Source organism: Acanthaster planci, linkage group LG16 (genome assembly GCF_054643075.1).
Source record: "Acanthaster planci isolate LZ-2023a linkage group LG16, COTS_SCS, whole genome shotgun sequence".
Lineage (NCBI taxonomy): Eukaryota > Metazoa > Echinodermata > Asteroidea > Valvatida > Acanthasteridae > Acanthaster > Acanthaster planci.
The window spans coordinates 4,117,305-4,230,136 of record NC_141792.1 but is presented as its reverse complement, the minus strand read 5'-3'; the positions used below and the strand labels follow the sequence as shown (position 1 = coordinate 4,230,136).

The window sequence follows — 112,832 nt, the reverse complement described above, 5'->3', positions numbered from 1 at the left end:
TTTGAATGAATAATGGGGTGCCGTGTCTCAAGCTGGAACATCTGGTTTGTTTTTCTACCACTCAGTACCACCAAGAATGGTCCTAAATATGCAGACGAACAGCCATCTAATGTCAAGGCATTAGTCAAAGCCATCAAAGAGGTTTGGGAAAAGGAAATCTCTGTGGACTACACGTACTGGTAGTCTTTCATCGCCAGCATGCCATGTCGTATTCAAGAAGTCATCAGAAATGGAAGAGGGCATACTGAATATTAGACTCTTAATATTTCAAATCATGGACATTTTGTCAAATAGCTGCTGAACCAAGATACTAAGGTTATACATTGAATTCAAACACGATTGCCATGATTAACTGCTTTAAGATTGGTTTTTCTTCAGGTTAATGGATTTTGGATGGGTGGTCCTAATCTTTTGAAAATGACTGCACTATAAACAAGTAGGTAAGATCAACAAACCTCCAAAAGTCTCTCGACTCATACAAAAGTTAACAAGAAGGAAAATGGATTGATCATATCAAGAGACCCAAACTAGGGGCATCTTCAAGTTGGCTAGCCACCTAGCAACACATTTCATGTTTTTAGGTAACGTTGATGCATGTCATAGGGAGGGGGTAAACACTCATTAGGAGCAAGCAGACAAAATACCCATGGTAAGGTGATCATTTGTGAGAATTTGGCATTCTCTGGCAAATTGGTACCATACTTAGCATCCCCCCTCTCCCCCTTTTTCGTTTTTTCTTCCTTTCCCCTGTTTTTATTTTCAAATTTAAGGGTAAGCCCCCACCTTGGTTCCCCAATGCCCATAACGTTACCCCATGATTTAATCACTGTGGATTTTTTGCACATTGATATTTTGGATAATGAAGGGTGGCAGTTTGACTAGGGCTGGTATAATGACAACGCTCAGGTCTTTCAGAGATGTTACAAACAATAATGTGAGGCAATATCTAAGAAAACTTTGTGGTATAAGGCCAATCAGAATGGTACTGGTACGCAATGGTGTCTGGCTGAACAAAGAAAAGGTTATGCCTCAAGCGAGCTGAGTGGGGGGTCATTGAGGCAGGTTGCATGGGCATGAACTTCCTTTCTCTTTCAGTTTGCCTGTTTCAAATGTCTGCAAAAGTTGTGGTCTCAGCTCAGAATGCTTGTTTCACCATATGACCAATAGCTATGCTGTTGAATGAACTACATGAATTACACTCAATGTCTATTGCTCAGTCAGCTGTCTGCTTTCTGCATGGGTGCTTGAGAAGATGAAATGTCAGATGAGAGAGCACACAGGCTTTTTCAATTAGCACGTACAGCGGTGGATACGTGACAAAAATGTACATTAAAAAACCCACAAAATTGCTCACAGATGCTTATTTTCACGAAAAAATGTTTTAGATGTGGATACATTGCAAACTCATCATGGCAGTCATTGTCAATGGAGAAACCTCATAACGCCCACCACATTACCATTCACTTAACTACAGTATGGAACATCTAATGGACATTTAATAGGAGGGATACAGCACTGCCTGTTTCTGACTCAAGCTACATTTCTATTGTCTCTGACATCAAGATAAGGTGATCATAATCAGCTAAAGATGACAGAGAATTCTGTTGTGTGTCTCCGCAATTATGACCCGGTGTCTGATTTGGCACTGAACATGACCTGTGTTCATCCATCCAGGACAACAGCATCTCCAGGAGTATCAGAGGACATGATATCGGCAATAAGGAAGGGATTATAAGGCTTTAGCATAAATGGCCCTTCCTTCTAAATGTTAGTATCCATCAGTTAACATTACATGCTAGTCATCAATGGAAATTAAAAGAGAAAATGCTTAAATTAAAAGTCTGGAAGTAATTCTGTGTCGATGAAATAAAAAATGTACCTGTATAAGATAAGACTAAAGTGAGAGATGTAATAAACAGAAGTAGGAAATAAGATATCTACATCAGGAGATTGCAGAGTGAAAGGAGACAAAGGAAGAATTTAAACCTAAGCATCATGTAGGTTAACCCTCAATCAAGCAAACTGTTCAACGGCTCAACTTCAAACTAATAGGTTTAATCCCCTTGTTCTTTTTCAGCTTCATTTCCTGAAGTAAAAGGAGGTTATGTGAAAATAAATTCAAATAGATACTGGAAAAAGTGATACAAGTTGAGATAATGAAAACAAACCCCAATGCAGAAAGTACTGCACAGAAGACGGTGGGAAGTCAAAAACGTGTATAGATTTTTTCTCCTAACCATCGACCAAATTATTCGTTTGATATGATAGATAGGACATTTTAACAGAATAACAAAACCCCAAATTAGGATGCAATAATAGTCAAACTTAATCTCCTGAAAAAGAAATCTAAATGCCGAAAATCTATTAAGAAAAAAGCAATTTGACAATTCCTTTAAACTGGCCACTTGGAAATAAATTTGCAAGGTATTTTCAGAAATATGGATGAGGAAACCTATATGTGTTTGTTTTATTTATCCAGGGTATGCCCAAACAGTTTTTAATAAAACTGGTTTCCGTTAGGTCCCTGCAGCCACTCATAAAAATGATGCATATAAAATATGCTGACCTTTAGAGTAAAAGGATCGGATGCTGACGTCACACATCTTTACACATCACACACCAACAGTTTCTTTTAGACTGCAATAAGCTTCATCCCTCAACTAAACAGCAGTAATTCAAGTTAACAGGTGCATGATGAGCAGCAGTTGATAAGGATTTGCTCGAAGGTGATGAACTTGAATAAAAATTGACCAAATGACGATAAATCAATTGACCACTGAATTACCAGTAAATTGATAATGATGGACAGGTTGGTTGTCGGGTTGGTAATGGCTGGTCTACCCATTAACTGATTGACGCAAACTGAAAGGGCTAATTTTTTTCCTACTTCCACAATGATGGTTCACTTCAAAATTCTGTATTTATGGAAGCTCATTCTCATCTTTATGAATAGACTCATTCCTTCATTGAATTTTGAAAATCGTTTAATTTGGATTGAAGTTTGTACCAAAACTTTTTAAACAATTTTGTATCCACACTTCAAGATCATTTAAAGGAAATTGATAATTATAAGATAAGATTAAGGGAATAAAACATGAACACCCCCATCCAATTGTTCAATTGACGCACACGTGGCGAGCCGTGTGAACACAGACTCTTGACCAATCAGAATCAATCAACATGTCTTGTATCCAGACTTACATGTACACAGCGGGTATTATCACTACTCAGCAGGCGTTCGCACGTTGTTGAATAGGGAGACTGTCTCAGGTATCATAATAGCCACTTCGATTTGATAATGTCCACTGTATAAAAATGTGCTGGTACGTGGATACAAAACAGATTAATTAATATATTCCTATTAGCCAACAGTCTGGGTGCACGCGACACATGGTACTCACGGGGTGCTTTCGAGCGAGCTATTTATGTTCACCCGAGTATACTCCTGAGCGCTCAGACGGCTGGAGTACGACCCGCGGGTCATTGATAGTATACTCTCACTAGAGGGGAGTATACTCCTGTACCCAAGTGTAATGCACACTCATCCTTCTCTTGCTACTAGGAGTAACTGCGCGAACGCACCCACCACGATCGACCACATCTCAGGTAAGTGGTGGTGCCGAGCACAGCTTTCCAAAAATCCATTCCACAGATAAATAAACATTCCCTTCATGTATCATCGTTCTTTTTTTTTAAAAATTATACGGCAATTACATCTAGTTAATAGTTCACCTTGTAAGTGCAGTCAGGGCATGATGCACTGACTACAAAGTGCCCCAAGAAACAGTTACACAAGAAGTTCGTGAAAGTTTTAGTGTCGTTACCTGAATATTTGATGTGGGCAACTCGTAACAAAACAAACTGTGGTTCCATAGCTCTTCGTACAATTATATAGCAAACTTGTCTCGTTTATCTTGTCAAGTGGCTTGTTTGGACAATAACTATAGGCAACATTACTTCAAAACTTTGTTAGAGGGTAACTATGGAGCTCTGGAAGTGCCATCCGACTTGTTGAAATCCTAACATACATTTCTCGGGATGACGACACAATAAAGGCAAGACATCCTGAGATAATTTATCAAGGGGTGACAACATCCTAAAAGTTGGATAATGACATCCTCAGATAATTTATCATAGGATGATGACATTCTCAAAATTGGATGACGACATCCTGAGATAATCATTAGTTCAGGATGTCCTCATCCAGAGACATCCACCAAGTGTGATGTCTGCTTCATTACTTGTAACAGGTGGTGAGACATCACGACGTGTTATCTTTCTAATTAAAATCATGTATGGCAACAGGAGAACAGTGCTTTGAAAAACACTACCATCTCAGGCCACCTGTTTCATGGTGGTTTGTCAAGGCACCCATTGACAAATAATGTCATCATATCACTTTTATGATGTCGTCATCCTATTATAATTTAACTCAGGATGTCGTCATCCAACTTTTAGAATATCGTCATTCTGTGATGATTAATCTCGGGATGTCTCATCGAACTTTTAGAATATCGCCGTTCCATGATGATTTATCTTTGGTTGTTGTCATCCCAGAAGTAATTTTCTCAGGGTGTCGACATCTTACCTCTGAAATGTCGTCATCTCAAGAAATAGTATGTCAGCTACAGAGCTCTGGAAGTGCCATCCGACTTGTTGAGATCCTGACATATATTTCTGGGGTAAGGATATAATAAAGACAAGATTTCGAAATCCTGAGACAATTTATTGCAGGATGACGACATCCTAAAAGTTGGATGACAACATCCTAAGAGTTGGATGACGACATCCTCTGACAATGGCATTAATCATTAGCTCAGGATGTCGTCATCTAGAGACATCCACGTACTACGAAGCTCTGGAAGTGCCATCCGACATGTTGAGATCCTGACTTGGTTTTTTTGTCTGGATGACGACAGTAAATGGTGATAGTGGTTTTACACTTCCACTAGCTTTTCTCTGCTCTGCTGATGAGGGTGCACTTCAGGTCAGGGTGGATTAAAATGAAACAGATAATTGTTTAGCTTGCCCCAATTAAAGGGCATTGAGAGTCAAATTTCTTTTTGGAGGAGGGATGAAATTTTTTGGAAGGGGGAATCTGAGGGTCATTTTAATGTAACCCCTTAGGCCTGTCTTCGGATGAGACTAAAATGTGGGGCTTTTATGTGTTTGGGTAAGGAAGAAGTACCGTCCAATATGCCCCATTTGGGATAATAATGTGGCCCCTATTGCTCCCCAAGATCCACCAGTGGCATGATATGCGCTGGTCTAGTTTGTTTTCCAGTACATGTGTGGCGTTGTATTCCCAACCAGTCAGCTTAAGGTCTCACCAGTCTGGGTGACGTATATCAAACTCTGGGGAAAGTCACCTGACTTAAATCTAAACTATCTGTATTGTCTCTTGAGCTATTGGCCCAGGGGTTTGGGGTCGTTTGGGCAGAAATATACATGTTTCATTTGGTACAGGAAGGAGTTAGGTAATATTGATATCGATGTAACTTCGTCGGTTTCTTCATCGCACTTTTTCCATTGTTCTTGTTTCATCGCTCTTTCTTGATTGATCAAAAGAGATCGATCGATCGATGTGACTGAAAGAAAGATTGGTCGATATGGAAGAACGATCCATCAATGCAGGGGAACGTTTTTGCCTCCATAACCACCAACTGGTAACTGATTTGGTGTGTGACCCGGTCTACTGGCACAACAATGAGCATAATTATGCGGAAGTTAAGGAAAAATATCAGCAAGATCAAATAATCTGATTAAATATACTTTTTTAGCTGATATAATCACTATATTGTCAATTTGAATTTAAGATTTACAAAAGACTAATAACACAAAAGACAACTACAATCAGCAACACGTATCCGCACTCTACAACCCTCACGCCTTACTCGGGTGACTTCACCCAAGATATCGGCAAATTGCTAGTGCTAATCTGACAACCAAAATAACGGGTAATAACTCGGGGCGTCTGCCCACACTTTGGCTGTCCAGTCTTTCACCACCTTCCTAGACGGTGACCTTCGGACAGACCTCGACAACTCCGCCCACAACTCTACCCACACACTACTGGGTGCAGACCACTAATTCAACTGAGAATTTTTTACCAGCTCATTAGTATTAAAAGTGCCCCCACAGTATCTTTTGAAAAAGGAGATTGTTTGGCCCCAAAATGGTGAGATTGTGTAAATCGTTGCCAGGATCAACTCTCTGGGTCTTTGAGCTTTCATATGAGAGCAGAAGGGCTAAAAACTACGGTTGAAAAATGGTCCTAAGTGCCAGAGAAAGTTGAGGGTTGCCACTTGAAAAATGGCTGCAATCAGACTTCGGAAAAATCAGCTTTTGGGGGTTATAATAGTTTTGTGGGAATAATTAAAAATGTAATTGGTTAACCCACAAAAAATTTAAAAGAAATTGAAAGATAAGTGACCAGACAAGAATTTCATTTGTGTTTCAGAAATCTCAGGGATGTTAGCGTGCATGCTATTGGGCCCTGAACGGTGCTGATTTTACTACACTGTTTTCAATGGGGCTTGAATTAGTGGGAGTAAGAACAGTACGCTTGACCAATAAAGTCAACTACATGTACTGTACATACGGCGGCTACGTTACGGTTACTTACATGTAATTAAGTAAATAACTGCTTAGGTTGCGGAGCCAGTGTCTGATTTCCTTGCCGACTTAATTGTGGCGGTAGCGCACACACGATGAGCGGACACAATTGATGGGGAACACGGCAAAAGCTGTGAAATCGCCATGGGGCGGCTAGGGTCACCATTCGAGCATGCAAAATAATTGGGGGGATAGATTCACCTAGGTGGGTAAAAATATACAGATTTATCTGTCCTTTCCGGGTAATTTGCCTCCCCTCGTTTGCCACACAAAAGTTATTTTCGGGTTACATTTATGAATTCAGTCTACACAAAACTGATTTTTTTAGCCCTTCATCAAGTTGTTAAAGGTACATGTATGAGACTTAAGGTCAACCGAGCTATGTTTCTGCAAGAAATCGGATGAGGGAGCAATCCTTATTTTTCAGACTTCTCGCACGCGTAGTAATTCTCAGTCTCACGGAGCGGTGTAGCACTGACTTGTAGAGGAAGGAAAATCTCTACACTGGCATCATGCCATCTCACCGCGCCGCAGCTCACGAACAGTGTCGAAAGTAGTTCCGGTTAATAGCGCCACGTATGCTGGAAGCCACAGCCACTAGCCCCCACCAAGCCCAGTAAATTCACACAATTACAACTTGTGCACGCACGACCCGGTCGCCATGGCTATCGTGCTCAGGATAGCCGCTTCCTCATCCAATCGCCGTGTTTTCCGTAAAGAGCATTCCAGAAAAAGCACGGTTTCTGTCTTATGGCGTACTATTTACGACACACATTTCCCTCTCTCACTGGCCTCCTTCCAGGCGACGCAACTACACCACGCGACGGCACGACGGCTCCCTTGCGTGGTGCCGTCACCGTCGCCTTCTTGCCATTACTTTTGTACACACACGTCGCATCGTGCCGTCACCCGCCGCACCGTGCTGTCTAAGGTCCCTTCCTTTTTGCATTTTTTTTCTGCCTAAACGTTCCCCCTTCCGTCGCCCGTCGAGTCGTACCGTCGTGCCTCGCGCCGTATCTCGTGTCATGCGTCGCGTCGTGTATTACGTCTCCTCAAGCACGACACGACACGCGACGAGTCGTGTGCTGTCGCCCTTTGCTTCATGGTGTTTATAGAGGGCACCTTTACTGTTTTTTCCCTTTTTCTTCTCAGAAATGTTTAATGTTTAATGTAAATCTTTAGTCAAGTTGGGAACTCAGTTGTTTTTATTTGATTTATAACTGCTGTGATGAAAGTGGCACAAACTTAATTAGTTTGGCTCGCAGTCAAAGTTCCGCTCAATTTGTGCTCACAGAAAAGATTCTCACGCTTGTCAGTTTTTAATAAATTTATTCAGTATATGAATGAATTTCAGTACAGTGTTTCCTGTAAGTCTTTAAAATTAAGGCTTTTTTCATTTAATTGGTGAAGTTTTTCAGTGTTGACTCATTGACACCAGACGGAAAAACACGTGGACAGTTTGGACATTATAATGTAAAACCTTTTGTGGGTCTTGGTGGAACTTAGATGTTTACACACTCAACAAATCACGATTGAACCGACCCAAAGTGACAACATTGCCTGAGCAAGACCGTAGCTAGACAAGAGGTGTGAAAAATGAAGAAAAAAATCAAAACAATTAAACAGAAAAAAAACAGGTTAATTATCACCAGTTTCGAGTGGGTTGTTTAATAAGAAAATGGTTTGTTAATTACAGAAATGATATTCTTGCATTAGAAATTCTTTCTCCATAATCAATTTTGACTAGATGCGTACCATACAGCATCACATTACCCTCCTGAAACGCAGCGCACCTCCATTGTATGGCCGCACATTTTGTACACACACAATGGGCGATGACCTATTCAGTCTTATAACGGAGATCAATGGTTGCACTACGCCAAATACGCGTGCGCCCATAGAAAACATTGGAAAATAAGACCGAAATAGCGCCACGTTTTTTCACTGGAAATTCAAGACAATGGCCAGAAGATGGTTTCAATTTTGACAAATTTTGAAAATGACGAATAGTCTAGGATGATATCACTCACTACGAGTGACCCCAAATCCTTTTTTCATACCCAACAGTCATATAAACTCTTGCATCTAATGTCTGTTTAATCAAAATGACTTTCGTTTTTTGAAACGTTTTATTGCGTTTTAGTAAAACTGGCCGAAAACTGAACGCATATTGTTTCCAAGTTTTGGATCACGCATTACTAGTGAATGCCCGCAATATACTTTGAGAACTGACGTTGCAGAAATATATGTGACGTAATGGGTTCGTCAGCTGTGCGGCACGAAGTAGTATTGTTGATGGCTTGCGTTGTGCAGTTGAAAAAGTTGAGTCGAAATTTACACAGGATCCATTTTTTTAAAATTCATTTGAATTCTTATCTATGAACCAAGTTTTCTAAATTGAAGAATTTTTCATTAGAAAAGAAGCTTTTTGGAATGGTTCTGGCTGAAAATAGATTTGCCGCTCGAGTGGTTACTTTCCGGAAACAGATCCAGAACGAGAAAAAGAGTCACCACTTTCGTCGATCCCGTACGTCCGAATTAAAAGTTTAAAATTTGAAACAGATTTGGTGGTAACCGTGGTATCGCTATCGCACAAGGTGGATGGTGACCACATTTCACTGGAATTCGAGGATGTTTGTAGAGCTGCAATCTGACTGAATAATTTTGCTATCTTGAACTGGGAAAACGACTGTATTATGTGAAGAGATCTCACTGGTTGAGTTGTCTCTCTGTCAAAGTTGAGTTGTCCTCACGGACGACTTGGCAAACGGTCGAGTTGGCTCAACGGTCGAGTTGTCCGAAGTCGAGTTTGCAAGCGGCCTTCATAATCCAGAGCAATAAACACAGACGTAACGGAAGATCCCGACTTGAGTCAAGTCTAAGCTAAGGGAACCACGCAGCTATTATGCTAATGCTGCTCATGCAGATGCCAGCAGACTGGTCTGGCGCATTTTCTGCGCCTGTACATAAACGAGAATGATGTCATCTTTTAACTGAAACCTCAACTTGTATACAAACCATCCGTTACACGTGTAATATATAGACCAGAGTCGTCGGCCTTGAGAGCAGTGGCATATCGGGGGGGGGGGGGGGTGGATGAGTAGGAAAGTTAGTTATTTATTAAATAATGATACCAAATCCCTTAGGAAACAAGATTAGCAAATAAAAGCAAGGATGTCGGGACCGTGAGCTTTTGATTTTTTTTTCTCCACATAACGAGCCCGAACTTAAGGCGCATTCACTTTTGGATTTGCCCCCACCCCACACACACACACACCAATACGCTGCTGCTTGAGAGGGTAGGGGGCGATTGTCCCCCCCCCCCTTGGAAAAATGGAAAATGAAAAAGGGGGACGAAGAAGGGATCAATAAGTGGTTTTCAGTTTATGTAGATGTCATATGGTGTCATTCTCTACTCAGCCACCCTGGATTCGTTCAAATCAAATCACTCCCGTGGAAAATGATGGCTCTTAATTAATTTACAAAGCCAGTCTGAGTTTTGTGGAAAAGATCGGCTTTGCAGGTTCAATTATATTTTGACGTGTGCGCTATGTGCATCATGGAGGTATGAGGAAGCTAAAGCAGTCTGCAGTGTAGGAGAACTAGTATGTCGGTGAATTTGTTCAAGAGGACTCGGTCAGCCCGGGGCGCGGCGCGGCGCGGATAACCGTCCAACCATTGAGGAAGGAATAGTTCCTGCATGATCCAACTAAACCGTCGTATACGTACGGCCATGCGTAGGCCAACATTGGTCTGGTGCCAATATTGTACATGTATACCCAGCACGATATGTGGCAAAGGGGGACCTCCAAAGTGGTGTACAATCTATATACCAGTGCATCCACTGGAAATCTGACAGGAATTCCAAAGATTCCGTCAACACCGTAATTATCTAATCCCTCGGTCTCTGACGCATATTTATACACATTTTAATTGTCCAAAATACATTATCAAATTTTCAAATTTATTTACTTATACATAATTCACACCTGTGTAGAACCAGGTAATGTTTTACGTACGATGAAACTGCGCTAAATAAGGAAATTCCATGAACGGCACATTGCAATTGGGTTTTTCCACTCTTCAAAAAATAGACACGGCCGGGGAATCCCCTTTCGGGAATTACCCACGAACTGGCGACAGTCGACATTGGTGGATTACAGTAGGGCCTACCATTGTTTAGTCTTGCTATCCGAAGCCATTTCCACACTACTGGGTCGAACCTTCGTGCCCCGAGCTGGAAATTTGATTAGAGACACGTTAGCTTTGATCTTAAGCCTTAAGGATCAGAAAAATCGTAGGAGTTTCGATCGTTGTGGGTGAAACCCTTAGATCGAAGCGGAAGCCATGTTCATAGGTGCAAGGGTTGTACGAGGGCCGGACTGGAAATGGGGTGATCAGGACGGGGGATCTGGCTGCGTTGGCACGGTAGTCCCGGCACAAGCCAAGAACAGTAGTAAGTATGAGATTACTTGTATTCATATTGTCATAACATTTGGGGCAAAAAGGTTTTGAATAAACGTCACATCAGCTGGGCAGCTATATTTTGAAATGAATGAGATAAAGAGCTCTGAAAGTTCTCATGGTTAATCTTTAAATATTGTTTATTTGGCTTATGCGTAGTCAGGGCCGGCCTCATTGATTGTACTGTGACTTTGAACAATGAAAAGTTGACCAATCCTCATAAACATTTAGGCATGATTCAAGCAGACAGCCAATCTTTTCAGGGATGATGAGAAGCAAATTGGTAAATGTACTAGAAGAAGAACAATGAAGTGAAAGAATTCCGTGTAGTACAGTAAGACACCGCTTATTTTCCCTGTAGTAACATTAACATCTGAAAGCAATAAAATGTTCAAAAGAAAATTTATTTAGCAGTGAAGATATTACTTGCTTTAAAGGTATTCACCTAGAAAACTGTAGAAAATTTTCCATACATTCTGATGCATTTAGGGTTTGTGCACAGGTGGATGTCAAGCTGGCATCAATATGGACTTCTTCCTAAATGAACAAACATGTATTTGCAGGCAAGCTTTTTACTGAGTCTGTTTCTTGTCTAAATAGGACCAAGGCTCATCTCTAAAGGGTTGAATTTTTAAATTAATAACAAAACAAGGTGCAAAACATGAAAATGTTGGGGGACCCCTAAATTGATAATATCAATAAATAAAGTATTCTTATTATTGGTGCTCTTGAACTCTCTGCTGGAATGCACAACTTTTCAAGTAAAAGTTAATACTTCACTTAAGAAGCTGAAGGTTTACTGACTATCTGATTGCCGTGTTTTCAGCCTCAGGAGTTTGGGTACGATGGGACTCGGGCAGTGCAGCTAACTATCGCGCTGGGGGAGCCAGCGGCAAGTATGATCTGCGGATTTATGACAATGCCCAGTTAGGTATGCCAAGCTTCTGTTTTATCTTTAATTGACTCCCTACATTTCCTAGCCCTAAAGCTGGTAGTCTTGGGCCAAAACAGCAGAACTCGATAGCGGACTCAATCGAGCATATGCTGCGTGCACCGATTTCTATTGCGCCCTCTTGTGACTTCATTTCACCAATTGATGGCTCGTCCTACCGTCTTTGGAATCCCTTACAACCGAGGTGTGGCCTTTGTGTGTAAAATAGTAGTTTAATATGAATATTCACAATTGACCCTACGGTGCAAAATAGAATATAAAATAGACCGTGAGAGCATTGAAGCAGTTTTGCATCAATAGCGTCAGCTTGTAATTTCTTTAGTTTGGTTGTAGGAAGTCTTTTACAGCTGGGCTTACTTCCGATTGCACCTTGTTCCAATGCATCTACCGCGGCCATTATCAATGGTGACAGTACTGGTACTTTAGTAGTACCTTTAGCATCGCGTAATAGTGCTTGCACATGTACATTATATCGTGTGATAGGTCATGTGATGCAGGCAATGGATCCATATTCATCACATACTGATTCAACTGGAATTTCCCGGGCTTTCCCGGAAATCTGGAGGAAAAGTAACGAGATTCCCAAGACAGTAGAACAAGCTATCGATTGGTGAAATGAAGTCACGAGAGGGTGCAATAGAAATCGGCATACGCTGCATATGCTCGATCGAGTCCTCTATTGAGTTTTGCCATCTTGGCCCAAGACTGTAAAGCTGGTGGATATATTTAAATTACCACTAGGTTAAGTTCAACCACTCCATTTTAATCTTTGCTGAAGACTTTTGTGTTTTGATTTACCTTATCCAAAACTCAGTGATGAATGGACCATTTGCAGTACTAGTGGCACTTACCTTTCATGAGTCACAAAGAGTTTAGGTGAACAAAATCCACATATTTTGGTCTTATTTTAAAATGTTTGTCTGCACATATTTGTCATTATTATTTCAATATTTGGAAAGGACTGTCAAATATAGTAGGATTATGTTAAAAGGTGAAAACAAGGCTTATACTTGTACTTAAGGGAACCGGGCCTACATACAATAATCAAATCTTGAACCCGTGTGTAGATAAGCCTTTTGTGTTTAGGATGCGATGTGCTTTGTTTCTGAATCATCACTATACAGTAAATATAACAGGCTATGCACTGGTGCAACAGCACAAATCTAGTAGCTGATAGAGATGTTCTTGGGATGTACTGTGCAACTGGTACCATACGTTTAACAGTAAATTTGTGTACAAATATTTCCAGCGAGCCAATAACTGTAGTGTAGCTGGAAGAAAAACGTTGTGCCATGTTATTAGGGCCTGTTTTATTTCACTTTGTTATGATTGAACAAGTCATAAAAAGCCCAGTGTGCAGTACATTGTGTATAAAAGCTGTTCGAGTGCAAAGTACCCACCTCTTGAAGTCCCAACTTTAATTGTATTTCACAGAACATAATCTGGGCACCTGTTTCTGAATAACACATTGAGCTCAAACCTGATTGACTTGGTGTGGGCAAGCTGACACTATGGGTCTGCTGTTGATCATTGCAAATTTCATTGATTAAATTTGATTTCAAGGGATAACTTACAAAGAAATGATAGCGTATTCTCCCATTTCACTAAGATTTCGTTTTGAGAATAAAAGTTTTTTAAAAAAATTGAAAATGCACTTGCACAACTGTTTGGATTTAAGGGAAGCTCAGCTTTAGTATTTTAATTTTTGAGAAACTGTCAGCTTAGTTTTGAATTATGGAATTTGACAGGAAAAGTGACATTTGGACAAACGTTTTGAAAGGATTAAACTTTTTGTAGTTTCACACAATACTTTTTGCAGTTTTGGGTTTTGATTGGGAAGTCCAGATATATTTTTCTTTTCAGTGGGGAGCCCGGGAAAGCCCCTTTTTTGTCCACTTCGGCCACTGTAGAAGCAAGCATTGCGTGTACGGTATATTTGTTTAAATCTTAAAGAGAAATGATTGAGAGGAGTTGAATGCTCAGGGTCTAAATTTTGTATTTGATTATGCCACTCAGTGGGGATATTGTCTGCACTTCTCAATAGGAGTGAAGCATCCAAATATCATTTGTGATGGCTGTCATGAGAACGGTGTTGTGGGAATCCGCTGGAAATGTCTGGAGTGTCATGACTTTGACTTGTGTCATGGCTGTTACAATGAGGACAAGCATGACTTGGGACATCGCTTCACAAGGATTGAATCCAACTCAGTTCCAGGGTAAGTATTTTGTTGAAGTGCATGGGGTACAATGTCTGTCAGGTTGAAAAGCCTTTTCCCCAAATTGGTAAATAATCTTGATCATGTATCTTTGACAATGCAATTAAGTTTTGTGTGTACCAGACTGTTTGGGACATGGTTGTACTTTGGATCACATACAAGCGTAGTTTGTGCCAACCTATACAATTTCACTGCATGTATTAACAGTAGGTACTGACAGTGCTAATTAACAGTAAACTTAAGTGTTTGTTACACACATTTACTGTGCATTGTGCAGTGCAAAGTAATGTTTTACAGTGTAAACTTTGACCTAAATTTGCGTGTCAATAGGAATATGGGTATTTGTACGGTTTGTCAAATAATTAAGAAATTAAGCATTTGACGTTATTTTGACAAATATTTGTGCTTTGTGGATGTATGTTTGCATTAAATGCCATCCATTGCCTGAAAAGAAGTTACTCATCATTCATTATGATTTTGTCTGGATCCCAAGTGCTTCATGAATGACAACCTCAAATGATGTCTTCACTGACAAAGTACATGTACTTACCCATGCCATGAATTTTCATTTACCAGAAAGTTCAGCTACCTGGACTTCAGTTAAGGTGATATCAGGTTTCAGGTGACACTGGGGAATTTTGTTTATCTGTTCAGTGCAAGATCAGGGCAGTGAACAATTACTATCGCTTGACTGAACATTGAGTGGGATACAATTTTTTCAACAAACATGGACTTTCCGACTTTCATAAAGTTAACTACTAAATGTTGAATTAAATTAGTTGAAGTTACAAAACCACATTCATTCATTTATTCTGACCGCATTTAAAAATACAGAAATTTGTCTTCCGTCCAGCGGGCAAATTTTTTGAACAGTCAAAAAATAGGGAGATGACTTACAAAGCTGGACATAATGGAGAGTTTGCAAACTTAACATTAATAATTTTCCATAGCACAGAAATCATGTTCCTTTTTAACTGGAACAAAATTCTGCCCAGTTCCAAATATTAACCCTCGAAAAACATACATTGATGCCGCCATGTTGCATGTAAGTGGACGTATGTTTCCAGCATTCAAGCAGCCTACCCACAATCAACAAATTTTAAAAATTTAATTAAAAGTCAAATTAACTGCTGCGAGAAATGCAAAAATAACTTGGTTCTCTAGAATGCAAGAATGAGGGCATCTTGGAATGGCTTTTGCCACTGCTCCATGACTGCAAAGTGCTTTCTTCCAGGGGCCATCAGAAATGTCCTCTGAAACTTTTATTGATTGGTCTATGTAGGAAGGTATCTGATGGAGATCAGTGATCATCATTGCAATATGGCTTCCTTAGATGAGGCTTCTAATGCTTGACACTTTGCTGGGACAAAACAGTAAGATGTATCAAAGGAAAATATTACAGATAACAATAAAGAAAGTTTTTACCCCTTGTTTTTCATTTCAGGATTGAAGTTCCTTGTCGATTTGGTGCCATAAAATGTCGCTCTTTGGGCATTTTCCCAGGTGCCCGAGTGGTGCGAGGGCCAGATTGGGAATGGTCAGATCAGGATGGTATGAGAAAAGTGATTGAAAGTCAGAAATATTCCATTAATATTAACCAGACCATCAAATACACAAAACTTCTTTGCAAGATTTTGGGATGGCTATTTGCACATATCTGGCTGGCTATTTACAAATTATTGACATCTTTTTTTTCACAATTTACTTGTGACAATTTTGACAGGCGGGGATGGTATAGTGGGTACCGTGTCCAAAGTCAGTGGTGGACAGGGAACACACCGTTCTTGGGTTACAGTTCAGTGGCCCAACCTCACCACCAATCAATACCGGCGGGGTCACCAGGGGAAGCAGGACTTACGGTACACAGACAAGGATACCACAGGAGAGTTCTACATTCATCACCTCCCAAGGCTTGGTAAGAAAATCAGGGGGTCCATCCGTCTTGAATGAATGAGAACACCAGATCAATATCAGAAGAAATAAAAACTACACTTTCATAAAAATCCTACCAACAATTTTTCCTCTTCCTATTTATTCCATATTAAGAGTCATTTCATGTCAATACTTAACATATGTGTCAAACAACTAAATTTGAAAGTACACTGTAGGATGTAAGTTAAACAAGATTGACCTTTTCAAAATATTATATAGCCTGTTGCCATGGAAATGGCTCATTTTGTGGTTTTGGCATTTAAAGCCAATTTGAGGCTCTGAAAAACTGGTTTTTAGCTTTCATTTAAAAGGTCACCAAACCAAAATGTAAACTTTTTTCACAAAGCTACATGTGACGCTTTAAGGTATTATCCTTGAGAAAAAAATCTCTTTAAGTTTCACCCTTATGGTATTTTATAGCCTGTACTGAAATACATGTATATTTTGAGAACGTTCAAACTTCACATTTTTACACTAGTTTTGCCCCTGGAAATGTCAATTTGCCAGGGGTCTCCGAATATTTTCCTTTTAGTTGTGGTTAGGGCCAACATTTATCTTTTTCATACATAATGAAAAAAATCATATAACTTTTCATATATAGTGAGAAAAATTAATTGGCAACTGTATCCTATTGTGCATTTAAAGGTTTTCTCAGTTTGGATCAATTATACACAAAGCAAGGTATGCTTTTCCTAAAATGCAAAAAACACAAAACAAGCTGTTTCCATGGTAACAATCTATGCATGGATTTGAAAAGCTTACATGTGTATTTTGTTTACTTGCACCCCAAATCAGTTCATCCTATAGAGTAATTGCCAATCAGAATGAGCTAGAAGCCATTACTTGGGTGGCACAATGCTCTCCGACAGGTAGTACAGGATGTCGTTATTTGCTAAAAACAGACGTGGATCAAGCTTAACAACGTGTGTGAGTGCGGTGCCACCACAGTTATGGTGTCTAATTGGATTAGTCCATAAATTGTAGTTTTTCTTGGCCAATTCCAGCAAAATTTAATTCAATTTAACATTTAAATTCATTTCAAAAAGAATGATCCTTCACACAACAGTATTCGAAAATCAGAAGCAGGCATTTGATTTGGTTATTGAGTATTCTTTCACGAAATATGTTCATTCAAATTTCCAAAGTCATTTTGTCGGTTCGCATCAAAGGACTTAAAAAGAGGTTAATCAGGTCTTTGTTTTGTGAATATGCAATCTCGTTTCACTTGTGGGAATTCAAGTTTATATCAGTGATAAGCGCGCTTTGTGGATCCTATATAAAACCTGATATTAAAAAAAAGGTTAACATTGGATCTTGAGACTTTTGTTTTACAAAAATTGTGTTGGCTTTGGTTCTTACTGAAGAGTGAGCATCTTAGGTTAGGAAAAGCTGATTAACGCTATCCAGAGTAATGCAGAGAAATAGGCATAGATTCAAACAAGAAATGACGGCCCACAAAGAAATCATTCACAATCATTAAAATGATTGTGGAACTTGAATGTCACGCAGAGTGACTTACAGTGAAAGACATATAGCATTAACTTCTCTAATACTCATAAACTGAATGCTGATTTAACAAAAAAGAGAATTATGTGCATATATAAGTTCCTATATGCATCAATGAGTTTTAATTGACTGCACCTGTTGCACTGAAATGAAGTAGAATGATGGAAATGAAACTGAACGGTAAAGCTAAAAAATTGTGGGTACGAAAACAGATTTGAATGTCAGGATAGGGAAAAAGAAATCTCAACACAAACCAAATTGTAGCATGTGAATGTGAATGCATGCTTGTTGATGAAAATGAGTGGATTTTTGCTAAAATCAGCCTGGAAACCATTTTGAAAAAATAAATTTTTGGCCCTGGATATGTTTGACAAGCATTTATGTGAAATGACTCTAAACTCACAGTTTTGTATCCTAAAGTTAGTCAACCAGTGTATGTTGTCAGGCCTTAAATAATGCCATGGGATAAGAATTTACCCAAGGGTATTACCTGTCATTGGAGTGCACATTCAAAGAACTGAGTCTATTTTTGTTTTTTGTGCCAAAACAGATGCAGCCAGGGTTCGCCCCTACTTGGACTGTGGTGATAAGGTCCGCTTGCTGGACATGGACCCGGGCAAGCTGAAGGAATTTCAGCTTGAGAGGTGTGGCTGGAATGAAGAAATCAAAGACGTAAGTTCAAAATGAAGCGGAATTGTGAGACTCCAAAAACGGATACAGCCAGACTTGTGCAACAGTGAAATTCATGTGTAAGCCAACACGAGAGACTGACTCTCTGAAACAGTACACTGTGTGCCAGTCTTTTTGGAGTTACAGTCACCTCTTCAAAGATGTTGCTTTATGAGGCAACATGTTTTAGATTTACAGAGAACATGTACATGTAACTAAGAATTTAATCAGCTCTGTGACTTGGCAACTGTATTTGTCTGTAAATATCGTAGGGTTGGACTGGACAAAATATGTCTTCTCACCACATAACACATCAGGTTTATGTCTTCAGTTCTTACTTTTCTTTGCATTTTTGTGCATTCAATAAATTAAGCACCTTTTGCCATGTTTGCCTTTTCTTAGTCATGTGTCCAACTTCATATGGGATGTACTATAGTCACACAGTTTGCTCATGCTGTTCTGTGGAATAGTCTAACCTTATTAATTAGAGCACTGTTAATACAGCATTTTGCTTACATGTATAACAAAGAAATTTTTAGGTCCCAATCATTTGTTCTTCATGGTTTCCATTTCTGATTTTCCAATTGTTATGCTGTTAAATCTGCATAGTCCAAAGGACTTCTTATTGTTTGCTATTTGGACCACATGCTCCAAAAAGTAAACTGTATGTTTTTCTTAATTAATTGAACAATGATCATTATCTGCATTTCAACTGGCACTAAAATGGAGGATTCTGAAACTTATTCAGTGACAGTGTGCTTAACTCAAAGGGGAAACCTGTAGGTGTACACCCTGCACTCTTCACTGATCATTTGTATTTTGGTGAAAGTTTAGTAATGCATTCTCAGTAATTGCCCAAAACTTATGAAGACTTTTGTGAAATTCAAAGGGTTTCCAATTGTTTCCACCTCAGTACCTTGGAAAAGTTGGAGAAGTCATTATGGTTGATAGGGATGGAGATGTGAAGATCAACTTTGGAGGATCATCCTACTTTATTAATCCATTGTGCCTCTCCATGGAGAAGAAAAAAGAGGTTGAGACTACAACAAGGAATCCACGTAGCACTGATGGTAATTGATGGATACTCTCAAAACTGTGGGTGCCTAACCCATCAAACAAACTGTTGTTGTCACCAACACAGTATCCGATGGCTTCAAAGTTATAATATCACAATATTCTTGAATGTGTTGTCTTGATACCAGATCAACCTATCAAAAATAGACCCTTATGGCAAAGCCAGAGCGTGCAGCTGATGAAGTCTTAATTACAAGATGCTGCTGGTCCTATTTCTTTGCTAAAGAAGGCATGACGGTTTTAGCCATTAATACCTACCGAATGTCACATTCTAGCTTTTCCCAAAGGTCAGCTTCATCAAAAAGGTTCAGTCTCAGGCTTCTCTTTCAACTGCATGAATGCACTCTTTAGTTCAGTAAAGTTCCACGCTTTTCACCAGACCCATCCAACTGACTACAGTTTATACATCAAACTCCAGGGGAACCTTCAGTTTGCCGAACAGTTAAGTGTTTGAAATGACTCAGGAGCCTGAGATGTTTCCTGAGTAGACCATGGAAAAATTATCTTTATGTTTCTGTCATTAATTTGAGTTTTTGATGGTGATCGAGGAATCTCTCATTGTGCTCTGCTAAAGATCTGGGTGATTTGCTCGCTGCTCTTGTCCTGAAGTCTGAGCTGGAGAAACTTGGGGACCTTTTAGGAGGATCTGATGCATCAAGCGGAGCTGCTCTCTTTCAGGCAGCAGCTACCGGCAACACCAACAAAGTGCGGGAGATCATCAAGAATCACCCAGATGCAGTGAGCATGCTTTTAGAAACTGTAACTCCCCCTCTCCCCCACAAAAAATGTTCACCATCCACTGTTGTAGGTCCTGTATGTGCCTTGGTAAAATGCATGGACCAATGTCACAGCACTGCTTAGTTAGCACCAAAGTTGTTCTTACCAGCAGCAAAAAACCCTAGTGCTTGACCACTGTTTCATGGGGGCATTGTTCTAATAAGTTGCTCATGCATGGAGATCTGTATTGTTTTGTCACTGCTTTAAGCAACTTGTTCTCTGGGTAGAGCATGTTTGTTTTGGCTGAACTTGTTGCCTTACATTCTCCATGCATGAAAGATTTGGTTGCTCTGTAAGCACAAAATTGACTGTGAATCAAATGCTTTGAAATCATGTCCAGGGTCTAGTAAATCATGGCTCTATTTAACTGTGAGCAGTAATGTCATGATTATTATGGCAGGATAATTTGCTATCCTTAACTATTACATGACATTGTTCTGCTAAAACAGTGACATGCATATTATCCATTGTTACATCACCGAGATAAGCAAATTTTTCCTCCGAGGTGAGCATGCCTTTTGCTGTGCTTACTGCCCACAGTCTCCATGAAATACGTAGAGCCTCTGGCATAACACTGTGTGCTTATAAATGGTGCCGTGAAGTTGGGCCCAGGTCTCATGCTAGACTGATGAAAGACCTTATAATCATATCATAGAGTGAGAATGGAAAGGCAATTTTTACAAAGATGTTGGTATTATAGTCGCTATCCTGAAAATAAATGTGATGTATTTTCAGCATAAATCATGTCTGTCATTGTCTGTAGACAATTATCAGAGATCCATGGTCACTTTGACAAAAGTGCCTTGTGAAGACTACGGGCATGTTCATTAAATTAATTTCTAAATGTTAATATACAAATATTATGTAAGGTTTATTTTACATATATTGTTTATAATATAATGTTTTCCTTTCTCAATCTGGAATAAAACACAATTGTCACATTCTAAATGGGAGTCTTACAAATATGTCTTATTGTTTGATGAAATATTTAATTTGCGTTTGGATATTATATGGAAGCATCAACATTCTTCATCTGTTCAAAAATGGACCTGTATTTCTATTTATCATTAGATGTCTACCATTTTGTGTGAAAAGCTGCATTGAGGCAGCTTTCATTTATGTACATATTTGGTCTGTTCCAAATCCACATCCACATTTCACTCCTGTACAATTGTAATGAGCCTTCTCTAATAATGCAGGAAGGACACTGAAAATGCAGACATGGAAATCGGATTTCACAGTGTTTATTCTGTGTAGCACTTGCATTACTTTTGTTCAAACATACAGTTAAGTAATAAATAAGCAAATTGGCGATATTCTCTTATTGCTGTTGTTTTCATTTTTCAGGTGAAATTTCAGAATGATGAGAAACAGACAGCACTCCAGGCAGCTGCTCATCGTGGTCACATGGATGTAGTTTCTACTTTGGTTGGAGCTAAAGCACCACTTGAACTTGAGGATGAAGATGGAGATACAGCACTTGCTTATGCAATACTTGGGTGTGCAACCAGTTTTTTTCAGCTCTGTGTTATCAAAGATGCACTGATTATATCACATTTTATGGAATCATTCCGAAAGTCTTTCAAAATTATAGCTTAGTAAAGTTAAGAGTTCAATTAACCCTAATAGCAAATGGTTTTACAGGCAGTGCTCAACTGTGTATTTTACTGAGTTTCCTGGAGCAACTATAAACATGCATATCGGAAATATTCCATATTAAAAGCAGGTTACCCATTCCATGTATTTCTTCTTGTAGCTGGTTGTCAGCCCAATGTACTCAGCACCTGTAGAAATCAGGTCCAGCTGGTCAGCGGTGATTATGTCTTCATTTCATAGGATATGGTAATTTTTTAATAAGTAAATCGCTATTTTCCATACAGCAACAAGCCAGACATTGTCAAACGTCTATTGCTTGCTGGGAGCAGCGTGAACGCAGCCAACAACAAGGGTTTGACTCCACTCCACCTGGCTGCTGCCAAAGGTCACCAGACATGCGTGGAAGTGTTGCTTAAACACATGCCAAGCAGATGTGATGTCAACTGCAAAGTGAGTCAAAGTAATAACTGTTAAGCAGCTCAATGAAAGTGGGCCCTGTAGATCAATCATGCAAAACTTGTGCTAAACTTACCATGACCAAGCACATAAATTAATACATTCAGTGGTAAAGAAAATTTTTCCATTCCCCAACAGCTATACAGTTTGTTTATAGTCACACATTTTGTCATTTCTGTGTGTCTAATAAATACAAATTTTTACTGTTGTTTGCAGGATAAAGAAGGAAATGTGCCACTCTACTTGGCCATGCTGTCAAAGAACAAGCATATTGTCAAGTTGCTTGTTGAGCACCAACGTATAGATCTGAGACTGACCAACAAGAATGGCTTCAACAGTCTTCATAATGCAGTTATGACCACAAATTTGTAGTAAGTCTGTTTTCCATAACCTTTCAATTCGTCAGGCGTACCACGATCTGATCTCAATTTTTGGTCAAAATGGGTTTTTATCAAATTTTGAAAATATCCATCAACAGAATCATTTTGAGAAAATTTGGAAGAAAATAATTAGCTAAATATACTAAATCTGCTAATGAGTGCAATGGCGCATTGCAAAAAAATGAATAACTTATTTCACCAAATGACGTATCAATTCCTTGGAGTAAATTTCTACACTTAAGAAACTACAAGAAAGGCTATATCTACCTGTAGGGTCCTGTGCGGGCCCTGATCTCACGCAAGGTCTGTGAGGTGTTTGTTCATCCGTGAAGAAGGGAATTGAACTAATGGATATTCACGTTTTAATAAGGTTTTAAACGATCTTTCTGGTTGGAGCAAAAAGTTCAAGCTAAAATGGACGGGCGTTAATATTGGCCAATCAGCTTGATTTTAACATCATATTCAGACAAACTTGTGCTCTTTATCTTAGAGCTCAAATGAAACAAATAGGTAGAAGGCTTCTGAAGTTACGAATTTGCGATGAGCCAAGGTGTGACAGAAATCGGCCTGAAAATCGTTTGCGCCGCTGTAAGAATGCAGATACAGACTATTTCTATTTGAAACTTGACAGGGTTTTAAGTCATTCAAAAATGATACTTTTATACTATTAGAAAAAGGAATACTGAACATTCAATTTGCCGAAAGAACAAAATTGAAAACACTGAGTGTTCCAAAGTTATGCTCTCACAAAGGAAAAAAAGTGCTGTTTTGGGAGGCCTTTTTATGGATCTCTGCTTCCCAGCGGATGCTTGTCGCTAAGGTTGCGCTAAGAAATTCATATTACACTGCGATAGGTCGCTTCGTGAAAAAAATAATTTTGCGTGTCTTGGTTTCACGAAGTGTCACAACTGCGTGTGTCCCTCCCACTCTGTACAATTTGTATGGAATGGCGCACCACAAAGTGACATTATGAGAAGTTGACCTCATCTATTACAAGGTCATGTCTAGTATGTTGACTCAACTGGAAAATGCTCATGTAAAACAATGGAGTGAAAACATTCAGCTTTAAGTCAGGTAATCAAACTGCGTTCGTGGTTTGCGTACGTACGATGCACATTATACACTGCCATTGACCATGAGATGAGCACGTAGCTGGGCATTCTATGGCATCATTCTGTGAGTATTTCAACCAATTTAGCGAAGCAAACGGCAAGGTTTTTCTAAACTGTATTTATGTAATGTACTTTTAACACAAGAATAATAATCTAGCTTAGAGTATGAGTAAATCTCATACTCTAAGGTCTCAGGCCTAATCTGCACACAGGGTAGGGCCTAGGCCTAGTAGTACTTGTAGGCCAGGGCTAGCAATGATGCCAAGTTTTTTGCGGGTGTAGCACAATATAATTAATTTCAAATCAATGGTATCCTTCATTTCACATTAGAGCAACTGTCCTGCTGAGTTCATATGTAGTCCCAAAGCATCGGTTACTGTCCTTTTTGAGAATTAAATTACCCGATTCCCCAAATATTGCCAGTCCATTTAAGATCAGTCATGTAGCTTAGCTTTTTATTGTCAAATGTGGCCAGCAGGAAACAGTCATTGACATACAGTGACATGATGTATGTTAAGCGGGGCTGAATAAAAATAGAGTCTTACTTAATCCTACATACATGTCGGTGCAAACATTTCATTGTCGTTGCAATTATGGATGATTCTAGGGCTCTAACATTGCACAGTTATGACCTAATAAATTAAAAGAGGCCATAACAGGGTCCTAGTATAAAGTATAAGCCAAGATAGTTTTGTTGCTCTTACAACTGGCCAAAACAATGGTATCATATTCATAATGACCAGTGAGTTACGGGTATGTGATTTTTGTGTCTTGTACTACCTAAGATGATTATCAGTTACCATTGACAATGAGTATTGTCCATATCAGTGACAAAATTTTAGTTTGGTTTATTACATTGAACGTACCGGTAGTAGAAGGTATTTAGTCATTAATGATACTTGCTGATGAGATTTTTGTTTCTGTTTCGTTCTTACAGATCATGGATGTGCTTGTGCAGTGGTGGTAGCAAAAATGTTGTCAGTTCAACTGATCTGAAATACAGACCTCCACTTCACGTTAATCAGACTGTGAAGATGAAATAGAGGAAGGTGGTAGAGTGTAAAAGTTAATGACTTTGAAGAGACAACAGGTAACATTGCTTATGGGGGGGGAATTGTATAGTTGCAAAGCATTTTCATGCAGTGGGGGAAGGGTGCATCAGTTTACACTTTTGTGAAGAGGATATGTTGGAAAACTGAGCTTCTTGATTTGCCAGTTTATTAGTTGAAATGCTAGTCCAATAAATAAAACAATTTTTTTGAGCTGCCAAGTTCATTAAAAAAGCTTCTTCCATGCCTTTTTAAGAGAACAGTAAAGACAAAGTCAGCAACACTAGTACTGGAGATCAACGAAGCAGCGATGACAGAGATCAAGGGGAAGAAGAGGGCGACAGCTGTGATGATGAACCTCTAAGTAGACTGGTCTCAGGCGAAAAAAGTAAGTGATTCTTTCAAAACAATAATTTTTGATTTCTAAACTTTTCATGTAAATTCCATTACTCTCATTGAAATTGAAATCTAATCACAAGCATTCTTAAACTAAACTTCTCTTTTTCCATTTTGTTCCACCCACATATTTGACTTTAGTTTTAACTGGTATTCCCCTGTTTCCACCAGTTGGAACCTCATCTATATCATCCATTGGTCTGAGTAATCGAGCTGTTACACCAGTGGTTGAGCCAAGTAGTAGTACTAGTTGTCCTATGGTATCACTATACAACACTTCCAATATTCCAGTAGTTGACCTGTTTCCTGGATTTACGCCGTCAGCCTACACTCCCTTAAGTACCATAACTTGACAATCATGCTTTAAACTCCCATTTGGAATTAAGCTAAATCGGTGTCTATTTTTGCTGTCCCTTTCATATACATCATGTGATTTTTTCAATTTAAAATCTGTTCCTTAATCCTTGAGTCATTCATTAAATCCAAGTTTCAGGTCTACAAATGGACTTCAAATCAATCTAAATAACATTTCAACATCAAATTATGAGTATCAAGTGCTATGGGAACACCAAAAACGCCACAAGTTCTTACCCTAGTTTATAGATTTACCTGTTTGAGATTTAGAGGTGTTTTTACCACTTTTGTTTATTCGTAACTGAGTTAGTGTTGATTGAAAGTCTGTGAATTTATATTCTTGCAGCCTCAACAACAGCATTCATAAGATCAAAGGTTCCGTCAGATGCCATTGGGCCAGCTCAACAAGGAGAAAGGGCTTAAACCTGCTCCAATTTTAACTGCCATGAAGAGATATTTGCTGCATGCGCGAGTTGCTCATGTCTCTTGTGTTTTGAGCATTTTGTAAGTTCATCCTCCTATGATACACACTATGAATATTTCTTTCTTTATTCTGGCTCTAGCAAGGAATTGAACATACAGTACGCTGAAAAACAGGCACAACCTGAGGCAAATGTGTTTTCTGATGACGTCCACGGTGAAATGAATACACCTGTGGATTTTTCTGATGGTGTACGAAATGACCCACAAACCTCGCCAGGATTTGGTTGTCAGGTCCCAGAAAGTTTTGAAGTAGAGGGGGGGTTCCAAAAATTGAGTAAGGTTGAGTGTGAATTGAGTGAGGCAACCGAAACTGCACATAGTCAGGCAAAAAATAACTATACTATACAGAGAAAACACACAGGTTTAAGGAAGGAAGAAAGACAAAACACAGGTCAAGGTGTAATTCATTGTTCTGCAACGTCGGAAAACTTGAGTGCAATAAATTTTCTGAAGAAGACCGTCAATCCATTGGGGGTGCTTTTTTTCTAGCAGTAATTTACAAGCACAGAGACAATGAATAGCACGCCATATTGAAACAACATCCCCAAAAAGTAGTACATGCAAGAAGAGGGTCTCACATTTTTACCTCCCTAAAGGTAAAGATAACTCACTTTGCCGTGTTTGCAAGATCATGTTTCTCAGTGCAGTTGGAATTTCAGACCGTCCAGTTAGAACTGTTGTAAGTAAACTTGGTCCATGTAACATTCTCACAGCCGAGAGAAGAGGAGGAAACAGTCAAAAGGCAAAGATCAACTTCTCAAAAAGGAAGTTGAACATCACATTAACAAATTTCCAAAAACGGAGTGTCATTATTGCCGCCAAGACACAACATTTCAGTATCTGTCAAGCGACTTGAACATAAACAACATGTATGATCTGTGCCTGGCCGAGAACCCTAAGCAAAAGCTCTGAGTTTCAATGCTAAAACACTGCATGGCATGAAGCTTACATTTCATAAAACCAAAAAAGATCCATGTGGGATATGTGAAACCTACCACAAGGGTAATCATACTGTAAAAGGTAAGCTCCATAAAGAATACATCAGGCACACTCAAGAAAAAACTGCTGTGAGAGAAATAAAGAGTCAGAAAAAAAGAACAGGCTCTCTTGGATCCACGAAAGTTTCAAGCATCTGTTTACGATCTGCAACAAGTGATCTACCTTCCTAGGTCTGCAAGAGGATCACTGTTTTACAAACGGAGGCTTGCCTGCTAAAATTTCACAGTTTATGAATTGGACAGTAGATCAGGATTTTGCTTCCTTCATCATGAAGGAATAGCAAAACGTGGTGCGAATGAAATGGCATCTAATTTGTACAAATACCTCTCGACACTTGACAGTAAAGGAACAGAAGAAGTTGCCCTTTTCAGCGACGGGTGTATAGGACAGAATGAAAATTTCATCTTGTCAGCAATGCTTCTGTACATGTACTTGGTGCAGAATTGCTCGTCACTGATCAAAATAACACTGTACTATTTGGAGACCAATCATAGTCAAAGTGAGGGAGATTCAATCCATAGCACTGTCGAGCGAACCCTGAAGGGGGCTGCAGACCTGTTCCTTCCCTGTCAGCTTGCAACATTGATTCAACGTGCTAGAAAGACCCCTGACAAATATCACGTCACAGAAGTGCAAACGCAGGACATTCGAGATTGGAAGGCACTCAGTCAAACCATGCATATTTTGTAGTGGGCAAGAATGTAGATTGGACAAAAGTGATGCAGGTTGAAGTGAGGAAAAATCTACCTCAAAAGATCATGGTCAAATTTTCCCACTTGGAGGACAAGTTCGACACAGTTAATTTGGAAGAGAAAAATAGGCACACACTTCCAAAACACTTGCAATACCCACCCAGGCTGTGCCAAAGGAAGCTCGCCAAAAATACCTGAGGCAAAATACAGTGACCTGATGAGTCTTTGTGAGTGCTCAACACCGGTAATTTTCCATTCAGGTCATATTGCCTTCCACCGACACCTCCCACATTAAACCATAGCGTGTTTCCTGCAACCAAATTCTGCCAACAGATCTCTGTTAAGTGGAAATGCGGTAGTCTCGCTTGTATTAAATATCAGATATTGCTGTAGTTGCATTAATTAAAAGTTAATGTGTAGACCGCTGTTCATGAAGCTGTGTATATCTTTGATTTTTGAACTTTTATTTTCAAGATTCAGTTCAAGAATCACAGGGTCGATGGTTGAATGTCTTCAAATAAAGTCATTATATACTGGAAGTTCTTTGGAATTTCAAAACTCACTTATTAGTGCTGTTTTAAATCAGTGATGAAGGGTTTACGATGACTAGTGGTGCAAGTATTTTGTCACTTGAGTTTAGATCAATACTTCACATAACTCAAAGATGTAACTTACATAGGCCGAAATTACATAACTTACATTTAACGTATCAAATTTTCAACGCTAATTTCGAGATGTTGAATGTTATTGATTTATTATTAATGATGCTTCAATAAATATTGTGACAAAACCGGCGAGCAGATTAAAGGTTTCATTTTTATGAATTCAAATAAATCTAACGTCTTTGCGTAAACGAACATAAACATTATGTTCCCAATTTAATTGTAAACTGCATGAACTATATTTTCATAAAATTTACTCAGGGAAATACATTGAACGAATTGAAATCATACACACATTTAGGTCATCTTACGAGATAATTGTTTTATTAACAAATCAAAGATTCTGTTTTTGTATTGCCAAATGAAGATTTAAATGAATAGAAAACAATTTTTAGGGGCCCAGGTGAAATGTTGTTATGAATTTGTGCATTTGACCACTGTTATATGAAAAATGTTGAATTTTTACATTATAATAGTTTGTATTGAAAATGAACTTGGAAAATTTTTCAGGCGGGTGTTGATGATTGAAGGCGATGAACTTGATTGCATTTTTAATGATAATTCTTGTTTTTGCTTAAATACAAATTTTCCTGGAAATGAACGAAATTTTGTGATTTAACGTTTTTGTTCGTTTTGTTTTGTCGGTCTATCATGAGACAATCATCAAATATTGTCATTGAAATTTGGCTTAGCACCAAAGTAGCCGAAAACAATGTTATTTTAAAGTTATTTCATTTCTTCGATTACCCTTTCCAGTACTTCCCCCATATTAGGACCCAAATCAGTGCTAAGCATCGCTGTATCACTGATGAATCTACTGATCTTAGAAAAGGAAACATTTAGTTTCAGCAGGTTGCAAGTTCCTGCCCGACACATGCTAAAAAGATCTATGTGCGCATGCGCAATGGACATAGGCCACTCTTACTGGGAGACAAACACAGATTTTTCTTTTCACGAAGTGACCTATCTGCATAGGTCACTGTTTTTGCAGACAAAGTATGGGCAGAAAATTTCCACTGAGTGACATGTGGTTTTGGCACTTATTTTTACCCAAGTATTGGTTATTTTCCGTCTTGGAAAGAATTGAATATCACAATTGAATTCTCCATCTGTATTATGTATAAACTCTGAGTCAGTAAAAAAAAGTGGAGGAGAAATGAAGCATGCAAAACAGGCAAAACTTCAAATGCGTTTATCTCGGAACGTCAAAATCTGAGATAGGTTAGATCGTGGTACGACCGACGAATTGAAGCGGAGGGTATAAAATTCTCATTTTTATGCTAAAAGATTTTTCTAGTTCTCCATGACTATTTAAGGTTCTTTTAAATAGGCATGAAGGGCAGAAATCAAGACCATGCCAGACCAATAGTGCAGAATCAAAGCCCATGTTGAAAGGGTGACATATCAGATAAACTTCGGAAACTAAATGATACTAATAAAACAAAAAGAGTTGCCCTTGGGCATCCTACTGATCACCTCACCTCGATCTTGTAACTTGGTACTGATGCTTCATGTGCCTCATTCAGAAGACCAGTAGCCAATTCGTAAGTGTGACGTCACTTCAGTTTAAACCATGCCCACTGCACGTGTACTGCACATAGTGTTGCATGCATTGATCGCCTTTTGCACTAACCATGGAACTGGAAGTTAACGCACAACTTCAGCAATCATCCTGTGGGGGCCTGTAAATTGTGGCACATCTGCCTTTGTGACGAAGTCACTTATGAACCGCATTAGGAATTAGCTTTAATATGACAACTACATTTCATTGCTCCAGTGCTGTGGAGGCTATTCTGAGAGCCTCACCAAACATGGTCAACATTCCAAAAGATGACGGCTTCACGGCACTACACCTTGCTGCCCTCAACGGCCTTCCAGATATCATTTTGACCCTCATTAAACAGGTAATTCACAGAAAACAAAAACCTGGTCATGATGACAAGATTCATTGATGTCTATAATGACAGGAATTTGTCTTGTTGGTAAGGCTGACAAGATGGCATGTGTGGCAGAGCCAGAAATGTTTATGTTATTAAGTACATGTTTTTACATAGAAGTAGTTCCCCTTTAAAGATGTTTAACTTTAGTTTAGAGTTCTTGATTTTTTTTCTAGTAGTGTGCCCCCCTGTTTATTTGTTTAAGCCCCAGCTTCCCCCATTTAGAGTTACCACATGGTCTGGTCACACTCAGTGTAGCAGATCAGCAGAGACCAGTCACCTTCACATGTACCTATGTATTGTTCTTTCTAACTGGAGTGTGGTTTTTCTGCTTTAGCCCTATTCTGCTGGAAGTCAGTGGTTGAAGTCTGAGTGTAAACTCATAAGGTCCATTTTACGCACTGTGTTGGGTTTGGGTTTAGGTTTTGAGTCTTAAAGTTTTAGTCTTTGGGTGTTTTTTTAGTCCTTGAGTCCGATTAGTTTTTTTTTGTATTTTTCCTGTACTTTTTCATTAATAAATTATTTTTTGAGCCTTTTCTTTGAAGTCAACTATTGGTGTCTGAGTCCTTATTAATTCAGTTTCCTGCGACTTTTCCTTCAAAGATCCTTGGTTTAGTTAGAGTTTTGTTATTTGCGAATTCCCTAAGGTGTGCCATTTTTCCCTGTTACACATGCATCTATCTTAGTTTAAGGACTTATCTTGTCAAGATGACAGGTGGAATGCTGAAGTTTAGATAACTTGAATGATGACAAGTTTTCGTTGTCTGTGCAGTCTGTTCTAATAGACATTCATGTCATTGCCTGCCTTCAATATTTTTTAAACTGAAGCGAGGGTTAGAAATTTGATGATTTAAACTTTTTTCAAGGTTCTTGAAACTACCCCTCAAACAGACTTATTCAATAGGCCAAGCTTTCATTGCAAACATTGGCCATTAACTGGCCACTCTTAGTACACTGCATATGCTAGCTATGCTCGTCATACTTGTGAGAATGAATGTCAGGTTTAAATCATATCATTGAGTGATTGAGTGATTGTGTTCAGAATACTATAGGGCAGGGATCAGTGGATTGGTCTACTCTGATACGTTCTTCAGGTCTAAAAGTCATCCTTGGCTTTTTCAAACACTTTTTAAGAAATGGTTGTTTCTAAAATGTCATTTTTTAAGATTAATTTTGACAAATCAAAATTAATTTTGTTATAAAAAAAAAAATATGGTGTATGGTGTATAGTAATCTCTAGGATGGGAACACGTAATATGTGTAAAGGATTAAATTTCATACGTCTAAACAACATACTGGAAGTACACTCATTTGAAGCTCATTTCATTCACCAAGGGCAACTGCAACAAGGAATTGAAGAATATTAATGGGCAGACGGCATTGCATCTGGCCATAGATAAGACACACAACAAGTGCATCGAGGCTCTCGTTAATAATGATGCCAACGTGAATGCCCAGGACAAAGATGGTGACACCAGTCTTCATCTGATCATGATGAAAGCCTCCATGAAAGACGTCATGCAGTGTACACCAATGGGAAAGGTAAGCCAGTGGGTTATTTAAGAGGAATACCTTGGGATGTTTGATGGCAGTAGGAGGTCACTTCTTCTCTGGATTGAAGCAGTTGTGCACATGCATATAATTCGCTGGCCCTAGGGTCTAGTACACCTGTAAAGGAATTATAGATGAAGTTGGTCACACTGGACAAAAGATAACCTGGTGGAATGACCAAGAGGAAAATGAAGTAACAGATTACATAATGATGGACATAAAAATCAAAATAAGGGTGCTGATGCAGCAAATCGGGATGATAACATTGTATTTTCTGTGGGTACACAAAACTCTGACTTTGTGCCCGGGGATAACATAGAAGATCGATAAAAAACAGAAGCCCAAGTTTGCTTTGAATTAATGTTGAAATGCTAGCAGACCACAACTGGTTGAGTTTCTAAGAAATTTAAATATAATTTAAATTTAAGATATAAATTTAAGATATAAATGCAATGTCAAGTTTTACTTGAAAGCTGCATAGTCGACTACTAAATCTATGTATTAGTTGATCTGAACGTAAATGTTGGCTTTGCGATGTCACACACACTGCCCCAATTGCATTTTGATGTTTGGCCGTAGTCTAACACTCATGCAACATTTGTGACTATTTTAGTTGTTGGACCTGGTTCAGCAAATGGGCCGTGAAGGCAGTTCCTCTGACGAAAGATCCAACCTGGTTGCCATAGCAGTCTACCTAGTTAAAAATGGCGCTGACATCAACATCAGGAATAAAAAAGGGAGTACTGTGCTTGATGTCACCCTTAATCCTGGGGTTGAGAAGCTACTTAAGGATATTTACCAACTGAAAAGGTGAGGCTGTTTTCACACTTCATTTCTTGTAAGCTAGTTTTCCTTTATATTTGCCCCTTGAGCTGGATAGATCATTGGCATCTCTGAGATACCCCTTGCACAAGATACAGATGGTATCATGCATCATGGAGCATGTTTAAGTGAGAACCACTTGTTGACTTGTGCATGGAGCCCGACTCATGCAATTAATTAATGCATGCAATTAAAACACTGGCAGATTGCAAAAGCAATGCGGCAACACAGCTGGAATATGAACACATCTGATTTGTTGATATCAAAAAGGTATACTGCTGTCACTTGAAATTGAATTGAACTCAAAATGTCACACTGTAGCAGTTCTGAAGCTCAGTTTAAATTAAGTCACCAAATGTATGATACTACGATTTGTATAGAAGGAAGTATATGGCTATGGATATTAAAACCTTAGCCAATGTGTCATTTTTCACATTATTTGAAGCCATTACAGTAGTGCAACCCGTCTGTATAGGTAAAACCACGCCCCTTTCCCCCCTGTTTTCTGGCCTCTCGACCAATTGTGGAATTTCTATTTTATTTACAGAAGCATTGACATTTTGCATCCTCCACAATTCATGACATAAAAACACCGATTGTACGTTGTTAGTAACCATAGGGTACAGTGTCAAAGTTTTTGACTTGGACCCGTTTACTGTAAACCACCTGATAAAATTTCTTCTCTTCTTTTGTTTCGATGTTCATCGTTTTCTTATTTCTTGATATCTTATACGGGTCAACGACTTGTACTTTAGACGGACCGATAATGTGGACCATTTGAAACATTCTGTCGAAGTTCACGATTGACTGGTTACGATAATTCAGCGTTATACCGCGGACTTTACAGAATGTTGTGTTTCCGCTTTTATCCTGCTTAGCCAATTTATAAGCGTAGTTTTTCGGACCGCCCGACACGAATGACGAAATATGGTTGTCAGAATCAATTTCGTTTGTGAGCTCACCCAAATAATCCCCAATGTCAGGTTCCCACTCTCCCTCTCTGCTGACGTATATCACACTATCGGTGTCATAGTACAATACCCTACGATCAAGGGATTCTACGAGTTCGTAAAGTTTGAGTCTAGCCTGTGCTGTTGTGTAGGCCGCGATGACCACGTTGGTACGGCCAGAGGGCTCGACGAGGTCTTCGGTATTCTGCCACTGGACTTCAACCATCTCCTCCGACACAAAGTGTGCGCTGTTCACCTCAACATCGTCTCTCGTCATCATCTCAAAATATTCCGAAGGATCAGTAATGTGTGTTGTTTTTGCCATGTTTGGGCGTTGACCAAATTTTCCCCAAAAACTATGCAACATGAGTTTAGCCAGTGCCCTGAGGCCGGGGTTTTTCTGAATGTTATTCCAATCTAGCTGGATGCCTTCTCTGTCAAAGTAGCTCTTGATGTACTTGTGCTTTAGTTCATCAGTTTGACACCATGCTGGCCAGTCGCTCGCTTCTTGCTTCATCTTTAAAAATGCATTGACGTACGAAGCGAATGTAGCAGGGGCAGATTTAACTTAGTTTATTTCCTTGGTACTAAATGCAAATGTCCACGCACACATAGGAGTAGCACCCCCTAGTTTACCCATCCTAAGTTGCATTGTGCCCCTCATAATTGTTTACTTGATGACTCATGCAACTGGACAGGCACTGTGGGCATGCTTTGTTATTCGCTAATTCGAAACTCAACCTCGAATAAATAATTTTCTATCGCGCCACCTCGCCTACTCTGCCCCCCCCCCAACCTGTAAGAGAAAGAACATGTGGTATGCAACAACTTGGGTAACATCGTTCTTCGGCGACGAGCTACGGGCGGACAGTTATCGATGACGTACGGCACATACCTGTCGCTGATGAAACCGACTGACCAAGCGTTACCTTGCACCTCGTTAGACCGAAAGGTTGGTAGATCTGGAGGAGTACGTGAATAGCAACAAGGACAATGGTTATATAGGGAACCATGCGGAAAAGTCAATCGACCACGTGGTGGCGTATCGTCACCCTAAACGCTAGGAATAGAATTATCAGGGGAAATGTAGAATGTGCGGGCATGGGAATGGCACGACAAAACTCGAACTAGTGAGATGATCACTGTCCTGCCTCGTCTCGCCGGGCTTTTTTTTTTTTTTTTTTATTATTTTTTTTTTTTTTAACGTCCGGCGTAGCTGTGCTGAAAACGATCAATGGCGACCACACCCTCTCCGTGTGCTTTCTACCTCGGCACTCTTACGTAATATGCTAATATCACGCGGGCTTTATTGCTTACGATAGAAAATGGTAATTATTCGCTAATTCGAAACTCAACCTCGAATAAATAATTTTCTATCGCGCCACCTCGCCTACTCTGCCCCCCCCCCAACCTGTAAGAGAAAGAACATGTGGTATGCAACAACTTGGGTAACATCGTTCTTCGGCGACGAGCTACGGGCGAACAGCTCCAGCTACAGGTCTGCCTTATCAAGTGACAAAGAACGGGGAAGTCATTCACAAACTTCGACTCCAACAAGTTTCCTGCCAATTAAATTCTTTAATTATTCACAGAGAACTATCAAATAAAGTGTTGTTGTACACACGGTAGCAATGTTCTCAGGGTCTTCATGTTTTCAAGAGACTAACGGCCACGTTGACCAATCGGAATCCGTAAGAATAGGCCTACAATGGAAATACTTATAAACCGAGATTAAGTGAAACAGTAAGTCGATCCTTCAGGGACTCTTTTACATAGCCATCCTTAGACTGGTCGGTCTTCCACCGACCGTGCTTCTTGAACAGCCTGTCGGGGACTCCCATAGAAGCGGCTGCCGTGGCTCCTCCTGAGCGTAAACTATGAAGACCGAACCTTGCCGGGTCTTCGCCGACTTCTTGCAACGCATCTCGAAACATCTCTCTACATCTAGTATAAGAAATATGACCACTTCGCAATTTGTAAGTCTGGGTAGATCTGGAAAACACAACAGGTCGAAAAAGGAAATTGCTCCGAAAATTCATGGATCTTGGCTAACTCGATGTACTTCAACAACATCGAAACCGGACATGTAACTGTCCCAGTCTTCGCAATGTAAACCCAGGAACCATCTTTATACTGATCAGTCTTGCTCTTAAGAATAAATATTCGGACAAAGGAAGAGTGGATATCCAAGTCGCATTCCCTGATATTAGAGACTTCGTCGTTCCTAAGAAAACCGGCGAAAGAAATTAAACACATGGTACAGAGGCGACCATGCATTAGATTATCTGATGATCCGAACTTGACAACAATTTTGTTCAACGTGTCCACTGTGACGGGCTCCTTCCTGGATGCGGGCTTGGCCGTGATACGCTTAAAACCTTCCAAACTTAACTTAAGGAATTTAGAGTCGCAGGGATTCCTTGTTACTTTGGGGTTACAATCATGATACCACTTAATGCTGTAAAATATTCCTTGTATTCTAGAAAACGGTACATTACGTTTAAATAAGTCGACAAAAAAACCTTGCGATATCTTCTGCGTTAGCTGGAAGAGCCTTAATGCCGTGTGCGTCACACCAAGACTGCCAATCATGGAAACAGCTTTTGTACTTTTGTGTCGTGCTGACTGCTCTTGAGGCCGTTAACACATCCTGTAACACCTTCGCATGGTCGTCACCTCTGAAAGAAAAGAGGAGTCGCAAGAAAACGTACACTGAATAAACCGAAGGTTTTTATTCAGGAAATGAACCCCGCCAAGCGGCTATCATGGATTCTGATGTATTGGGTGCACTATGGGGTCAACCGACCCAACGAGAGCCACCAAGCGGATTTATTACTCTCGTAAGCCAAGCGGCAAAATACACACCAAGTGGTACGACCGAGCGACCAGTGGCGAGCGATTCGTTCAACCTTGCAACCTAAGACAAAGCACTGGACTAACCATTCTGGAGGTGCCGAAGACAGAGTTGGCATTTTTCCCCTGTACGAAAATGTTGGTTGGATCGCTAAATCTAATGCTCTCAATAATCAGGCCATGAAAAGGGCTGTCGCTCGAAGATATGTATGGCCAAAACACGGCTGAAGGCCATGCAGGGACTACCAAGGTAGCTTTGGCTTTGCATACTTTTAGGTGTTGAAGGGCCTTGCAAACTAAATCTATAGGCGGCACAAGCCAGTTATTGTCTTTGCTCCAGTCTGTGGTGAAAGCGTCAACATGACTAGCATTCGGACTCCAGTGCTTGGAATTAAAGTTTGACAGTTTGGCATTGTACTCATTTGCGAATCTGTCTACAGTATGCGGGCCCCACATTCTGTCTATAAAACTGAAAAACACTTGCGACACGCCCCAATCGTCGAGGTCAACCTGTCGACTGAGATAATCTGCGTCGGTATTATCCCGACGAGGGATCCACTCGACTTTCAAGTCTATGTTGTTGAGTCTACAGGAATAGAACATATCTATACTCAGCTCTTGTAGCTCGGGTACCATGCTCCCTTTGTGCACTATGGCCACCACTCCTGTATTGTCCGTACGCAAATGCACGGCTGTGCCCCTTAAAGCTGGAGCAAACGCTCGTATAGCAAGGGATGCTCCTTTTAGCTCACGCCATGTGGAACTTTTACCTCTCTCTGCAACTGACCAGTTTTGTTGGAATTCCATCTTCTGGGAATCCATAGTCCACGCGCCACAGCCTGACTGGCTTGCATCTGTATAGACCAAAACCTGGGGGAGAGAATATTCAGACAATACACGCTTGTTAAGTATCGGCAACTCGGATTTCCAAAAAAATAACTCTTCAATCGCTTTACTGCCTGGAGGGAGAGAGAATTCATAATCCCAGTGTTTCCTATTAACTATCTCCATGTGTAAATACCGTGACTTGAGCTGTGATATGTTCCCAATTACACAAGAAAAAGACATAATCTTCCCTGCCACAGACGCTAATTTTCTGGCAGTCACATGTGGGAGGCCGTCAATTGCCGCTTGAAGCGAAGCCAAAGTGTCCTTTACTCTTTTGTCTGTGGCTTGGATGGAACCATCTTGAGCGTTCCAGATCAACCCCAACCAGGTCAGTTTCTGCGTAGGGGACCATATAGATTTTTCCCTGTTGGGGACGAGCCCCGCAGAAATCAAGTCAGCCTTCACCATGGCGGAAGCAGTGGCGCAATCAGCAAGCGTAGCCGCTCTCCCCCATCCATCATCCAGATAAACCACTACATACATACCTTTGCGTCTCCAGTGTGCCAGCAAGGGTCGAATTACTTTAGTAAAAATGTAGGGAGCAGTAGTTAAACCAAAAGGCAAAACGTTGAAGGCAAAGTATCTAGTGGTTCCGTGCAGGTCCCACTCGAAACCAAGGTACTGTACATGCTCGCTAAATATTTCAATATGGTGATAGCCAGATTTTAAATCAAACGAAAACAAAAAATCTCCCATTCTAAAATAACCCAATGCTTCGTTCCAGTCTTCAAACTTGACCTTGTCTTTCCAGACAAATTGGTTCACGTATCGCAGATCTAAAATCAACCTTTTCTTGCCGGAACTTTGTACCGAAACGGTTAAGGGGTTCACGACCTGTGGCGGGGAATTGTACTCCGAAATAAGGTTCTTCATCAGAAGTTCCTCTATGGCCTCCAATACAAACTCAGAATGACTGATTGCAGAACGATTGTTCTTAAAATACTTTGTAGGGGGTGTGTCTATGAAAGGAATCTTGTACCCCGTACGGATTACGTCCAGCACCTCTGGATAAGCGTCAATTTCCTCCCAAAAAGTAATACGCGAGTGCATACGTCCTCTTAACTCTGGTTCCGCAACACCCTGTTCGTAATCATAATAGTTGTCTAAATAGAACTCATCGTACCGAGGATCCGTCCTCCGCTCCAAGTACCCTGTGTCTTCTGCTGTCGTTGGTCTATCGGGGACTGACGTCTTTGGTGCCACTGGATTGGATGCCAGCGCAGTCTTTCCTCCAATGGCCCGTTTTTCCGCATCTGAAGCAGATGTCGGAGGATCTTACTGCTGACACAAAGCCGGCGCCGTATGGGGGACGAGTCGTCGATCTATACTGGCCACTATAGTTGCGAAAAAGACTATCTGGATTAGCCGGTGATGCTGAAGCCAGGCGCTTTTTCTCTTGGGCCGACTTCGGGTTAGATGAGGCCCTGGCTCTCTTGCGTTTGGCCAAGGCCCGAGATTGAGCCGAGCGGATTCGCTTTTCATCTTCTGAGTCATCTGCCAACTCATCACTGACGTATTCGTCGACGGCAGCCCAACCTGGAGAACGAAACCGCAATTGAACATCAATGACCAGAAATGATAAACTGATTACTAAAATGGCGCGAACAGGACCCTGAATGGAAAGTGCGGAAATCGCCCCTGTTTGGCCTACTCTGGCCGAAACAATCAGCAGTGTTAAGACCGTCCGCAAAAAAAAAAAAAAAAATAGAAGGGACATGTATTTTGGCGTGTTCCGCCTCTCTCTGCGTACTGCTCATGAATGTGTAGAACTGAAAATTATGTAAATGTGTGCATGTTAGGGCAAAGCTGAACATGACAAACATACCAACGGACAGACGAAAGGCCAACCCACCTGCCTCTGACTTGTCTGCAAGACGGATGAGTTTGTTCCTCTTACGCAATTCTGCAACCGCGTCTGTAAGGGATTCCTGAGCGGCAGCTGAGGAATTCTCCTGAAACAATTTTTTAGCGGCTTCGATGCTTTGAGCTATTTTCTCGTTAAACTCGAATTGCGTACGGTTACCTTTGAAACGAAATTGTAACTCACTCGCTCGTTTCAGGGACTGAACTTGCTGCAGCGCCTTTTCGCTTTCGAGCTTACGTTCGGCTATAACCTTGTCGAAGTGCGACTGGAAAGAACCGAGGGCCTCAGATACTCCTGCTTTCACTATAGCTGAGACGTCCCTGGCGGTCAAGGACAGGGGCTGTTGAGGACCTTGGGCACATTGTACATCAGTATCGGAAATCTGTGCGTCGCTGGCCTCAGACATCGTGCAGGACACGGAGAAACAGAGAAAAGCACGTCCGGCGTAGCTGTGCTGAAAACGATCAATGGCGACCACACCCTCTCCGTGTGCTTTCTACCTCGGCACTCTTACGTAATATGCTAATATCACGCGGGCTTTATTGCTTACGATAGAAAATGGTAAAGCCCAAGTCTCAGTAAGCAGGTTGGCAGTCGGTGAAGTAACACACCTGTTAAATACCAGTCAAGTTCTGCCCTGAAAGCTTAGACCTGCGGTGGACTTGGTGAGTTTACTTTTATTTCTGTATTAATCTGTATTGTTAAAGAGAAAGACTTAAGTATTTTGTGTCAGCTGACTGCTTTTGATGATAGATGTCACTTTCATTATTTGAGATATTGTTTCATCTTTACTCACATTATTGGCCAAGTGTTCTTTTGTAAGATTTGAACCAAATTCTAGCCAGATGACTGTAACATTTACAAGGTGTTTTGATCATTGCTGAAAACCTTTGGGTTACTCGGATATTTTTTGTTATTGTTGCTTATAATTAGCCTGTTTAAATATGAACATAGTGTTTGTATTCACACAAGTGCATTTTTTTTGGAAGTTCTTCACTAGGAAGATTGACGATGGAGTCTATGTAGTTCTTTTTTTAGTAGCAAATAGTTAGTATCTGCAATTCTTGTTCTCTGCTTTTGGATTTGATTCTTAAGTCCGTGCTTATGAAGCTTTTAAGTTAAAGTTGGTTATGAGGATGAGAATTGCTATGTATATTCACTCCATACCATGATTGAAAGTGAAGCAGAATAAATTGAGTTGAAGTGTAATTCTGCTGACTTACATGTAGTTGGTACATATGACGAAACACAGATAGATTTGTTTTACTTTTCTTCATTATGTAGTCTTGAACTCAAGTGCATATATTCTATTATCAATTTTTTTGTGCTTTTACCTGTGTGTGGTAGGTACATGTATTTTGTAACCATGTGGCCAGTACATGCATCCTGTGCAAGTCAGTTTTCTTTGTTCATGAACTCCCATATGCTTGTGCACATGTTTCAGCAGGAGGCTTAGGTAATTGCAGGGATTAAGGATTAGTGTGGCCTGCCTTCTTGGAAGTGGCTGGACCTTTTGTTTATTACCTCATTGATATTCACGAGTTTGGGCAGGTCTCAGCCTTACTGCACATGTTTGTTACTGAAGCTAAAAAAGTTTGTGATGTAGATTGAGCAACTGTGGATGTGTAGAGTAGTACTTTGTGCATTGGCTAATTTCTTTGTCTTCAACGTGTATTTATATGGTTTTTATTACTTTTCCTTTGACTTACAGGTAGTTGATGCTTGAGTTGGATTGATCTGTAACTTTTCTTAAGTGCTGTGTTGGTTTTGTCGGTTTTGTTGGTTTTGTAGGTTGTTGGTTTTTTTCTTTTAGTTTGGGTTGGTCTTGTTTTAGATTGGTTAAGCCTTACCTTGATTCTGTTGCAGATTTGCTTTGGGCTAGGATTGGTCTAATTTCTAAATTTAATTTTGGTCTTGGTCATATTTCCCCCTACATTTTAGGTTTGGTTTCAACAATTCTCTGATTTTCGACTTAGTCCTGTTTTTTTTAGTTCTCTAGTTGCATTCCTTTTTGGGGGGATATTTTTTAGAAGAAATAAAAGATTTTGTTATTGGAATTAAGTTTCAGCTCCCGTATCCCTATTCTTTTAGACTTCTTGCGACTCCTCCCTTTTGATCCTGTTGAAAGTTTTTTTTTTGCGAGTTCCCCAAGTGTTTTATTTTCTTCAAGTCTCTTCTTTATTTTTTTTTATTCTCGTCTGAAGTGTGCCATTTTTCCCCGTTACACGAACAGCCCTCCTTCTTTTGTGTCCGGGTCGTACGTAGAAATTTCGTCAAAGTGCCAGACCTCGTAGATCTTCAAAATCCTGTAGCCTTTGTCCAATGCTTTTTGTAGCTCCGTAGTCACCCACGTACCTGTGAGAGCGCGCTCTTCGTCAGTGTGGAGACAAGGTAACTGCTGCAATGATTCGCTGCATGCGGCACATAACGGAAACATCAGGCGTCCACAGGTCTTGTATGGGATGACCGGATGGTGCAACCCTCTGGGAGGAAGCACTTTACACTTAACCAGACCCTCGTACTCCCTAATATCACGGAAGTTTTCGGTGATAATGGTGGAATGACCAATGGGATATTTACCGTATTTGTTGATGTTGGGGTAGAGACTGGTAAAATCCACGTATTTGATTTTCTCCCCCGGCTCTGCTTCGTAAAAGAGTCTGGTTGCGTTAGTGCGTCCTCCACAGAAGGCATCGCGTGGGATAAGAGGAGTAGCAATTTCCAAGGCCGAGATAAAATCCCTCATAGTCGTATTTGACGTAAGTTCGGCATCGAAGTCATACTCCCACTGCTCGATATACCGGTAGCCTTGATCAACGATAAACTTGCGTCTCTCTAGCGTCTTCTGATGAAGTTCCTCCATCGTAAGGCCGTTGAAAGGATGTTTGGTTTCGCGAGCCAAGCACGTATGCCTATGATGGAGGCAGCCGTTAAACTCCAGGACCGTCTTTACGCCATCATCGATGTAGAAGCCGTCAACTCTGTATTTTCCAACATGCACCTCTCCATTATTACCCGCATGCTGAATGTTATGACCGGTTTGTAGGCTGTCCATTTCAGCCACTGAAGGGCCTTGACTGACTGACGGTCATTTGAGCGGTACCCTGAAGGGTGGATGATGCCAATGGTATCTGGGTTCAAGTACTTGGTGCGGTACACGAGGTTGCAGGCTGACGCAATGGTATTACACTGTTGGAAGGGGTTGATACCGGGAGAGGTCCCATCCGCTGTCATTTTCATGAATAGTGCCCTGAAGCGTAGACAGCAACGTCGGAGAATTTCGACATCGGACTGACAGTATTTTAAGATTTCCCTCTTGAAATCAAAGGAGTCTCTCTGATGATCGCTATACCAAGATACGAATTTCGCTCTGTCGGCAGGTTTCATAGCGTCGGGATTATTGTATCGCACGTCAGGAAGGTGGGACAGAACTTTTTCTTGATTGGCTCTTGTGTTGAAGAAGTGTGGAAAGTAGCCTTTTGCCAATTCTTTCAGGCCAAACGCTCCTGGTAGCTTGGAAAGTGCCATGGGGAGGAAATTAAGGGAGTCTATAAACTTCATATCGTTGACTTGCACCTTGATGCTCATGACCTTCGCACCATTCAGAATAATCTCGGGTAGAACCACATTATCGTACAAGTATCGAAGAATGAAGAAAGAATCATAGCCTTTGAAGTTGTGACATAGGACTACGGCTCCAGCATTTTCCTCCCCGAACAGCCATTCACAGAATTGCTTTTGAGTGTCTGGTCCCTGAAACACGCGCTCTCGGTTCCCGCAGCGTTGACAAGTAGTGTCTTCTTTGTCTAAGCAGTCACCGCATACCTTGTGAGCGATGCATAATTGGGTTCATGGATCCCCGTTTCCTGCATGCACTCAAAGTCAAAGAAGATGTAAGATGTTGCTTCTTTGTTCCTTTCGTCTTCTCCCTTTTTGTTGCCCACCTCTTTGGTTGTGTCTGTACTGCTTTCCACGACAGGCTGCATGTAACAGAGATGATCTTGTGGAACGTACTCTCTGCATATGGTGCAGTATTTTTCACCACACACGTGCTCTTTGGCCTTGTGATGCGACCGGCTGATGAACTGACTGCAATCTTTGCACCTGTAGTGCGTCTTGCAAACGGAAGTGCCTCGACTGTTTCTCTTCAAATGATTCTGAAAACAGGTTGAACTTTTGAAATGGCGATTGCAATCGCAACAGTAGATCCACTCCTCCTCCATGCAGTTGGCTTGAAAACATAGCTTGCAAGAGTTTTGGCAGCGATGATCTTCGGGGTGATCGAACCCCTTCAGGCACGTGACACAAAAATAGCTTCGGTTTACAAAGGCTGGCATTTTTGTAATGACGTCATAGTGCCCGTCGTGAAAATACAGGCATATCTGTTTGCCTGCTGGTGGACCTTTGAAGATGACAGAGTTCGCATGTTCTTTAGAAGCTAATAAAATCTGATATCCGGGAAGAACGCGTTGAAATTGTTTTATTTCCTCCATACCACACTTTGAAAAAGGAATCCCAGCAAGTTTGTGAAGGCCCTCGGCCAGATTCAGTTGAATTGTACATCCTTTGCGGATGGCCTCCCAGCATTCATGCCCCTCAATTTTAGCCTTTGCTGTGACTATTGCTCTAGCACAGCACAGTTCATCCTTGTTGTTTATTTGTATTATGCATTTTTTCTCTTTGAGGAAGCGTTCGAAATTGACGTAACGTTTCTTGTTAATTTTTCCCCCAAGTGGCATGGCCACATGGGTTATGTTGATATGAAGACTGCTATCCAAGGAATATTGTTCATTACTTTGCACCACCTGCTCAATTCGAGGCATAAATCGTTCTGCCGTCAACTGATCCTTGGTGATGAACGGTAACTGGATTGGGTAGTCGAGCTCGGGACACGTGACCACCATGCGCACGAGATCCTTAGAGCCTGCACCAGTCATCAACGTGTCAAACAGGCTATCCAAAACTCGATGGAGAGTCTGCAACACGGCTGTTGGGTCAGGGATATCCAGGTTGTCTTCAAACGTGACGGTGTAGTCTAACCCCTTCGTGCTAAACTTTTTCATCTCTACCTCTTTCACCTTGGACACACGGTATAGATCGGTGATGTCTGCGATGTTGTTGGCATCGGTAATTTTCTGTCGTTTGGCTGCGAATGGTTGGTCGTCTGCCGTCGCTCCAAAGCCGATTTGCTCTTCACCATGATGACTCCTCAAATGTCGAAAGTAGTTGTCACGGCGAGCGAATACTTTGCCGCACGAGTTACACTGATGTTGGCTAGCATCGTTGTGACGGGCTGCGTGACGGCTGTAATTGTCCCGTCTGGTGAACGTCTTATCGCATACCTTGCAAGTAAACATCTGTGAAGTAACGAGAAACGTTGAGGGTTAAGGTATGAATAATAATATACCCCAAAAGACAGACTAAAACTTGCTAATGTCCCAAATCATTATGCAAAACATCCTAAATATGCACGGATGTCTAGAGAATAAGTAAGGAAACCACATGTAGACTGATGTCTAACAGCGACATATGAATTAATATTTCTAGCGCATAGTGTGTTGGTCTCCCGTTATGATGCATATTATGATTAACACAAAATATATACAGTAGGTGGTTGCATCAGTCTCAGTTCTGATGTAAAGGATACCTTTTCCACTCGAGGACTTTTTTACGACTACCACGCTCTGTTGGTCGCGACTTTTTTCTGCTTCTCTTCCACAATTTTCTTGCTTTAAGGTCTGATCTGTAAATGGAAAGAACAAAGACTGATTGATTACACAGTGTACATGTATTTGCCGTTTTACAAAACAGGAGAGGAAACGTCATGTGTAATACTCGTACACTTGAGCGGGAGCTGTTCTGATACAAACTGTTGCTGTGGCTAAAATTTTAGAACATTTATAATTCTATTGCGGACGTCGTACTTGCATAGTTAAACATTCTGTTACTTAAATACATGTGATTGGCTCAGAAAATCCATTCTGTAATGTGACGGGCTGAGAACTATGATCTCGTGAAGGAGGCATGGCGTCATGTTGAACGGATTGTTCCACACGAGAAACGTGTCTGGACACGTCACACAACACAGCTTCATTCCGATTGGGAGCGAGCTATGATTACGTCATGTTTGCATATTAAAATCCACCCGGGAAACCTGTCTGGACACGTTTATTCCCATTTCAATAAATACGCCTATTATAGACTCAATATCTACCTCTGCATTAGTAATATTTTACTTTAATTAAAACCCTGCGTGGAGGGAGTGGCCTCTTTTGGAGAGGCCACTGGAGCTAATTAAGGTGTAAAATGTAAAAGAATTTCGTCCAAATGCATCAACTATTTATCGTATCCTACCCCTGTTTATGCTGAAAAACCTGATTTAGTCATTTTAAAGCCAGGGCCTCCCCTAGCCAGAAAAAAAATAATAAAAAATAGCCAGCCTCCAGCCAACTCCCATAAGACCGTGTGTTAAGTGGCCCCTTGTGTACGATCTAATGGATTATTTACAAACGGTGCCTGGGCAGTGGAATATTCGTATCAGTGACAGCTGTCTGGAACTCTGTCTGGAGGCCTCCTAAAGTGTTATTTTGGTTGGTTGGGGGGGTGTTTTGGTGGTGGTGTGGCTTGGCTGGCGCGTGGCAAGCCCCCCCCCCCAAATCGGGATAGCCTGGGGAAAAGGGCGCACACGGTACTGTGATGTACTTTTGGTGGTTTTTTAGAGCCGTAGAGGCTAGGGGACAACCACTGAAGCATTTATATACCTTTAGCACGGACTCAGGACTCTGCAACCCTGAGAAATGATACGGTTTCATCTGACAAGTCTGCTCCCGCAACCACGCAAAAAAATCATACCGCGTCCCCGGGGGGTTGTATTTCAATGATTCATGTAAAATGAAATAAAACCCATCAACAAATAAAGTGAATTGTATATGCACAGAAAATATACAGTCATAAAATGTGATAAATTGCAAACTAAAAGACACAAAATTGCATTAATGAGGAAAATATGAACGTGTTAACACGAATCACATAATTTATGTATTCATTTATTCCATTTCTTTACCCAGGGTATGCTCAAACAAACTGGTTTCCATTGGGGCCCTGCGATGATTAATAAAAAAGTTAAAAGCTCACGATGAAAAAGTAAAATTGACAAATACGACAAACATTAATGTTTAAAAATACAGACCATTAAAATATCATACACATGTGAACTTTTAAATAATCAACGCATTAATTAAACAATGATCACGGGATGGGGGAAACCCCGCAAATAAAAAAAATGGGGAAAAAATGAACACGATCCGGCACCAATGAACATTGGCAACCAAGTTAACAGCTCCATAGATCAGCATTTTGGACGACACAGCACTGGGCATAGCTTTCCGTAGTTCTGATTTGAATTCCTTAAGGACTCTATACTTCTGAGTTGCTCTAGCAAATTGTTCCATATTTTTGTAAAACTTTGATCGTACCATTCATTTTTGGCTAAAGGGACTTTAAGTGTCTTGTTAACTGAGTATCTTGTTTCACGAATCTATGTGAATGGCATAAACCGATTTGTCATATACATAGGAGCCAGTTTGTTTAGACATTTAAAACAAGCAGGTATACTCGATTGGCATACTGTTCAATTTCTGTTTAAATTTATTTATGTATCATTTTCTACTTCTTCTGAAACTTTGAATGATTTAATATCATTCTTATTATTTGTATTCTTCTTTTAGACAGTCATTCCTAGTTTTTTCCGTCGCACTTGTATGAATATAATTCATCTCTTTGGTTAGAATTTTGATGTGGCTTCTATACAAAGGCACAGGGCACAGGTGTATCCTGTTACGCAGCGGCCAGCAGATACCTAAGCCGTGCTCATCTCCTAATCACAAGCCGTTGATGTTAATGACGAACCTTTCTCTGTTCTTTTTAAAATAGCCGTCTAATTACGAACGCGAAGAAGTTACGTTCATGTTTTATCGAACAACATGGTAATAGACCTTCAGCTTGTCGAATTTATTGCAAAACGTCAAGTTAGCGTAACGAACAGCCCGACTTTCAAACCTTACTTGTACTTCATTCCCGCTTCGTGTCGTACTCATTATACAACAGATGTAAAGCCTAAAGGAAAACTGTTTCATGCCTGTATGTACAAGCGTATAGTTAAATGTTTGGAAGGGAGGCCTTCTTGCGAAATAAAGTTTATAGCTTTTATAAATCAACTGCGTTAACATTAATTCCCTTTGATCGGATTGACGTACCCCCGTCAACACAGAGAGACTTTTATTGCGCCATGTTTGTAGTCTCAAACGTTGATCGGCAACGTAATAAAATGTATACAGTAAAAACCGTCTAATGTCCATTGACCCCTTTAGGAATTCTGATGAGTTCCCAGGGTAGTTTTTGTCACACCACGTCGATTCAAACAACCTAGCGATTGGTTTTAAATATGTCGAAGATTTGTCCGTTGCTTACAGTTTTGGAAAAAATCCGTCAAAGTTTTTACTTACTTATATAACGGCACAATTAACGTAATATTTTACCTGTTATTAAGTATCTGCATTTCTGCTTCAATAAAAATTACCTTGAGTCAATCACAGACTGAGGAGTAATAATTGATATATGCAGTGAAACCTCTAAAGTCAATTCTCAAGGGAACAGGTTTAAAATTTTGGTTAAGGAGAGCTTTGAGTTCAGCATTGTTGTATCATAGAATAGCGACTCTAATATGACTTAAAAGAGAAGATCTGAATTATCCGAGTGTACATTTAGACTTACAAGCCGACCTATAACATGAGCAAAAGTGACCAAAATGCTTACCTAGTAAACTCGGATCCAGTCCATGTCAAGATTCTCGTTACTCCTCCAATACACCCAACTTCACGACAATCGTTGCCGATGCTTACCAAACGAAGTGTAGTGTACAAATGCGCGCCGACAACGCCGGTTGTGTATAGTGTTTGAAAACATTGTGGAACTGAGCGAGAGGACAAGACAGGACATGTCCGGTAGTTGTTTACTCATTGTTTTCCCAATGATTCATCGCTGTTACGTAACAGGATCTCCCCGTTTGGATACAAAAGCTATTGTGTCCAACATGGGCAGCACGACTGCAAATGGCGTATAATCCGTTCCGCTTTATTCCTACGTTATTATTAACTTCAATCTTGAATTTACATACAGTAAATTTATTTTTGCCCTGCATGTAATTGTATTCTTATTGTATCTGTTATAGTACTTTTTCTACTTTGGATGATATACGACCAACATCCCGTAAGGCCTTTTGTACGGTATCAAATCGTAGTAGACCTACAACAAAAAGCTACACACACTTCTATAAAAAATGTTTGTGTGAATTACACTGCATATACGTAACACGTGTATGTACAATACGTATATAAAATGGTGACTCAGGCCATGTCCGAAACCTAAAATTGCGGCAAACACTCGAACATGTCGCAACACGTTATCGCACATGGCGATCATATCCGAGTCCGGCCGCTTCATTCATTAAACCGGGTTCGGGTTAAACCATTCTTCACGGCGGTAAAATAGTCATCACGAACACAATAAGAATCAACGTACTTAATCGATCCTTCACATGTGTAGTAGCAGGTGCTTATCCAAGGTACAGTGTAATAATAGTTAAGTATACACTCCTATTATAATTTATACTATATTCCTTATGTTGTATAAAAATCCTTCCAACATATAAACACCCCTACTGTAAATGGTACGGACCACCTCCTCATTTTATGCAAATGAGGTGTTACGTGGGCAAAATCCAGTCTTCTGATTGGTCGAGAGGCCAGAAAACGGGGAAAAGGGACGTGGTTTTACCTATACAGACGGGTTGCACTACTCATTACAACATTTCATTGCTCCATGGAAAGCTAGCACTTCTCACAGCACTGATTTATGTTTTTTTGTTCCAGGGTTGAACGGGCAACGGCATCCAAAAATGACAACTGTAAAGTCAGCTAGATGCATTTGGTGACGATAGAATGATGACGTAATGTCAACTGAGAATACACATTGCAAATATTGCCAGATTCTAACATTACATGATGTTGACATTAACACGCATCAACAATTGATGAAAATCCTGTTTAATGAATCTAATAACCAATACAAGACACAATATCAGTGTGTGGATTGAAAACAAACCTTACTTTTTATAACTCAAATCCTAACCTTATGGGTCAAATGCATTTTAAGGCAGTGCAATTTTGATAAAAATTGAGGCAGTAGCATGTTCCCCCACTCAGCAGCATTGTTGTTTTTTAATCTACAATCTTTGTCTTAAAATATGGTTTAACTTCAGTACACTAATTTTTTTTGTAAGCTTTTCAAAAACTCTTACTTACAAACAACCATCCAAAAAGCTACATTACATCGTGAGTCCTCGTGTTTTTTAGAGAAAAAGAACTTGTGATACAAACCCAGTCCCTTCACAAAGTTGATCAAGTAAGGTGTACACTTCCCATATCCATTTATAGAAATGGCGTTTGGAAAGCATGAGTCTTTTCAGTTAAAAGATGGATAGAAAATATGTCATGTTTTGTATTTTTACCTGTATTGTATACTCAGAAGTTCAGATGTTTGAACGCAGGATGCTAGGCATTGCTACAATTGGCGCTCGATCTGCAATTTGATGTATTTTCCCTTAATCACAGAAAACCAATCCATGTTATTCTGTAAATTAATCTTTGCTTTCAAATCTATTCTCTGACTTTACAGAAAGTCTTCTGTTTAGAATTTGGTCTGCTTAAAATTATGGTCCTTATTATTCTATACGCGTCTTTAATGTAGTTGTGTAAATAGTTCGGGTCTTTGGAATTCTGTGAACAACAAGTATGTACCATTTAATAGTAAAGTGCAAATAACATCACAACTTTTGTTGAAATATCAGCTAAAAACAAGTTAGATATAAAGCCAAGTCAAGTTTGGGTTAAGGGCTGATCCGGGGGGCCAACAGGGCCATGCCCCAGAAAAAAATCCTTTTTTGTCTGTGAAGTTTTTGTCTGTGTTTCATCTCTTCTTCAAAAAGCCTGGAAATGTAACTTCACCCTCCAGAAAGGCCATAAAAAGTTACATGGAAAAAGTACATGCTTTATGGCGCCCAAAACTAGTTTGCACCTCCCCTCCTCCCCAAAAATGGTTATGGATTTCTCCCCTGTTATTGAATGAATTTTGCTACCGACAAAGATCCGGCACTTAGTAATAAATAGCTCATGGACAAACCGTTTCGGTTTTTGCTTGGGGCTACGAACAAATTTCATGAGAGCACTTTTACTGAGTTAGATCTTAGAAAATATAAATAGGCTTACTTATTTTCAAGATGTATTTTTACGTTGGGGAGATGTTAATTTATGTAACGGGTTTTGCCCTTACCCAACGTATATATTAATAAACACTGTATGCTCAGTGCTTGTCCGAGAGCTTGTGGTTCGAGTCCCACCCGAGTAAGCTTGTGACTTTTTCGCAAGCTCTCGGACAAGTACTGAACATACAGTGTTTATTAATATATACGTTGGGTAAGGGCAAAATCCGTTATATAAAGGCTTACTTATGATAAACCGTGTAGAATGTAAGTCCAAGTCATGGATTTGCGTAAATCAATGGAACAGAAGATGTTGCACAATGTAAGGGAAAAAATTGAAGATAGACTACGTCTCGTTTTTCCTTCTCCCATTTCTTCTTCTTTCTATTCGCTTTCCTTTTCATTTGTTGGTTTTGCTTGCAGACAGCAACAAAACAGCCCCGAAGCTCGATATCGCTGGTGCTGATTTCAGTGTGATCGGCGCAAGCGTTCTCATTCCTTGAATGGTATCGGGCCCCTCATTGTGGCTTAAAACGATTACAAGAATACAGCGAAAAGCTCCCTATTGTCACTACAAAACAATTCCCCTATAGTTTAGTTTAAGGCATTTTAGTGCTTGCCAAATCTGCACTTACACTGCCGCGAACAATTCCGTTTGTTATAATGAATGGCCATGCATGTGAAAACACAGCAGCCTCACGCGTAAACGAATAGCGGGCAGATCGTTCGAGTAATTAGCCATGACAAAACTGCGTGTTCACGATTATAATCATATTTCGCGGCAACGCCATGGTCAGTTTCGGCGAAACCAACTGACAAAATATGGCTGTCTATATATGACAAGAAAAAACTACTGATCATCGTCTAAGAGCACATTTCTTTACTCCAAATCATGATCACTTTTGTGGTGATAGGGTTTAATACCTCTAATATGACCTCATCAGGTGGAGTTGTTTGAATGCATGCAGTGATATGCCTTGAAGGGAAATTAGTCTGAAGCACCTGGCGATACAGAAGTTGTTTAAACAAAGCGGCGTAGGTCCAATTACTTACATTGATCGAACACGCTAAACTCGCACTTCTTAATTAACAATTTAAACGCATATTAATACGACAATAGAACGTAGCAAGCTAGCACAGGTACTGTACATTCCATAGTACGTGTCGGCATACGTACAGAATCTTTCATTTGTACACTGTACAGGTACTTTAGAGATGCACAGTCTGTACAAAGTCTGAAAGGGTAGCTACAATGGAATTGTACCTTTAATATACCTTCAAAATGCACATAACTATGTGTCTTAGTTAACCTCATTTTCAATGTGTGTTGCCGAAGGTATTTTACTGCCGTTTTGGATTTATGCTAATTTATTTCCATATTCATGAGCAAACTGTGATGTCATCCCCGAAAGAAAGCCTCGATGTCTCATTGGTTTGTTCTCCTTTGGTGTTTCATTGTTCTATAAATACATTCCAATAAGTAAGCAATTAATCAACCCTTTCTAAGAAAGGATTTCAGTGAGTACATTCTGGGTTCACTATTTTAACAGAAAAACCAATGCCCTGGACTATGTCTTCCGTGGATGACATCACAACAGCGCCTTCACGCACGGATGATGTTAATTATAAATATATTTCTAAATGCATTGCTCAACACAGCTAACCAAATAAAGGTGAAAATGGTTTCCACACATTGAAGGAGATTGTACAGTTGCAGAAACATTATGTCTTAGAAAAAAATCATTGCAGCTACACTTCTAAAGAATCTCAATTTTTAGAAAATTGCCAAAGAGGCCACTGTAGATCTCATCAATAATTTTCTATCATTATATTAATTCTGCAGTACTGCAAATTATAGTCTTAAGTTATTTTTACCTAACAGTTGTGTTGAAAGAAAGATGAGTGAAATACTGACAGAATTTGTTACCAATTTCGACAGCACCACGATTTCACAGGGTAGACGTATTGTGAATGCTTGGAAAAACAACATGTGCCTTGAAATTTGGATGGTCTGTTAATGAACCAAAGTTTGAAATCAAAAGTATTTGTGAAACTTACGTTTGAATAATGTAAAGCTTGCATGACTACTGAGTTTTAAACTTTTGGTGTATATGGGTATATTGCGCATGTCATTTGCCACAAAAAAGAAATTAAATTCACTGCTTCTAATCGTTGTGCTACTTTTATCCTGTTTGTAAGCCCACCCTCCAAAAAGCCAAGCATTTTTGCATGATAACAGGCTCAGCAAAATAACTTTTTTAAGGACTTGGCTGCCCCATGCTGAAGTAGGTAATTTTTTTAAAGTCGGGACGGTCGTATCACGGCTGGGTCTATAGTGTATCTATCTCTGCGTGTAAAGCGAAGACCTTGACCAAGCTCTAGAAAACACTAGACTGATCCCCGTCCTGTACGTAGTCTCCAGAAGTCTAACAGACGTCCTCCAAACGAAGGGACCGGTAGCGGGTCATGAAACCGATAGATCCTACCGGTTTTATGTAAACGATGAAACGATACCTGCTCAATGCATAAATCAAGCAGGACGTCATAGCATATTTTGCTTTTTCGTCTTAGTTACCGAAAATAGCTTCACCATAAATTGGTCATTTATCTAAAATTCAACATTTTAACCATTGATTTGAAATAAATTGCCGTAAACTGACTTATCAATGATAACAATCAAAAACTAAATTACTACACTGTGATCGACAGAGACTTAGCAAGGATGGTACTTGTGTTTTATTTGCGCTCCCACTGAAACGTAATTCATGTTAAAGCATTGCTATTGCCGGACAGAATGTTAAATATTCAGCATCCGAATTGACAGAGATAACTGCAGCTAGGTACCAGTCCCTATTATGATGGGGACGAGGACCAGTCCATACACAGAGAATAGATTTGGGTGTTCGCTGGGAAGGGGCCGTTCTAACATAATTTGGTCCAAGGGGTCAGCTGGTCGTATTACTGCCTGGTTGAATTGCCTGGGCAGGGAATACTCTGAACACACTGCCAATACCATGATTAGGGACCCTCAGGAAAAACATTTCTCAGCCTCACCATACATTGTCTTCACGTAAAATGACACACTAAACTGGTAATACGAAAATCAAACAATGTGATTTCGGAAGTGTTTCTTGACAAAGTTAAAAAAAAATAATAGGACATTTTAACTCAATAATTATTTTGGAAATTGGGCAGGAGAAGATTGCTCACTGACTCACTGTTGCCAGGTTTAGGATCACAGACCTTCGTCACCATGACCTCTTTTTGGCAAATTTTCCCGGACACAAAAATTAGAGTTTGTTTCGCAAATCCCAAAGGAATTCAGGTCGGAAGGTTTGATGTCATCCTACAGTTCGCCCTCTATTGTCTGGTATGTACGTTTAACGTATCACGTGATGTCATTAAAATTCGTCGACTCAGTGAAGCGCTACAGGGGTGCAAATAGGCCCCTTTTCTTATTTTTGAGTTTCAAATTTTTGTTGTTGTTGTTTCCTTTGTCAATTGAGTTTATGAATAAAAGTCGGTGGTGGATCCATTTTTAGTTTTTGTTCCTCATTTTTCCTTTCAGAAGATTAGATGGATTACTTGGATTGACATTGCGTTGCTCATCTTCATGAATAAAAGCAAAGGCGTGGTGGGATATGCGCCGGCCTGATCACCGCAAAAACTGGGTGTGGGAGGGGATGTGTATGGGGGTGGGGTTGTTCACTAATGGGGGGTGGTTACAGGGCGTGCAAATAAACAAATGACATGGCAGTAAATGATGGAGCAGCATTAGGTGTACCAGCCCCAGGAAGGTAAGGCTGTTTCTCTTCTCTTAAAAATTGTTCATCATTATGATTACAGATTTATGTTTGGAGGGGGATTTAGAAACAAGATGGATGTGGATTGTTAATATGGAATCATAGGATGTACAGAAGTATGGTGCACCAGTTAAAGCGGTCCCTTTTGATTATTTTAAGATATCTTCATTTATTTACAGATATCTCTAATTATTTCAAGATATCTTGAAAATATCTCGATACCTAAAGCCTTTGATTGAGGCTTTTGAGGTGTCTTTTCATTGATTTCAAGATATCTTGAACTGATTTCAAAGATATCTCCAAAAAGTTTTAAGACATCTCTAAGTTTATTTTAAGATATCTTGAAATGCATTAAGATATTTTCAAATCGATTTTCAAAATATTTTTGAAATCGTTTTCAAGATATTTTTAAATCCATTTGAAGATATCTCTGAATCAATTGGAGATATTTCCAAATGATAAACCAGTAGCTCATGACCGAAACGAAGTGCTCCCGAGGTCATTCGGGAATAACAAATACGAGTGCTCAAGATTTGCCCAATAAGAGCTGTCGTGCTTCAGGGCTCATCCTGCTTTGTTCCCGAATGACCTGGCACAGCGCTGAACGGGCTCTTTTGGAGATATCTTGAAAGCAATTTAGAGATATCTCGAAATTGATTTGAGATATGTGTGATTCGATCTGAAGATATCTTGAAATCCTTTTGTTAGATATCTTAAAAATCAATTCCAAGATATCAAGAAATGAATTTGAGATATCTTCAAATGGATTTCAAGATACCCCAAAAACGATTTACCGATATCTTAATATCCATTTCGAGCTGTCTTGAAATAATAAAAACAGACCGCTTTAACTCGGATAAATGTCACTTATGCGCGGCATAAAAAGGTACCACCTTAATTGAATAAATGTCACTTATGCTGGCCATACAGACCACAAGAGGATATGGATTTATATTTAGTGTTGGGCTAGTGCAGACTGTCAAAACAGACAATAAGCAAAGGGCACGTTTAGAAACTTCACTTGTAATTTATTATATACAAGAAGATTAAATATTGACAGGCCGACGAAGCTAATGCTATAAAAGGTAAAAATAACATTCTTTATTAAAATTCATTTCCCCGTTACTGATGTTTAAAGAAATATATTCAAATGAACTAGACATGACCTCTGGAAGATTTGAAGTTTGAAGCTGTTTAAATTGCTTTAAAATTCAAAGAATGTGTGACACGAGGACTCGCATTTTCAATAAATATATCCTGTGAGCACGTCTTGGCCACCGTTGATTTAAAAAAGCGCCATCTGCGTAGATTTAGGCACACAATTTTTACACACATGCACCTGTGGTCGAACTCGCCAAAAGCTGCGTACTCTTGGGTATTGTGATGAGTTGTAGAAATAAAATCACCTCTGAAAACTTTCAACTGCACTCTAGTTTTCTGTAAATCTTGTTTTAAAGCCTTATTAGGTGCGCAGAAATAGGAGGATCGAGGATACAGAAATGGTGTGTATGCACTTAGAGTTCCGCGCCGAAATTTGTATTTTTACATCATTGATTTAATTAAGCAGTTTTGTCAAGCCGCGGGCCGGTTGTATAGTAATGCACATGCGCCGGCCTTATTTGCATATTTTACGCGATAGGTCCATTGCTGGCATTGTTGTTGATCAAACAATACTCCCCTTTGACAGGTGGGCGTGCATTTACCTAAAAATAGCATGCGTATCTATGCAGCGGATGGATATATGTCTGTGCCAGCATAAATCGTCGTAATATACATCTATCTTGTGTTTCAAGTTCCGTTTGAGTTGTAAGCGATTTCAGGAAAATTTATGGTTTGACTCAAGGTATAGTTTGCTGTGGGAAGGGAAGGTAAGCAAAATGGGGGGTGACCATGACCCAAATTGCAACAGCGGTCCTGAACTAGTTTTCCATAACCGTCATGATGAACTAGATAGGCGTATTCACGGTCTTAGTCAATTGTTCATGCCTCGTCGTTATGCTATAAAGCAAAGTATTTTACATGCCTAACTTTAATTGGTTACTTGGAAAGTTCACCCATATAGGCCCATTCCCAAATAAACCACTAAATACTACTATCCCCTTTTACAGTGGGTAAACCAACCCTGCTTTGGTACGCACCTTCTTGAGCTTATCGACGGAGTCTAGGAAAAGCAGAGAAAATTTGATTTCATACACTCGTACTTTAACATGCTGTGCACGCAAAGGCCTATTCGGGAATTCCCACTTTGGCAGTGACCTTATCAATATGAAATAGCAATACCCGGAATGTTGTGGCAAAGTCCATTCTTGTCATAATAATGTTCCGTGGACGCTAACGTTGTGGTTCCGTGGTGCAATTTGTCGCTAGCAGTCGGGCATTCGTAAACGTACAAAGTCCTATTCAAATGAAATACGACGCTCGTGACAAGAGAGCTGTGTGAAACTGTAAAGCGCAACAACTTACAAACATGTGGAGAACGGCAGCAAGATCACTACTCTTGCTCACCCAGTAAAAAAAAAATTGTAACAGACTTGGCAGCGGGAACAAGTAGACGCTCCAGAAATCAGATATTCATTCGCCGTAGTGCAGCACCAACATTTGCTTCCTCGGAAAAGGGGAGTAGAATTGGCAAAAAAGAACCACGAACTGTAAGCTGCACGGATCAAGATATTATAGGTAGTTGTTACCTCGGTTCTGTTATTAAAAGCGATGTTCATTGGTGCAAGGGTTGTACGAGGGCCGGACTGGGAATGGGGCAACCAGGACGGCGGATCTGGCTGCGTGGGTACGGTGATTCCAGCACAATTTGGCAGTACTGCCAGTAAGTATGACAGCCTTTATTAAATTTTCTTTTGAATTCACAGGGAATCATTGTACTAAAGCAGAATTAAAGTGAATATGGACATTTCCAATGATGTAAGTACTAGTAGGAAACTGACAGTTCTGGACCACACCCCCTTTTCCACCGTTTTCACCAAAAACCCCTGGGTAGTACAACGACTCAAAAAATCGGGGGAATCCCCTAAAAATCTCAACTTCCAAAATCCCTTGGATACCTACCCGACCCAAAATAAGCCCCCCAAAACACCGGGTAAAATATACACCTTCTGAGCAAAAATCCCCTCTTTCACCCACCACTCGCGCCGGGGATTCCCACTCACCTTTTGACCCCGGCGCATTTTTCCTGTAAACAACTCGTGACGTGCGCCGACCTGCACAAACAATTATTCTCAAACAAAAACGGGACTTTCCGTCGTCTCTCGTTCCTTAAATAAATGGACTATTAATAAAATGACTGACGCGGAACTTTGTCACTTGCTGAATCTAAAGGAAGTACACATAGCGGGATCTAAACCAAAAACCAAAAGTCCCATTTGTAATCACCAAATACTTGAAATGGACGAAAAATACGCCTGTAAACATTGCGGTCTAATTATCGGTTGGGTTTCCTCGTACACCCCTGTAGACATGGGAGATCGTTACTTTAATCATCACGTTTGGAGAAAACCGCCACCACCAAAATCGAGAAAAACGTTGCAGAAGTATAATCTGTCTTTTAAAAACGGCGAAGAGGGTGAAATAGAATACAAGTTAAACCGAGTTCTAAACGGTAAGATCTCTCGAGTAAAACCGTTGAAGGCTTTAATCGCGGTATGTTATCAAGACGTCACTGGGGAAACCGAATCTAAAGTGAAAGACCTTTTTCAAGTCTCGGATAAGCACTGGAAAAACGCTCTCGAAAAGTTGTTAAAAGCGGGTGTATAATAAAATGGAGACTCACACGTTTTACTTAACCGAGAGCGAGCAGACGCTTAGATTGAAAAACGAGATCAACAACACCAAAGGCGACAAAGTCGTCCGAGTAAAGAATATTCAGTTTGAAGCCGGATATTTTAACGTAACAAACGCGACTGAAATTGAGTGGGATACAAACTTGGACGGTAGGCCCGCGGGGTACTCGGCGAACAACCGCCTGGAATACCCTCAGTGGAAAGAACGGACGTATCTCCCGATTCAGAATTAGTACAAACAGCTAAATACCGATAGATCCAAGCGAATAAAAGAGGCAATTTAGCGGAAGAAATCGGAATCGTTGCTGAAGAAATTGAGCAGCTAAACCAAGAAATCGCAACTTTAGAAGATCAGTTAAACCAGAGACAACCGTCAGAAACGCGAGCTCTTTTAGCTTATGATCTCAACGATAAAAAAGTCAAATCAGCTTCACTGCTCGAGGGACAAAGACGAGCTTTGGATGAAATTTACGAAGGGAATCCCCCGACTCGACCGACAACCAACTCCCCCAGGAGACCCAGAAGAGAATTAACTAAAAGACTTTATTTGACGGGGCTAACTGAACCTATATACGACAAACTTCATTCTCGAAGCTCATCTGAACAATTACCCGAGGGTCAAAGAGGAAGCATCGTGGTATCCCCCGGTTATTACGGCATGGACTGGTTTCACTTTTTGTTAAACTCGAATCCAGACGTTTCTTTTAAGGTTCACTCGGAATCTAAAAGGGTGACTTTGGCCATTACGGATCCAAATCTCAAGTTGCGACTAAATAAAGAAGTGTCTAAGCTATTGAACTTACCCAAAATAAAACTTTTACCCAATGTCATTTATGAAGGCAAGTACGATTTAAACCCCTTGAAACTGGCGTTTATTCATTGCGAACAATTAAATACATTTGACAACTTTTATAACGGGCAGTCTTTAGACTTGCTAGACGTGATAGCTACCGAGCCTAGCACCTCAACACCCGCGACGTGTAAAACGCCTAAAAAGTTAATACACAGAAACATCAGTGAATTGACTTTTTCTGTTAAAAACGACATAGGTGAGCTCTTGAATAATTTTGGCAAAACTTTAATCGAGTTAGACATTTTTTAAAACGCGTATAAAATAAAATGGAGACTCACACTTTTTACTTGACCGAAAACACGCAGACCTTTAAATTGAAACACGAGATCGATAATACAAAAGGTGCCAAGGTAATTCGGGTGAAGAATATACAGTTTGAGGCTGAGTATTTTAACGTAACAAAATCTGCCGAGATCGAGTGGGATACGCGCTTAGACGCTGGGGCTGGTAGTTATAGCCCTACAATTGCACGAAGTCGAGAAAGAACCATTAGATTACTTTTAGACGCAGATGAAGACGGCCATTTTGACTCGACGCTTAGAGCGGAAAATGGAAGAATTAGCAGTATGTACACCATTATGAGGAGATACAGAGAAGAAATTAGGAGAGGAGGAAACTATTATTTCGACCGATTTAATCGCAAAAAATTGGCCGAATGGGAGCAAATAATACAAGCTGGACGTGAAATTAGAAGAATTGTTGCCCCTTTGTTGAGAAATAACATTATGCCACCGTTCCCCGAGCCAAATCCTCCCTTTCTAGAACTTCCTGAACCCATTCCACCACCACCCTAACCGACTCCCCCAGAAGCGACTCCCCTAGACCCGACCCCCCCAGACCCGACTCCCCTAGACCCCCCTCCCCTAGAACCTCCTCCCCCAGAACCTACTTCACCCGACCCTACTCCCCCAGAACCTACTTCACCCGAACCTACTCCCCCAGAACCTACTTCACCCGAACCTACTCCCCCAGAACCTACTTCACCCGAACCTACTCCCCCAGAACCTACTTCACCCGAACCTACTCCCCCAGAACCTACTTCACCCGAACCTACTCCCCCAGAACCTACTTCACCCGAACCTACTCCCCCAGAACCTACTTCACCCGAACGGGACCAAAACCAATTACTAAAAGGCGTTACAAAAATACTTCGTCTCACGGGATATAGGCAATCCATTCTTGATCGGCTTAGCGGTCAAGATTCTCGAGCAATATCCGAGGGTAAAAAAGGAACCATTGAAATACCACCCGGGTTTTATAATGTGGATTGGTTTGACTTTTTGTTTAATGCCATTCCGGGTGTGAGTTTTAAAGTTCACGAAAAGTCAAAGAGGGTCACTTTGGCCATTACGGATCCAAATCTCAAATTGCAGCTGAATAAGCAACTGGCTAATTTATTAGATCTGCTAAAGGTTAATCTTTTACCCAACGTTATTTACGAAGGCAAGTGCGATTTAAATTCCTTGAAACTCGCGTTTATTCATTGCGAACAATTAAATACCGGTATTAACTTTTATAACTAAAAAATCTTCGGACATGTTGAGCCTTTTAGATGCCGATCATATAGCGGTTAATCGACAGGAACATAGACGAGTTGACCTTTTCTTTAAAAAACAAGCGAGGAGAGTTAGTAGACAACAAAGGCGATGGAATTTTAATCGAGTTAGACATTTTTTAAACCGCGTATATAATAAAAGATGACGACCAACATTTACCCGGATTTGGCCTTAAACTCGGCTGAACAAGCAGAAACAAAGGTTTACAGACTCAGAAAGATCGAAGAAATTAAATCTCAAATTCAAAGAGAACGCGACGCGAGGGAAGCTAGCTACAAAAAGATCAAACGGATCCTAACTGCACTCGGATACGTGGAGTACGGCGTGGAAGCCCTGGGCGCGACCTCGGCAGCCGTCGGGATTCCCGCTATTTTAGGCGTCGTTATCGGACCCGTCGGACTCGTGATGGAAGGCATCGCTATCGGTGCGTTCGGTGCTTACACGATTCTAAAGTACGCCTCTCGTAGACTCAACCACAAAACTAAAAAGCACGACAAAATTCGAATTTTGGCGGATGCTAAATTAAATACAATCGAGGAATATGTATCTCACGCGATTGAAGACGGTGATATATCCCAGGAAGAATTTGTACTTATTTTATCCGAGCTGAAAAAGGTTAACGAAATGAAAGAAAAAATTAGGTCCAACACGAGCACTAAATTGGAAGAAACTAAAGAAACAAGCAAAGAAGAATTTGAACGCCGAGTCAATGAAAGAGCAGAAGAGTTGGCAGCGGTTTTAAAAAAAGAAATCTTAGAAACGCAAAAAGGTCTTATGAAAAAACTTGGCGAATAAGTTTTACAAAGTCGGTTAAATATCAATATCTCCCACCTCCTTACCGAGAAGCGAGCGTTTCCCCGACGGCACCTCCTTTAAAAATCTAAATAATAAATGGGAGCCAACTTTAGTAGCCTAACAATTTTAGTCAACGAAGAAAATTCTTTTACAGCCGAGTTTCCAAATTTAACGCACGCCTATAAATTACCGAAAGTAACCCAAAAAACCAAAAATCAATTTAATTTCGCGGTCTATTGCGCGACGACTGCCTGAGGAGTGGGTTTTGATCTGCTGTCCGACCCCAATCCTTACGTGTCGGCTTTGTTTAAGTTTCACGTATATTACACCGTACGAAAAATATTTCACGACTGCGTGATGCCCATTCCGAGCGACGACATATTTGACCCGTTACACAATAATTACGATCATCGGAAGTTTATAGACACGTGCCTTTTATACGGAGTAGACCAAAACAAGTCATTTAAACAATCGCGTGATAAATTATCAAATGGACTTGGCACCGCTTATTATTACGAAAATGGTTACGTACCTGTTCCGGGTAAAAACTACGATGCGCACGATTTACAGGTGACCTACGGCAAATACGCGGGATCTACTACATGGGTTTCGGCTGGGCTAAGCCGCCCAAAGGTTCCGGTCACGCGAGTACGTACACGGTCACCTGGATTTCACAGTCGAACGCGGTCACTTTGGCCTGGTGGGACTTTGTTCCTAAACAGAGTAAACTTACACCCGTGGGAATCACCAAGGTAAACGAATCACTTCGAGCTTACGTCTACGCGTTATTAGGATCCCAGGCACAGACCAAGATGAGCGTTTTGGCCACCGGCACCGGCTTAGACGCACAACGGCAATTTATTACGACCGTGGAGTCTTTAATTAATTCGGATCCCGATCTCGAACAGTCGATCGACCGATTTCAAGATTCGCTGCAATACGCAAAAACGCCTTTAAATTTCGTAGTCGCCCCGGGTTTGTATCTGGTACCCTCGGATATGGACCTACGCATCGGTACGTTTGAGGGTTACAATAATAATTTACAAATCGCGACTGAAGACATGACGACTGGTTACGTACCAAGTTTAAATTTGGAGCATGTTCCAAAGCAACCAGAACCAGTTTTAAAGCAACCAAAACCAATTCCAAAGCAACCAGAACGAACGCCAAAGCCTTTAGATATACACAACGAAGAAAAACTGTCTTTAACCGTCGGAGCCATTGCCGTTGGTGTCCTCGGTTTTACGTTGTTTAAAGTTTTGACTTGAACAGTTTGATTAAGGCGTTAAAAAACCTCACCCCAAATTTGAGGTGAGGTTTAAATTTTTTTTCCTTAATTTACATCCTTTGCAAGTACGTCAAAATCAAAACACCCACGGCAACAAACAAGGTCCATACGTGCTCCGCTATCCTCCGACCGCTTTACTCGCCACGTTAAAAATCCAACTCAAAACGCTACCGATGATCCCGGGCAAAGCGCCTAAAGCTTTTAACCCGAGTTTCTTCAACACGTTTACCAGGTTCCACAGTTGCCGTTTGATCCAATCGGTAACGCCAGGTTTTGGTGTTGGTTTAGGAGTTGGTGCCGGTTCGGGTTCTTGTGCAGGACTTGGCTCGCCAACAGCTCTGACGCTGGCCACGATACTACTAACGATGGTGCTCACGGCCAATCCAAAAGCCGTTAAAATGCTGACGATCGTCACACCTTGCTCTCGAAAAAGCGTTCTAATTCTCTCGCGTAACGTCAGATCCGAATCCATTACAGCAGTGTTTCTGTTTATAATTTCCAATCTCCCGGCTCTCTCGATTTGTAGGTCGTTTAATTGCCCCCGGAGTTCTGCCCTTTCGGCATCCGTCGCCGCTTCTTCTAATTCGTTTTTGACCTGTTGGATTTTATCGTCTAACTCGTCTAATTTACCTTGATTTAAAATTAATTCACCTTTGACGGTTTGTAGCGATTTGTCTAATGCGGCTAATTCGCGGTAATTCAATCCTTCTGTTTGAACGTCTACGTCACGTGTGAGCTCTTCTAGGATGTCGCTGACTTGGTCGGCTTTTTCGGGGAGCTCTTCCATTTCGATTTGTTCCGGTTGAATCGTTTTTAACTTTGATTCGACTTGTCGCAGTGTTCTTCCGTAATTTTCAAATCCTAATTCATACCTGATAAATCGTTGAGCCGAGGCATTTTTACCAAGACCATTATAGCTGGCAGCTTTGGCATTTTTTTGCTATCGTGTCAAGGCCAACAACTCTGTCTGGATTTCTCTTGTCGGTTAACAATACGTCGCCATATCCGTTTTGGGCTTTGTAAAATAACCCTTGGCCTTTGCAAAAATCAAAATTTTCATAGTGAATTACCGACGGCACGTCTCTTCTATTGACGAGTTTAAAATATCTGTAAAAATCGTCCACGGTCGGATTGGTTATGAACATCGATTTTGCTTGTTCTAAAGGATCACCCTCGGGTAATTTTCTGTGCGTTGGCGTCAATTTTGGATCGATCACCATCGTACCCACTTTTGTCTCGGTTAATGAAGTCGAGATGTCATCGTCATCCCACGTGAGCTCTTCTTGTTCATCTTCTTGTTCTTCTTCTTCTGGGACTTCGTTTAAGTTTAGATCGTCTAGTTCAAATCCTCCTTCAGCCATTTCACTTTAAAATAAAACGATTTAAAAAAGTCGACGTAAAGGTCGACTTAAGCGGTCGGCAGGCTCGCGGGCAATATGCCTTGTGACACCAACCAACCCTGGGTAAACAGGGCACCGCTTGATATCGCGGTCAATTTCAACGCGTCTTCGGCGGATAATTTATTTAGATCTGGCGGTTTAATTTTAAAAAGCCTACTCGACAGCATGGCATATCCGATAGAAAAATTCCCGAGACGACGGCACCGTGGTAAACCGTATTTGCGATTCCGTTTACGTCGATTGATTTAGCGTTACTCATCTTGTTAATATAAGGAGTTTTAAATTAAGTTTATTCCATGTCCAGGATTTCGGGACGGTCGCTTCGCTCGGTCGGCTTTTGAACGGTCGGTTCGACTCTTTTAACCGTCGACTTTTTTTTCCAAATTAAATACACCGCGAGCGCAGCAATCGCCAATCCACCCAGGATTAAATTTTTGTTCTCTAGTGCCGTTTGGTAAATTTTATTTTCTGATATCGGTGTTTCGTTCGCTTCGCCTAATTTCATCTTGGCGAGCTGTTGTTTCATCTTCTTGTTAAGCTCGGCTAATTTTTTACCTTGTTCTACTCGCCTTGGAGTTTTGAGTTTAGTTACCGTCTGAATTTGGTTGTTCGCTGGTGTTGGGTTCGCTTCGTTGTTGCTCGTTTCCGTTGACATCTTCTTTTATAATAAGAGAACTTTTGTTGAATTCTAGATGTTTTGTTGTAATCAACGCTGCTGTAAGTGGGGACAGGTAAACCCCGTATTTATAACAGATCTCTGTGAGTAGGTGCCCCATCATTTGACTGATAATTGGGTCGTCGTTTAAGTCTTTAGTTAGCGCTTCTTCTGATTTTAAGTTGACGTTGAATCCCAGGAGATCGATCGGAGTAGCTATTCCTTAAAATCGCGTGACCGAGGGTTTTTTACGATCTCTTTGCCAAATTTAACTTCGTACAAATTGAAAAGCTTTTCTTGGACTTTGGGTGATAAAGTTTCAATTTCTTTGACCGAGTATTCCTTGCCGAGATATTTTTTAGATTCGCCAGATGCAACGATTGAACGCAGGCGATCTTTTACGTTTGAGGTTGATTCTGTTTTTGATTCGCTTTTTGAATCGACCAGTATTGATTTGATGTCGTCCATTTTATAATATACGTTTTAAATTTGTTGACCGTTTGCTTAAAGCACAGATATTCGTAGGTGTAGTAGATCAGGTTAGCTGCTATAACTAACTGGGCAACTAGCTGAACGTATTCTAGCAGAGTTATCATTTGTTATAACTAAAATAAAAAAAGTTATAACCAGGCTGATGCAGCCCAGTTATAAGAAAGTTCTAACTAAGTTTTAACAAAAACCAATTAACTTTCAACAAAGAGGTTTTAACTTTTTTAACACACTCGAAACTCTATTTTGCCAATTACACATCCAACAACATAGCACAACGTTTCCCTTGACGTATCAGATGTTACCGTCCAATCGGCTCAAAACACAAAACCCGGGGTGATCTTTGCTCAAAAATTGGAGCTTGGTACCGCAGTAAAAACACTTTTCGTTTTCTTGAATCAGGTCGCGGCAAAAGTTTTGATCAATAAATCGTTTTTTGTCAAAGCGACCACAATTTATATCTTCCGACAAACAATCAATTGTACAAAAGTCTAACCACTTTTGAACCGAGCCAAACGACTTGTTGCAAGATATGCAATGACACTGTCCTTTTTCCTTTTTACAAATTCGCAATGCCAAACACGTGGCATTAAGAAATTCAGACGCCATTGCTTCCCTTAGTAATACATTCATCACAAGTCGCGTTTATTTTACCCGTTTTTTGGGTCTTAAAATGTTCTAGGTCAAAAGGTGTCTGCACTTGGCGCAATTTTTGGGGTTTTTTTTGGTTGGTTCAATCTTTTGTTCGCTGCGCTCATTTTCCATTTTCTTTTCAACGGTGGTGTCTGTATTTTTTCTCATTTTTTCTCAATAATAGAGCAAGATGATTTTTTTTTACCCCACAAGGTAATTCACCGGCGGTTCTGTGTTTAAAACGAGTTTTGTAAATCGAACGTCGCGAAGGTACCTTTTGATCTCTTCTCGTTTATCATCTGGCACCACGTCGATTTCGTCGAGACACTGACCAAAACTATTTCGATCTTTACAATGAAAAATAGCGGTCCAAGCGATGTTTTCGCGGAAATCTTTTAAAACCGAGTTGTACTTTTGGGTAAGTAGCCAACAGCTGTGGAGGTAATGTCGACCGCTAAAAGCCATCTTGCTCAAAGCGTAAGTGCTATTATTTTTAGACTTCTTTCGATATTTAATAAACTGATCGGCAGCACAATCATCGACGATAAACAAAGTGTAAACCCTGTCAAACGCTTCGTTTAGTTCTAGTCTCTCTCGATCTAGGTCACAGGTAAACGTTTTCGTCGGTGTATATCCACAACCGTTCTAAATACGTTTTGTTTTTAAATAAAGTCGGACAGATGATGACGATGGCTTCAAACGCAAATTTATATTCATTTTCTAAAAGATTTAAAATCCATTTGGTCTTGCCATTCCAAGTTTTGCCTACGATCAAAGTGCAATGCGGATTCTTGTACATCTGACTCATTTTAATAAACTAAACTCTTAAAATTCCTGTCTTCCACCGTCAACTGCGCGTCCATCACCAAAAACACGTACATTGTCAGCGGTCCTGCGGTTTCGGCTTGACGTTTCATTTGAATTGCAATGTCCCCACCGCCGCCTAAAGGTCTACCCGATCTGTGGGCCGAGTTGTCGTCGGAACTGCGGAAGTCGAGCCAGAGACCGTACTTGTCTTTTAGATAGTCCGCCATATCTACCCCGGTTAAATTTAGGTCTTTCGCTACCGCGCGAGCCAATTCGGTGTCCGAGTCTCCAAAATACTTAGTGACTTCGTTCCAATGTTTTTGTGATGTGCGGATTATAAAATTTTTGCGGGTTCTTGATCGTCGGGTCTTTGAAGAGGATAAGTACTCCCTTTAAGCTCTTGATCCTTTGATCGACGCTGATGTTCCATAGCGTGTCTGACTTGTTTACCACCCGTTTATTCCACGAGTGAATCCGGTCGAATAGGTAATAAACGATCCCGTTGTGTTTGTTTCTCAGGGTTTGCGCCAAGTCTCGATAAGTAACGACTTCGTATTCTAAGGTCAGGTCCGAAATGGAATACTCCGCGGCTGTGTCTTACGGAGTAGACCACTTTGTCGTGGTCGTTAAAGGTCAGTTGGTAAGTTAGGGGCTCTTTGAAACCCGACGGATAGAAGGGCCGTGATCCGTCAACATCGGTGTGTCTAGTGGAATCGCGTGTCTGTTTTTAAAAGCGTCGGCAATCGCTTTATCCTTACCGTCGTTCGCAGCGGCATTAGCATCGCCAGCCCCTAGACGTATCTTGGCGACGTTTTCCCTTTCCAAACCAAAGTACGCCATGTTTTTAGTCTGCGACAGGGGTAGCCAGTTGTCCTTAAAATTGTGAAAGACGTCGGCGTCGTGGGAACTTACGATGTCCGTGCCTTGAAGATGCACTTTAATTTATGAAATCATGTTTCGAGCCACGTTGTTATGCACGGTCCACTTGACGTCCGATGCTCCGTCTAGATCGAGTTTAAAAGCGAGTTTGGCGGTGCCAGGGTACAACGACGTCGTCGGTGCCTAAGGCCGGGAATTTTACGTTTAACGTGTGACCCGCGGCTATGGTGCTCGGATTGTGGGTAATGGTGACTTCGCGTCTTTCGCCCTTGATCGCTCAAGGAACTTTAAGCCTGCGACTCGGGTTTAACTTTTTGGTATACATTACTTTTATATTATACGATTCTTAATTTACTGAAATATTTTAAACAGAAAAGAAAACGCGATTAAGGATATGCTGGCTGCGAAAAATAGATCTTCGTATTCCATTAGTTGACTTTGCTTTCTAAACGTTTCACTTTGGGACTCTAAAACCATATCACCGATGTGATCGATGTCTGCGCGTATATCACCCAGCATCTGCTGAATCTCCGTTTGATCGGTTTGAATTTCGATTAATTTGTTTTCAAGGTCCGAAAATTGGTTATTCATTTAATATAACTTATTTTAAAATATGGCTAGTGCTTTAATGATGGTCGGAGGAGCGATAGTAAACGCCTTGGCTCTCACGGGATCAAATTTTTTATTCAGCAGTTTAGCTAAAAGTAAGGTCGACGAAGAACGAAAGCGACACGACCTCGCGTTAGAACAACTGGCGCAAGCAAAACAAAACTGGGAACAAAACCGCGTACACATGTTAGACTTTTTCAACGAACGAATGCGACAAGAACGCGCGAGTCAGCAAACATTTGTAAAGGTGGACGAGGCCCTACGAGCTTACAGCGAATTGACCGGAAAAAGGTGTCACGCCGTTGACGGCTTTGGTGGGGTTTTTAGCTTATCGATTTGCGTAACTTTATTTTAAAATGGAGGAAACTTTTAAAAAACTATTTTACAGTCCGCAGGGCTATTGGTGAGGAGAAAGCGCGGTCGATCACCTACACGAGAAGACCGGTGCAGACAAATCGGTTATTAAAAGTTGGCTAAAAAGCAGGCCGTTTGGCAAATATATTTACCAAAACCAAATTACGTACCCAGACCAACAATGTTACAATCAGAATCGGTCGAATCAAATTACGCCCATCAAATGGACGTTTTGTACTTACCCTGGGACCGCGTTAAAAGAAAAACGTTTAAATGTGCCTAGACCGTGGTAGACGTCGGTTCGCGGTTTAAAGAAGCGGAACCGTTGACCAGCAAAACCGCCGAGCAAGTGAGTGAAGCGATAAAACAAATTTATAAAAGATCGCCCTTGACTTGGCCCAAATTCGTAATGGTTGACTCCGGATTTGAATTTAAAGGCGAGTTTAAAAAGTTAATGGTTAAACACGGGGTAGAAATTCAAGTTGGGGAACCTGGGGTACATTGATCTCAAGGAATCGTAGAAAGATTTAACCGTATTTTAGCTGAAAGGTTATTCGGTCATCAATACGCTCAAGAGATGTTAAACGTCGGTGAACGAAACGTGGAATGGGTGGAGCGTTTGCCCCAGGTCGTGAAATCTTTAAACGAGGAAAAAACGCGGTTAATCGATGCCGTGCCTGCAGAAGCCGTCAAATTAGCAAGCGGGGTAAAACAGTCACCGAGTGCACCTGTGAAAACGACCCAAAGAGAACTTCCTCCAAGTGTATTAGTTAGGTACCTCTATTACCCGGGCGAGCAAGAGGGCGGCACCGTCAGAAGGGCGACAGATCCGATCTGGTCAGTGGACGTTTATCAAATTGAAAAGCGCACCGGCCAATTTAAACGGGTGAAAGGCAAGAGGGTCAAAACGGTTCCCACTTTATACTACCTTTTAAAAGGGCCAAATAGGAGTTTCGTTAAAGAGGAACTTCAGGTCGTGCCCGAAGATACCGAATTACCGAATTAGCTTATTCCCGTAAGCCAACGTATCGATTCTGTTCGGTAATATGTACCGCTTTGTGTCTAAAGGTGACGGACTCAATTTATTTTGCGACACGGTGAACATCTGATGTTTGTCCGATCTAAATAATTGTTGTTTATTGAAATAAGAGACCCGGTCAAATAGGCACCTTTTGTACATCTCGTGAGTTAGGTTCTTTTGAGTTACCACTTTTGTGACCCCTTTTGCCTTCTTTAAACTTTGATCGACCGTCAGAATCCAATACATTTTCGGTCTAATGTAAACAGCTTCTAAAATTGTTTTACCACCAAATTCGTCTTTCATTTTACCGATGACTTTTTATTTTTGACGCTGTAAAGTCGATGATCGGTTTGGTAATTACTAAAGTCAAACAAATTGCGCTTTTCGTAGACAGTTAGGTAGACAGTTAAATCGTCAGAGCTGCGCTCGATCTGAACTAACAGAGAATCAGTGTCCGTGTAAAGTAAATTTACTTTTTCACCAAAAGTTGATTTTAGTTCGTTGTAGTAAAAATCGTACATCAACGTTTTTGAGATATCAAGAATACTTACACCGCAATAAATCGGTTTATTTAATTTTGTTTTGGTTCGGTACATCTCCACACACGAAAGCTCGCACTCCTCAAATGGCACCGTCGATTTATAATTCGGTTTATAGGTCCATTTTTTGTATTTGTCAGCATCTTGTACGTCCCCCAATAAATGACCGTCCATTCGATATCTGACATTTTCCATCGTCTTGCCAAAAACAGAATTATTCATCAATTTGAAAAAGTCTTTCTCAAAATCAGACTTGGCCAATATGCGTAATTTCTGTTTTTATCGATGTAGCTTTTCATCCACGGCTTTTGACGAAATTTCAATACTCGGTGAACTTCTTTGATCCACAACCCGATTTTGAGATATTTTTGCAATGTACGATAGTGAACCACGTATTTTTCTTTGGTGTTGAGAGTAGACACGAGTTTGTCTACCACTGCGCTCGCTTCTCCATTACCAATTAAATCCTGTTGGTAACTCGAAAACCATTCGTTTGGTACCAACATATTTTCGGGTGCAAGTGGAAAGTCATTATTTTGTCGTGGTGACGTTCCGGGTAATCCATAGTAATCTCAAACATGTAACCGTAGTCGTCAGTTAGTCGCAATTCTTGGATGTAATAGTACGTAAATTTTTCTAAGTCTGTTTCCCAGGTAAATTCACCTACGGGCAAATATTTGCTCATCGCCCAGCCGTATAAATTATTTGCGTCTAGATACATAATCTGTGACTCTGGCTTATTTGGGTCGTAGTCAGGTAGTTTTGGATTATTGGCCTTTGCATATCGTTTGGCTCCCACAGAAGAAATCCCGCCTCTTTTGGCCCTTTCAAAAAATATGTGTTGATCGATGTCTGTCAGTAGTTCCAATTGGACTCCCGAATGTTTTAATAAAGCGTCCCACGACAGGCCCGGTGACGTGTAATAGTTGGCTGGGTCAAGACCGTAGTTCTTCTTGCAGACTTTACGGAAGTTTCAAAAACAGCTGCTAGCAATAACACGTCCGTTTCCACGTATAGGTCGTGGTAGTCGCCTAGGTTTTTACAACCAAAAGCGTGCCATACTGTCTCTGCACGAAAGTATTCTTGCTCGGTTATTCCTCCCTGCTTCAGAGAGCTATAAAAAGCGTCTACCGATGGCAAATTTGTTTCTTGAAATCGATCAAATGAGTCTATATACTCATAGGGGTAAATTCCCTTATCCAGCAATAAATTTGTGTTTTCTGGGAACCTTTTGCAAAGTAAGTTAAAATCATCGGGTGAACAGTTTTTAACCAACCGATCTAAGGAAGCCGCCATGAAATGAAAGGAGTCTAAGAACCTGAGTTGGCCAAAGGAGAACGAGATGTAATTCTCGGTATTTTTAGCGATCAACTTGATTGATTGTCCGTTAAACTCGTGAGCGCCCTGCATAATCAAGTGCGCATCGTATTTCTCCAAGTTGTGTAAAATCACCGGAATGGCTGTTTGATAAGGCACGACTCTTAACTTGAGATTGCAATTGGCATGCGCTGGGCCTCGGTACTTACCCGTCACGTGACAGTGATCTCTGACCTTTCTAAATTTGTTGATTGGCTTTTTGCAGGTCATACATTTAAAGTCTTTGAAGCCGGCTTCGTTTGTGACACTGTTAGCGGCTTTTTCTTTTTTTTGTTTTTGGTTCGTTTGGTATTGGACACTGACACTGGGTACTGGAGGTTTTTCCAATAAGCTTTTCGCAGATCCAACACCTATTACAATTTTTGTAATTTTTTTGTAACTCGGGTGACCAAATCAACGGCTCTTTGTTTTTAAACTTTTCGTTTATTTTTTCTGCTTCCTGAGAAAGTGACCTTACAAAATTAACAGCCGCGTCATCACCTCTATAAATCTCGCGTGACGTGCATTCACCATCGCATCTGACGACCGCGTATGAGTATCCGCAAGGCTTATGAATCTGTGTTTTGGCCGTGCTCGCTCCGCTCGCTGTCGGCGGCAATTTTTCTAAAACAGACTCAAAATCGGCGTAAATGACAAAAGGCGCGTCTTGTTTGTTTTTATAATTTTTAAACTTGAGTATATTTTCACCTTCAGCCGGCAACTCGACTTTGGATGTCGGAACTTTTAACCCTTGACAATCTTCTTTGTGCCTGGTTAATTTTTCTTCCGTTTGGAAATGTGACATGCAATGGAAACACCAGTGTTTTTGGCCATCGTGATGATCGATATCACCCGTCAACCTAGAAAAAAATTTAATCCAACAGTAGTGACTCTTTTCACCTTTGTTAAAGTAAAGTAAATTGATCGGTTCTTCTGAACGCTTGCTTTTGTGAAGAATGTAAAGACCGTCTTTTTTGGTATAACCAAACACGTTAATTGCCAAATTATTTTGCGATTCGATACGTGGGATTTGTGAAATTGGTGTCGGAAAGCTTACGTTTGTAAAATTTAAACCGTCTGACGCCTTTGGCATGTAAGTCGATGTTCGCTCGTCATGTATTTTATATTTTGGATTAACTTCAATTTGACTTTTGACGTCGTCTGAAAATAACTTTAAAGCTGCCCGCAACGCCCATCGGATACATTCTTCATCTTTATTTTGGACGTTTATGATTGCTTTTTTGTCTCCCGATTCTTTAGGCAACGGAATGTAAGAAGAACCCACTGGATTATATTTAACCACGTTGATGTAAAAAGCGACGACCTTGTCAAAGATCCAACCCGAGCCTTTTTGTGTATGAGCCTCCGCCTCTTTTATTTGTTTTTCCCTCTGTTCAGCGAGTGCGTTTTTAACGTCGGCTTCATTTGCGACTGCATCGTTGTCGCTTGGAAAGGGAAATACACCAAATTCAGTTTTTTCTGGTTTTTCCAATCTAAACTGAACTTTGATATTTGTTTGCAATTTGTACGAACCAATTTCTTTTAGTTCTTCCAAAGCTTTTTTCTCGATGAAAGTTTTGTGAAAATCAAAAAAGTGGATGAGGTCGTATTCAAAGAAACGGGGTATTAACTCCCAATTGCGGAAGTTACCTTGGAAACGATTGATGCTTCTGAAATCTACTTCTGCGAGTTCCTCGGGCTGAGTGTAAGCTTTAATCGCATCGATAAAGTCCTCTTTGACATATCTTTTTTTGTTGGCAAAAGGAATGTTGTATTTTTTCACCGTTTCCAACAGCTGCCGATATGACTGACGCGGGAGATACCTAAATTGTTTTTGATATGACCGTATGGCTTCAATGAGCTCGGGTTTGGTGTGAGATTTACGGGTGATTGCCGGTAATGGAATGTCGTATCGCTTGACAAAATTTTCTAAAAACGCCTTCTTAAATCGATTAAAGGTCGTTAGTAGAGGTCGGTGCTGTGGGTTGCTCATGTCTCTATTTATATATAGGTTTCCAAAATTTTTCTCATTTTTTCTATCGACTTGGCTTGACATGTTTTTATATGTTGTTATTTTTATACATAGGTCATCTATTTAAGGCGGTTATATACATAGCACATTTTGCTTTGAACAGAGCTACGCTTTAAGTAGAGGTCACGAGTTCAGGCCGGAAAAGCGACGGGAAGTCCCTTTTTTGTTTGAGAATAATTGTTTGTGCAGGTCGGCGCACGTCACGAGTTGTTCACAGGAAAAGTGCGCCGGGGTCAAAAGGTGAGTGGGAATCCCCGGCGCGTGTGGTGGGTGAAAGAGGGGATTTTTGTTCAGAAGGTGTATATTTTACCCGGTGTTTTGGGGGGCTTATTTTGGGTCGGGTAGGTATCCAAGGGATTTTGGAAGTTGAGATTTTTAGGGGATTTCCCCGATTTTTTGAGTCGATGTACTACCCAGGGATTTTTGGTGAAAACGGTGGAAAAGGGGGTGTGGACCAGAACTGTTAGTTTCCTACTACTTAAGTTAACGCACAGGTAAAGTTTAAAATCTCTTAAATGCAAAGATTACGCGTGCTAAATAACACAGTGAGAGCAGAAACTGAACAGATTTTAACGGCTAGGTAATGAAAACCCCAACAGAATAAAAAAAGAAAAGTTACAATATTTTTGAGTCCTTCCTTATCCCTGCATTAAATTGAAGAATTCGCTACATTTAAGCCTTGTTTGCAGTTTTACTTAAACAAGGACCACTGAACTTTGTTTTCAGCCAAAGGTGTTTGCGTGAGATGGGATTCGGGCAAGGTAGCTAACTATCGCGCTGGAGGAGCCAGTGGCAAGTTTGATCTACGGATTTATGACAATGCCCAGTTAGGTATGTTAAGCTTTATTTTCAATGTCCACCATACAGCTTCTCGTCAGAGTCCTTAAATCCTATTTGTACAGAGAAGAACAAATGGGTGGATTCACGCCCAGATGTTTTGTCTAATACTGAAATCATGAATACTGTAAAGTCGGGAAGTGGAAGAAAAGTCTTTTTGATCCGTAATCTGTGTTTCAGAAACTTTACCAGTGTAAATGCAGTTTATCGGTGAAATTCAGCATTCAATTGTAATATCAATGTCAAATGGGAAGATGTCGGCAGGAATTATTCTGGGCCCTTCTTTACTCCCCATGCAATAAATAAATCCCATAAACTGTGCTTTGTAGTCAATTTGCAAGTTGTGCCAAGGAATTAGGACCTACTGTTGTCCTCGCTTATTTTGGAGATGCTTGTATTGAAATATCCTTCCGCTGTGTGGTTGCTACTGTTTCGTAAGTTCGACATTGAACATAAATACTGGTATGCAATAATTAACTACGTGCGACGTTGATCATAAACTCGGTTCCTGGTTTTGGTGGTTTGTTTGTTTGGTTTTGTTCGCTGATTTCCAAGACTGCCTTATGAAGCAGTTTTGTATTTGTATCCATTGCCAGATCGAAATGCTTCATATTACGTCTGTAGTTTTCTGTTACGTGCTGCATGGTTGAAGCCATATATTTCGTCATCTTTGCTTTTCCACGAAAACACTTACATTCGTAATGCTATTTATAATAATTAACCGTGATTGTTATGAATAGTTGGCTCATTATAAGCATCGTCGAACATCACTGCGTGAAATCGTACTTGTCATTCGTCGTACGGAAAAAGATCAGGGTTCCCCTCATCAGTGGATGTTGGATTTCACCAGTTCCAGTTTTGCCGTAGAGGGTGGGTGGATTAAAAATTACTTTCTTCTTGGAAATGTAATTGCGAATAGTTCGCCATTGATCTAAACTAGACTATGGACGCATACGACTGACCTCATCGTTTTTAGTAAATTGTTAGAAATGTCGCAACTCTGGCAAACCTTTTGATATGTCTTACACAGTATAATTGTACGTAGGTCTGAATAAGTGACTTGTTGTCAAGTCTATTCGTATCCTGGTGGCGCTGACCCCTTAAACCGTGAAATCCCAACTTCTTTATTGTTATCACAAAACTTGTTTTGCACAAATAAGCCAAAATAAACATTAGTGTATAAAGTGTACACTTAGCAACATGTACCGTATTTCTTCTAAATGGAATAGAAATGAAGTTAGTTCAATAACTCCGATAATCAAGGGGAATTGGGGAGGGGTGAAAAGTATTGGTATCACAATCACTAATAGGAAATAACACGTTGACAACTTTGATCATTAACTATCAGTTGCTTTAGTATGTATGTCTAGCGCCTGTGCATCATAGTACGAATAAAAAGTGGTTACATGGTTAGTTGAACTGGAATGGGTTGTCATGATGGCTTCGTCAGTATCCTCGAAGTGGTTTGGACTGTGTATTAAAAACGTGGCCGCCACACCCTGTTCAATATGGGCGTTTCACAATAGTGCCCCTCCAAGCTTTTGCAAAAGCGTTTACCAATCACAGTGCGCGAAATCTGTCGACCCAGACGCGCATTGGGTCGACATTGGGTCAACGCGTTGCAAGCTCCTGGAGGCGCACTATTGTGAATCGCCTGTGTTATGTCATTTTCTTTTTCGTTCATAAGAAATATCACCTAAACTTTTAGAAAACAAATTTTGTGTTTTCCAATTTTCCATCTATATAATTCAAGATAATGCATCAAAGTCTTGCACATTATCGACGCGCGTAAAACATGAAAAATCATAGTTAGAAAAATTATTGATTATAAACATTTGGGGGGCACACTTTTTTGCCAAAGGTTTCATGTTTTCTGTCACAAGGTATAGATATGTATAAGCAAGGGGCTTTTTGTGTTTAGTGAACTCAGAATTTTAATTTCGGACTAATTCTCACGCCTAGTGATATGTACAGTTTTTATGGAGCTGTGACGTATGAACTAAGCTTTAAGCTTACTGATTTTTACAAGCCTAAATACTAAAATTCTGAAACGATGTCCCAAAGAGAAGTGTCCAAGCCTTTACTCAAGATACACTGGTCCCCAGAATAATGCAGAATAACGTCCTATCCAGTCGAATATCACGGTACTCGTCTAATAGCAAAAAAAAAAGAAAAAAAGAAAAAAAAAGAATGTGGCTTTATCACAAACTTTATCACAAACTAAGATTAACAATCTCACTGACTACAAAATATGCAACACACTGTATAGTGGATGGCATTAATTAAACATGTAAACTGAAGAAGTCTCATATATGAGGGCAATATTAATCGTACTTAACGGTTAGAAGAACGTTGGAATTAACAGTTTAGACAAAAATCTTGCACATTGTGCAACAATTCAGAAAGAAACACCTGTTACCATTAGTTTGTAGGGTAAAAGACAAGTGGAACTGGGAGATAAAACATTTCCAAATATAGCAATATTATTTAATATGATATACCATCAACTATTGACAATTAATAATTGTTATTAATAATTTTTGGTCTGCGCTTTTCATGATGGTCACCTTATATAACTGATGTTTTAATTGTGAATTATTAATATTGTGATTCTATTCCCGATAACCAAGGGGTTGAAAGGATTACTTCGAGGGAAAGGAATGTTGTTGACGGATTGTCATATTACTTTGAGGAACGAATTAAAAAAGAAACTCTTCTGCCAAACCTTTTCTCCGTCTGTCCCCATTGGGCCTCAGTAAAAAGCTGAATAACCTACCTAATTTGTATTCTTGATATCTGGGTTGTAATCTATAATATAAAAACAGGATTTAGAGCTTCCAGTGATCCTCTTCTTGTGCTTCCCAGTTCCTTTTGGTAGGTTATCTCCATGTGCGTCAACTGCTTCACAAAGATGTAGGGAGGACAATGACGCAAGAATAAAAAAACGTTGAACCCTTCTTTTTGGCTGTGAAAAGTTTGAAACTGAACCCCTTTTATTGCTGATGGTTATTAAAGTATGCTGAATACCATTGCTGTTGCCCCTCCAAGGACATAACTATGTCCCTTTCATTAGCCTATTAGCCTATTATTTTGGAGTGTGGCAGACACTCCAAAAATGTTCAGACTTAAGTACTAATGACTGAAATGCATTCGTCACTATCACTGACGAACGGGAAAACAATTTTAACAAGCCATAAATATACCAATATGAACACATATTATAAAATGTACATCAATATAAATATCGACCTCTGTAAACAGTCATATGGGTCACCCTCCCTTCCCCCCTCCCCACTTTTCAAATTTCCATGGCTGGGCAAGTCATCCCCACCCCATGATTCCCCATTCCCATCTGCCAACAAATTTACGCCACTACATTGGTCATTTAAACTAGAAGGTGTTGAAAAATTATTCCCAAACTAATCGAAGAAACGAACAGTGCATATTGATTTCGAAAATGAAGTTATAATAATTTTGCAGCGGACGAAGAAACTTTTCGCTAGGCAACCGAAACGCAGATGGTCACTAAATAATTATTTCGAGGGAACGAAATATATCGAGACAACGAAATAAATAAAATGTGTCCCTTGCGGGCTCCCTTTAGGAGTGTGGGCTTAATATGGCATGATTCGTTAGTGATTGCATAGGAGTTTATGCAACAAAAATATGTAGTTATTACGAAAGCCCTGGAGTGCCATTTTCAAAAAGTAAAGTATACTTTTTCAACTCCGTTTTACTAGAAATATCTTTTCCAAAGTTGGTTTGTTCGAGACATATGTTCTGCAGTTCATTCGCATGAGATCTGTCATTAAAAATATTGTTTCAATATTGAAACAAATCGTTTTTACGAGATATATTTTTAATGAAGACTGTTTTTATGAGATATACATGTACTTTGTCAGATTTCATTTTCAGTAGATATATGTTTTCACGTTTGAATTTATTTCTTGCCAAAATAACCCTCATAAGTACAACTCATTAAAACGACCTTCAAAAAATAGGCCCATCTCCTAAAAACGAAGTTGGAAAATATTCCTCGTAACAGTTATTTGTTTCCAAAAATAAAAATAATATGTGTAAATGTACATCTCAAAACAACGAAGTAAAGGTATAAAGTCTTCAATAAACGAACTTTGCAAAAAACAGATCTCACAAAAACAAAGTTTGAAAAATACGCTTCATTAAAACGAACTTCGGAAAAATATATACTTTATGAAAAAGAACTTTCAAAAGATTCCCCGAGGAGCGATTTTGACGGATACGCAACGCTTGGCGCAAGTGTTGACGCGCATATGGAAAGGGGCCATAATGCGACCAAGGGCTACTGTCAAATCTCGGCTTCATTTCAGAGGAGGCACTGTCTTTCTCACGACCCATTTTAAGGCTCTTAGTAGAAGAGCTAGTAGAACTTGGTAACATTCTTTGAATTTTTTTCTATGAAGTGGTTAATTCCCGAGCAGGAGTCCAAGTCGGAGTCTTGGTAGAACGAGACCAAGTCAGAGTCTTTATAGAACAAGTCCAGGTTAGAGTCTGAGGCCTTCAAAGAAGTGGACTGTGGCCAGATCGAAGGTATTCGTTCAATTCGTTCGGGCATAAAACAATGCATTTTACTGAATCTTCCATTGTAATCCTGGACACAGGAGTGAAGCATCCCAACATCATTTGTGATGGCTGTGGTGAGGAAGGTGTTGTGGGAATCCGCTGGAAATGTCTGGAGTGTCATGACTTTGACTTGTGTCATGGCTGCTATAACAAAGGAAAGCACAACTTGAAGCATCGGTTCAGCAGGATCGAAGCCAGTGCAGTACCGGGGTAATTGCACCGTCAATTCAGTTCCACAACTCCCGTCATGTAGAGTGGCATATCCAGCAAGGAGAGGGGCAGGGGAGCGACTTTCCCTGGAGACATGTTGCCATTTAAGCGGGGGTGGGATTCTTTCACGGATTTAAAAAAAAAAGAATATTCGTGTTCGGAAATAATTTCCATTCCCCAAACCCAAGACCTGGATACGCCACTGCTGTCACACCCGAACTGGCATTATAAAGGCCCCTTTGTTTCAAAATAGCATGACCTTTAACCCTTCAATTACAGTACTTACCCTGCAGGGCAAAAATTCCGCGTTCTGTGCCAAGAATTTGAATAGCAATATTGTACCTTTAACTGTTTTGTTTGTCTTGAAATGTATAAATCAACCTCAAGGTGGTGTTCTGAACCTGTCTGATGGTTACTTTCCTTCCAGAAGCTGGGAAAAAATGTAGACCCACCCCTCTGAATGGATACAAAAAGTGACACGACACAAAATATTCCATCTTTAAGGCCCCACCAAAAGTTTGCCTACCCCCCAAAAAATAGTTTCTAGATCCCCCTATTTTGGAAGATCACAAATTTCTGTACCCTAGACAAAATTTCCTCAACACATAAATTTTGACTTTAAATGTAAACATTTTTGAAATTGCGAACGAGGAAGAATGTTAGGGGAGCTTAAACCAAATGAAGATAGTGCATGTCCATAAAATTTCCCTTGAATGGTTAATGAAGCCCTAGAGAAAACCACAAGACAAAGCAATACGTATACAGCAGCACATACCCATGCGAAGCTGCAGCGCACAGTCTTGTGCGAACCAGTAAATGCACTCAAACCAGTTAAAACGCCCTCCTCTATCACGTGATCAGCTCAACGAAGGTTGAAGTAATGCTTGCTAATTTGGCGCAACCTCGAGGCTATCAGGTAGTGGAGTCAGGCAAAAGTCATCACCAATTATGATCATACAGTATATTCCATACTCTCTACAAGTAAAGCGACATTTCAAAACCTTTGCAGGTCACTGGGAGCAAACCTATACTGTTGACAGCTATTTCAGGATAAGTTTACTGGTTAATTCATTTTTCTCCAGGACTGAGATGCCCTCTCGATTAAAAGCCATGAAATGCCGTTCTATGGGCATTTTTCCAGGTGCCCGAGTGGTGCGGGGGCCTGATTGGAAATGGGCTGATCAAGATGGTAAGGGAATATCAGAATGCACAAAATGCTTTCTAGAAACTGCATTTGTCTTAAACTCAACAATTTGTTTTAATTTTAAAAGTAAAAGATAAATTGGTCAGCTAGACTGGAGCATCCTGCATTCGAGCATGCACGAGCAGTAAAACTTGCTCAAAAGTCAGGCAAATTTGAAACTGCAACTTGCAGGCATTTTAAACGGCATTACAATGACATTCTTTAATTGAGCATCATACAGAATTGTTTGTTTTATTCTTTGCCCCCCCTCGACTAACATGGCCTTTGATAGGAGGGGAAGGAAAAATTGGTACTGTGAAGGACTTGGACGACGGGGAGGGAACTTATCGTTCTTGGGTCACTGTGCAGTGGCCCAATGGGTCAACTAACTCGTACCGGCGGGGCGACGAAGGCAAATTGGATGTCCAGTACACGGTGGAAGAGACTGCTGGAGAGTTTTACATTGATCATCTCCCATGTCTTGGTAAGGTGGTCCAATTGTCATGGACAAGAACATTGTAGGGGAAAGGAAAATGGTCCTCTATCTCTATGCCATGAATAAATCTGTACACGGCCACTGCATAGCAATTACTCCCTGTTCCCGAATAGCACATCAAGATTTTCTGATTACTGTTTTTTATGTATTATATCATTCATTCTGGTGACCTAATGAAGCCAAACATCTCTCAACGCACCCATGGTGCTGTACTTTGATGGGCTGAAAGAAAGCAAAGACAATGACAATATGTTTTGGACATGGGAGGAAAACCCCAGATAATATCCCGTGGAAAATTGACAGAATCAGACATCACTTTATACGTTTTGCAGTTTTAACTTGATTTTTTTTTAAGAAAAAAAAACGTCGTGTGGCTTTGAAGTGCACATCCGCGCAATTTTTGTTAAGCCAAATGTCCCGTATGGATGGAAGTAATATTGTCGCAAGAGTACCTGTTAGCTGTCCCAAATCAGATGATGTCACGTGACTAAATGTCTTCTATGCCAAAACAACGCCCAACTACAAATAATCAGTTTTTTTCGCAATTATACAGATGCAGATAACATCCGCCCTTACTTGGATTCTGGAGACAAGGTCCGCTTGTTAGAATTGGATTTAGCAGAGCTCAAGGGCATGCAAATGGAAAGGTGTGGATGGAACGAAGAAATAAATGACGTAAGTTGAACTCCTAACTTTGATACCGGTGCAGTGACGAAAGCAATAATTGTTGAGGTGACAATGACTGTACGTCGCAAATTAAACCAAACCAAGTCACGTTTAACCAAACTAATAGAATCTTCAATGTCTCAGCTCTATGATTAAATAATAGAGCAGGAGCCCAGGGGTGTCAGCCTGGGATATATATGTATTGCCTTACCTTTTTCGAAGAACTTGTGTGCGTTTTATGTTTTAATCAAAGACCCATTGATAATCGCCATCCACATGGGGTGAATGGAATATCCTGAACGACAACATTTCCCTTTTTTATACTGCCGCAGCATTTAGTGTCACCTCTTTATAGACCGGGAGCCTAGGGGTATCAGCCTAGCTGAAAAGCTAACCAATTGCTAGTTACATGATGGTATGCTAATAATACCATTATAAAGGATCTGGACGTCTGCCGGGTCAGCCATGGTGGAGGTGAGAGAAAAGGGCAGTTTAGTGGACTAAACATATCCGCTAGCTCAACCTAATTTCCTAAAATCTATGTCGATCCAAGCATTCCCAACTCCGGGTCCATGCGGTGCTATTGACAGACAGTTTTAGTGGTGGTGGGGGGGGGAGTGGGGGTCTGACAGACGTCCATGACTGGTACGCCAGAAGTGAGCTAGATCAACAATTTAGCTAACCGGGTGAAAGTTATTGTAAAATGTAGACTGTGATCCTCTTTATCCATATTCACAGCTGACAGACATTTTTAGTGGTGGGTTACCCTCAACAGACACCCCAACGCCCGAAGTGAGCTAGATAAACAATTTAGCTAACCGGGTGAAAGTTGTTGTAAGATGTGGAGTATGACCCGCTTTATTCATATTCACATCTGACAGACATTTTCGATGGTGGGTTACTACTAACAGACACTTCTACTTCCAAAATTGAGCTGATCAGCTAATTAGGCCTACAACTGTTGAAACCTACCACACATTGTCCAGTATTACCACTTATGTTTGTAGTAATAACAATTGAAAGACATTGTGTGTGGTAGGATACCTCTGTAAGACACTTCTTATTCCTCCCTATTCCTGTTGAAACAATCACCCCATTCGGGTCAAATTCGACCCTTTGAAGGTCATATTTTGAGTCAGAAAGGGCCAGGGTCCCTTTGACATTTTTTCCGGCTCAATCTGACTCTGGACGTTTTTTTAACATTGTATGGACATGGTATGAATATACGTTGTGGTATATTATCTACTTTGCAGTCTTAGGAGTACTGAATAACAAACTCACAAATTTACAAATTCATGCTCTCTTTCCATTATTGTGTTTGGCATTCTATTGAACATTGTTCCATAATCATTTTCTTGATGATTGTGCATGATTCCTTTGTATCCTGTGTTTTTATTGTTTGTGTATCTTCTGTGCTTTTTTCTTGAGCTACAGTGTATAGGGGCCTATTAAATCTGACGGTCCTTGCTTTGCTCTTTGTTGTAAACGTACTTGCAAGTAATAATTAAAAACTGATAAGTCGACCTTTTTCACAATATGAATGCCAGATAAAAGTGAACAAAAGTTTGCGGAATCAAATACGCGGTCTGTGGGGGAAATTCTTAAGTTTCTCAATGACACTGTTGCATTCAATTGTTAAAAATATTTTGTTAAGCATTACTCGCATGCTGTTAGTTTCTTAAATGCCTTAGAATCCTATAAATAAGACTCAGATTACTTACTTCTTTAAACTGAAAGAGGATGTTAGAGACCTTTCTCTTTAGTGTGTGAAAGAGCCTGCACACCTCGTCCCCAGAGTGCCCATGTGTAATTGGATGTGCTGGAATGTCTGCTGTGCGTTCCGTAGGCTGTACAGGCAGCCATCTTCTTAGCCATGCTGTCCTTGAGACACTGCTGACTTGTTGCCCCCCATTTCGGTAAGAAACATAGTCCTTTTTGTGAACATGGTTCGAAGCACTTTGGATGAGGTATTTTAAACTATCTGTCCATATCTACGGAGGTTTCAGTACATCTTTGAGAAGATCATCATTCCAGATCCAGTGACTGTATACCTACACATGAACAAAAACAAAGCTATGTTCATGGTATGCTTTTGTGCTTATGCAGAATTAGTTCGTATGTAAATTGAGGTCTTATACAAATTTGAGTAAACGATATAACAGGTTGACTTGTTCGATTTGAAAGTACATGTACATTACAGAAGAATACTAAAAATGCTAAATACTTGCTGAAATTGAATGCATGATTTTGACTTGTAAATGCCAGCGAGAAAGATCATTGTTTAAAAAGGAGTTTGAATGGGCATTGTGTAAAGTAGAATTACTTGGGGCTGAAGTTAGCTGGGAAACCTGTATTTAAGTGATATAGTCTGTACATTGTGGGAATTTAGCCTTTGGGATGCAAACGGGATGTGTTAAATAATTATTGAAAAACCAGCTGAACATAAACCTAAGCTGCCTGTTTCTCTACATAAAAATTAATTTAAAGTGGGTAGACTTAAATGAAACAATGTGTTTTTCACAAACTCCTTGCATTTTGTGTTTCCCTTTGTACGTGTCAGTTATTATTTTTGTAGTTGTATGTTATTTTTTCCAGAAAAGACTGATGGCCATGTAATTACATGTAGATTGAGCAAATTGCTTTGAAGATGGACCCGCAGCTATCACAATCAGTCGACCAGGGATCTGCTATATATTCTGGATGTCAACTGGAGTCAACTGCTGAAGATGCCAAGTCATAAAAACATTTAACGAAGCAACGTGGGCAAAAGTACCAAATGCCGCTAAAATCTGCAAAGACCTGGCTTCTGACAAATATGGTAATGCTACACAAAGAATCTTAGCAGCTCAAAACTAGGACCCTCCCCTGGGATACCATTCATCCTGCCAGAAGAAGTTTACAGTAGTAAAAAGAAGGAAGTCAGCCGAACTGCTGCACGATCTCCCCGCCGAGAAAAAGACAAAAGTTGACACAAGACAGACAAGCTGCTTGCCAAAGTCGGGTGAACGAGGATTGCTGAAGCGTGAATGCATATTCTGTGTAAAAACACGCAAGAAAAGACCTGGCGCAGAAGAACCACTGCTAAAGGTGGCAACAACCTTTGGTACAGAATCACTACGCAAAAGGTCACAACACACGAAGAACGAAAGAATCCTGAGCCTACTTAGAACTGAAGTTGACCTTGTGGCGAAGGAAGCTGTATACCATAAATCATGTCGTGCAGAATTTGACTTAGAAGCCAACTGTGATGCAACTCCAAAACCAGCGACGGAATCAAGAAATTACTTTCACAAAATTGCCTTTGAGGCAATCTGCTCCTACATTGAAGAGGATGTTGTAAAGAACCGTCGATCAGTTTTAATTCGGCACTGGTGGGGATGAGGCTGATATTCAATTCTACACAAGTCAAAATCTGCTTCGGAAAGTAACAGACAAGTTTGGAGAAGGAATACGGGTGGTTCTCGCTGATCAGAGAAAGGGAAATTTCATCTGCAATTCAGCCATGACTGACGAAGATGCAAGGGCTAACCTCTCTGACGACTCTGAACGGCGTAAAGAAGATGACAAACTCAGATGGGCTGCACTTCACCTCCGTGCACAGATAATGAAGCTGGCAAAGACACAGACACCAAGTCCAGCTACGGTTCAAAACCTGATGGAGTCTGCCCGAGAAGTACCACCTCAGTTGGCCTTACTTTATAGACATCTTCTGAGTGGCTTGGTGACTCCATCTGGCAGTGATGCCCAGGAAGCAATTGAGAGGAAGCTGACTGCTATGGCATCTGATGCCATTTACAGTGTCACACGTGGAGCAGTTAGGCCATCGAAGCATACCATGATTGGCCTCAGCCTCTCCTCACTGACCGGATCAAAACTCACTTTGATGATCCTGAACAGGGCAGGGCACTGTACCAATTACAGTGAGGTTAAAGGACTGGAAACAGAATTTGCATACACATTAGAGTTTTACCTACGTGATACTACTGATGGTATCCACTTAAATCCAGATTTGGCCACTGTACCGTATGGGCTAACAACGACGCAACCGTTGAAACTCTTGACGTAAAGATACCCTCCATGCAACAGTTGGACACACGTACCAGAATGTGTTAGAGACAAATTGTAATCAACCAATCCGCTCACAGTCCACGGATTTTCGAGGAGAAAGAAATCGGTGACCATTCCAGGGGCAGGAACGGGAGTTCTTTCATCTTTCGTCTTCAGTAATGCAGTGTCTCTCACAGCCATGGGGAACCTGAAACTTCGAGCCCTGGACCTGTATTGGATGTGGAGGCTGGACTATGGGAAGACTCCACTGTACCATGGGTTCATCAGCAGATATATTAAGGATGTTCTGCCAGTCAAGCAAATCTCATACGTGGATCCAATATCCAGATCTCCGACGAATAATGATGTTGTACGAGAAACGATGGTTCGAAGCATGAACGTTGCGCACGAAACTGGCCAAAGGTATGGAGTAGTGACGTACGACCTAGCAGTTGCTCTGAAGGTCTATTCGATCTAAACTGTGGAAAGTCCACTATTTGACAAGCTTCTGATCACGCTTGGCAGTTTCCACATTGGACCTGCTTTTTACGGAGCAGTCGGTACCATGATAAGCGACAGTGGGATCGAACATATCCTTTCAGAAGCAGACGTACTAGCCGAAGGATCCGTCATGGGCTTTACTAAAGGCAAATTCTACAACCGCTGCACAAGAATTCATGAGTTAGTCGCCAATGAAATGGAACGGAAGATGTACCAACGATTCCTCAACACCCTATCAGTGGAGGAACTCCAGTATCTCAGAGTGGTGTGGAACACCAATCCCATCTGACCCTAGCCAGGTTGAGTTTAATCTCATGGATTCAGTCATTCTACAACATCTTCAAAAATATGAGCAGTTCTTTCAAGATGTCCCGAGAGGAAGTTTGCAGCTCACAGCTCACTTCTGGGGTTTTTATGTCTTCATCATTAACCGACTCCATAGAAAATTTCAGCGAAGTGTGAAGACAAATGATTTCAGTGCCTTCATTGATGTTATCCCGGCAATGTCGGACACATTCTTCGCTCTAAACCGGCCCAACTATCCAAGATGGGGCACACTCTTCCATCAGAAGCTAACATCAGCAGAGCCAGAGATTTGTGAGATCTTAGAGAGAGGGGCATTTTTATGAGACGCACGGCAAAGGATTATAGTCGGTCAGCAGTGGACCTGTCCTTAAAGCAGTCAGTGAACCGCGATGCAGCTTCAGAGATAAGGGGAATCGTCGCCTTTCGGAACTCAGAAAGCGCCATGCGCAGATGGTCCGTGACAATGGCACAGAGGGCAATGGAAGTGACAGAGCTGAGAGCTTATGCTGGTCTTGAGGTTGGAGAAACTGCAGCCGTTCAGAATCAACCATCTCGAATAAGGAAGGACAACCAGCAGATGGCCGCTCTGAATGACAAGCTGGACGAATTTTGTAATCCGTTTTCAGAAGACACTTCTTGTGACTCGCTGGTGAAAATCGCAACTGGTCGAGCTGCATCCAAGACTACTGAGACCTACCTGCTGAATACACTCCAACGAGGCAAGGAATTAAGGTCACAGTTTTAGTGACAACAATCGATTTTTGAAGGCAGTGAAGAGAGTAAAAGTAAAAAACTTCGCATCAGAAAATATGCAGAAAAAGGCCCAGGTGCCAGCTGCTGAAATGGCCAAGAACAGTGCTGAAAGCCTGCGGGATGTCTTCGTCCGTATGATTGTGGTGATGGCCAAAAATGGAAATCTTGACCTTCGCAACGTTCTCGCCCACCCCATCACAGAGTATCCGTTATCACTGTGAAAACAGACAAATCAGCATTGCTACGTAAGCTTGAGACATTGCAGACGGATTCTATCACAGATGACAATCTGCCCCGAAGTTACCTCCAGTTATATGACGGGGGCCTCCTTCGCCATACGACATTGGCTCAAACAAACATGGGCGCATCATTGGCATCAATATCTCCGTCTCTGCGCTCAACTATTTGCATCGGACAGGCGACAGAGGTGCATGTTTGTTTTGACAAATTCCAATAAAGACGGCGAAAGGAAACTGAGAGGGGCACAAGACACTGCTTACAACATAACAGGTCCGCAACAAATCCTACGACAAAGTGGACAGAGGATGCTGAGTAATGGGCTCTTCAAAAATGAGCTTGAAAAATTCCTCCTTGAAGAATGGGGAAAGGACCATTATTGGAACTTTTTCAACGGAAAGATGCCGTTTGCATTCTATGGAGGCGAGTGTTGCCAGTATGTAGCAGATGAGGAGAGCAGGTGTGTTTGTGTCACAAAGCCACTGCATCTACAGGGTGACCACGACGAAGCGGATACCCTGATCGCTTTCCATGCGGTGAGTGCTCCTGCAGGATACATCACTGTACGGGCATCAGACAAAGATGTGCTTGTGATTCTGATTGGGACATTTGGAAATCAACGAGCGGAAGTACGCTCCATGACCAAAATTGTTATGGATGGTGGTCAGGGAAACAAGAGAAGATACATCAACGTATCCAACATTGCTGACATACTTGATGAATGTAAGCCAGGCCTCGCAGCAGCACTCGTAGGGTACCATGCCTTCACTGGATGTGATTTTACGTCAGCGTTTTTCAGGTAAGGCTTGAGACAAGGTATGATGCAGGAATGAAACCACTGTATAAACCAAAGCTGCTTCATGTAGCTCATTTCCCTACAATGCAAATCTCATTTCAAAATAATACTTGTACTATTTTTTCTTTTGCAATTCTTTCAGGAAAGGCAAGGTAGAAGCCTTTGACATTGTTGAGAAAGACAAGTCTGGACGTTATCTGGACCTCTTCATCACGATGCGTGATCCTTACAGCAGTGCTGATCTGGATGTGGCTTCCAGTTTCGTATGCAGCTTGTATGCTCAGGGGAAGGCAAAAGATGTCAATGAAGCTCGCTACAACAAACTGATACAGAAATTCCTGGCAAAATTGACCCGGTAAGTTAGCAAGTGAGTGGGGAACCGTGTAAATGTTGATGATGTAGAGTATTGCCTTTTCTTCTCGTAATAGGAACCTCTTTTATTTCAGAACACTCCTCTCACAAATCTGAAGAAGATCGACGGTGCACTTTTGTCACCATCAAGAAGAAGCTTTCATACGCATCTCCACAGGGCCCACTATGTTACCATATTGTGGAGCCGTGCTTCATCACCCTACCCAGCGGATGGTGTACGCCCACTGGAATATGGCTGGTACAGGAAAAATGACATCCTTCAACCTGTTTGGTTCCAAGGACCAGCATTACCAGATACCTTTCTCAGAGCAAACTCGAAAGAGGAATATGACGTGATTGAGGGAAGAGATACCGAGTCAGAAGAAGATTCTGATGAGTTGGCCACTAAGTCTGACATGTTTGAAAGTGAGCTGAGTGATTCTGGGGATGAACCACGGCCTCAAGACTCCAACTCAGACTTGGATGGCAACTGACTTCCACAATTTTCCAGGACGCTTTCCACTAGTCAGTGCTTGAAGGGAATTCATACTTTATCATTCTCACAGTGAAGCCATTAAATTTTAGTTTAGGTCTGATCTGTGCTCTTCTCAAGTGAATAATGAATGAGAGCTCCTACCTGGGAATCCACCCTTTCGAATGGAGTAGAGTCTTGCAAGTCTTCCCTTCACGCATGTTAATGCACATGTACTTGAATGAGTTCCATCTAAAAATCATCCAATTTGTTGTGTTGTGATCAAACTTAAATAATACATGTACCCGTTCAGTTGACATTTGAAGTTTGGCTGAAACACTGGCCCATGTTGAAAGATATCACGAGGTAGTCATGTGAAGACACATGTATGTGAACATTTGTAACTTTTAGTGATTCGAAACAGGCATGCCTGAAAATCATGTATTCTGTATTCGTTGGTTATTTGTTATAAAAACAAGTAGTTAGTGTGCTGTTAAGTGAATAGTCAATTGTGTTAGGGGATCAAGCTCACTGTGTCAGTAAGGTTAATAGGGGTGTCTGTCGGGCCTATCCCAACACAAAAAGGTCTGCCAATTGTAGGTATAGATATGGGGTCTATAATACATATTTTGAAGCAGGTTGATTTCGATTGGCCACGTTGTTGATCTAGCAGTGATTGAGATGGAGGTACATGTATAAGGCGTGTCTGTCAGAGTTATCCCACCACAAAAAAAATGCAATTGTAATTATAGACGTAAGTGATCATATTGGACAATATGTGGTAGGTTTCAACATGTGAGCTGTTCGAATCAGCTGATTTAGCTCACTTTAGGAGTGTTTGTAGACACCGAAAATGCCTGTCAGCTGTGATATGAATAAACCGGGTCATACTCTACATTTTGCAATATTTCATACAGTTAGCAACATTGTTGATCTAGCTGACTTTGGGCATTGGGTGTCTGTTGGGGGTAACCCACCACTAAAAATGTCTGTCAAATGTGAATATGAATAAAGTGGGTCATATTTCACATATTCCGACAACTTTTATCCGGTTAGCAACATTGTTGATCTAGCTAACTTCGGGCGTTGGGGTGTCTGTTGAGGGTAACCCACCACTAAAAATGTCTGTCAGATGTGAATATGGATAAGGCGGGTCATACTCCACATCTATCAACAACTTTCATCCGGTTAGCTAAATTGTTCATCTAGCTCACTTTGGTCGTTGGGGTGTCTGTTGGGGGTAACCCACCTCTAAAAATGTCTGTCAGTTGTGAATATGAATAAAGCGGGTCATACTCTACGTTTTGCAATATTTCATACAGTTAGCAACACTGTTGATCTAGCTCACTTCGGGCGTACCAGTTATGGACGTCTGTCAGACTCCCCACCACCACTAAAACTGTCTGTCAATAGCACCGCATGGACCCAAAGTTGGGAATGCTTGGATCGACATAGGTTTTAGGCAATTAGCTTATGGGTTGAGCTAGCCGAAATGTTTTGGCCACTAAACTGCCCTTTTCTCTCACCTCCACCATGGCTGACCCGGCAGACGTCCAGATCCTTTAATAATGGTATTATGGGCATATCATCATGTAACTAGCAATTGGTTAGCTTTTCAGCTAGGCTGATAACCCTGGGCTCCCGGTCTATAAAGAGGTTTATAGCGCGATACTAAATGCTGCGGCAGTATAAAAAAGGAAATGTTGTCGTTCAGGATATTCCATTCACCCTATGTGGACGGCAATTATCAATAGATCTTTGATTAAAACATAAAACGCACACAATTCCATTTTACATCTCAGATGAGAGGAAAAGTTGGGGAAGTCATCATGATCGACCGAGAGGGAGATGTCAAAGTCAATTTTGGAGGAGCGTCTTACTTCATTAATCCTCTGTGTCTCGTCTTGGACCAAAAGAAAAAGTCTGAAAAACCCGAAGAACCATCAAGTTCCTCCGGAGGTAAATTGGGTCATGCAGTAAAAAAAAATTAAATTTGTGAAGCTAATATTATCGACTACAAGACATGCACAGAATAGGAAAGACCTGATTTGAGGCACCTGTCTCGTGTCAATAGATTCTGTTCAAATTGCGAACCCGTATTTACTCGCTATTGCCAATGCCATGTACTCATACAACAATAAATCACTAAAGAAACAAAATTAAGGCCAGCAAATGTTTTTATGCAGCATATGAATGAACGTTGAGGGCGTATTTTGGAGCTTTATATTTTTTAAGAGTCTACTGCAGGAACCGGACCCTTGAAGTACCCTAGCTCCAGCTGATGAATCCTAATATTAGAGGTTTTGGGAAATATGTATTTTTCGCATGCTTTTCGTGTGAAAGTGTAATAAGGACAGTTTTTATTTGTGATGTCAAAGGTTCAAGCCCTGATCTTGGGGATTTTCTTGCTGCCCTTCTGCTGAAGTCAGAGCTGGAAAAACTGGGGGACCACTTGGACACACCTGATACATCGCTGGCCTCGCGCCTGTTTCAGGCGGCAGCGTCAGGAAACAGCAGTAGCGTGCGGGAGATTCTTTTGATCCACCCAGAAGCGGTGAGAATAATTTGAAGAAAGCCTGCTTGAAAATAGAAAGTCACGCTTATATTACAAAAGGTATCCTACATTAAGTCACTCCGCTGCTTTAATAGTAAAAGATGTTGTCATATTTACGTGATACATAACTTAATACCTACTCAAGTATTATCACGGCGGTGACAGTACAGAAATTCTGCGGGGGGCACTGGTTAGCGCAAAAGTCTAGAATCAGGGAGGTTAGAAATTGTTTAGCTGAATCCACCCTAGTCTGGCTACCAGATCTAACGATCCCTGTTGAACTGATCGTAGGTCACGTAGCTAACACATGACGTAATGACGCAAAAATCTTCGCTCGTCCGTCCATCCGAAAGGCAGAAATTAATCTTTTATGCAGTTGCCCTAACACCTGATATTGACCTGATATTGACCTGATATTGACGTTTCTCAACAGTTATGATTATACCCCCTTCGCAAAGTACCGAAAACAAGCTCGATAAATTTCTATATTCTGTTTGAAAATGCGGGGGTGGATTGTGGCAAGGTTGAATTGGAGCCTGTCCGGCCTCCATTTTGTCGGAATCACCCACTTTTAATTTGTTTTTGCCCGACTGCAAGGTGGTAACAGACGAACTGCATACTTGATAGTCCCAGAACTGTGGGGTCCGACGTCTGCTCCGCTCCCACGAACCCACGAAAATAAGCCCTTTTTGCAATAGGCTCTACATGACGTTTAACACGGCACGAACATGGATTTTATTCTAGTTGTGTACTGATAGAAATGCTGCTCCATTTCCCCCAAGAATGGTAACTTACATCCCTTTGTTCTGAGTACCAAGAAAAAAATGGGCCAAAACTGTGCTTTTTCAAAAAAGGGTGCTAATATTTCCCGATAAGTGTGCGAGAGTCATGCGGTTCACATGTGTACTTGCGAAGACGAGCCGCGACCAAATGGTTGACTACGGCTGCGATCGATACACAAGACATGGAAATTGGCTGCAGCTGCTTTCTGTGGGTATGTGTGTAATTCTTAGCCGCACTGGTCAGTTGAAATGGCAGTTGGCTGCGGTGCGCTGGGGGTCACACTGGCCAATCACAGGGCTCCTTATTATTTATGCCCTAATGTAGGAACGACAAGCAACAGCCGTTGGCCTTTACCAACTTGATTTTAAGGTTTTTGCGGTGAATTACCATATTCAAAAGCTTTCTCATATGCATTTTTCAAAAATTTCATGTAAACAGTTGAAGCAGATGAGTCTCCGAAACAAACGGCATCAACTCCAAAGCTTACTCAATGTTCCATGTGGTTTCTCATGAGGGCAATAAGCGGTGAGATGACAACTTAGATGCTTATTGGTGGGGGATGGTGCTGACGTTGGAGTGGCACTAGCAAGTAGCAGTTCATCAAGGCCGAATGGTCAAAGCAAAATGGCAGTGCTTGAAATACGGAGCTCTTACCATATCCCCTGGGCAGAAACGAAAACGTCACGCCCGCGTACAGATACTTCAGTAGCCTAATGCTGCAGCGGTTTAAACTCGGCAAGTAAGGTGAAGTTTTCCAGCAGAAGAACTGTCCAAGTACTGCTCAGACTACAGAGCTGCACTCACGGCCGCCGACGCACTTGACACGCTCACCATCTTTCGTATATTTTCAATTTGCATAACGTGTTAATGTATGCTGACCCCCTCAATTATGCTTGGTTAGGATTTTTGCTACACCACGGGGTAGCAAAAATCGAAAAGGCAAAGAAAAAAATTGAGAAATTCCTGACAAATTGGAAAAGGCCTCGTGGCTGCGCCACTCGTGTATGTGGTCTTCGGTCCAACCGCTTTGCAGTTACACATAAACACAGCCGCAACGGCCTTGACGAAAGGCTATGTCGCACTGAACACTTTCTGTTGAGGCCGCACGTGGATATCGCTGCCTGCCCGCGTCCGGATGCGGACAGGCAGCGATCTTTGAGGAGCCCTGTGATTGGTCAGTGTGACCCCCAGCGCGCCGCAACCACGGACGTGTTTAATAAAATCTGGACTTGCAATGCCCTTAATCAGCTTACAGAATCATTCATTGTTACCGAGCCGAATACAAAGCATTCTGGACAGTGTCCGCCTTTGTTCTTCCTGACGTCAATAGAAGGGGCCAACCCACGCATTTGTATTCGGCTCGGTAAAATGGCCGCTGGTTGGCTTCTTTTTCATACAAAGGCGTTGCAGGTCCAGGTTTTTTTTTATATACGTCCGTGGCCGCAACCAACTGCTATTTCAGCCATTGAGTCCAGTCGTGGCTACGAATTACACACACGTACGGAAAGCGGCTGCAGCCAATTTCCATATCCTGTGTAGCGGTTGCAGCCGTAGTCAACCATTTGGTTGTGGCTCGTCTTCGCAAGTACACATGTGAACCGCATGACTCTCGGACGCTGATTGGGAAATATTTGCCCTTTTTTGGAAAACAGCATGGTTTTGGCCCATTTTTTCCTGGTACTCAGACCAAAGGGGTGTAAGCTACCACACAAAGAAATCTTGGGAAATGAAGCAGCGTTTCTATGGGTACACAACTTCCTGTTTGTGCTGTGTTTCCTATGGCGAAAAAGGCTCAGTTTCTATGGGGATTCGTGGAGCCGACGTCGGACCCCACTGTCCTGGGGGTACGTACTTGAACCAGAGAAACGCATCTGCCCATCACTTGCACACGTTAAAACTGCCCCTTTATTTTGTGTGAGAAACCAGTAGATAATTTAATTGTCCTTTTATTGAAACGTCAAACTGCAACTAGACTTGAGGTAAATTTAAAAGTCGTTGAATAAATGTTGTATTTTGTATCTCTCAGGTGAAGCTTTCAAATAAACAAAGCCAAACAGCGCTGCAAGTGGCCTCTCATGAAGGTCATACGGACGTAGTGAGTACTTTAGTCTTAGGTGGAGCACCTCTGGAACATCCAGACGACGATGGAGACACAGCAATTGCTTTTGCAGTGCTTGGGTGAGCCTCGTTTTTTAATTGCCACTACGTGAGCCACCCAGTTCAGCAGACGTTTACTTGAACCGGCAAAAGTAAACTTACACTGGTCAACCCAGAAAGTAGAGATGGTAGCCTACTGCATGCATAAATGACGACATTCACTGTGGCGAATGGCTGCTTCGCAGCGAGTAATACGGGATTTATTTCCGTCAAATATGGCCTAATTTTTCGTTCTCTAAAAAAATTAAGACATCAGTTTTCAACTTCTGGCGGTTCAATCCCTAAAATAGCAACCACATCCAATTGATATAAGGCAACATCGATTTTTAGCGAATAGGCCGAGTTATGTGTGTGGCATCTCCATTGTTACATGGCTGTACAACTGATCACTAATGGCAAATTCAAATGATATCAAAATCCCAAATCGCAGTAGCCATCATCGTCCCAAGTTCTGGAAGAGAATGGGGCGTCTTCATTTTTTTCCGCATCGACGCATGACATTGATCTCGTTTAGCCTAAAATGGATGTTGAATATTTCCCATGACAGGCTCCGTTATGAAAATGAGAGATCTGTGTCGAAGAAAATAAACTATAGGCCTACTACGCAAAACACGTACCGGTAGCCTGCACAGCGTATGCTAACTTACGTATTGCACTACTGGACACGCCTATGAGAGCCTGATTTAAGGTGACTGACGCCATATATCATAAGGAGTTGCCTTGCAGCTTTTGGTGCTGAGGCATAACCTCAAGGTGCTTTCAGGATGGTTGGCCTACTATAAATATCATAACTGGTAACATGATTGTTTCACATATTATTCAATTGAAACAAAGTCCGTGATTCCTTTCCTGAAAACATCCTGCAATATTGTATAATTATAAAAAAATAATTAATAACATGAATGCACATAGGCCTAGCAAAGTTTTAGCCAAACGCTTACTACTTACAGTCTAAACGTGTTCAACAAGCTGTCCTGTTGAGTCAGTTTCGTCCTGCTTGAGAAAGAAAACTTTGACCCATTTTAATGGTATGTAATGCATTTTGTCTCGAACGTTACAGCAAATCTGTGACAGCCAGGTTGCCTTTTTTCTGACCTTGCATGCAGCAATAAAGCTGACACCGTCAAACGTCTATTGCTTGCTGGGAGCAACGTAAACGCATCCAACAACAAGGGTTTGACTCCACTCCACCTGGCTGCTGCCAACGGTCACCAGACATGCGTGGAAGTGTTGCTTAAATACGAACAGAAATGTGATGTCAACTGCCAAGTATGTTGAGTACTGAATTATTTTCGCTCCTTGATCATCCAGTCTTTAAAGAACGTAAACAACATCTGAATGAAAAGCGAACAATAGTAGGAACATTCAGCAAATCATCGACAAGCAGTAACGTGTGCGCTACTTAACGAAGTTCTGGTAATTTTTCCTTGCATTTTACAGGACAAGGATGGAAACACGCCACTGTTTCATGCAGTTGTCAAGAACAACAAGCAAATCATCCACTGGCTAGTGAACAACCCGAGAAGTGACCTTCGTATAATGAACAAGAAGGGATTTAACAGCTTGCATCATGCGGTGTTTTTAAAGAACATTTTGTAGGTCCCCCTGTCTATTTCTTAGACTTCCGTTCTCTTTGTTTCTGCAGGGTAAATAATCGTTAGGTTTTAACTTGATGTGAACTTTGAGTGCATCGACATACTCAACTTTTGTGGATATGGATGGCAAACCTCAGAATTTTGTTTTAAACTTGTTCCAAGAAGTTTTACTCTTCTCAAAATATTGTCGTGTATAAAAATAAACGGAAACGTAATTGTATAAAAATGCAAGTGCTTTGGGGTGTAACGAGCGAATTCCATTTCCCAATGCAGTGCTGTGGAGGCAATTCTGAGTACTTCTCCCACTATGATCAATGTTGCAAAAAACGACGGCTTCACAGCCCTACACCTTGCCGCCTTCAACGACATGACGGACATTACTTTGATCCTCGTCAAAAAGGTAAGGTCGTTGATCACACGGCTTTACTCTAAGACGTGGACAGTTGCGACATAGCTGCCCCAACATTCCAGCAATGTAAATCATTTCTCTGCAATTTGGTTATAACATGTAAAGGATGCTCACGCCGTGCTCAAAATATATTCATGGGAAATTGAAAAATACCGATTTAGGCATACAAACCCAAAACTAAGAACGGGTTATGGCCACTGGTTATATATTCCGGTTTTACAAAGGTTGGTTGCAAAAAAGAACTGAAAACTGGCAGTGGGCAAACTGCATTGCATCTGGCAACGGACAAGACACACATCAGGTGCATCGAGGCTCTCGTAAACAACGGTGCCAACGTGAACGCCCAGGACAGTAAAGGTAACACTAGCCTCCACCTGCTCATGCTGAAAGCCTCTGTGGAGGACATCCTAAGAAGTACACCAATGGGACAGGTAATCATCATTGATATGTTAGCGCAGTCACGGTGGAGCCTATGATGGACAATGTTAACAATGTTAATGAATCTCTTTTCAGTACTTGATGCAATCGGGAAATCACAATCTCCTTTGATCAGGCAATTTGAAGTATAAACACCATTTTGCTTCGTACAGAACCGTATCGCCTTTTTCTGACCGACGTTAAATGCTCTCACACATGACGCAATTTGATATAGTAAGGGAAAGACAAATTGACATCATCCTGTGATGTGCCAACAATGTTGCAGTTAGTAGCTGGTTGATGGTGCAACCATCTCCTCCTCTAGCTGCTGTCAAATTTCATGGATCTGGTAAAATGAAGCAAAATTTCCCACTGAATTCATAAATTTTGTTCATGGAATGCACAAGAGAGGTTAATAAATTTTCTAAATTTTCGGCAGTAGTAGGGACGAATCTTCACTCAAATATCACCATCCCCATTCCATGCACGAAAGTTAGATCCGCCCTTGGAAGTACATGTATTTAATAGACTGTTAAATGTATATCTTTAGTAAAATGTGACTCCACAAGGCCAAATAAGTCATCCTCATGAAATACAATAAATAAAACAAGACACGCATATTAAAAACGAAGTCACTTTATGTAGGACTAGAGGGTAACTGTAGAGTCGTGTAATTTACATAGGAACAAAGTTTGTGGTAGGAATGTGCCTATCAGGTCTGCTCGCCATCTGTAGGATAAGATCCAGATGGCCAAAAAATAATAATAAATTGATACTTGAGATCACTGGCATAGAAATACGAGGAATTATTCAAAGAAAGCAAGTCAGCGTCTCGACAAGGAGGTTCAACTTGCCATAAAATGTTATCATTTTCATAAAATGCAACACTAATGTGTACTGAAACATTTATTCGCACAAAAATTTACTCTTGCCAGAGTCCAACACTCATCACGTAATTTTATGGCTTATGCAGTTATTGGAGCTCGTTGAGTGCATCGAAATAGGCGGTGGGCCATCGGACGAAAGATCCAATTTCGTTGCCATAGCGATCTACCTTGTCACAAAAGGGGCCGACATCTTCATCACAAATAGAGATGGGAAAAATGTTCTTGATGTCACCCTCAATCCTGCTGTAAAGAAGCTTCTTAAGGACTTCTTCGTAGTGAAAAGGTGATACATTATTTATCTTTTTAAAATTTATCATGTGTATACTAATGGGCTTTCATCACTCATCAGCCCCAGTTGCGCGGCCAAAGCATGCAGAGTTGTAGATTGCAAAGAGAGGACACCAATAAAGCAAAATAAAGACGCTAAAGAAGCAGAATTAGGAAAATAGTGCGATAACTCTATATTGCAACAGGAAAGCGAACTTTGCGTAGAAAGTTGACAGACTACAGTCTCTGGTCTGGATGGTCCCCCTTAAAATTGTTTTAAACCTGTACTCTTCCGCAGCCGGGTATACATGAGCCGGTACATGTTTACACTACAGTCACTAAAATTACGAAATGAGCTATTATTCTTTATTTGAACTTGTATAAAGTTGCCGTACCAATAAAGTATGCTTAAAGAAAATTACGTATACTGGCACAGAAACAAAAACATCCCCTATCAAAAAGTGATCACAGGGCCATAGAATATTATGGACATGTTTGTTAATTCTTTAATACCGTTATTCCAACCAAGTTATTGCGTTGTCACACGTGAACACGCGAAATACAGTGCAGCAGTATAAAATAATTTCATGAAGTGACAGATGAAATAATGTTCGATTCCACGAGGTATTTAAAATAATAACAGTAATGTTTTCTTTAATTCTTATTTGAACAGTTTAATATTTGATGCGGCAGTTTTTTTTTAACTAGGTTAATATTCCAAAACATTCTGTTTACGTTACTCCCTTGCTTTCTCTATCCTAGTTAATGTTGGTGGACACACGCACCGCCAACCCAATGTTCGTAACATAGAGCGAAGGGGACGCATATTGATATGCTGTAATTATAACTGTTTTCATTAGTTTATTAAATACTTAAGACTCGCAGCTAGGTAACAAAATATTAGTTGAATAGTGAGCCAACAATGCCAACTTGACAAAGAAAACCGTATTTCTTGTTTCCTGAATGGTTTGTAATGTAAAATTAGTAAATAGTTCAATGGGGGAAAATATGTCGAGCCCGATTCAAACCTAGAGCCTCCTGATTACGTGATTAAAAGAAGAAATATAATAAAAAATGTTGGTAGAACCAATCCAGGTATAGATGCTTCAGCCAAAAGCTGACATGTCTGGTTATCAAAAATTGGAAGCTACCCATCAATACTAAGCTTTAGGCAATCCTAATCTTTTGGGACGTTGCACGGGAATTGACTCACTTTCGATTCAAGATGGCTAAACTCGTGAAAAAGGTCAACAGCCCTTCTTCGCATTGTAACTTGCGAGAATCAATCTAATAAAATGCGTAAACAAATTGCCTGGGATTGAGAGGAGCAGTCTTAAGCCACTTTCAGTTAAAAGGGGGTTGTTCCTTGGCACATTTCAGCGCATAGCATTGTCAGCATTTCCTGTAAAATCAAATTTTAAATGTGATAGTTTTTCTTGTAATATGTATTTCAATTTTATAGTGATCAGACCGGAAAGTAGCACAAACTTAAGTTTGATTGATTGTGTTTTGCAATGAGGTATATCCCCAAGAGCAAAAAGATGAAATACACAACACAATATGACCTAGGGTGTCCGCTTTTAAACCATGTAAATTATACTGCCAGTTGACATTCTGTTTAAAATCTACAATATTCAGTTGCACCATAGTTGGGAGACACACTGTGAATAGGGTCAATAGGGAAAAGGAACAATGTTACTCAACATTTGTACAGGCAGAAAGCCCACCTGCCCGAGGCAAACAAACCAAACTACGAAGCAAAAGGTTGAAGTAAATCAACAGCGCCAGAAATTACGTCCGCCTGATGCTCAGTAAAACACACACAAACACTACGCCATCACACCCTACATTATATGGACTTCTTTTGCGCAGAGGTCCACACTATATGCCACGCCTGCACACCCCCCAACGGAATGGATCCTTTCTGCCTGATCTAAAGTCATTGTCCTTTAATATATAAATGCATTTCCTAAATTGTTCTAGACATGGATATTTTCGTTTTCTTTTCCCAAGTGCTCCCTGAAAAAGGACCCGTAATGTTTGTAACGAACTCCCCTTTTCATGTTACACTTTTGACGTACATGTAGCTTGTACTACAAACTTCCTTTTCAAAACGGATTACAGTATATAATGCAGGTTTTAAAAAGTAAACTCGTATGCTATTTTGGCACCACCAATTTTTACTAAATTAATTATTTTTGGTTCTTCCAGGATCGCAGACGCTCCATCGCCCAGATCACGTTGTGTTGTTAGCTAAAGGTTTGGCGCCTGACAATAGCGACGGATTCCTCCCAGAACAGCCCTTTAGATTGCTTTATTTACCATTTGGATTTTCATTGACAGTGTTCTACAAGTATAATTGTAATGAAAATATATCTACATGTGTCTTCTCTGTGAAATGTCTTTTCAAATGTTACATTTTCAATACAAGCTGTCGATCAAAGTTTTGACAGGTTTTTATTAACGTGCGTGCAAAAACGTGAAGAAGGTGTTTCACAAACGTGTGAAACAAACATTACCCCAACCTGTAGAGTTTGTACAAGATTTATTGATCATTACTACAAAACGCCTTCCCTGGAAATACTAGAACTTTGATGATGCATACAAAGATTCATTTCTTTAATTTATACCAAGTTTAAATATGAGAGACATCTGAAGGCCGGTGGAGTAAACATCCCGTCCCCGGGTATGACTGTGGAGTACAAAAATGACCTTTATGGTCGTAACTTCTGCTGTTGGCAAGACCAATTGTTTTGTAAGCATGAGTATGACGACGATATACAGATTAGAAATACATTGCATCATCAAAATATTGGAATGTCTGATGACACTTTTGAGTTGGGCTCTTAACTCGATTAAATGATTAAATGTCCAGAATAATTTTGATTCTGAATGTAGTTCCTTCGCTAAAATTTAATGAGCAAAAAGGCGGTGTTAATAGCTGCAGTTATTTTTAAATAAAACTTACAGAATAAAAAAAAACAAAAAGGTCTGTTATGACCTTATGTTTTATACCATTATGTTAATGATTAAAATCTACAGTGCTTCTTACCAAACAGGCAGATTTTATGAAGTACATGTAACTGAAGGAGCTGTGTCGTGAAAATGAAAATCTGGCCGTTCGAATGTAGGCCTACATGTAGTCGGGATGGAAGTAAGTTTAAGCTTAAACAGTAGTTAATAAGGCAAGAATATAATGTCAAATCAGTGCTCTGAAATAAATGATTGCCGAGATTTCAGTAACTGAGTACCTTCTTCAGGGCAAGCAGATTCAGTTCTAAATGATGACGCTTTCCGCAGAATGCAGACGCTTACGTCACCGAGGGTATGTGGCGGCAAGCAAAAGTGCTGCGCAACAGTGAGACCAGGTATTTGTTGGCGCACATCTGATGTACAGCGTAAGGAACTGGAGCAGCGCGTCATTTTCGAACTTGGAACGCTGGATCCAGGGGGAATGAACGTGGATTTTTCCGCGTTCATTCAGAACTAAATCTGCTTGCCCCGAAGAAAGTACTCAGTTACCGAAAGCTCGGCAATCATATATTTCAGAGCATTGATTTCATATTATATTCTTGTCGATATTCTGATCAAGGTGCTACGCAGACCTTCCATATTTTTCTGATCACGGTGCTACGCGGCCCTTCCACATTTCTCTAGTCAATAAATCAGTTATTTTAGAAACTTGCTAAATACTGGCAGAAAGTGGCGCAATCAAAAGAATCTGCGGGGCGTGCATAATAATTAACGGACTCTTCTGTCATCTGTAGCAATAGCATATAAAAATTCGTAACACTGTTGTTAAAGCTTTCAAATATTTGTCTGTGATCAGTGAGGATTTTTTTGAAGTGGAGTTGAAAAGCTCAAGTCCCGCTTATTAAATATTACACAAAGAGAATTTCCCTTTTTTAATTTGGTAATGGTGTGTTTTGTTCAGAAATAAAATGTAACTGCATGATGAACCCGCTTGGAATTTGAAATTGCCGTGCGGGCAAATCTATTGTGGAGCAGAAGTTTACATGTACCATTGGCCTGTGTAATCCTCAGAATAACAATCAGTTACATTTAACCCCTTTGGTGGGGGGATTGAAAACCGAATGAGGCTTCGGGATTACTCTACATGATATTGGGGGAGAAAAAATGAAAAAATATCACAAGCCTTACTCGCGGTCGCCAAATCCTAGCTTAATTTCATGGTATTATTTTCTTATAGGGTTTTGGTGCTATGTTTGATACATAGATATTACAATTAACATTCGATAAATATTAAAATGAAAAGAAAAGTGAAAAATTCGTCGGGGAAAAGTCCCCCCCCCCGATGGATACGCCACTACCCCGAGCCCTCCGGACCCACGCAAGATTTCCATGTAGCGCTGTTACAATGGAACATTGATACGATGTTCGCGTACGTGTATCAGGGAGTTGTTACCAAACAGTAGTCCCTTTGCTCGAAGCACATGGCAAAGCTGATGTCTTTGTCCCTGTCAATACCAAGGGCTTTGACCATTTGCAGGTGCGTCTGTGTCGGCATCTTGTACGATGTAAATTCCACAGTTCCTCAAAAGCTATTGAAACGCAATGCATATCCCACTGGTGCGCTATCAGACGCTTGTTGCTTAGCAACGTTGTGCGCGCTGTGTTTATAAGCGGCCGCGCGCTAAGAGTCGCTCTTGTTCCTGCTGCGACCGTCGCCGGAAAGCTGTGCCTTCTGCAAACGTCACCTCCAAGTGCAGTTTGGTTCAGAGTTATAGTGTAAGCTGCAACCATCCAATCATTTACATCCAATCGAGTAGTCGCAGTGGGGGAGCCTCATACTCTGTGTGAGCTTGATTTAGTTTGTGATCGATAATAAATCATGGCACCTATAATTTTGTGATTAGTTACTAGTACCACATGTAGGTGAGGCACTGTGCGCCTATATAGGAGGATAAAGTCCTGGAACAAAGAGTAGGCACAAACTTGCATCCAGTTCCCACATTCTTTCCCCGTTGGTCCCCCCGTCTGTCAGCCCCGTGTGGTGTGAGGGTGTGTGAGAGTGATCTGTCTGTGGCGAGTTACGGGCTTGACGGTAGACTTCCGCCAAAACGGATCTGCGTCTCGGGCCGTAGAGGTCAGGCCGCTTACCGCTATTGGTCGAGACCGACCCGGGAAGTCCTCAGAGGCTTTACCGTTACAAATTTGGTGTCAGAAGTGGGATAGGCGCCGTTTCTTCGCTACTCCAGATCGCCTACGCCTGTAACATCACCTACCAGGGAATCATCACCTACGCCTGTGACATCACCTACCTGCGAATCATCACCTACGTACAATCATCATGGTGACTGCCGAACAACTGGCTGTGGAAGACGAGTTGATGTTGCAGCGGATAGACATACTGAAGGGTGAGGGCGAATTGCAAGAATTCCTTGCCAAGAACCGTGACTTGGAAAAAGTCAAGGAGCTGCTGGTGGTGCAGAATAGCCTGTTGAAACTACAGCTTCAACAGGCGCAGACCAGTTTAGTGGCAGCACAACAAAGAGCAGAGAAGACAACAAATACGTCGATGACGACAGAGTTCGGTAGCCGTGAACTCTTCACGGACACATCAAGGTAAAATGCACAAGCTAGAAACGTGCCGATGCTTCGCACCAAAAGATGACACTAAACTCATCTAGGGTATCTGTTAGTACAAGAGAACTTGTCAGATTTATGCATATAGACCAACCCAGAAGACTCAGTCAATATAATATCATGGTGTTATGAGGCTACCTCTGGCATTATGATATCATCGCGAAGGCCTATGTGTACAGGCCTACACAGTGCCCCTAATATTGCATACTTACCTTTGCACATGAAACAAGCAAATATTTCCCACTATAATTCTTTGCATGATTTCAGGCTAAAATCATCACTAGTATCTTTTTGAGATTCATTATTTTCTGGGTCACTCAATATTCATTCGCCATGAACCATATACATCATTCATGAAGAATCTTGAACACAGCCACTGAGGCGGTGTGGTGTTAAGTTCATGTGCGACCACATACTGTGGCCAGGACATATAATTTCTGAACTGTCGCTACAGGCGTATGGCGTGCAAATGGCCGTATGTCATTTGCAGTTGTTCTGAGAGTGTCTTCTTTATTCACAGTGTTTCCTTTAATTCAAACTCGCCATGCTCCAGTCCACTTCCCTGGATGATTAGAGGTTTCCATACGTACGTGTGGAGATTCTTCACTTTGGAGGGATACTTGAATCTCCGAAGTTCTACGTCGCATAGACGTTTTACCTATAAGTAAGACTAAGGTGAGGTTGAAAGCACGGGCTAGAAAAACCATTACAGAAAAGCAAAAGGTGTGCGTGGTGTTTAGAATTGGACGAGTGGTGACCTCGTATGTCTAAAATAGCATGGGGGTGTGACGACCCTTAATTACCCCAACCTGTTGGGCAAGAGACCCATATTGGAAAGAGGCGATTATGAACAACGCCACCTTTAACAAATGTCCATTTTTATTTTTTAACCCACTTTGAACAATGCCCATATTGTGTCATAACAACAACTGTTCTATTTCAATTACTAGGCAAACTTACAGTCAACATGAATCAAATTGTCAAGTGTTCACCTAATAAATTCACTACAAGATTCAGCCCCAGGTCACACATGATAATTTTGGTGTTTGTCTGAGACTCCTGCACGCTGCCAATCATCTCCTTCGGTTCCTTCAAATGATTCTGCGATATCACAGTCATTATCACCGTCAGATCCATGAGCTCGTTCTTCGTGATTCAGTGCTGCTCAAGTGTCTCTAGTGCCCATCCATTCCAATCCCTTCGACTTCTTTAGCGCGTTGAATTTGACAAGTAAGGCTTTCTGTGGGTTCGTACCACCTATTGCCTGATCCTCTTTCGATTAACGAAGCAGTATCAGGAAGGACACAATAGACAAACAGTTGTGATTGTCAATAAAAATGATTCCCTCTAAATGGGAAGCAGTGGAGCTGTTGAAAAAGAGGTGTGACATGGTTCGACTTTTTGGAACCATATAAAGATTAGTTTAACTGCTCTATTTTGGAGTCGTTGGACTCGTTTAATTATTGTCTTTGCCTAATAAACATTGAAGAAGCGAATTTCCATTGTTAAGCCAGGATGCAACAAGGGCTCGAACTGACCTGATGGCCAGTTCGAGCCCTTGTTACAAACACGTGATAGATAAGTTGACCCTTTTGCACATTGACGAAATATGCTGTGACGTACTCATGGCAATATCAAACACAATACCTACAGTTTTTTATCGGGTAGAGTATTGTGGTATTTTCAAACCCGACAGAGAGTTTGTTAATTTATTTACCCTGGGTTGGACCACAGCAGACAATTCTGATTTAGCATTGTTGAGGAGAAGCTTGTTTTGGGACATCCAGTTCTTGATGTCCAAGATACAGGTTATTCAATACTGATTTTACCTTATTTACAGGGGATGCTTAACGCAATCATCGTAGCACAGTCGTGTTGTCGTCGGTCGTATCGTGCCGTCGTGCCTTACTGTTTCAAAAATAGCTGATGATTATCACACATAGGCCGTACGTGGACACAACAGGGCGGACATATTGGGCGCGTGGACATGATGGGCGGACATAATGGGCTTGGGGAAGTGGGAACACACTCGGGAAGACATAATGGGCCAGAGAAAGTTTTCGGTTTTGGCAGTAGCATACACAGTTAATAGGTGATCCACGGTGAAGCCGCGGTATTCATTATTACTTTAAACCGCAAGGCCTATCCGCTGAATGGGTGTTAAGGGCAAAATCTGCTGATAATGTTTCGAAAGATATTTATTTTTTATTTGTAAATTATTAACTCTCTATATTTCGTAGGATCTTTAGTTTCCCGTACGTTATTCGTACATTTATTTCCTTTGATTTTTTTGAAAACAGGCTAACTGGAAAAGTGGACGTGTTTTGGTGTTTGTTTTGTATGTGGGTGAATAGACTGATATGCTTGGGGTACCGGTAAGTAGAACAGGTTTTTTTTAATCGAGACAAACTGGAACCTTACTCCCAGGGCTTTGTTAGGACATACCTATCACAACCTCTTGTACCTTGTGAAATGCCGCCTCAGTTCACTAGAAGAAACACAGCACTGATGTGAATTAGCAGGATCATTTTTGCACTGTTCGACCACATGATGACACGTGATTTTGCGCTCTTAGGTACCGGTATTGGTAGGTGGATGTGCATATGTCTGATGTTTCTCCTACAACTGAATGGAAAATAAGTTTTGTTATCTTACACTGTTGTTAAAACATGAACAAGACTCAGGCTGTAAGCGTAATTGCTACGGTAGCATTCTTCCATCGTGACTGGTTTTGGTTCAGTTGTTTTACAAGAAGCTTTAACTGACAGCAAATTACGGTCATCCAATTTCTAACTCTGCCGGGCAGGTCCTTATTAAAACTTTTCTTTCTAAAAACCATCATGCATTATTGAACATTCGTAAATACCTCAGACAGTTTTTCTATCCCCATGTCGAAACGTGTCGCGAGACCGTGTATTAACATATGATAATAGAGCCTCAAAGTTGACCCCGATGGCGCGCTTCCCGAACCCTTCATAGGACGATAACGTTTAAAGATTTTAGAATATATTTTTCGTTCAGTTTCTTCTTAAAATCCAACTTGGAAGAATGGCTTTGAAAAATATTTGCTAATATATCAATTTATACAAACTTAAAAGATACATGACCTAAAAGAGAAATATCCTGCCCAAAATTGACCCATGACTTCCGAAAATCTGAAATAATGAAGACCAGTGCAATACGGCAGTCTCGTACGCAGATGAACATTTACGGTTTGAAATTTTATGGTAGTCTGCCGAAATAAAAACAAATCAAAATATTTTACACGCGTAAATAATTTATAAGGTAATATATGATTCGTGAAGAGGGGACAATGCAATACAACATTTAAAAACGGGAATTCGTGAAGTCGTTCGGTAGCTTAGTTGGTACTGATATGAACTACAGATCCATAGTCCCTGGTTCGAATCCGACCAACGTGTGCTATTCAATGTACCAATTTTACCATTGTGTTTGGGATGTTCTTTTTCAACTGATGGAGAAACAAAGTCCAAGCGAAAACCCTCTAAGAGTCTTGAGAAAAATAGCAGACCAGGTTTTACGGGTTAGTGTCTACTATCTTTGTTTTTCAAAATGGCGCCGCCCGTGGTCAGGATCTAATAGTACAGGCCGGGTTTTTCAAGGCGCCATACATCGGAAAATTTAAGATTTTGGAAAGCTTTAGGGTGCTCGTATAAAAGTCCAAACTCTGAGAAATACGCCGGTGTAAGTAAAATTGTCGAGTCATTCTCATTTCGGAAGAGTATGGTCCAATGCCCGTTCCTCTGGAGCTCCGTACCGAAGCCCGTTTTCTCGAACAAAATTACAAATTTCGAGACATTTAGCTTTCTATTTTTCCAAAAACAGTAACGCTCATGCCCAAATGCAGGGATACTATTTGTCACAATCGCGTTCCAGCGTTTGCGTTCCAGCAAACACAACCGGGTTTGCTGTATGAGTACATTGTATTGTATAGTTTACTCTCCGCGAATGACCTGTACAAAGTTTTACCCAATCATCGTTTATCCCGCGTAGCGCGCGTCACAACCAATCGGAATTCTGGATGCCGAGATTACAGTTTACGCGCCACGTCGTCCAGTACAATGTATTGTCAAAGGGGGTTGAGTAATATAATTTCGGTATTGTCCGGGCCATGGTTATCGGTGTAAAACGCGCCTTGGGGTTTTCGTATAGGAATAAGAAAAGGGTGGCAGTCGAGATCGACAGGAAACGGTCAGGGAGAAAGTGGGAGAGAATTTTGGAAAAGTTGAGGTGAATACTGACTGCAACCAGGGGTTCGGCTGAGTTCGCAAGTTCTTTGTGATCATTTGATGATCGCCAACTTTTATCAGCTCGGCAGAATTCTACAGTGCCAAAATTCTCCAGCCGAGGTTGTACTGTCTGTAGAGTAGCACCCAACCTGTGACCACGTCAAGCTAGGACAGAGTCCAATAACCGTAAGAAGTAACATAGAATTTACGTAAAGTTGTAAAATTTGTTTTTGGTAAACGTTCAGAAGGTTCGACCTGTGGGTTGAAAACTGATTTTCGATTATGTGTGTTGTCACTTATTATCCAGATAGCCCTTATTCCTCCACTTTCCACCCATCTACTGGGGGTGAGCCAGAGACAGTAAGATGTAAGGGTTCAGACCCCACATGCCGGGGACAGTGCATACTAAACAGATAACGGGGGCTGCCCAAGACAAAATCCGGAAGTTGAGGCAAAGTCAAAGAGATGTAGGAAACAAGATAGAGACTTATATTTTCTAATCACTGGCAAATTTATTTCTTCACTGCTGAAAGTAATAGATTTGTATGTTCCTTCTTTCAATGTATTAGATTGTTTAATGAAATTCTTCTGATTTCAATTCAGATTCAAACTAATCAGACGATTGTAATAAAAAACACTGTACATATGAAAAATATTTGACTTATAATAGTGGGACCAGACTAAAAGTCTAATTTGTTAGGACAATACAGTCCTCTAATTTAAATGAATCCCGGGGTCACCACAGCAGGTTTAAATCGTAATTAATATACCGTTCTGGCCAAATGTAATTGAGGGTTAATACAGTGGTGATACTATTCATTTATTAATAAAGTGTTTATGATGGGCACTGACGGTGTGTGGACGGCTCTTCACGTCCACACGGAGGCACTGGATGGAACAGTATGTGGTGGATCGTGCACGTGTCACATGAACATGTACATGGTTGCGCAGTGACAGTGGTGACTGCAGCCATTTCACTGTACGTTGAAACGTTGTTTATTCGACAAATTCTCAACATTGCATTGTTGAAGAAAAAACACAAATTCACCGGTACCACGCAGTTATGGGGAAGTACATTTTGAGGGCCATAATCGGTCTGAGGGCCATAATCGTACAGGCACTCAGGAACATCCTATGGCCCATGGATTTTGAGAGACAAATGACACGAGCTGCGCTTCGAGAGTTAAAAATGAACGGCGTTCTTTTTTTAAATTGTTTTTCTCCATTTTTCTCAAAGCTGTGATCTCAAAATATAAAAGAAGTTCGTGGTATGTTGCACAAAGTAAACCACAAACTCCAAAACCGGCCAATTTGACAAACTGCAGTAAATGCGGATCCCATACACTGCCTTTATTTGGTTGCTAGGTTAACAGTGTCAGTCTAGATTTAGCAAATAAAACGCTGCCACGTGAAACGTGGAGCAAAAGACCGTAAATTTGAAACTGCACTGCCTTCCATGTCATTTTAAATGATTTTTCGAATGGTGACAGTGTTGGCTCAAATCCTCATACAGACACACTCCGGGCTCCTGAGGCAGGCTACACTGAACCACACGTTTGAAAGCATTAAAAATCAATTTACAGGCTTTGCATGATATACAATTTTTAATTAAAACTAGAGGTGGTGGTTGCTGCAGCAACAACCACGGAGCTGGTTTGGATTTCAAGATGTTTAAAGGGGAAAAATATTTTAAAAATCAAAATATGATGTCGTTAAAGTCAATTGGGGGCATTTATTGAAAAATCTGTAGAAAATCACACAATGAAGTCATCATGACGTTATCCAACTAGAACAATTTTTGTATCAGGGTCTTTTATGGCTGTAATTTTAACAATGACCAAACATTGTTAGTGATTAAAAAGTAATTAAAAAGTTCATCATAACGTAATATATCTGGAATAATTCTTGTATGAGTGTCTTTGTTGGCTGTAACTTAAAAAGATAGCAGATGCCAATGTTACTGTAATGGTGGCTTGGAAGCATGAACTCTGTACAAAGTCAATGGGCTAAAACACATACAGAAAAACTGCTCCTTTAGGCAGAGCGCCCTCCGTTAGCTACTTAAGGCCATTTTCGAAATTTCTAAATTCTTTTTTTTACGGCCAAATGCAAAGACCTTTACATCTAATCTAACCTTTTCTGATGCTGAATAATCTAGTTTAGTCGCTTTGGAGGTAGGGACTTCCCCTTGGCCAGCCTCTTGCTAAGTTCCATAGGAATACGTACTGTAACGAAACATTGGCCTAGTGCCAGTCTAGGGCTGGTACCCGGCGAGGTGGCTCCGCGCCGCTGCGGCCAGTGCGTGTGTTGCTAGCGGTATATAAGGCAGCGCCGCTGCACGTCGCCCTCTTTTTCTGCACGTCGCTCTTTTTCTGCACGTCGCTCTTTTCCTGCACGTCGCGCTCTGCATGTTGCACGTTAGTCTTGGTACACACGCGAGCTAGCTCTCACAAACTCGCACTCCTGGGTCACTTTAGAGTAATCGGCCGGACCGAGGACCCCGCGGCAACCGGAGCTACCAGACAGGTACGCAGCCGAGTTGGTGAGTGGAATAACAAGTGTTGAGTGAGTTCCATTACATTCAAGTCTCCAGCCACCTGTATCGGAGACGCCTAGATAGGAGTGAATAAATCAGAGTGCACACATAGAGTGAGAAAGTGTGGGTGACTGCGGATTTCATGCGGTGCCTGGGGGTATATTTCTCCCAAACGGAGGTACGTCCCGGGTTTTCCCGATAACCGCTCGTCGGGAGCACGGACGTGTATAATAAAATCTGGACTCGCAATGCCCTTAATCAGCTTATAGAGTCATTGAATCCACTCGCAGCCATTTTACCGAGCCGAATACAAAGCTTTCCTGGTAATGCCCGCCTTTGTTCTTCCTGACGTCAATAGTAGGGAGCCAACCCACGCCTTTGTATTCGGCTCGGTAAAATGGCCGCTGGTTGGTTTCTTTTTCATACAAAGGCGTTGCAAGTCCAGGGTTTTTTTATATACGTCCGTGGTCGGGAGGGCCTAATCCTGAGCGTCTGTCCGACGGCACACCACTGGCGAGTGTGAGGGTCGGCGGCACGCTACAGTACTAATACCTCTGCCACGTGGCCCTTATGGGATTATTTACACGAAGGCTGCCTCCGCCAGCCAGAGCCTGCCAGATATCAATTGTCGGTCTCTCAGATGTGTCTCCGAGCTGTCTAGACAGCTGTCTGGGTTGTTTCATGTTGGAGGGGGTGTCACGTTTTTGTTGACTTGTTCCCCCTCCCCCCCGCCTTTACTGGATAAAAGGTACTGTGAGCATATTCTGACCTTTTTTTCCCTGTTTTATTGGTAGGCATCGGAAGACACCCAGGGACACGCTCAAATCAATTTAAATACCGTTACAGGGTCTTCGGGCTGGGCCGCATGATTTTAAGTGGCCTTCACTCATTGACGGACTTGGTCCATGATCAGTTAAATACAAGGTCGGTGCATCGGAGGAGTTATTAAGTGCATGTCACGTGATTTATGGTGACATTGAAAAAAGTTATGAAATGTTAATTCATATTTTAACTGTTGGGTATGTTTGTAATCGAAGGAAAGGAAAAATATAGCCCGATTTCTATTTCCTTCCCACAGTAACCTTGAGCCGAAGTTGACTACTCTGTCATTAGTGTTAAGTAGAAAAACATGTATAAAACCAATGGAGAAAACTGCAGCTTTAATCTTAGGTCACGTGACTGCTGATGACTGCACCGTAACGATTTTATTTTGAAAGCCCAACGGGTTGTTGGACTACCTATGCTCCATATACAAAGTCACTCAGATGTATGAGTTCACCAGTCTTAGACGTTAGAAAAAATAATGTGTGGAAAAAAAGGAATATCCAAAATTCTATACTAGATCACGTGGTGACGTCATCATGACAATTATTTTCCTCGACCGTCTCTAACTGTTGGGCTAAGAATCTTGACCTAACATATACCAAATCAGGTTGAGAACAGTGTGGAAGTCTGGCTGCTGAAAAACGTGTACAAAACCTATGGAGAAAACCGAAATATTAAAAATTCAGTGATGAATTACGTGATGACATCAACATGACAACTTTTCTTAACCCTCTGTAACTCTTACGCCAAGAATCTTGACCAAACATACATGTATATTAAATCAGGTCGAAAACAGTGTGGAAGTCTGGTTGTTGAAAAGCGTGTACAAACCTACGGGAGAAAATTCAGAATTCAATAATAAATCATGTGATGACATCATTGTGACGAATTTCTTGTAGAACCATGCTTGGATGAGTGTCTGAAGGTCTGCCAAGTTTGAATTCAAACAGATATATAAAACTACCAAGGTCGACTAGTGGAAGAAAATAAGTCTGACAAAGAAAAAGAAACGAGAGCTTCTATGTCTGTTTGCAACACAACATGGGGCTTTTTCACTTTTCAATGAAAAAGTCATCGTCATAATTGCATATCTGCAAGTTTCATCCCGCTGGGACATGTACTTTTGGAGATATAAGGATTTAAACGATACACCTTTCATGCCACGTGACTTGTCACTTGATGAGGACAATTTTTGTCTATCACACATCCCCTTCCAGATATCTGCTAACTTTGAACGCACTGGGACCTTTATTTTAGGAGATATAGGGCTGGAAAGGATGCACCATTAATGTCAGGTGACTTGTCAACTGAGATGTCATCATTCCATGAGGTCAATTTTCGTCAATCACACATCCTTGCCAGATATCTGCCAGATACACATACACATACACATTTAACAGACTCCACAAACTTTAGACTTTCAGTTCAGTTTAATTTGTATGCGAAACAAAAAAATCAACATCTCTTCAATATCTGCTTGGAATAAGATGACCTTCATTGCGATCTCAGATTCAAACGCACTATGTTTTCCTTGCCTACTTTAAAGGATAATGGGCAACGAATTGTTTCATGAATAGTTATTTCAAATGCGAATGCTTAATTCAATTCACCCCATACTTTTGTGCCTCATCCCTGTCAATATGGTCGAACGTAGGGAATTAA

The 112,832-nt window shown here is 40.9% G+C and overlaps 4 protein-coding genes and 2 long non-coding RNA genes across 9 annotated transcripts in view; 5 read left to right on the top strand and 1 right to left on the bottom strand.

The window, feature by feature from the left end:
* Positions 1-10,603: 10,603 nt before the first annotated feature.
* On the top strand, positions 10,604-54,101 carry LOC110984268 (E3 ubiquitin-protein ligase MIB2-like). Its single transcript, XM_022244281.2, has 15 exons — positions 10,604-11,071; positions 11,906-12,010; positions 14,076-14,247; positions 15,692-15,798; positions 15,971-16,162; positions 18,236-18,357; positions 19,268-19,424; positions 20,003-20,166; positions 21,553-21,704; positions 22,086-22,251; positions 22,474-22,628; positions 30,162-30,288; positions 31,657-31,863; positions 32,486-32,682; positions 49,179-54,101. Exons 1-15 carry the CDS (start codon positions 10,963-10,965, stop codon positions 49,225-49,227), a joined length of 2,181 nt encoding a protein of 726 aa, XP_022099973.2. The 5' UTR covers positions 10,604-10,962; the 3' UTR covers positions 49,228-54,101.
* Positions 24,846-26,076, top strand: LOC110984269 (uncharacterized). The gene is made up of 2 exons (XR_002598843.2): positions 24,846-25,186; positions 25,895-26,076. It is a non-coding gene; the product is annotated as an uncharacterized LOC110984269 (long non-coding RNA).
* LOC110988160 (uncharacterized) lies at positions 34,828-39,992 on the bottom strand. Of its 3 annotated transcripts, XM_022251436.2 has the most exons (4): positions 39,238-39,992; positions 38,509-38,921; positions 37,268-37,367; positions 35,041-36,322 (listed from the first exon to the last, which is right to left on the bottom strand). In XM_022251436.2, the coding sequence occupies exons 1-2, from the start codon at positions 39,653-39,655 to the stop codon at positions 38,560-38,562; spliced, it is 780 nt and encodes a 259-aa protein (XP_022107128.2). In that variant the 5' UTR covers positions 39,656-39,992; the 3' UTR covers positions 35,041-36,322; positions 37,268-37,367; positions 38,509-38,559. The 3 variants fall into 3 exon arrangements, 2 of the variants coding, with proteins under 2 accessions (XP_087003359.1, XP_022107128.2); XM_087147233.1 differs by having other exon boundaries at positions 34,828-36,322; positions 37,268-38,921; XR_015427986.1 differs by lacking the exon at positions 39,238-39,992 and having other exon boundaries at positions 34,828-36,322; positions 37,285-38,551.
* A 2,620-nt stretch (positions 54,102-56,721) lies between the features above and the next one.
* On the top strand, positions 56,722-101,195 carry LOC110984278 (E3 ubiquitin-protein ligase MIB2-like). Of its 2 annotated transcripts, XM_087147229.1 has the most exons (15): positions 56,722-57,190; positions 74,153-74,257; positions 78,904-79,075; positions 80,158-80,264; positions 80,551-80,742; positions 81,308-81,429; positions 90,686-90,842; positions 91,262-91,437; positions 94,247-94,398; positions 95,484-95,646; positions 95,818-95,972; positions 96,246-96,372; positions 96,606-96,812; positions 97,772-97,968; positions 100,164-101,195. In XM_087147229.1, exons 1-15 carry the CDS (start codon positions 57,079-57,081, stop codon positions 100,207-100,209), a joined length of 2,190 nt encoding a protein of 729 aa, XP_087003355.1. In that variant the 5' UTR covers positions 56,722-57,078; the 3' UTR covers positions 100,210-101,195. The 2 variants fall into 2 exon arrangements, with proteins under 2 accessions (XP_087003355.1, XP_087003356.1); XM_087147230.1 differs by lacking the exon at positions 97,772-97,968 and having other exon boundaries at positions 56,725-57,190.
* On the top strand, positions 84,786-90,006 carry LOC110984288 (uncharacterized). The gene is made up of 3 exons (XM_087147232.1): positions 84,786-88,063; positions 88,203-88,415; positions 88,507-90,006. Exons 1-3 carry the CDS (start codon positions 87,309-87,311, stop codon positions 88,526-88,528), a joined length of 990 nt encoding a protein of 329 aa, XP_087003358.1. The 5' UTR covers positions 84,786-87,308; the 3' UTR covers positions 88,529-90,006.
* Positions 101,196-109,830: 8,635 nt separating the features above from the next.
* The window catches only part of LOC110984256 (uncharacterized), a 15,193-nt gene continuing 12,191 nt past the window's right edge, over positions 109,831-112,832 (top strand). The window contains exon 1 of the long non-coding RNA XR_015428088.1: positions 109,831-110,351. This is a non-coding gene — a long non-coding RNA (uncharacterized LOC110984256). The remainder of the gene's footprint in view (positions 110,352-112,832) is intronic.

What these genes read in the sequence shown, in the direction of transcription:
- LOC110988160 (XM_087147233.1), bottom strand. Translation starts at nt 39,655, where the DNA reads ATGTCTGAGGCCAGCGACGCACAGATTTCCGATACTGATGTACAATGT. An exon ending in TGCAGACAAGTCAGAGGCAG is followed by an intron (nt 38,922 to 39,237) that starts GTGGGTTGGCCT and finishes TTCGTTCTCCAG; the next exon opens with GTTGGGCTGCCGTCGACGAA.
- LOC110984278 (XM_087147229.1), top strand. Translation starts at nt 57,079, where the DNA reads ATGTTCATTGGTGCAAGGGTTGTACGAGGGCCGGACTGGGAATGGGGC. An exon ending in CTTTGATCCTCGTCAAAAAG is followed by an intron (nt 96,373 to 96,605) that starts GTAAGGTCGTTG and finishes GGTTTTACAAAG; the next exon opens with GTTGGTTGCAAAAAAGAACT. An exon ending in GAAGTACACCAATGGGACAG is followed by an intron (nt 96,813 to 97,771) that starts GTAATCATCATT and finishes TGGCTTATGCAG; the next exon opens with TTATTGGAGCTCGTTGAGTG.
- LOC110984288 (XM_087147232.1), top strand. Translation starts at nt 87,309, where the DNA reads ATGACAATCTGCCCCGAAGTTACCTCCAGTTATATGACGGGGGCCTCC. An exon ending in TTTACGTCAGCGTTTTTCAG is followed by an intron (nt 88,064 to 88,202) that starts GTAAGGCTTGAG and finishes CAATTCTTTCAG; the next exon opens with GAAAGGCAAGGTAGAAGCCT. An exon ending in TTCCTGGCAAAATTGACCCG is followed by an intron (nt 88,416 to 88,506) that starts GTAAGTTAGCAA and finishes CTTTTATTTCAG; the next exon opens with AACACTCCTCTCACAAATCT.
- LOC110984268 (XM_022244281.2), top strand. Translation starts at nt 10,963, where the DNA reads ATGTTCATAGGTGCAAGGGTTGTACGAGGGCCGGACTGGAAATGGGGT. An exon ending in TTATGACAATGCCCAGTTAG is followed by an intron (nt 12,011 to 14,075) that starts GTATGCCAAGCT and finishes ACTTCTCAATAG; the next exon opens with GAGTGAAGCATCCAAATATC. An exon ending in TTTTGACCCTCATTAAACAG is followed by an intron (nt 30,289 to 31,656) that starts GTAATTCACAGA and finishes TCATTCACCAAG; the next exon opens with GGCAACTGCAACAAGGAATT.